At 39.6% G+C, this 144,179-nt stretch overlaps 1 protein-coding gene and 1 long non-coding RNA gene across 5 annotated transcripts; both read right to left on the minus strand.

The window, feature by feature from the left end:
• Positions 1 to 13,907: 13,907 nt before the first annotated feature.
• FAM83B (family with sequence similarity 83 member B) lies at positions 13,908 to 114,420 on the minus strand. Of its 4 annotated transcripts, XM_061146359.1 has the most exons (5): positions 114,311 to 114,420; positions 91,577 to 92,080; positions 22,338 to 22,502; positions 21,533 to 21,657; positions 13,908 to 17,365 (listed from the first exon to the last, which is right to left on the minus strand). In XM_061146359.1, exons 2-5 carry the CDS (start codon positions 92,018 to 92,020, stop codon positions 15,055 to 15,057), a joined length of 3,045 nt encoding a protein of 1,014 aa, XP_061002342.1. In that variant the 5' UTR covers positions 92,021 to 92,080; positions 114,311 to 114,420; the 3' UTR covers positions 13,908 to 15,054. The 4 variants fall into 4 exon arrangements, with proteins under 4 accessions (XP_061002342.1, XP_061002343.1, XP_061002347.1 ...); XM_061146360.1 differs by lacking the exons at positions 91,577 to 92,080; positions 114,311 to 114,420 and adding an exon at positions 73,575 to 73,720; XM_061146364.1 differs by lacking the exons at positions 91,577 to 92,080; positions 114,311 to 114,420 and adding an exon at positions 71,946 to 72,082.
• On the minus strand, positions 59,385 to 64,023 carry LOC133059362 (uncharacterized). Its single transcript, XR_009693536.1, has 3 exons — positions 63,422 to 64,023; positions 62,932 to 63,059; positions 59,385 to 61,270 (listed from the first exon to the last, which is right to left on the minus strand). It is a non-coding gene; the product is annotated as an uncharacterized LOC133059362 (long non-coding RNA).
• Positions 114,421 to 144,179: the final 29,759 nt, after the last annotated feature.

Below are 144,179 nucleotides of genomic sequence, written 5' to 3' on the forward strand. Positions count from 1 at the left end.
AAGTCAAATCCCTTGTACAGTGGAAATGACAAATAGATTCAAGGGATTAGATCTGATAGACAGAGGCCTGAAGAACTATGGACAGAGATGGTGATATACAGGAAGCAGTGATTAAGACCATCCCCAAGTAAAAGAAATGCAAAAAAACAAAATGGCTGTCTGAGGAGGCCTTACAAATAGCTGAGAAAAGAAGAGAGGCTAAAGGCAAAGGAAAAAAGGAAAGATATACCCATTTGAATGCAGAGTTCCAGAGAATATCAAGGAGAGACAAGAAAGCCTTCCTCAGTGATCAATGCAAAGAAATAGAGGAAATCAACAGAATGGGAAAGACTAGAGATCTCTTCAAGAAAATTAGAGATACCAAGGGAACATTTCATGCAAAGATGGGCACAATAAAGGACAGAAATGATATGGACCTAACAGAAGCAGAAGATATTAAAAACAGGTGGCAAGAATACACAAAAGAATTGTACAAAAAAGATCTCATGACCATTACGATGGTGTGATCACTCACCTAGAGCCAGACATCCTGGAATGCAAAGTCAAGTGGACCTTAAGAAGCATCACTATGAACAAAGCTAGTAGAGGCGAAGGAATTCCAGCTGGGCTATTTCAAATCCTGGAAGATGATACTGTGAAAGTGCTGTACTCAACATGCCAGCAAATGTGGAAAACACAGCAGTGGCCACAGGACTGGAAAAGGTCAGTTTTCATTTCAATCCCATAGAAAAGCAATGCCAAAGAATGCTCAAACTACCACACAATTGCTCTCATTTCACATGCTAGCAAAGTAGCACTCAAAATTCTCCAAGCCAGGCTTCAACAGTACGTGATCCGTGAACTTCCAGACGTTCGAACTGGTTTTTGAAAAGGCAGAGGAACCAGAGATCAAATTGCCAACATCCATTGGATCATCGAAAAAGCAAGAGAGTTCCAGAAAAACATCTACTTCTGCTTTATTGACTATGCCAAAAGCCTTTGATTGTGTGGATCACAACACACTGTGGAAAATTCTTCAAGAGATGGGAATACCAGACCACCTGACCTGCCTCCTGAGAAATCTGTATGCAGGTCAGGAAGCAGCAGTTAGAAATGGACATTTAAAAGAGACTGGTTCCAAATAGGGAAAAGAATACGTCGAGGCTGTATATTGTCACCCTGATTATTTAACTTATATGCAGAGTACATCAGGAGAAATGCTGAACTGGATGAAGCACAAACTGGAATCAAGATTGCTGGGAGAAATATCAATAATCTCAGATATGCAGATGATACCACCCTTATGGCAGAAATCAAAGCAGAACTAAAGAGACTCTTGATGAAATTCAAAGAGAGTGAAGAAGTTGGCTTAAAGCTCATCATTCAGATAACTAAGATCATGGCATCCAGTCCCATCACTTTATGACAAATAGATGGGGAAACAATGGAAACAGTGACAGACTTTTCTTCCTGCGTCATATCTTTTGGCATTTTCATACTGCCCATGGGGTTCTCTAGGCCAGAATACTGGAGTAGGTTGCACTTTCCTCCTTCAGCGGACCATGTTTTGTCAGAACTCTTCATTATGACCTATTCATCTTGAGGGGCCCTGCATAGCATGACTCATATCTTCATTGAATTACACAATCACCTTCACCACGACAAGGTTGTGATCCATGAAAGGTAGAATGATTAACACGTATAATTATTCTTCTGTCCAATCCTATAGAACATGCAACAACAGAAGTGACCTATCATGTGAACTGTGACCTTTTGGTGATTGTGATGTGTCAATACACATTCATCTTGGAAAGAAAAGTACCATTCTGAGGAGTGATGCTGATAATAGGGGAGGCTATGCACGTGTAGGGGCAGAGGATATGTGAGAAATCTCAGTAACTTTTCCTTTCATTATAAACCTAAGATTGCTTTAAAAATTAGTTTTCTTTTTTTTAAATAAGAAAAAATAAAAAATAAATATTCCTAAACTAGGTTTGCTTTTATTGTCTTTATATCAGTTTCTTGACAAAACTCGTTTCAAAATTAAGCCATTTTTATATAACAAGTAAAGCATGAGAATATTTGACTTGTTATACTTCCCTTCTCCTCTGAGTCCTCTTAAAACACTTTTCTGCATGCCTCATTGTGTTTTTGGGCTTTTATTATCACTTTTTATTTACTTGAGTCATTCTGCTTGCTCCATATATTGTAAACTCTTTGAAGTCAGGTACAGAATCTTAAAAAGGTATTTGCATTTCCTGCTATAGGGGATTAACAGAAAATCATTGACTTAAATGGAATAAAACATGTACTTGTGGAAATGTACATTGTAAGGAAAGATGAGTGCTTTTGCTTGACAGGCACAGAGAGACTTTTATGTGCTACACGGTTTTGTGCATTAAAACTAATAAAAACCCATCTACTTTCAATGTCTGATTTTCTTTCATCATTTGCAAAGATAAAGATTGGATACATATGAAATGTTCAGAAGAATTTATTTTTTTATGAGGGGACAGATAAAGATAAGGGCTACTTTAGAGGGAAGAAGATTAGACCTGAAAGAGACTTGCAATTCCCAAGGCAAGAAAGGTACAAAACACCATATTAGGAACATTGGAGAGAGTGCTTAATCTGAGCAGAATTCTTAGTGTTATCTCCTTTCCAGGTCCAGTCACAGCATCTGAGCCTGTTCATCTCTTTCTTCTCTGACTCCAGTAATTATTGAACACAGTACAGGCAGATTATTCTAGAAACCATAATATTTTTTAATTCTAAGTGTCTTTAATTGATTTTCCTGAAGCAGATAGGTAAATATGATTCTCTATTCTAATTTATGATACTAAATCTGGCTTGAACAGACTTTGTGGTTAAGACATTACTGGTCATACAATAAACTTTAAACTGTAATCAGTTCATCTAGTGACAGACGAGTCAGTTCTAAAACGCAATATTTTTCCCATTTTATAGGCTTTGAAAATTAATAGTTTCAAATTCTGATTCTAATATTTATTAGCTTCTTGGCCTTTAGATTATCAGGAAAGTCTTGTAAACTTCAGTTCCTACATTGGGTAAGGAGGGATGATGGTAGAAGAATCAGTTGAAATAATGCATTTAAAATTCCTGTCCATATAAGTACTTGGTAAATGCTAGCTATTAATACTATTATAATTAGTGTTGATCTACTGTGCAGCTGTCTCTGTCATGGATCTCTTGACCTCTGGGGCAGATATTTTTGAATGGATTATTAAGGTTGATAAGGTTTGAACCAACTGGACTTCCTATCTGTCCATTTGGGACACGTTATATAAAGAGAACTTCTGCCAGTCTCATCAGTCTCCAGTGTTGGCTTTCCATACTTAGTAAAGCAGAGGATCACCAATTCTGATGGCTTTTCCATTTTCATTTTAGTATTTTATCTAACTCTAAATAATAAGATGTATTCAGTCTTATACTTCATTAGTTACTTCAATTTAATTTGAATAGAATATATAAACTAATGGTACGCTTAAAAATGTAGTCCTAATGTGCTTTTGAACTGTGGTGTGGAGAAGACTCTTCAGAGTCCCTTGGACTGCAAGGAGATCCAACCAGTCCATCCTAAAGGAGATCAGTCCTGGGTGTTCATTGGTAGGACTGATGCTGAAGCTGAAACTCCAATACTTTGGCCACCTCATGCGAAAAGTTGACTCATTGGAAAAGACCCTGATGCTGGGAGGCATGGGGGGCAGGAGGAGAAGGGGACGACAGAGGATGAGATGGTTGGATGGCATCACCGACTCGATGGATATGGGTTTGGGTAAACTCCAGGAGTTGGTGATGGACAGGGAGGGCTGGCTTGCTGCAGTCCATGGGGTCGCAGAGTCAGACATGACTGAGTGACTGATCTGAATTGAATTTGTTGTCTTATAATGTTTTATAATGCAATATATATATATATATATATATACACACACATATATATAAATCACATAATATATAACTATATTGTACAATTATATATATATAAATTATATATAAAAACTGTACTGTACAATTATATGTGTGTGTATATATATATATCCAGGCTATTTAGCCTTTCTTTCTGTAAGGTAGCTGGATGAAAATGATCACAGTCATAGGACTCCAAAGCAACAGCGAATGATCTCTCTTATTACTGAACATAGTAAAATGGACAATGAAAATTTCCTTTCTCAAATGGCAAAAAAATTATATTTTGATGATCAATAAATGATATGGATTACATAATTCTAATGATCTTTTATTAAAAATAGTATACTTTACCACAAAGCTAAGTCACATTTGTCCCAATAAGGCAAAATGGTGGAGATGTGATCCTTCTCCTTTTCTGATATATACAGATATAAAATATCTCTTACAGCTAAGCAAGCAAGCCTACAAATTTGGCTTAGGTGGATATCAACTAACAATTTGAAGAGGGAACATTTTCATTGGAAAATTCTTTATGCTTAAAAATGGAGGAAGCATGATTTGTCTCTAACATAATGTCATTTATCAAACATGGATCCTAAGAAGTATGTGAATATGTGTGTGTGCATGTGTGTGACAGTTTTGCAGGAGATGACAATGAGGTGAAATAGACAAATTAGTCCTAAAGAAACAAGTTTTAATATTTTATTTGAGTAGAATATACTATAGCTAATTTTTGTGATTTCGACATTAAGTTCTGATAGTGTAAACATTTCTGACATTATTGAGGCTGAAGAATTTCCTAGAAGAACTAAGAGACTTAGCATTCAGTGGCTCTCATGTTGTGATCCCTGGGCTAACAACACAAGCATCATCCGTGGACCTAGAAATGCACATTTTAGGTCTCACTCCAGGCCAACTAATGCAGAAATTCTATGAGTTAGATCCAGACATCTATGTTTTCACGAGCTCTCCAAGACATTGAGATGCACATGCATGTTTGAGGTCCTCTGGTCTAAATCAATTCCTCATAAAAAGGAGAAATCTGATGTATGTGCCAAGAAGTCTGGAGCAAATGTAAATCACGAGTTTAAGTAGAATATTTGTCAACAATGCCTGTTTTAGATACCTGCAGGTCCAGTCTAGTTACGTTACTCCTTTGACTCAGGGCGGTTTATACACTGCCACACCTGCTCCACGTTGTCTCCTTAACAAGCTCAAGCTCAGCCACAGTTTGGTCTTTAAGATGGATCTTGATCCTAGTCAGAGATATTCAAGTAGCTCTAAAGCCTCCATTTGAGGATGAGTGTCATGATGCTCATGGCCAATCTGGCTCACCCTACTGGCTAGTTCTACTTTACGTAGTTATCAAATTACAACCTTATTTCTAAAAAACAATTTAGCATCTGTGCACCTCTTCTCATGTTTCTACTTCTTATCCCAGAAGGTAAAATGTCCACCTTAGTATACTCCTAACTTCCCTTCTCATTAGTTGCCCTACAAGGTTCCATTGATCAGTAAGAAGATTAGTCAGAGACAAAGCCAATTAACAGGCCATTGCTGTGTGCATGCATGGGATGAAACATGTGGGGCAAGAAAGGGGACAAAGAGAGGCAAGAGGACTATAAGAAGCATGAAACATAAGAAGCGTGGATGTAAGCATTAGCCCTGCTTCTCAGCCAGGCCGAGTGTGGGACAGAACAGACACTAGTGTGCCAGGTATTTCATTATCAAAGAACCCTAGAAGGCAGAAAACACAGAATTCAAACACTAAAATTCCACTCCCCTAAACCCTAATTTCTCAGACTGAGAAATTTTTTCTTAGTAAGAAAACACTGTTTTCTTACTTTGTTCTCTCAATCCAGAATTTTGCTTGGATACCCACCAAAGAGGGCTACCTGGTGGCTCAGCAGTAAAGAATCAGCCTGCAATGCAGAAGATGCAGGTTCGATTCCTGGGTCAGAAACATCCCCTGGAGGAAGTCATGGCAACCGCCATCAACATTCTTGCCTGGAGAATCCCATGGAACTTAGTGGGCTATGGTTCATGGGGTCACAAAGAGTCAGACATGACTGAAGCAATTGAGCATGCATGCACCCACCAAAGATCTCCAGTTTTAGAGACACTTAGTTGCTTAAATCAGTTCCAAAGTCAACACAAGACACTGTCAGGAGTAGCCCCTTTAGCCAGCCGTAACTCTCTATGCCAGCTACTTCCAGATAAATTAGTGATTTATGTGTTTCATATACCGACCTTTGGGGCCCTCATCATATTCTTTGTTAGTACCTTCAAACATTGAATTCTGTGTTGGACTACTGTGGTCCCTTGTTACACCTCCAATATTCAAAGTTATATTCAATACCTTCCTTTGGTTTTTCCAGTTGGAGTAGCTACACTGTCCCCATGCCTCATTAGAAGTGATTCTAGTTTCCAGTTCTAAGCAGGTCTGTTTTCTGTTGTAGTTACTCAGTCCATGTCTGATCATATTTTGAAATATAATAACTTTACTCGGCAAAAAAAAAATCAGGACAGAAGAGATCCTTTGTGAAAATACTTCACCATTCAGTTTGTGCTTCTATCATGAAAAATAATCTGCATAAGAGAAGTTCAAGAGATAACATAGTTAGGAAGCTATTTTCCTTGGTTGTTACATTTAGCCTAAGGCAGTTGAGGAAGTATTTAACATACAAGGTCAGGATCTTGGATTTAAATAAGAATTTCCCAGGAAAGTGTTCAGGAAAACTGTCATTAACTATTTAAAGCATACAATAAATTGCAAAATAAACATATTTTCAGCAGGGGAGATTCATTCACTTTGTGGACTGGTGAAAAGAAATAAGGCTAAAATCTCCGCTATTTGCTTTTCTTTCCTCTCTTCTCTTAATTTCTTTCCTCTTCTCTTTCTAGCTCTTTCTGGGCAGTCTTAGTGTAATTACCCACTTCAATTATCCACTTGAATGCAGATTATGTCCACATCCAACTCGGTCTTCTCCCCTGAACCTCAGATACACACCATTAACGGCTGCCTACAACCAAGTGTCTCACAGATATCTGAAACATAACAACTACAAATGACTCAGCATCCTTCCCCCCACTACACACACACACAGCACACCTACCCCTTCTACGTAACTTACATCAGGTGAGAAGACTATGCAGCCTTCCAAGCTAAGCAACTCAAATTATCAAAACTCATCCTTTCCCTTTAATGAAAATCATATATTTGATTATCAATTATTTTATCCTAATGCAAAAATACTAATCAATTTTTTTTCCTCTTCATCCCCCAGTGCCACTGCGTGTATTCATCATGAATTAAAAATTTCTTAGATTACTGCAATAGGTTTCTAGTTGGACTCTGGGTTTCCTTCCAACCCATTTTTAGGATCACTTTCTAAGATTAATTTTGCCAAAAAAAAAAAATTAAAGGTTATTACAAACTTAAGAGCCTTCAGAGATTTCTCACTGCTTTCAAGATACAGTCTAGACTTTAGCTTGGCACATAGGATGTCTTATAATTTGGCTCTAAAGCTTCTCTTCTGACAATTACTGCTCTTTATTTTCACACCCATAAACACCAAGACCAAACCACACAAACCTCTCCATTGTTTTAGGAAAAATGCCATGCCTTTTTACATTTCTTTCTCTGTATATTCTTTTCCTCTGCCTAGAGTAGATCCTCCACCTTATCTCCCTGGCACACAGAGTCCCCACTGTGTCTTTTCACATGGGATGTTGATTGTTTCCTTGTGACTCTTTGCTCACTAAATTGTGCTCGCAAAAAGAGGGGTTTATGTGTACACCATAGGTATCAAGCAAGTAATAGACATGTAATTTCAGTGAATGAATACATAAGTGAATCCAAGGCAGTGTCCCTAATAATTCCTATAAATGAGAATCTTAGTGATATTAGAATGAGGTAGACAAAATTGTTGAAGAGATAACACATTTTAGGGAGGATGAAAAATCTGGAAAGATAACATTATCTCTTCTCTTTTTATTTGCAGAATGAAGGAAAAGTTGGCTCCACATTTAAAGCACCCCAGAAAATTCTCCTTTGCCTCTCCATCAAAAACTAATTCAGAAATGATGTCACAAATTTCCCACTGTCTAATACTGAGACAAATCACCATTTGTAGTGTCAGGGGCACTACTTCTTCTAAGTGAAATGCAGATGGTGATCATGAATGACACATAGACACATGTTTCAGATCTTTGATGATATTAAGAAATAATTGATAAAGTTATTGCATTCACTGTTTAAAAAAATCTTTAAATTTTAGGGATACATAATGAAAACACAGCTGCGACATGTGACATGACTTCAAAATAATATTAAATGGTGAGATAGAGTCTGGAAGAGTGGTGAGATAGAGTCTGGAAGAGGCACATTTATCCGTGGGTTGATGAGTGTTCAGGACGGGTGATGAATGATGGTCATTCATTAAAAGACCTGTCCAGGTGTGCATGCTTGAGAGTCTCTCAGTAAGTTAAAAATACTTTTTCCATCATGACCAAAGCCTCCAAAGTTGTATTAAAGTGACATCAAATATTGTTCTTGTTGTTTGTAAGGCATTGATACTTTTTATTCTAGTGTGTCCTATTCTATTAATTTTTTAAAATGGAATTATGGGCCACTAAATTTATTTGGTTTGGTAGTAGTAATGGCAAACACTGTTTTACACAATGGAATAATTTTTCATATGTCTCACCCTGTTCAATATTCCCTCTAAGAGTTTTCTGTATTCCATACTAGGTACTAACCTCCCTGTAAGGCTCCCAGCCTGTTAAACATCTTAGCTTCTTGATATTGCTCTAAATTTGACACACGGTTTTTGTCACAAAGTCTGCCCTAGAAAACTTTTCTAGAATTGGTCTAAATAGATGAAGGTTAAGGTAGGCCATGGATAAAGCTAAGGCAACCTAGGAAGGACAATTCATGACATTATAAAATTGTTTCCCTGACTCAGAACAGGCAGACCTCATTTCTTCTTTGATTGCTCTTCTCAGACATGGATTTTTTTCTTTTGTTCTTTAAATTGAAGTCTTTGTGACATCGCTGTAGAAAGGAAGTCACTCAGAATTTTTCCAATACCATTTGCTCCCTTTGTATCTCCATATTTCTGTAATTATTATCGTTGATCAATATTTTCATTGTTAGTGTATTTGTTATGGTGGTCTGTGACCTTTGATGATGCTACTGTGACTGTGATGCTACTGGGAACCATGCCCATATAGGATGTTGAACTTAGCACAATAAACGTGTGTGTGCTGACTCTCCTCTGACCAGCTGCTCCCTGTCTCTCTCCCTCTCCTCAGACCTTCCCATTCCCTGAGGCACAACAGTATTATATTAGGCCAAATAATAACCCTACAATGGTCTTTAGGTGTTCATGTGAAGAGGCATTTGACGTGGCAAATATCACTGTTGTCTTATTTTAAGAAATTGTCACCCCAGTCTTCAGCAACCCTGATCAGTCTGTAGCCATTGAGGCAAGATCATCCACCAGCAAAAAGATTATGACTCACTGCAGGCTCAGATGATGTCTAGCATCTTTTAGCAGTAAAGAGTGTTTTAAATTAAGACACGTACATATACTACAGTATAATGTAAGCAAAGCTTTTATTATGCTGCTGCTACACTGTGCTCAGTCATGTTGGCTCTTTGCAATCCCATGGACTAGAGCCCACCAGGCTCTTCTGTCCATGGAATTTTCCAGGCAAAAATATTAGTACTGGAATGCATTGCCATTTCCTACTCCAGGGGATCTTCCCGACCCAGGGATCGAACCCACTCTCTTGGGTCTCCTGCACAGGCAAGTGGGTTCTTGACCACTGTGCAACCCAGGAAGCCATACATTTTATAAAACACTGGGCAATTTAAAAATTCTTGTGCCTCACTTTACTGCATTTTCCTTTTATTGTGGTGGTCTGGAACTGAACTCTCAGTATCTCTGAGGTGTGCTTGTGCATTTGAACAGAAACATCTCTTGTTCCAGGTGACTAGTACCCTTTATTCAAGCTTGCCCCTCGTATAAAAAGAGAATCCTCCTGCACATACATCCTTCCCTAGACGCCACTCCGTGTGGAAGCATCTGAACTCCCCTTGCTGTCCTGGTCTCTTTAGCATTACATTCTCATTTTCTTTAGGTTTGCAACCACAGTGAAATGCCCTGCTTTACAGAGGCTCCAGGCATCAAACTCACCAATTAAGTTATATTAGTAGAGCCACTTTTCTAATTTTTAAAAATGCAATGTCATTCTGTACTTTTAAATACTTTCTCACTCACCTAGGTTATTTTGAAACTTATTTTCTATGGTGCCAGACAGGCCTCCTGAGGCGGTGTCGTCTACAGAAAATAGATATTTTTTCTACTGTAGCATTCAGCTTAATGATAAAATTGAATACTATGGGTCACACCAAACTACCCTTTGTACTGTCATTTCCAATATAGTGACACTTTATTCCAACCCTCAAACCTATTTTAACTGATCAATAAGTGTATTCAATAAAGAACAACTTAGTCTCACTGTTAAGGGAAGAGTATCATCACTGGATGTCAAATGTGGATAAATTATTACATGAAATATAATAGTTAATCAAAAAATAATGTTTAAGAGATAATCCCAAAATTTATGGATAAATATTTTGAAATATGTAAAAATATAAATTCATGATGTAATAACTAAGTGAAAAACATCAGGGTCAATGGTGAAATACATGGTATGAAGATAAAAAGTAAACAACATACAATATATTGATTTTGTACAAAATTATTTAATATTCATTTATTAGATCTAACAACAAAATTTAGAAGAATATTTGCTAACATTGTAGGTATACAAAAATTGACTCTCTTAGGTTTATAATTTCACTTTTTTCTTTTTAAATATTCTGGAACCAAAATGAATTTTATGATAAACATTTTTTAAAAACAGCATCACACATAAGTCACACAGTATATGAAATAATGATTCTACTTTGTATCCCTTAGCTTTAAGGCACATTAAGAATCAACAGATATTCACAAAAGAAAAATATCTGTGGAATAGTATTTGAATAACTGGAAAATCTTGAGTAAAATTATAGTTAAGTACAGCCAGAGTTAAAACTTATTTGGAGCACATCTCAATTAAATAAGATATCTGCTTCCACAAATGTAGATGTTGAAATAAACCCAGACTTCAACAGACCATGTCAAAATTGTGGCCAGTCCCAATCCCTGAAACAGAGGAATACCAGAGTATTCAGGACAAAGGCACTTAAACTATTCTGAAACTATCTGCCAAGAATTACTTTGAAATCATACCTAATTTCTTGAGTTTCTGCTTACAAACCTATATATTATGTAGAGAGTAAAAATTGTCTCACCAAACTTTAATATGAAAATACATCCAAGCAACATTATCTTTCTACCAATAATAACATGGGGAGAAAAAGGAAACATTGCTTGAAATGACTACATCCATGAAGCCTGGGAGTGTCTGTTGAAAACTCAAGACCCTGAGTAAATTATGTGAAGCATTATGTGCTTGCTTAGTCTTAACCCTGGGAGTTCCTCAACTTCAGAAACTTTGGAAAGTTACCATGTATAGATGCTGACATACAGATATTTGTGGAGGAAAAAAAATAGAAGGAGAATAGCCAAAGAAAAAAGGCAGAGAGGGAAGTAAATCTGCTGTGAAAAAGCCCACGCTACCTCACAGGTAAATGGAATGAAGCCCTGGCCTTCCTACTCCATCAGTGAGAAGGGGACTCAGGAACTACTTAAAAGCTCTCTCTGTTTCCAGAAATGATGGCAACTGCTGTGGGAAAAAAAAAACAAAACAGGCTTTTGCATGCAATTAAACATGATTAAAACTCTCGTCTTTATGTAATTTCAGCTTTATACAATTTCAGTTGCATTGCTGTAAATTTCAGGACTTCCAATTTCAGAGCTGCCTAATGACAGCCCATTAGCCCTTAGCTCTGAAAGAAGCCCCATCTAACAATAAGAAAGAATGGGTAATATTAAAGCCAAATTAGCTTGGTTAACTCTGGGTTCTGCTTTTAATAAATCTGTAAATGACTATGGTCCAGAGTCACAAAAGCAGATTTTTCTAAGAACAAAATGAAAAATCTCACTCATTAAACATCAAATCTAATAGATCACACAATTGTCAGATGGTTCTAAAATTTAACACACAATTAAAAATTTTCTTATTGCAACTGAATTCCTTATTTGATTACAAGGAAATACACCTTCCAAAGGCTATTTAAAAATTCAACTTTTTCTGGTAAATATACTTGACTACTTTTCCTGTGAAAAATGACTGCTCATTCTTAATGTTTTATTTGCATATTGTTGAATTATTAGGAAGTGTGCAAATTTTCCAGTCTATTACACTCAGCTTTCCAAAACAAACAGGTAGATACTCATGTTATAGCAGTTGGAAATTCCCTATGTTACAAGGGAGTTTTAAAATCAACTTTTATGAATGATGTGAAATTGAGTACCATATTCTGAATTTGAGTGTATCAAATGCCCCTGCTGTAGTTACTTGTTTATTTTTCCAACCCTTAAAGAGATGGCTAAAGAGAAAGACAACTACTTTTAAAGAAGTTACCTCAAGCAGAGTGGAGTAGAAGCCAGCAAGTTATGATGTGGGTATAGTATTAAAAATACAAGCTTTTGTACTCAAACCCTAGTTCTATTGATAAGAGAGCTGTTTAGCTCTTGAAAGGTTACACAATTTCTCTGAGGCTTAGTTTTCTCATGTTGAAAAAGGAGGTATTAACTTCACAGGGTGACTGTGAATATGTGATGAGACAATATTTAACCTTGCATTCGATTCATTGCCTAGCTCCTAACCCAGTGGAGTTCCTTCCCTAGAGCAAAAGCATGTTAGGGGCAGGTTCACTTCCGGTTCCTTTTCTCCTCCTCTCCTTGTCAAAGGTCAACTGGAAGAAGGTCAAAACTGTTGCCTAGCAATTAAAAGTGGACTCCTAAGTTATGTTCAGAAGGCAGCCTCACCAACTAAGAGAGTTTTAAGCTGTGCATATGCTTGGTAGGCTGGCAGAATTCAACTAAACCTTTCCTAGTTGATTGCTGTTGAGTCAGGAAATGTAAACATTCTCTCATCTAATTCTCAACAGTCTGGGTGAAGCAGGTGTTGAACATATTTGGGAGGTAACATGTGACAGAATGTTATAGACACTTTAGTACCGTGACTTATTGGTGATGTGGTTTGGGGCATTAGCTCTCTGAGTCACAATAATGCAATTATCACCTATAGATAATGAGGAAAATGGTACCGATAAAATACTGCTCTGAGGACTTGAGATTCTAGCTGAGGACCTCATCTATGGATGCTGGGTTTTCTTCTCCCGCTGTTGTTTATTTTCTTGTCATGTTTCTTATCATGGTTTTAAAAACTGTGGAAAATTGTTAATGACATAATTTAATGTTATTTTACTTAATAACGATGCAGTTTTTAATATTTGGCTGAATTCTGAATTTTTAAAACATGTTGTCCCATATAGCAACTTAGAAGGTGTTAAATAATATATTTAACATGTCATGTGGGACTTCCCTGGTGGATCAGATGGTAAAGGATCTGCTGGCAATGCAAGAAACCCAGGTTCAACCTCTGGGTGGGGAAGACCCTCTAAAGAAGGGAATGGCTCCCCACTCCAATACTCCTGCCTGGAGAATTCCGTGACAGAGGAACCCGAGGACTACAGTCCATGGGGTCACAAAGAGCCAGACACGACTGAGTGACCAACACTTAACTTATGGGACTTCCCTGGTGGTCCAGTGGTTAAGATGCCACACTTCCATCTCAGGGGCTGTAGGCTCAATCCCTGTTCACGGAACTAAGATCCCACATGCCTTGCTGCACGGCCGCACCCGCACCCCCCCCCCCCCCCAAAATGTGACATAGAAATACTTTCCACTCTCAAATGATGCACTGTTTCTTGAATTCTGCTCTTTGTGAATGAAAAAAAAGCCAAGTTACAGTTTCTGTAATGAATGTGGAACTTTTATTTCATTACTCTAAGAAAGGCAAAACGGGATCTTATGAACTACATATCATCACCAAACTAAAACATAGAAAGATTTAAAAGTTTCAACCAGGCCCCAAGGTCATGGAAGAACCAAGCCAGGCCATGTAGCACTTCTCATCGTCATCAGGGTGCTCTCAAGGAAACTATGCAGTTGGAGTGTATTTGGCATAGTATAATAAAGAGCAAAGGGTTTTGTGAGCAAAGAGTTTTGCAAGCAAAACACCTAATCACTGTCATACTAATCCAAGATAAAAATTTATGTGGAAGTTTACAGTTTTAAAGTCTTCTTCAAATTGGAAAAAGGAGGGGAATAATTTAGGTTTTCCAAATTCCTTCTGGCTTGCTGTAAGTTTGAAGGAAAAGAATGACTATAAAGGTTCAGCAGCTGATGGGTGGGATGGCTACAGTTTCCCTTGGTCCAAAGTGGAAATAAGCACATTCTGAAAATAAATTTCTATGATTAATTTGAAATACCTGAGGCCAATACTTTGCAAATACCTCAGATAAAAAATGTGCTGAGACATGTGGTTTAAATTGTACTACTGTTGCCCTACCAGTTTCACAGAAAAATTAATAAAACATTAATAAAATACAAGTTATCCTGTAGAATTGAAAAGTAATTGAAAACCACAAATGCTTTGCCCTATTTTCACATAATCTGAAGATATGAAAACCCCACAAAGACATACTATAAAAGACTGCTGACAGTGTTATGATCATTTTTAATAAGGAAAGAGTTTGTAATGAATGGCTAAAATCCATACACCACTTCTCCACTAAAGCTTCCATTGAAGACAAGCAGATCTTCAGTCTGAAGAAAACAATTTCATTACATTTGTCTTACCATTTAAAAATCATGTATTTATAGACATTCCATCTATAGTGTAGTGAAGCACAATTAATTTTATCACACAGAGCAATACTGTACATATGTGAGTTGGTAAACACATACATCATACCTCAAATTCTGCCCCCATAGAAATTAGTATATTACAAAAACATGCTAATTTTTCCATGCTAACATTCCATAATGTTCTTTGGACAAATATTTATACCCACATTGATTTTATATTTTAAAGTCTATTTGTCATTACAGTAGCTCATTTATTTTTGTGTATGAAGTTTCCAAACTTCTGCATAAATCCTCGAAACTTGTTTTCATTTGGCTGAAATGAGTGGTAAACACCGGTGTTATAATTAAGCATTGGGCTGGACCTGCCATAACTATTTCCCATAGTTGAGGATTTCACTTCTGGGCGGTGTGTACTGCTATTTGGCATGTTGCTTGTTGGCTGAATAGAGCTTTCAATCCTACAAAATGGCTCAAAACGACTGTAAACACGCCGGTCAATTGAATGAGTTCTCAGAAGCTCATCTTTGGGCTTTGATCTTGGAGAAGAAGTCGGTTTTCTTTCAGGAACAACAACTGCTTTAATTTCTTTTGAATCTCGGTACTGGATCTGCTCGGTGTTGAATCTGGGGGCAGAGGCATCTCCTGCTCTTTCTGAGAACTTGCTTTCAGCTGGACCTGAAGAAGCTATGGTTTTGTTACTTTCGTCAGATGGAGAATGTATCCTCTGGGATGAATGTACTGCTACATCCTCCTTGCTCTTGTGGATGGTGCCTGGAGAGTTGGATGAAGAGGAATGCTTTCTCCTAGGTGATGAATCACTTTTGGGTTCTGATATTTTTTGTTTTTGATTCTCTTCAGCCTCAGAAGTTAAGGTGTCAGAACTACTACACATTCTGTAAAAGGCAGGTGCTTTGTTTTTGGATAGATTGTCTTTCTTTTCTGGGGCAAGGCTAAGTAATGACCTTAACTTCTGAGATCCCTTTTTCAAAAAACTTGGGGAACCCTTCACTTCTTTCTTGGGAGTGACTTCTTTGTTGGGCTCCTCTTTGTTCACATCAAGCAGTACGGCCATGGAAATGGACTTGGTAGTGGTGCCACTTGGAGGGTCTCCCTTGGAAACCTCCTCTTCCCCCACCTCTTCCTCTTCCACACCATGGGTCACATTGTGCATGCTTTTAGAGCTTTTTAACAACTCCTCTTTAGGTTTCCCTGCTGGTCTCACTGGATTCCTGGTAAGTGTGCTATACACATAATGCTTACTATTCCCATGATCTACATTGGCTTTTGAGTGGTCAAAGAATGGGAAACTGCGCCTTTTAAGCAGATTCTCATTTTTCTGATTCTTTAGGTTTTCCGTCTGCTTGTTTGCACACGGGGTTGTATATAAGTAGTTGTTTGACTCCGTAGGGCCATTTGTAGTTGGGTTTAAGGCTGGGGGGTGGCTTTCAGGAACCTGCAAGGTGTGCATTTTTGGTGCCTCTGGCTGCAATGAGAGCTTGGGTGTTGACTCCTCTGAGGGTTTGTCTGTCATAAGCTGTGCCCCTGTTGGGGTGTCTGGGAGCTTTTTAGGTGTATCACTTCCCTGGGAACCCACGACAGTTGAATTTGAGGAATCAGTTGTACAACTGTTGACTTCCTGCTGCTCAGGTAAAGTGGGTTTAAACACGAAAGAGGAACGAAGCCGAGAGTGAGTGTATAGGGCGCTGGCTTTCAAATTCTCAGGGCCCTCACAGCCCTCAAACCTGTCGGTGGGAGCAGGTCCGTTGGAATCAGGGGGGGCCTCTGAATGGTCATTTAAGTAGGACTCAATCCTCCAGTTACGCAAAAATGACTTTGTGGTATGTTCAAGGGTTGGCATGCGTTGTTGCAAGAAGCGAATATGATTATCTGTCCCGTTAAAAGACCTCCGCACGTTGGAATTCCTCTCTGGAAGATTGGTCGTCTTCCTCTGGGCAAGGCGGTCAGCAAAACTCTGCGCAGGTGTGTGCTGGCGGGCTCCGTAGCCGCCCCGGGATGAGGATGCCACGCTGAGGCTGTCTGAAGGCCTTTTCCAGGTCCCAGGAGCATTCATATTCCGATTCAGAGCCCTGTTGAGCAGCAAGTATGGCGTCGTTTCTGGCTGTTCCCCAGCATAACTGTGCCTCTTCCAATTTTCATTTAACTGACTGTGCTGATGCTGACGGATTGGACCATTAAAGTTGGGAATAAAGTGAGGTTTGTATGCATGGTTTCTTATGTTGTATTTGTCGTGTTCATTGCGAGTATACATCCCTCTGTTTTTGAAGTAGCTAGAATCTAGTTTATGAATGCTGTCTTGTCTGCCAAAAAGGTTTCTTTGGCTGGAAGCAGAAGCTAAGGAAGACATTGATCGCTGGTAAGTACCGTTCTCCCAGAGGGCTCTGCTGTGGTTCACCCTGACTGACTCTTCCGGAGCAAAAGAGCTGGGGACACAGGACTTGGCATAGAGAGTTCTAAACTCCTCGTCGAAGGACTCGACAAGTTGTCCTGTGATGATCTGAACCATGCTGAGGTGCGCTTTTTCAAATGACCACATGTAGCTGGAAGAAAAAAAAAAATGTCAAATGTTAACTGTGCTGATAACACTTAGCTCTACTAAGAAGTGTCATTTAATGTTGACAAAGAGTATTTTTGTTTTCTTTAATTACTGTAATTTAGAACTTCAGTCATTACATCTTTGCAATATGTCTCCTCACGCCTGTATTCATATTTTAAATAACAAAGCAACTCAAGTCCTGGCTTTGAATCTATCCATAACTTTGAGAAGTACCAGAAAAGCTGAGTGTGCATTTTGCATCTCTGCCTACTAAGATTTTATAGAGCAAAACATGGCATTCTACTTCATATGCCACATCCTGGTCAGGTGCAGGCAAGCTAGTATTAGAGGAAAAGTTGAGAGAACTGGCCTCTTCCAAGCCAACTATTCCACATGAACTTGGACCTTAGTTTCTTCTCAGCCAGAATGGGAAAAAGGACAGTATAATTGTTAAAATCCCTTATGGTCATAACATGTCATTATGCAAGACAGTCTGTGCTAATGCACATATTTCATCTCTGTGTCTTAAGTGTACATGCATTTTGGGTGCTAGAAGATGGAAACGGACATAGGATTTGTTGCAGCAGCCTCAGACACTGAAGGTATCCTTCAATTCACTCTGTCCACAGTAAATTCAGTCCTCACAAACCAAGCCAGTTAGAATGCCAATTTAGGTCTCTGCTTGTAGAATACAATTGCTTTTATATACAAAAATGCCTTTATTGTCTTTTGTGGAATTTCTAAGTCTCTTTCCCAGAGTTGAGATGTGACAGTTGTCTTGAAGTTTCATATATAATTTTAAACCTTATTTTAGAAAATCTTGGTAATGTAACAGAGTCACTGAGCTGAAAAAGCCATTGTAATATGCTATGGCTCAAAAAAATGGACATGATAGAACGGGGGGGTTGGTAATATTCAAGGAGCATACTGTTTATACAGGGAAGACAGTAACAAAGGCAGATGGAAATAGAAAAATAATGTACAGAACAATAAAATACATAAAATATCATAAGCAGCAGTGTGTGACTTAAAAATCTTATTCTGATATGTTCAATTTTTTCTAGTGTGCTTACTAAATGCATGGTATGAGCAGAGCACATCAAGGTACTTTTTATGTACAGATGTGTGGCAACCAGGATGACTTCCAAGAAATGGTACAAAAGTGAATTGTTACAGGAATTTTCAATCCAACTGTAGATATGAATATAAAATTTGCTAAAAACAGCAAGCAAAGGCATGAATGATCAGCTTTCAAATAGGAGACTATCCCCAGAGACAGTAAGAGTTTAGCAGTATGTTGACAGAAACTAGGAGCCAGGGAGTTCAGACTTGAAAAGTGGGAAAACCATTTTGGGGAAAGAAGAAACATGGAACAAGGAAGGAAACAAGAGTGGCCATGTTCTGGTTGAACACAGAAAGCGAATTATACTTAGTTGAAGAAAGAAGCTATAGGACATACTGATGGGGTCTTCCCTGACAGTCCAGTGGTTAAGAGTTCACTTTCCCAATGAAAGGGGTGAGGGTTTGATCCCTGGTCAGGGAAGTAAGATTCCACATGCCTCATGGCCAAAAAACTGAAACAAAATACAGAAGCAATACTGTAACGAACTCAAGAAAGACTAAAAATGGTCCACAGCAAAATAAAATCTTTAAACCAGTGGAGGAAATCTTGAAAACAAAGCAAAGAGATCACAAGATTAAAAAAAAAAAAAAAAACAAAAAACAAAAAAAACCCCACAAAATTCTCTCTCAGTCAAACCTGTGGGCAATAATAAGTATCTTCCAGGTTTTACTGTGACAATTTCAAATGAGGGTATCCAATTCAAGATCTGATTTACATACACTGACAGAGAAAAGTTTATGTGTTTTATGTCCTCGTTCTTGGTATCATGATGTAGCCAGACACCTCTTGTGTCTTCCTGATGACACTGTCCTCGTGCTGTGAGAGCTGTCCCACAGTGTGTGACATGGGGTGCAGACACCAGACCTCTCTAGAAATGCTGGGAGCCTAGCATATAAAGACACTGCCTGGCAAAGAAACATGCATAAAGCAGATAACTGTGAGAACCTCCTGCAGAGGACAGGGAACCCTGCTCACTGCTCTGCGGTGACCTGGAAGGGAAGGAAATCTGAGGAAGGGGGATACACGTCTGTGTATTGCTGATTCATTTTCTGTACAGTATACAGTAATGCAACACCGTAAAGCAACTATACTCCAATAAAAATAGCATTGTCAAGAAGGAGGCATTCTGAATTTGCGTACAAGGAAAACAATGGCAATGCTAGAACAAGAGAAGTGAAAGCTGTTTTTACCCAAAAGGGTGTACATTATTAACCAGTTTCCACAAAAACTGGTTCATAACTGTTCCACCAGATCCTGTCCTCATATTTGCTGATGATAAGAAAAATCCATAATGATTAGTCAGAAAAAAAAAAAAAAAAACCAAAATGGCAAGGGCTACAAGCATCATTTTTTTTTTTAAAGAAGTTTATTTGAAATTAACATGAAATAATAGAGAGTAGAGTTGTTAGATAATAGTTTTGATGAATTTTAATAATCTGTGGTCCGACAAGTCCATATGCACTTCCACAAATAGTAACTTAAGTTTTGCCTCTGTCTTATGATGTAGATGAGAAGATAAAGAGTTTCTGGGGCCATTTGTTTATTCTTCCCTACACCAGTTTTAAAGTAGCTCAGTTATAGTCATCTCAACAGATATCACCTATTAATAGTAAGATGAAGCTGACCTGAAGTTATTGCTGAAGATAACCTTCAAAGTCAAGTTAATAATAAAAACAGAAAGCACTCATTAGGATGAGATTTACTAGGTGACACCACTTTATAAGTCAAGTGAACTCTCATTTTAATTAAAATTTTCAATTAAAACCCCTCTAAAACCAAGTGGGTCTGAACAAATAGGTATACAAATAATGAGTCTTTGGAATAATTCATGAACTTCAAGCACTGCTCTTAACATGTTTTCCTTTAAAACCGCAAAGAAGATTTTCACTAGAGGATCCCTGAGCAAATATTAACAGTTAAAACATGCCTAGAATAATAGCTGATTCTGGGGGGCTTTGGATGCATTAACTCATTTAATTCTCATGACACGAGGTAGGTTCTATGATTATGCTCCTTTTACAGAGGAAGAAACTAACAGGCACCCAAAGTAAGTAACTTGCCCATGGCCATTCCCTTCAACGCACTGCCTCCTCCTTATGGACTTCTGAATTCTTAACACAAGAGGCAGACTTTTCCCTTTCCTCATCCTGTAGACGTGCACAGCTCTCCTGAGCTTTTCCCACAGGCTTTAGTCTGCTGCGCTTTGCTGACCCAGGAGTTCAGGTGTGTGTTGGCATTTTTATCTGCCTATTGCTATGGCCTTACTGTGTGACCCATTCAAGATCTATGTCTGAAATTTACATGGGAGTTTTAAGGCAGCACTTTACTCTAGAGCCAGCCGGACCTGGACGTGGTTGCCAGACCTGAACTGCCTTTAGGTCCTTAGTGGTGATGCTTTTAGACAAGCCACGGAACCTTCTAGAACTTCAGTTTCATCACATATAAAATGTAGATAAAAAAAGTGCCTTGCAGACACGTTGTAAGGACTGGGAATGAAACATAAGGGCCAAGTTAGAACAGAGGTGGATACATTCCTCCAGTGGTAGTATAGAAAGACGCCAAGGAGTAGATCTGGGGCTGGAAAACCCGCCCACCATAGCATTTAACAGTCAGACTCTTCAGTGACTTTTCAGGAATGCTCTGATTACAGCATAATAATCATCAGGGTCTCAATAATACTAAAATAAAAGCAATCCATTAAGCAGGTTCTTCAAGGTGATACAGTTTCTATGTATATGAACAATTATTATGCTTCACACTGTTTTCATAAGGAACAAGAACACCTTAAGCATTATAAAGCTTTAGGGAACCTGAGATATTAATTCCCTCATTTTGGGGAGGAAGAACTTGAAGCCCAAGTAAGTTATGTGACTTGCTGATGACTTAATATTGTTTCAGCCGGAACTGAGATGCAAGTCTCTCCAAGTTTTCCATGCAAGGGTTTTTCTTTTATTTTTAAGAAATAACTAAGCAGATTACATTAAAGCTTGAAACTCATAAATTCTATAAATGATTGATAATTCTGGAGTGTAAAAACAATTACCTTACCTGTAGGAACCATACATAACTTTCTGGCAGTCAACCAGCAAAAATTTCTGTTCCATTTTTCCATGAAATTTTGCTCCTGTTTTGGAAAGATAATCTTGACCTTTTACTGTCCGCACTCGAATATTCTAGAATTGAATGTAAATATAAAGTAAATATTATGGTTAGAGTGGGGACATTTTGAAAACTAAAATGTATTAACATAAAAAATTTTAATCAAAAAGTACACATGTAACAATTTCTTTGAACATATAACAACAACAATAAAGATAGGGAAAAGTACATTTTAAAACAAAACCTGAAAAGAAAGCACTCAAAGAAAATGGTCACTTACATAATGCATTTTAATATAACTTAAAGCATTTAAACATGACGGTTTTATAAATCTCTTAGGGTCCTACTGCAAGAGCTCCTTTCAGGGTATAGTAACATGACAACAAAACAAGATTAAAATTCACCCTCATCTTGATGACTCAGACATCACTGAAATGATCGTGACAAGAAAACATCTGCTGAATGAAAGAATCACTCAAGTCAGTTGTTTCAAGGTTGCCCATGCAAAACTGAAACATTAATTATGACTGACAGCAAAGTTAACTCAGGAGCTTAAGTGCCCCACCATCAAGAAAAGCATCCTGTAAAACCATCATGAGGATGATGAAGTCGTAATCTGAAAAGGACAAGGGGACCCTTCTGTGGTCACCACCTTAAATATATGCTGTACATTTCCGGTGATACAGTTTAATGTGCCTTTCATGTGACTGAGAGGGAGTACCTGCAAAAACAAAACAAAGCGCAGAATTCTTACTCTGAGACGTTGAACTTGACAGCCCTGTTTCTCGGTCATACTCAGGAAATGACTAAACTTGGACTCATCAAGCAGAATGTACACAGATATTCCTCGAGCTGATGCCTCCACGATTTCTTTGAAAATGTCCACGTCTGTAAATATATCCATCACTAAGGCAATGACCTGTTAAAGACACGAATAGGAAACTATGTTAGATACCCAATAGAGAAAGACCAAGAAAGTGCTTGCTTTCAGAAAAAAATGGATAAAATAGAAAATAGCTAAATGTATACTGTAAATAAACTACATGCAGATTTATCACCTTAAATAATTTCATACTAGCTTTAAGTCAAAGGGAATCTGCATTTCAGTAGATTGTTGAGTGAAGGGCAGATGTGAACCTTGGTGATTGAGGTTGTCTGCAGGGTGGATGGAGGGGGCAGTTAGGTGAAGGGTGGAAATCAGTGCTACTGCTTCTCATGGGAAATATTTCCAGGGGAAAGCAAGATTTCTGGAACTAGTTGTTAAGAATAAAAGTCTTGGTGAACTGGGACAGAAAAAAAAAATCTTCTAGAAATAGAAATATAGCTGAGAAAGGACCAAAGATAAGAAAGGTATAAGAATTGAAGACCAGAAAATTAAATACATATGCCTAAAATTAGCTGAGCAGACAGAACAAGTAAAAGAAAAAAAAAAAATGAACAAAAAGAGATGATTAAAAAGGTAAATGCAGGGAGAAATATCCTAAAGGAACAGGCTCCTGAAATGGAGAGAGTCCAAGTTAACTGCTGAAAACAACCATTACTGACTGAGCAGCGCGGGGAATGAAATGATGCTGACCACCCACTGCCTGCCAGATGCGAAGGACAGAGTTCCTGCCCTTTGCGAAGCTTACAAAGTGGGAAAGAGGCCATAAAGAATGCATAGAAGAGGGAAATTATGTGATTCGCTGTAAGATAATGTTTACTGGGGAAAAACGGGAACAGGGTGAGGAGGGTCACGAGTTCCTGGAAATGGAGAAGTGGGGGGTCTGTGGCATCTCTGAGAGAATGTCCTTTAAAAAAGCCCTTAAGCTGGATATCCTGACAGATTGTATCTCAGGCAGGGGGACCCAAAAGTGCAAAGGTCCTACCTCAGGTTTAAGAAACAGCAAGGGTGGGAAATAAAACAAGAAATGGAAAAACTTACCAGAAAGCCTTGAAGACATTACAAAGCTTTCAGTATTTTTTCCTAAATAAAATGTAAGCTGTTGAAACTTTTTATTGAGGCAATAATATGGTCTCATTTATGTTCAAAAAAGATTGTTCTGGCCTCTGAGTTAAGAACAGATGGTAAGGCGGGGAGGCAGGGTGGAAACAGGGAGGCCAGTTAGAACCACCGGAGCGATTCCAGTGGGAGGTTACGGTGGCCTGGACTAGAATGGTCCTGGGAGCAGCCACCTCCAGTGATGATGAGAAACAGTCAACATGGGGTGCTCTGAGCTGCAAGGACTTCTGTGTGGGCTGAAAGTGGGATGAGAGAGAAAGAGGGGGAAAGAGCACGACTCTAAGATTTTTGGGGCTCTTTAACCTCAAGGACCAACTTGTCATCAACTGACATAGGGGAGGGTACAGCTGGAGTAACTTTTAGGTAAAAGATTAAAAAGTCAAGGGACCTGGATTTTCAAGGGGAATGCTGCGTAGGGAGGTCTAGGTCAGAACTATCAACTGGATGTCATAGGGTAGAGATGAAGATTAAATCCAAGTCAACCGGGGACACTAGGTGAGTAAGTTAGGTGGTCTAGTACAGGGGGTAGAGCAGCAAAGGAAGGCTAAGAAAAGGGGGCATCCTGAGAGGTGCGTCAAGACGAGGTGTTAACAAGAAGGGTGTCCTCAAGGGTGTCCTATCATGCTGCAAGGCCAAGTAACATGGGGATTAAGCATTCATTGGATTTAGTAATAGACAGGTTTTTGATGACTTCACAGCGTAGTTTTAGTGGAATAGTGAGATCAAAAGCTTTCTGGAAGGGGTTTAAGAGAGCTTGAGTGGCCAGACACTGGAAATAGCAGGTACAGGTAACTCCTTTTGAGTAATCTGGCCACAAGAAGAAGCAGAAAACGGCGCAGTAGCAGTGGGTTAAGCTGGATCAGTGGAAGTTGTATATTTTATTTTAAGGTGAGAGAAGTAACAGCAGGTCTGTGTGCTAACAAAATGCTCCAGTGAAGACTGAAAATTCACGATGTAAGAGATAGTTGGAGGTGGTATGGGGAACTGGGGGTTTATGGAGGAAAGTTGGAGCAGGCAATAAAATATAGGCTATGGGGTTGAATAATCAGAGTCCAGGGAATAAAGCCAGTAAAAGACCACTGTAGTACCAAGGAGAAGCCAGGTGGAAGGTGCCCGTGGAAGGCAAGGGTGGCGCCTGTGGGGGCGGGTAGGCAGCTCTGAGTGCTGCCGTTTTCTTTGTGAGATGGGAAGACCTTGGGTGATGGAAGACAGGTAAGAGGTCTGAGGAAAGACGCATTAAGTAGTCACCTAGGCAATAGGTTATGAAGATAGTGTAACTGCAGGGTAGCATTAAGGACCCAGCCCGTCATGAATTTGAAATGGGACCAGTGTGGTTGCGAACAGGGGAGCAGTCATGCGGCACACAGCCAACTGAAATGCTCCTGTGAAAAGTGAAAATTAACGATGAAAGCGATAGAAGATGTGCAATGTAGGGGGCTTCCCTTGTAGCTCAGATGGTAAAGAATCTGCCTGCAGTGCAGGAGACCCGGGTTCAATCCCTGGGTTGGGAAGAGCCCCTGGAGAAGGAAATGGCAACCCACTCCAGCATCCTTGCCTGGAAAATCCCATGGACAGAAGAGCCTCGTGGCCTGCAGTCCACGGGGTCGCAAAGAGTCGGACACAACTGAGCGACTAACACTCACAAACCCAGTGTGCAGCAGCTAAGAGATTGACCCCGGGATTTAAACTCGATAAACAGAGGAGAGATGATGGTGTCACAGATGTGAGAGGCAGGGAAACAGGGGTAGGATCACTGAATGTGAGGTCTCGCTGGGGCTAAATGATAGTTAAATGTTAAGGAATTGTCATTAATTTTTTACAATGACAGTAATATAATCATAAAAGGTAATATATATGTCCTCTCTTTTAAATATGCACATTAATATAGCTACAGATAAAAATGTTGCCTTGTATTTAATTCACATTATAAAAGGTGAACCACGGCAATAGGCACAGGGCAGCAACCACTAAGATAATGTGTTGGACACACTGCAACTACATAGATGAAGAAGGTCATGGATAATATCTGGTTTAATACAATAAGATGCTAGAACAAAATACTGGACCATGTTCAAACAACACAAGATGACATTCTTTAAACTATCAATAAAACATACTTCAATCAGATTTTCTTTAGGAAGAATAATTTCAATCATTCTAATGGCCTCCCAAGTCCCTTTCCTTATTTATCATTGAGATGAGGTGCCAGAAGGGAGAAGCTAGTGAGAACAGCCTCATCTGTGTCTTCTACATACTCTTTAGAAAATCAAACATGTGAAAAAACTTCAGTCATATCCACAGTTATTAATGTGTTTATGATACAATAATGAGTGATGTTACGGTATATGAACATTGACATAAAGAAATGAAAGTGTCCATTTTACAAACTTATTTTACAAAATAACTTTAAAAACCATGTCTGGAGCAGTCTAGCACTAATTTTTTAACTAAAATGGGATTATTTTTTAATAGAAAAATAGTATCATACTATATAGCATTAAAAAAAATGACCAGCATATCTAAAGAATTTATTTATAATTTGCCAGAGAAATTATGCAACAAATTACTTCAGACTTTGGAAATGAATACAAATGTATGACAGATAAATAAAGGGTTTTGTTTGTTAAAAATAATTGAAGCCATTCAGCCAATGGATGATTCTAGCACATATAAGATATAACAAATGACAGTCTCTCTTGCATGACAGATAACACAATACATTAGGATCCGGGAAACCAGATTACACATTTCTGACAAGTTTATCTGATGGCAGCAGAGCCAGGCACCTTATCAGGATTGCTGGTTCCCAGTGCCCTCAATAGATACCTATAAAAATTATACAAAGTCTACAGAGAATTTCAGCTGTGCCAAGAAAGGAAAAATAAAATATAAAATGCAGCCACCTTTTTAAGTGGTGGGTTATATTCATGGAAAGGAATGATAATTAGAAATGAGCTATGCCAAATCTGATCTGAAGGTATTACATTCCCAGCTAGTTAGCTAAATCACATTGTACTGTAGAAATAACCAAAATGATTGTATCTAATGAAATAAAAATGATACACTTGATTAGTACAAGGTTTTTCAAAGGGAACATTAATTAATTTTTTAAGTCAACACAGAAGTTATTTACATTAGATGGGATTCATTAAACCACCATGTAACATATTTGTAAAGTTTTCTTGCCTCTTCATTAGTTACTTTTATTCTTCTTTGATAAATTGGAAATGTACACAAACAAATGCATTCCTCAGCAACATGAGACTTGGAAAACTTTTAGGAAGGTATTCTGTATCACTTTTAAGATTTGAGAGATATCTTGCATCTTTTAGTAGTTTCAGAGAACTCGATTCAAGGATGTGAGTTTTTGCTTATTTATCTCAGATTAGTAAATTTTCCTGAAGGGACATAGACACAATGAATTAAAATAATATAAATAGTGACAATACATTTATGGTAACTTCATACTCATGATACAACTTAAATTCATTTAGAGAAGGAAATAATGAGTTATTATGTATTATACTCTAAAAATAATTCAGAGAAAGGAAAAAAAGTGTTCCATTTCTACAAGAATGTTAGGGGTGAGTACATAGTAGAATGACATATGCTACCAGGGCTTCATGAATAAGCCTTAAATAAATCAATAAAGATTATTTTTAGCCATATAACTGGAAGACTAGCATTACAGGCATAGAGGCAAAGATTAGAATGATGCCCACTATTATTTTAATAAATGTTTATTGAATTAACCTAAATATAAGCACAAAGATTATCTGCTTTATGAATATGGAGCAAATTTACTTAGGATTTAACTGTATAGCTCCTATGAAGGATCTTGCAAATGTGAAATACGTTTAGATTTGATCTTGATAGGAATATAAATCCTGAAAAATAAAATATCCACACAAAATAGTATCCTGGGAAAAATGTATCTGATAGCAACATGCATATTGAAAATATCTAAATCCTATTGAATCATATTGACTAAAGTAGATTAAGAAGCCCCCCTTTTATTGTAATGTTACTAAGTGCAGTGAAATATATTTTATTTGTGAGGTAGAAATCAGTGAGAAGAAAAATGAAAAGTGTGATAGATTCGATAGAAAATGCTCATCACAATGTTGACGCTGAATTACTTGCATTTCCTTAGAAACATGCCTCATCACCTTCAGAATTTTAATTTTGAAACCTGTGTTGTTTTCTCCACTGTAATCCATTAAGATAGAACACTATTAGCAATATGCCTTTATATGACCCAGATACTTAATGAAATGTAAGTATACTTTGGGTTAATGTTCTGTAGTTACAGAACTGTCAGCATCACCTTCAAAAATTGAAAAAGTGAATATTACACCTTTTATGCTTCAAAATACTAAGCACAATTTTAAAGTATTCAGACTTTCTTGGTAATTTTCTACATATATACAGGAGGAGGATTTACTCTCTTTCAACAGGAGAAAAGCTAAAAAGAAGTTCAAATTAATAATAAATAAGAGCACTTTAATAATTACATTTATAATAAAAATCAACACAGCTGGAAAACCATAAAACTGAGTAATAGAAATTAAGATAAATGATCACTTAAGAAATATTTGTTTCTAAATCTGTAATGCCTGTTAAAAGCAAGGTCCTAAATGAATCTTATAAATAAGAGAGCCTAATACTAAGAATAAGTGATTTTGGTTCTTATCCTACTGCAGCCTAAGTGAAAGTATCCATTTTGTGTGAAATTTCATATATAATATAGTTTATGCACTAGAGTTAGTTTCAGCTTTACATTCATTGTTCAATAGTTCAGTCATGTCTGACTTTATGTGACCTCGTGGACTGTAGCCTGCCAGGCTTCCATGTCCTTCACTGTCTCCCAGAATTAGCTCAAACTCTTGTCCACTGGGACTTCCCTGGTGGCTCAGACGGTAAAGCGTCTGCCTACAATGCGGGAGACCTGGGTTCGATTCCTGGGTCGGGAAGATCCTCTGGAGAAGGAAATGGCAACCCACTCCAGTACTCTTGCCTGGAAAATCCCATGGATGGAAGAGCCTGGTAGGCTACAGTCTGTGGGGTTGCAAAAAGTCGGACATGACTGAGGGACTTCACCTTTCACCTTGTCCATTGAGTCAGTGATTCCATCCAAACATCTCGTCCTCTGTCGTCCCCTTCTCCTCCTGCCCTCAATCTTTCCCAGCATCAGGGTCGTTTCCAGTGAGTCTGCTCTTCCCATCAGGTGGCCAAATATTGGAGTTTCAGCTTTAGCATCAGTCCTTCCAATGAATGTTCAGGGTTTGATTGATTGGTTGGATCTCCTTGCAGTCCAAGGGACTCTCAGGAGTCTTCTCCAGCATGGCAATTCAAAAGCATCAGTTCTCTGGCATTCAGGCTTCTTCAGGGTTCACTCTCACATCATTCATGACTGATGGAAAAACCAGAGCTTTGACTATATATGGACCTTTGTTGGCAAAGTAATGCCTCTGATTTTTAATACTTTGTCTACGTTTGTCATAGATTTTTTTCCCAGTAGCAGTTCAGTTCAGTTCCTCAGTCCTGTCAACTCTTTGCAACCCCATGGACTGCAGCACACCAGGCCTCCCTGTCCATCACCAACTCCCGGAGTCCACCCAAACCCATGTCTGTTGAGTCGGTGATGCCATCCAACTCTCATCCTCTGTCTTCCATCTCATCCTCTGTCTTCCCCTTTTCCTCTGCTCTCAATCTTTCCCAGCATCAGGGTCTTTTCCATTGAGTCAACTCTTCATATGAGGTGGCCAAAGTGTTGGAGTTTCGGCTTCAACTTCAGTCCTTCCAGTGAACACCCAGGACTGATCTCCTTTAGGATGGACTGGTTGGAGCTCCTTGCAGTCCAAGGGACTCTCAAGAGTCTTCTCCAATACCACAGTTTAAAAGGATCAGTTCTTCAGTGCTCAGCTTTCTTTTCTTCCAAGTAGCAAGCAACTTAATTTCATGGCTACAGTCACCATCCACAGTGATTTTGGAGTCCATGAAAATAAAGTCTGTCACTGTTTCCATTGTTTTCCCATCTATTAGCCATGAAGTGATGGGACAGGATGCCATGATCTTAGTTTTTTGAATGTTGAGTTTAAGCCAGCTTTTTCACTCTCCTCTTTTCACCTTCATCAAGAGGCTCTTTAGTTCCTCTTCATCTTCCGCTGTTACAGTGATATCATCTGCATATCTGAGGTTGTTGATATTTCTACTGGCAATTTTGATTCCAGCTTGTGATTCATTCAGCCTGGCATTTCACATGATGTACTCTACATATAAGTTAAATAAGCAGGGTGACAATATGCAGCCTTAACGTACTCCTTTCCCAATTTTGAACCATGTTTCATGCCTGGTTCTAACTGTTGCTTCTTGACCTGCATACAGGTTTTGGAGGAGGCAGGTAACGTGATCTGGTATTCCCATCTCTAAGAATATTCCAATAAAGTCAAAGGCTTTAGCATAGTCAACGAAGCAGAAGTAGATGTTTTTCTAGAACTCTCTTGCTTTTTCCATAATTCAGTGCATGTTGGCAACTTGATCTCTGGTTCTTCTGCCTTTTCTAAATTCAGCTTGTATTTCTGAAATTTCTTGGTTCCCATACTGTTGAAGCCTTGCTTCAAGGATTTTGAGCATTACCTTGCTAGCATGTGAAATGAGTGCAATTGTTCAGTAGTTTGAATATTTGTTGGCCTTATCCTCCTTTGAGAGGAATAAAAACTGACCTTTTCCAGTCCTGTGGCCACTGCTGAGTTGTTCAAATTTGCTGGCATATTAAATGCAGCACTTTAACAGCATCATCTTTTAGGATTTGTAATAGTTCAGCTGGAATTCCATCACCTCCACTAGCTTTGTTCATAGTGATGCTTCCTAAGGGCCACTTGACTTCACATACATTATGAATACTATAATTTTGTACACATATAAGTATACTAGCAGCTAAATCATTATCAACTGATTTGGTCTGATATGAATTGTGTAGTCTTTGGAAAGTCACTGAAATGATTCTGAATCTCAATGACCTCTACTATATATTAAATTATCCACAGAAGATGGTGTGTGTATCAAGTTCTAAAATGCTATGTTTCAATAAATATTCACTTACTCCTAATTACTCAGCAATTGGATTAAAACATATATTGTGCTTAGCTTTTTAAAACCTTACCGACCATGACCTGGGATAGTAAAAACAAACAAAAAACAAAAAACACATGGGCACTGTACCAAAAGTCAACAGAAAATGTTAAATGTGAATATTTAGGCTCTGCTTTAGGTACAACATATATTTGTAGACCTAGTACATATATTTGACAACTCAGAAGCATTGCACAAATCATTTCCCTGTTTCTTCATTATGTTGTGTGATTGAAAGTACTTATACACCAGTGTTAGGGATTAAATGTTTGTATCTTTCAAAAATTCATATTCTGAAACCCTGAGCAGGCTTCAAAGAAATAGCAAGAAGAGTCATAGTCATTTTACTGATTTCACAATTCAGCCCTCTTACAAGTTCTTGTCTTTCTAGCATTTTCTGAAAAGTGCCTTCTCCTGAAAACTCACCTGACAAGGCTCCTGGGCATGGCCTGCCAAGCCAATGGGTCAGAATCTAGATCTTGGTATGCTGACAAAATTAACTTGTTTTCTTGAGGCTTTTAGGAGACCTCCTTTGGTTGTAACATAATTATCCATTGGCTTGGAATAGCTATTATCTTATTTAAAATTTTGCAATACAAAGGGGTGTCTGTCAAGATCCCCAGGAGAAATATCAATAACCTCAGATATGCAGATGACACCACCCTTACAGCCGAAAGTGAAGAGGAACTAAAGAAGTGATGAAAGTGAAAGATGGAAGTGAAAGAAGACAGTGAAAAAGTTGGCTTAAAATTCAACATTCGGAAAACAAAGATCATGGTATCTGGTCCCATCACTTCAAGGCAAATAGATGAGAAAACAATGGAAACAGTGACAGACTTTATTTTCTTGGGCTCCAAAATCACTGCAGATGGTGACTGCAGCCATAAAATTAAAAGAAGCTTGCTCTTTGGAAGAAAAGCTATGACCAACCTAGACAGCATGTTAAAAAGCAGAGACATTACTTTGCTGACAAAGGTCTGTCTAGTCAAAGCTCTGGTTTTATCAGTAGTCATGTATGGATGTGAGAGTTGGACCATAAAGAAAGCTGAGCATGGAAGAATTGATGCTTTTGAACTGTGGTGTTGGAGAAGACTCTTGAGAGTCCCTTGGACTGCAAGGAGATCCAACCGGTCCATCCTAAAAGAGATCAGTCCTGAATATTCATTGGAAGGACTGATGCTAAAGCTGAAACTTCAGTACTTTGGCTATCTGATGGGAAAAGCTGACTCACCAGAAAAGACCCTGATGCTGGGAAAGATTGAAGGCAGGAGGAGAAGGAGATGACAGAGGATGAGATGGTTGGATGGCATCACTGACTCAATGGACATGAGTTTGAGCAAGCTCTGGGAGTTGGTGGTGGACAGGGAGGCCTTGTCCTTCAGTCCGTGGAGTCGCAAAAAGTCGGACACGACTGAGCGACTGAACTGAACTGAACTGTCAGGAACAAAGGCGAGAAGGGCACTGTAGGCAGAAAGAAAAGAGGGGAGAAAGGAATAAGAAACTAGCTATACTTAAAAAACTGCAAAGTAGAGCTTGAAGGAAAAGAACCGTCTGGGTAATAGGAACTGAAACATTAGGGGGGATCAGCAGGAATAGCTAGTGGACCCATTGTGCTGGGGCATGGAATTATGCTGAGGAGAAGTTAGTCACAAAGATAGACGAATCAGAATGGTCAGTTTGGCCAAGATTGTAGAGGTCAGCCCTTGCATGCAGGTTTAACTACGAATTGCTTAAGGCATAATGGGGACACATTTAAAGCTTTATAGCAAAAGAATTATGTGATCAGAACAGTATGATTAATATGTTAGTATATATGGGATCAGTGAGAAATTGGGGCATCTACCAGCAGGTAAAGGCATTAGTTTCAGTCCTAATGGAGCATATATGTGTAAGATCCCAACGTGGACAGAGGCGGCAAGAATAAACTGAAGGGATGGAGGTAAAGCTGCAAAGGATGATTTGACAAGATTCCATGGTTGAGTGCTTGAGGAAAACAAAAGGGAGAAGCTGGTCAGGGCTCATTAGGTATAAGAGACCTGAATTACATGCAGAAGTATTGTACCAGTATAAGAACATTTGAAATTCCAAAGAAATATTTTGTATACAAAGCAAACTGAAATAATGTGATAAACACTGCTAGAAAGTACTTTTTGCTTTTTCTATCTACCTGTTTATCTATTCATCCATGCTTTTCTTTTTTTTTTTTTTTCCTAACCATTGAAACTTAAGTGTTTGTAGACATAAGGGAAAAATTAGGTGGATATCAAAGGAACAATGTAGGAAAGAGGTAATAAAATTGATGGCATATGATCTCAGTGATGCCAGAGTGGGATGGGATAAGCAGAGCAGGAGAAGTCGGCCTTAGAATTAGGTTCTACAAACGTGCAAAGGCTATAGGGAAGAAGAGAAACAAAGATAACTTCAAGAAATGTTTTGATGGTGTACAGCAACTCACCTACCTACGTATAAGTTCTGTTCCAAGAGCGTGTTCGTAAGTCCGATTTGTTTGTAAATCCAAAAAAGTTAGCCTGGGATTCCAACTAATACAATTAGCTATAAGGTACTGTTCTGTAGGGAGATCCAACCAGTCCATCCTAAAGGAGATCAGTCCTGGGTGTTCATTGGAAGGACTGATGTTGAAGCTGAAACTCCAATACTTTGGCCACCTGATGTGAAGAGCTGACTCACTGGGAAAGACCCTGATGCTGGGAAAGACTGAGGGCAGGAGGAGAAGGGGACCACAGAGGATGAGATGGCTGGATGGCATCACCGACTCAACGGACATGAGTTTGAGTAAACTCCGGGAGCTGGTGATGGACAGGGAGGCCTGGCGGGCTGCAGTTCATGGGGTCGCAAAGAGTCAGATACGACTGAGCAACTGAACTGAACTGTTCTGTAACAGGTTTATAATACTTTTCACACAAATAACACATAAGAAGCAAGCACACAAAAAAGAAAACGTTTTTAACCTTACAGTAGAGTATCCTGAAAAGTACAGAACAACAGCTGGCACACAGGGGCTGGCATCTAGCGCACGGGCAGGAGGAGTCATTAACTGGGAGAGGCGAAGGAGGTGGGAAAGAGTGGAGTGGAAGGATCATCAGCGATGGGAGACTGAGGGCGAGCTGCGAGCTCGCTCACGCCCAATGCTGATGGAATGCACATTCGCATCTTTGAAAACTTGTAGAGGACTTACTGTGGAGAGTGTTGTGAGGGAGGAAACGGGAACATCAGGTGACTGTCATGAGTGCCCTCAGCATATACTTTATGGCTGGAGGCAAAGCCCAAATCTGGGGCGATGGTCAGTGAGGGCTCAGACTGTGGGTGTGCAGGGGAATGAAAAAGATCCAGAACAGCTGCTCTGAGGAATAAGGCACGAAGTTAACAGGGAATTAAAAGGAGTTCTGCGGTGTAACTGTGACAGCCCAACTGAAAATCCGTTTGCATGTATACTTGAAATCAACACTTTTATAGAAAGTTTTGGAGAAATGTTCCAGCAATGTTCAACAACTGTCAAAAGACAATTAGGTAAAGGGGAAATTTCAAAACTGACTAGACATTTAATATTAATGAAATGTTTGAGTTTGATAATTTATGTGTTCTTAAATGCCCTTATTTTTAAGAGAATAATATTGAAGCAATGATAGGTGAAATGATCCATTATATGTGATTTTCTTCAACTTAATTCAGCAGTAATGAGAGGTATGGAGGAAATGAAATTGAATACAAGTTAATAATTAATGAAACAGGATAGTGGGTGCATGAGGAATCATTATGTTGTTCACTTTTCTGTTATACATGTTTGAAATGTTCCAGAGCAAGATGATATGGAATCAAGGACTTAACTTTTACTCCATCCAATTCCATCTTCTTCTCACTCTTTTCCATCTTTACCTTTTAAATTCAGATATTATCCTTGCTAAGTTTCCCCTTTATCTGTTTATTTATTTTATGCATTTGTCTATGTCTGGTCTTAGTTGTGGCACTCGGGACCTTTAGTGGCAGCATGTGGACACTTAGTTGTGGTATGTGCGATCTAATTCCCAGACCAGGGATCAAACCTCGGGCCCCATGCACTGGGAGCATGGAGTCTTAGCCACTGGACCACCAGCAAAGTCCCTCCCTTTTATTTTTGTACTCCTTCTTCCTAAGTCACTCTTCAGTATTTCCTTTTCTTGCACAACTATCTGTCCCATCTCTCTGAATCTGGCATCTGCCATTTTCTAATGAGGTGAATTAACTTCTCATCTATAAAATCCAGTCAATAATTCTTACCCTACAGGATTGCTTGGAAAATTAAGATGATGTATATCAAGTCCTTAGAAAGTGGCCTGCTGTAAAGGATCGTACACATTACAAGCACATGGTGAAGGATCATTAAATACTTGCTATTATTAATGCCAGCAGATCAAATCAGTCAAGGGTAAAGGAAATCAGTCCTGAATATTCATCGGAAGGACTGATGCCGAAGTTGAAGCTCTAATAATTTGACCACCTGATACGAAGAACTGACTCACTAGAAATGACCCTGATGCTGGGAAATATTGAAGGCAGGAGTAGAAGCAGGTGACAGAGGATGAGATGGTTGGATGGCATCACTGACTCGATGGACATGAGTTTGAGTAAGCTCTAGGAGTTGGTGATGGACAGGGAAGCCTGGCGGGCTGCGGTTCATGGGGTTGCAAAGAGTTGGACATGACTGAGCAACTGAACTGAACTGAATTATTAATGAAAATGTGGGTGATAATGTAAACTTGAAGGATAGACATTTTTGTTATATTTGAAGAAAATTTGAGCATTCCTAATTTAAATAAATGAGTAAAACATTTCACATGTTTCAAGCCATGTTTTCTTAATTCATAGATTGATTATAATCAAATATTCCCCAATAATTAAAACAACAACCACAATAACAAAACTTTCTGTTCCTGCCTTATATTACATTTTTTTAAATTTATTTTTTACTGAAGGATAATTGCTTTACAGAATTTTATTGTTGTCTGTCAAACCTCAACATGAATCAGCCATCAGTATACATACATCCCCTCCCTTTTGAAACTCCCTCCCATCTCCCTCCCCATCCCACCCCCTAGGTTGATACAGAGCCCCTGTTTGAGTTTCCCGAGCCATACAGCAAATTCCACTGGATATCTGTTTTACAAATGGTGATATAGGTTTCCATGTTACTCTTTCATACATCTCACCCTCTCCTCCCCTCTCCCCATGTCCATATGTCTGTTTTCTATGTCTGTTTCCCCATTGCTGCTCCATAAATAAGTTCTCCAGCACAGTTCTTATAGATTCCATATATATGTGTTAGAATATGATATTTATCTTCCTCTTTCTGACTCACTTCACTCTGTATAATAGGTTCTAGGTTCATCCACCTCATCAGAACTGACTCAAATGTATTCCTTTTTATGGCTGAGTAATATTCCATTGTGAATGGAAAGAGTAACGTGAAAACTTACATTACCGTATGTAAAATAGATAGCCAATTGGGATTTGCGGTTTGGCTCAGGAAACTCAAACAGGGGCTCTGTATCAACTCAGAAGGTTGGGATTTGGAGGGAAGATGGGAGGGAGGTTCAAAAGGAAGGGGATATATGAGAATACCAGGACTTCCGTGGTGGCTCGGATGGTAAAGCGTCTGCCTACAATGCAGGAGACCTGGGTTTGATCCCTGGGTCAGAAAGATCCCCTGGAGGAGGAAATGGCAACCCACTCCAGTATTCTTGCCTGGAAAATCCCATGGTCAGGAGAGGCTGGTAGGCTACAGTCCATGGGGTCACAAAGAGTCAGACATGACTGAGCAACTTCACTTTCACTTTCATCTGTATACCTATGGCTGATTCATGTTGAGGTTTGACAGAAAAAAAAAAACACAAAATTCTGTAAAGCAATTATCCTTCAATAAAAAAAAATAAATTAAAAAAAAAAAAAAAGAATCCACCTGCCAATGCGGGGGACACAGGTTCGATCCCTAGTCCAGGAAGATTCCACTTGCCTTGGGACAACTAAGGCCATGTGCCACAAGTACTGGAACCCATGCTTGGGTTAGGAGAAAAGATGCTCAGGGAGGGTCTGTAAGCATCTCTGTACCCTGTCCAAGTGGGCTGGGATCACTGACCCGCAACCGCAAGCTCCTTCCTAGATTGCATTCTTTACTTGAGCAATAATTATGTCTCCTGAATGTCAACAATTAAATAACTTGACATAAAAAAAATCAATCACATAGTGTTACAAAAATGCCACAGGTCCTATTTATCCAATAATAATCTCTATTTGAATAAGAAATTTGAATATCAAGGAGTTTTACATAAAAGTCATGAACTATTGCAGTAGCATTTTTGTATTCACTGTAAGGCTTCCTGTGTCTTTACCCTGTAGTAAAGTTATATGAACTTAATCCCCTGTTTATTTAACTCTACTGCTCTCTTTTCTCTCTTGGAGAATTTTTTTTTTTTTTTTTAACCACTAGCTTCTGAGAACTGTGTATTATTTTTTACTTTGATGCCTGAAAATTGAAAGACAGTATACCTTTGGTGGTAAGGAACAGTCATTCTAAAAGCTAAGAGACAGGGGAATAAGTAATTTTCAGGGTATCATCAACCTCAATTGAAAACAATTAGCCACATTATTTAGAATATTTCCTGAATAATTTTGTCTCCCACACATCCAAGCTTCTTAAGTATTCTGAACACCTAATGATACTCATTCTATATAGATAAACAATATTCAGATACAAAGCAGTGAATGTTTATCAGTTGGGCTACAAATACGAGACACAAGTTTCCTATTTTATTAGCATTTCCAAGTCTTCATTAATATGATTAAAATCTCATTGTGAAAATCTTCACTTTCTCTGCTAGGAAAATTCTAAAGTATAATTTATTTTCCTTCAGTAGGTTCATAGAAAGGGTCTTGTCATAATTCTAGGTTGAAAGTCTGTTTATTATATATACTATATCGGAACATTGAGGTTTTATTAAAATAAAACTGTCTTTATCAAAAGCTGAGATAGCCACATTTATTCCAGCCACTTTCATTAAGTTAAGCCAAAGTGTTTTATCCATAATATTAAGGAAGATCCATGTCTTTACTTATGACCTTTGATTAATATTCTACATGTTACTCAAAAAATAAAATATTTTATACAAATATATCCTTCAGCAGCTCTTAAAGCTGTAAATATTGGCAAAATGGGAGCTAATGATTAAAGAATAGAAATAGAATGAGATGAGGAAAAAACTATACAAAAATTCTCTTGAATACATTAAATTTGGTTACTATACCAAATTTGTCAAATGACATTTGAAAGCCATTTAAACTTCAAATATTTCCAAAGGTCAAATAATTTCATCTTTTAGGACACAAATAATATTTTAAAAGTACTTCCATTCTAAGAAAATTGAATGTGGAGTTTCAATCTGGGCCAGTGAAATATTTTTGAAAAAAATTAAATATGCCTGTGAATTTAGGTTTCTTGAGACTTCATTTCTGAAAACAGATCAAATGGCAAAAGAAAAGTACACTGGATAAGCATTAATAGGTTCAGATAATCAATCATAGGGGAAGAAAAAATTATCCAAATCATTAAAATGTAAAGCAGTTCAATAAGAAATCTGACCTTCAGCTTTTATTATTGAGCTGATCAAAGGCAACAGAAAGCCTCCTGACTGATAAGAGAACCAAAGGAATCTGTCCTCTGAGAGGAGGATAGAAAGGGGTGTGCAGTGAATTTAACTATCTGATAGGAAAGAACACTGTCAATGACATATTTGGTTTCAAATTAAAATTAAAGAAATGAAAGTTTCATGAGTATCAGAGAAGATCTCCAGCTCCACTTTCTCAGAGAGGCTAATTATTCAGGTAAAAGATAATCTCATGGGTTTTTAGACTTAATATTAAATCGCCTTTTTTTTCACATTGAACTCAAACTTCCTAAATAAAATTTAGGAGAATTTCTTTCAATTTTAGTGTCTGGATCAGAAAGTAAACAAACAAATAGACAGCAATATTCTTATGACATTAAAAATTTATAAAGTATGCTTCATAATTATACACACACACAGGGAGAGAGAAAGAGAACAAGAGAGACAGACATGGTCTGTCTCTTTCAACCACCTGGGGAGGAATGACTTTTTAAAAAAACAGACTAAAAAAGGAAAACTTGCAATAATTTCACAGTTATGCCAGGGACAGTGGCATTTTTTCTTTTATCCTGTTGTATGCATACTTTTAGAAACTGAGATGCTATTTACGTAATGTGTATGTTATATGCTTGTCATTAAGGAATGTTCTCTTACTATACAAACTGCCATAATAGCATGTTTTTAGAAAAGATCGTTTTCCAAAAAGCAGTGTGAAGAATGTAGTCTGAACGTAGAAGGACCAACTAGACATCTGCTGTAAAGGTTCAGAATCTGATTGGCAACAGGGATCATATCAATGTCTGTCAAGAAAACATTTCCCTAGGAGTTTTCAATGTTGAGAAATTAAAGAAAAGACTATTTACAGAAGTGTGGGCACAGTTAAGTAAACTGACTGTAGAGACCCAAGTCTGTCACTTAAGGGGGAGAGAGAAAAGGGGAAGAACAGAAAACAAACTTCTTAATCAAAAGGGTTGGTGCACTGTTGTTGATTTAAAAAATAAAATAAAATCCCCACTTTCTTTTTCTTTATCAAAATCCAACTCCCCTCTCAGAAAATGAACTTTTTTCCTTCCAGCACCTCCCGTCAACTGGATAGTTGGGTACACAAGGAGAAAATACTTCTGGACAACTTGCAGATTTCTGGATTGAATGACTGAGTGGCTGATGTTGTCAGTGACACATAGGCAGATGGGAGGCTGGAAAGGGAGAAGGTTGGCTCTGGGTCTGTGGATTGTCAACCATCTATGACACAGCTACGTGGAAACCCTTACAGCCTGCTGGTTGTCCGGGAAAGCTTCTGGCCTTCAAATTCTACAGATTTCCCCCCATAAGTCAGACTATTTAAGAATACATAATTTATAAAATCAAATGTAAACTCTTTACAGTGGCATGCGGAGTCTGTCTTCATTTCAGGCCTCACTGCATCTTCCATGCCCCCTGCGATTCCTTCTGTCTAAATTCCCACCTCCTCTTTATCAAAATCCAACTCCCCTCTCAAGGCCGAGTTTACCTGCAGGCCTCTTTCACAAAGCTGCTGCTGATTCCTTGAGCCTGCATCAATACCATCCTAATATATGCTCCATCTATGTTTTTTTTTAATACATTTAGCACAGAATTTATTTCATCAGCCTTGTTGCTCACTTACTACTTTCAAGGGAGTAATAAGCTAGGGGAGAGTGGGGGAAATATACCCCAGTGATTTTGTATCCCCATCAACTTAACAATACAACTCAATAAAATTTATTAAATTATTCAAGCTATTTCTCTGAAGCATCAAGTATGGTCATTTTCAAATAGTAAACAAGCCAATGTTTTTAACTGAATATTTACACTTCTTATCTTGAATTCCTAAAAATTTCCATGATTTTCTAAAGAAACTGTTGCTGTTGTTCAGTTGTTCAGTCATGTCCGACTCTTTGTGACCCCACAGACTGCAGCATGCCAGCTTCCCTGTCCTCACTGTTTCCCGGAGTTTGCTCAAACTCATGTCCATTGAGTCGGTGACGCCATCCAACCATCTCATCCTCTGCCATCCCTTTCTCCTTCCACCTTCAATCTTTCCCAGCATCAGGGTCTTTTCCAATGAGTTGGCTCTTTGCATCAGGTGGCCAAAGTATTGGAGTTTCAGCTTCAGCATCAGTCCTTCCAATGAATATTCAAAGTTGAATTCCTTTAGGATTGACTGGTTAGATCTCCTTGCCATCCAAAGGGCTCTCAAGAGTCTTCTCCAACACCACAGTTTGAAGGCATGAGTTCTTCAGCGCTCAGCCTTTTTTATTGTCCAGCTCTCACATCTGTACATGACTACTGGAGAAACCATAGCTTTGACTATATGGACCTTTGTATGCAAAATAATGTCTCTGCTTTTAAATACACTGTCTAGATTTGTCATAGCTTTTCTTCCAAGGAGCATGCCTCTTTTAATTTCATGGCTGCAGTCACCATCTGCAGTGATTTTGGAGCCCAAGAAAATAAAGTCAGTCACTGTTTCCATTGTTCCTAAAGAAACTTTCTCAGAAATCTCTCTTGACACTTTTCAATTATAATTTAGAGTCTGTGATGGAGGTAGGCTGGAGCACGTGAACTGATGGTACAACTGAGTTATTGGTCTTCTCTTTCTGGGAATTATTATGCATGTACACCTGCATGAAATAGCTAGAAGGTGCCTAAAGGTCATCTGCCTGTTGTTCAAATGAAGTATGTCCTACAACTTATCCTAAATGGCACAGGTAATAAAGATAGAAAAAGCAAAGAACTAAAAAGCCTCTTGATGAAAGTGAAAGAGGAGAGTGAAAAAGCTGGCTTAAAACTCAACATTCATAAAACTAAGATCACAGCATCTGGCCCCATCACTTCATGCAAATAGATGGAGAAACAGTGGAAACAGTGACAGACTTTGTTTGCGGGGGGTGGGGGGGCTCCAAAATCACTGCTTATGGTGACTGCAGCCATGAAATTAAAAGACGCTTACTCCTTGGAAGAAAAGTGATGACTAACCTAGACAGCATATTAAGAAGCAGAGACATTACTTTGCTGACAAAGGTCTGTCTAGTCAAAGCTATGGTTTTTCCAGTAGTCATGTATGGATGTAAGAGTTGGGAGTATAAAGAAAGCTGAGCACCAAAGAATTGATGATTTTAAACTGTGGTGTTGGAAAAGACTCTTGAGAGTTCCTTGGACTGCAAGGAGATCCAACCAGTCCATCCTAAAGGAAATCAGTCCTGAATATTCATTGGAAGGATTGATGCTGAAGCTGAAACTCCAGTACTTTGGCCACCTGATGCAAAAAACTGACTCATTGGAAAAGATCCTGGTGATGGAAAAGATTGAAGGCAGGAGGAGAAGGGGACAACAGAGGATGAGATGGTTGGATGACATCACTGACTCAATGAACATGAGTTTGAGTAAACTCCAGGAGTTGGTGATAGACAGGGAGGCCTAGTGACTGAGCAACTGAACTGAACAGAATATAACATTTGTAACATGGAGGGTATTAGTAAGAATCATCCTTCCCAAAAAGTTAGTTGGGCTGGATAAATAGTATTTTCACCTCAGTGGCACCAGCAACAAAAGCTGAAGATCATGGATATTAAGGTGTTTATTTAAGATCACACCATAAGTGATAAAGCTGCAGCTAGAACTGAGTTTTCTTCTAGTTCAGTAGTCTGCCATCAGGCCATATGACCTCAACCCACTGCCTGAGTCAGGGGGAAATGTGTATACCTGAGGAGGTTCCAGAACATGGTGACCATCCTTGGGTAGAGTTCAGTTTGGTCCCAAATGTGTGGTTAATGCCTCATCGATAGTGAAAGGCAAAGAACACTTTGATGCAGAGTCCCATTCTTGAAATACAATTGTACCCCACTTTTTGAATCTTGGCTAAAAGTTCTGACAATCCCCACAATATTATCATTGGATTAAGCTAGTATCAAATTCTACCTGGTCTCTACACTCTATCTATAGCTATGTCTGAGCCACTATGGGACAGAATCTTCATTGGAGAGATTCTATTCCAAACATGTATAAAACCCGGCTGACAGCTATCAGAATGGCTATCATCAAAAAGACAACAATTTAACAAGTGTTGGTGAGGATGCAGAGAAAAAGGAAATCCTGTGAAGAGCTGGTGGGAATATAAATTAATGAAACCTCTATGGAAAATAGTATGGTGGTTTCCCAGAAAATTAAAAACAGAGCTACCACGTGATCTACCAATTCATCCAAAGAATAAAAAAAAAAAAAGAATAACTCAAAAGGACATCCATATCCCTATGTTCCTCGCAGCATTATTTATAACAGCCAAGACACAGAAACAACCTACACATTCATCTGGAGATGAATGGGTAAAGAGGGCGTGGCATACAAATAACAGAGAAGCATTAACTCAGCCATAAAAAAGAATGCAATGATGCCACTTGTGATAACACAGAGGGATCATAAGGGTATTAGGCTAAGTGAAATAAATCAGACAGATAAAGACAAATACTCTATGCCATGACTTACATGTGGACTCCAAGAAAACAAATGAACATAACCAAATAGAAACAGAGTCATAGATACAGAGAACAAACAGATGGTTGCCAGAGAGGTGTGGGTTGAGGGCAAGAGAAACACAGATGAGGGAGACTGAGAAGTATAAACTTTAAATTACAAAATAAATGAGTCACAGATATGAGATGTACAGTATGGGGAAAATAACTGATAACTATAGAACATCTTTGAATGGTGACAGATGGTGACTAGATTTACCATGGTGATTATTTTGAACATATAGAAATATCAAATCATGGATTCCCTGATAAGCTCAGTTGGTAAAGAATCCACCTGCAATGCAGAAGACCCTGGTTCAATTCCTGGGTCAGGAAGATCCGCTGGAGAAGGGATAGGCTACCCATTCCAGTATTCTTGGGCTTCCCTTGTGTGACTCAGCTGGTGAAGAATCTGCCTGCAATGCGGGAGACCTGGATTCGATCAATGGGTTGGGAAGATCCCCTGGAGAAGGAAAAGGCTATCCAGTATTCTGGCCCGGAAAATTCCATGGACTGTATAGTCCATGGGCTCAAAAAGAGTTGGACACGACTGGGTGACTTTCACTTTCATGCTACGTACCAGCAACTACCATACTGGATTAGGCCAATTGCCTCAAAAACAAATTCATAGAAAAAGTAATCAGATTTGTGTTTACCAGAGGTGGGAAGTGGGCTGTGAAGAGGGAAGGAGAAACTAGATAAAGTTGTCAAAAGATACAAACTTTCAGTTATAAGATAAACAAATATAAGGGATATAAGGTACAACATGATAAATATAACTAAGACTGCAATATATTATATATGAAAGGTGTTGAGAGTAAATTCTAAGAGTTCTCATCTCAAGTGACACTTGTGTCTATATGAGATGATGGAAGCTTACTAAATTTACTGTGATCATCATTTCATGATGTAAGTACATTATGCTGTACACCTTAAACTTACATGATGCTGTACATCAATTCTATCTCAGTAAAACTGAAAATGTATATAAGCTCACTCTGGATGCTTTCCAATACATGAGATATGTCTCATAAATATGTATCATAAATTATATGAGATATGAAAACTATGGCTAGATTTTTGTCTTTATATAGCTGACAAGCGGTTATTTGAAAAATCCATCTCACTAATGAACTTAAAAATCAAGTAATCAGAATATATCATATGTTCATCCATGCTAAAAATATATAGAATATTTAATGAGATAGGTTTCAAAGTGTTTAAAGAAGTTCTACTTCATGGTGGCAGAACTGTGCTTTGAGGATGTTTCTGAAAACGGAAGAGTCTTGCTAGGTAAGGAACTGTACTGCAAAGGTGTAAGTAGAATAGCTCATGAAAAAAAAATTGCTTAGTTCCTAATAAAGAAATGGAGAAACAAAATAAAGTGGGATGAAGAAATAAGCAATTTGAAGCTGAATGAAATCAATAATTATAATTCCTCTTAATAGGATATCTTTTACCAGCATCCTTGCCAACATTTGCTAGCTTCTTTTCCCCCTCAAGAAATGCCAAGAAGGCAGAGAGCTCCATTTGGTCAATAAATGAGGTAGCAACAGTTGTATTTCACAAGTGTTAAGTCCATTTAATTTTTCTTCCTCCAAATTTTGGTAAAGGAGAGCCTTAAATAAATAATGGTATTTTTTTTTTTTAAATCCCTCGAGTGGATTTTATTTCATGACAGGTTCTATGTCACGTCAGCTCAATGTTATTCCTTGAATAAAAATCAAATGGCCACTCAAGCTAAATAAGTTATCATAACACTTAGGTCATTATGTCTCTCTTCTGTGTGTGTGCTTAGCCACTCAGTCATGTCTGACTCAGCAACGCCATGAACTGCAACCTGCCAGACTCCTCTGTCCATGGGATTCTTCAGGCAAGAATACTGGAGTGGGTTGTCATGCCCTCCTCCAGGGGATCTTCCCAACCCAGGATTGAACCCAGGTCTCCCACATTGCAGGCAGATTCTTTAACCATCTGAGCCTCAGGGAAGCATGTCTCTTCTGAGATTTCTTCAAAATTGAACACATTCTCAGAAGTTTGGTCCAGTATTTAACTGGAATCTTGCATAGAATTTTTAAAAAAAACATTTTTGAGCAAAAGCATGAATTAGGTCAACTCTGCCCTCTTGAAGTGTTTTCAAGCTCTGAGATTCTATGCTTATTAAAAAAGAAACTTCACATTTCACAAAAGATTCCCTATGAAAATATCACCAAGAATTCTCCCTTACTTCCTCCCTCTCATGCCATCGGCTCCTCATGAGACAGGCTAATGAGACATTAGGCACAGAAGTTGAAAGTCAAGATCAAATGGGAGTAAAGAGGGTAAGGAACCGAAGAGAATATCATGGGCTATGACGTCATCCAGAAATGTTAGCCACACTGGACATCTTCTGCTTATATATTTCAGCAACACTGAACAATGCTTTGGAGTTGTTTGGTTGTTTTCCATGGTAACAAGTCCAAAGGATTGAAATCAGCAAATAAAATTATATGTCTAAGAAAAATTATACATTCTTAAATAGCATTAGATTAAATAAAACAATGATGGGAATAATTGTTTAATCTAATTAAAATATAATAAGACTAATCTAGACAATGGCTTTATGTCACTGAAGAAACGACAAAAAAGGCTGAAAAGTACATCTAACACTTGTTTTTTGCTGTTAATCATCACTTAAGAAAAGGCACTGTCTGAAATGGAATGCATAGCTCATACTAAAAGTAGACTTTCTCCACATAACTGTAATGAGCTTTATAATTGATATATTCCTAAATATATTCCTATTTACCCTAAACACATTACAATAATAGAATAAAATGGAAATGGGCACTTCATAAAACAGGACGAATTTTAATATAACCAGAAAAGAATGTCTAATCAAAAAGGCTCTTACATACACATTGAATGAAAGAGACTTCATAATACATGCCATACCTGTAAATGGATATTTCAGTATGTTATTATTTAGTCATAATATTTTATGAAATCTTAAAGATAATTCTTAGCAACATCATATCAAATCATTATAGATGTAAAATCACCTATTAACTGTAGGAATAACCAATAATTGTTTTGCTTCTGACTCTAAATTCTACTAGATTGAGTTCTAAGTTTAGAAAGGTTTTTTCTTTTTTTTTTTTCCATTTATTTTTATTAAGTAAGCCAGAAAGGTTTTTTTCTTAATTAAAATTTAGATGATAAAATAGATAAAGCAGAGTAAGCAGCTTCTAGCAGGAAAGAGCTCTTTGCCAAGAGTTCTCTGCATGCACCCGCTTTGGTCTTGTCACTAACCTCACACCAGGAACCTCAGTCCTCTGCTTATCTCAGTTTTAAGCACCTTTTTCAAATATTAATCACACGAACCTTGCTCAATCTGTTCCATAGACGAAAGAAGTAGAAATGAAGAATAAGTAATTAACAGATGACCAGATCACTTCTCCAGCTTCCCCTTCAGTAATCTCGAGAAATAAACTATGTAAACAGACAGCAACTAAAGAAAGATCCCAAGCAGGTGACAAGCCTGCCCACGGGGAGGGATGGCAAGGACTCTCACTTCTTATCCCAAGGACTCACCGAGATCATCCCCCGATTTTCCCTTTAAGAACTTTCATGGTCAAGCAGAATCTTTACAGTTGGTTTTTGGGGGACATGAGTCTGCCTTCTCCCCAGCATTCTGATTAAAGGCAACTTCTTTCTACCAATCTCTCTCTTTGTCTCTCTCATTGACTTTCCAGGGGCAAGCAACAAGCCTGAGTCCGTAACAGTCACCAGCTTCATTCAGCCCATGTGTGTTACCAATACAGGCTCATCGTCACAGGTTCTGCTCCTTTTATCTGCTCTTAATCGAATAAATGACCTAGCTTATTTCTAAATACATTCAGACATTTTGTACTTTGTGGGCTTTTGAAAATCCCATTTAAATGGAATTTCGGTTCTCTGTAGAGATAAAACAGGAAGGTCAGATCAAACAAGAGCCTGGAATTTTTAATCTAGTTCTTTCAGCACAAAGACACACACACAGAGCTTCATCTTGGGACAAGGGAGGAAGCTCTTTTCTGCAGAGACGACCCCAGGCACCTGGTCTTTGTGGAGGCAGCTGTGAGAGGCACTGCCGGAGCCCACAGGCATTTCCATTTGTCCCCCAGGCTTCTACATTTGCTGTCCTTTTCTCCACCTCTCCCTTCGGGAGGAAGCACAGAACTCTACGCGCAGGAGGAAGAGAGACCAGGGCGGGCAGCGGCAGCCACTCCCCAGCTCTACCCCCCTGCCTCCCACGCAGCTGTGGCCTCTGGGGGGTCTTTTCCAGGCCTTTCCAGAATGTCCTTCCTTTTCCTTACAGGTTACAAACCTCCCTTCCCCCACCCACCCACTTTTCTCTCTCTTTTTAAATGGAAGGACAGCTGATTTACAGTGTTTCATTTGTTTCAGGAGTTCAGCAACATGATTCAGATGTATTATCTTTTTCAGATTCTTTTCCATTATAGATTACTATAAGATGTTGAATATAGTTCCCTGTGGTATACAGTAGATTCCTGTTTATCTGTTTAATAACAGTTGTGTGTATATGTTAATCCTAAACTCCTAATTTATCCCTCCCCTTGGTAACCATAAATTTGTATTCCATGTCTGTGGGTCTATTTCTGATCTGCATATAAGTTCATTTGTATCCTGCAATCTGACTCTTAGGCTTATATACAGAGAAAACTATAATTCAAAAAGCTACACATACCCCAACATTAACTGCAGCACTATTTACAATGGCCAAGACATGGAAGCAACCTAAATGTCCAGGGACAGATGAATGGATAAAGAAGATGTGGTACAAAAATATAGAACTGGAATACTACTCAGGCATAAAAAGGATGAAATAATGCCATCTGCAGCAACATGGATAGACTGAGAGATTGTCACACTAGGTAAATAAAGTCAGAGAAAGATAAATCTCATATATGGGGGACCTCTCATTTTCTCGGTGTCTCTGTTTTCCTCTTTCTTTGTTCAATTGAATATATACTTTCCTTGCTCCTTTTTACTGCTTGTCTTCTCTAAAAGTTAGTCGTTGGCTCCCACAACCTCCCTGCCAACGCTGGCGGGCATGAGGCTCCTAGGCCAGAGCCCCACTCTGGCTCCCACTCTGCTGGCCCCACAGCGTTAGCACTAAAGGAATCTACAGACTCAGCCTTCTGAACTTAGGTCAATGTTTTAACAGCCAGAATCTATTTGGCCCATCCATGGAACAAACTAGAATGGGCAGAGTCATTCATTATCCATCGGTTTAGTTTTTAACTAAGGTGCACTGAGCTCTCATGTTTGGCCAGACCCTGCGAGGTGTTAAATAGAGGCTGGAGGAGGGGGGCAGGGTACAGTGGAAGAGTGTTTATCTTAGAAAGGATTGGGGAGGCAATCACCTAGGTTAGAACAATAAATAATCTTTGGACAATAGTACTTCTAGGTAGAACTGGTAGCTTCTGTAAATCCATTCAACAAAATACCTTAGGACTTTTAGACAATGATGCTACTCACTGCTTTGGGACAAGTTTTGTTTGCTCAGGTGGACTTGCTGATAACTGTCTGCATGTCAGCACATGTAGGGACCATCGCTCCTTAATACTGTCAAATATCTGAGAAGACCAGCTAATCTGTAGACATTTTAAAGAGAGGGAAATAGTCTTTCATTTATGATTTTTTAAGACTATTGACCTGTTAAAGTTGGACATTAAACAATATGCAAACAAAGACTTTATTTGTGATTAGTCATAGGAGACTTCCTTTTGGGGCTTCCCTTGTGGCTCAGCTGGTAAAGAATCTGCCTGCAATGTGGGAGACCTGGGTTTGATCCCTGGGTTGGGAAGATCCCCTAGAGAAGAGAAAGGCTACCCACTCCAGTATTCCGGCCTAGAGAATTCCATGGACTATACAGTCGCAAAGAGTTGGACATGACTGAGCAACTTTCACTCACTTCACATAGGAGACTTAAAATAGAAAGCAAATATCTTGCAACTTGGTGGCATCATAGTTCACTGGGGATTTTGTAAGGATTTCTGAGGTTAGAGGTCATGTAAAAATGCACCTCATTTTACTGCATTTTCCTTTATTGTACTTCACAGATATTGTGGTTTTTATAAATGGAAGCTTTCTGGCAACTCTGCATTGAGCAAGTCTATTTGTTGCTATTGTTGTTCAGTTGCTAAGTCATGTTTGATATTTTTCCTGGTGGCTCAGTTGCTAAAGAATCTGCCTGCAATGCAGGAGACCCAGGTTCAATCCCTGGGTCAGGAAGATCCCCTGGAGAAGGAAATGGCCCACCCACTCCAGTATTCTTGCCTGGAGCATCCCTTGGACTGGAACCTGGTGGGCTATAATCCAGGGGTCGCAAGGAGTTGGACATGACTGAGAGACTAACACACACATGAACTATAGCATGCCAGGAGCCTCTGCCCACTATCTTCCAGAGTTTGCTCAAATTCATGTTCATTGAGTTGGTCATGCTATTTAACAAAGTCTACTAGCATCATATTTCTAGCAGCATTTCTCACTTTCTGGCTCTGTGTCACATTTTGGCAATTTTCACAGTGTTTCAAATATTTTCATCATTATTATATTTGTCATTCTGATCTGTGATTGGTGATCCTTGATGTTACTGTTTCAAAAAGATGACAACTTGCTAATGGCTCTGGTTGATGATGGCTAGCATTTTTTAGCAATAAAGTATTTTTAATTAACATTAAAAAAGCAAATATCTTGGCCAAATAGAGTAAGACAATAACCATCTAGGGTGCCTGGGACAGTTTCAGCCTAACAGAGAACTCCTATCCTGTCACACCAGTTAAGGGTTGACACTAATTCCTTAGTGAGGAGGAGCTAGGAAGTGACATTAGAACTTACTCTATATACACATGATCTGTAAGCATATAGAGCAATGATTCTAATATTCACCTAGAACTGAAATGTGACTACAGAGAGATATTCAAAGGAAAGAATAACTGAAAGTGTAATATTATGATAAATAGTATGCTATGGCATATTAAAAATAGATCAATAGAAAGGAACAGAAAAAGTAAAGAAGAATGAGTTTTAAAATATAGTCAAGAATCTATTAAAGGTGTTTTTCAGACAGTTAAGAAAGAACTACGTTATTACATTAGCAGAGTTAGGAAATTAAAAAAAAAATAAAGACTAATACTCCAAAAGAAAAATGATGAAAGCAAATACACATGGTCAATACAGCATAAGAGATGCAGTAAAAAAACTCAATAACAGACAGTAATGCAAATCAAGCTATCATGTTTCACCTATCAGAAGTGACTGGCAGCATTCCCTGTTGGCAGGTGGTGAGGAAAAAATCTCAATGGTCATATAAATTGAGACAATTTTCCGAAGTGACAATCTGGTAATGTTCTTTACAGTGAACAGGTTTGAGTACCAAACCACATCCACCAGACCAATTCCCTGGAGTCATCCTGATGGAGATGGTACTCAAATGTAGAGAAGTACATGCACATATTTGACCCTTCACTCCCTGTGACAACACCCATCAGTAAGCAGTCTATGTGCCCAATAAATAACACGGCATTACAGTTACGGTACAGTTATATCACGGAAAACAGGGGAAAAAATAAGCCAAGCTCCAAGCATTATGTAGGCTATAAACCCACTGATTGAAATATACAGAAATATATACATAGGAAAAAAAAAACTACAATTATAATCACCAAATTTGTTTCAGGTTATTTTTATTGTCTTCTATCTTCCTCTTATTCTTCTGTGGTATTATTGTAAGTGATACCAGTTTGTCAGGAAGCATTTAACAAGAGGCTTCCTGTGTGCTGTTTTGGATCTGTCAGGAACCCTCCGGCCCTTATTGATTCCTGAATATTCAGGAATTAAGAGGAGAGGCTTGCCTTTCTCAGGGCTAAGGAATCCAGGCATTTCTCATTACAGTGATAAGTACCCTCTTCCTTTTTATGAGCCATATGGTAAAAGGTGATTGTTTGCAACTCTCTTTTTAATAGGGATCGTCTTATGTTTTGTAAGTCTGGAATTTTAATCTTTATCTTTGCTGAGAAAAACTACAGTATGTATGCCCAAGCCATGTTGATTAAAACACCTTTGCTCCATCAGAGCTTTGGTCCCCGTGTCTTTCTTTTCTCTCTCTCTCTCTCTCTCTTTCTGGCTAATTCCTTGGAGCGCGGAGGCCCACTGAGCTCACTTTCTTGCCCGGGGTTCTAAGACCCTCTGGAGAAGGCGCACTGTGCCTTCACCCACTCGAGAGGGCGCCTGGTGCCTACGTGCAGCAGCAAGAGCCGTGAGAACAGGGCTCTATTGGCTTTCCGCGTAAACCAGGGGATATCAGCCTCTTTCTCTCTCTTACTCTCCGGGCCACCAGGTTCCGGTCCATTAAAGGACCAACAAGCGCTATCAGCCTCTTTCTCTCTCTTACTTTCTTATCGTCGACTCCAGACCACCAGGTTCCGGTCCATTAAAGGACCAACACTAGTTCTATTTTTTTTTTTTTTGATTATCAAATGTATTTGTTTTAAATGTTTATGAAATCAAATAATATAATATTCACCTTTAATCATCTTGTTCTATCCTAGTGGCTGAAGTTGAAGAGTCCCTCAAGATTCCTGAGCATAGAGAAAACAAATACAGTATGTAGCACTCCTTGAAAAATTCTGTCTTAATGAGACATTTCTGCCTGAGTAAGTGAGCTACAGGTTACATATATGTAAAATTTTGGACCTCACTAGTAGTGCTGATTTAGTCGCCAAGTCGTTTCTGACTCTTGCAACCCCATGGACTGTAGCCTGTCAGGCACCTCTGTCCAGGAGATTCTCCAAGCAAGAATACTGGAGAGGGTTGCCATTTCCTTCTCTAGAAAACTCTTCCTGCCCCAAGGATCAAACCTGGGTCTCCTGCACTGCAGGCAGATTCTTTACCAACTGAGCTATTAGGGAAGCCCATCACTAGTAGAGAACTAGGAATAAAATGAAAGGACAGTCTGACTCACTCAAAAATAAAGGAGGTCTGCCTGAAATTCAATAGTTCTTTTAGAACCTACACAAAAGTTTTGAAAATTGTTGAAAACAAGATAACTATAATTATTAAGAAGGGCATGTAGCCTCTCCTATAATCATGGCAAATTGACAGAATTCTCAGACTATGATCACAATAGAGCTGAAGACAGAGATCATGGGAGACTTAGACATTCCTTCTAATGAATTTCCAGATAAGAAAAAATTCCATATAATAGATATTGGATTCATTAAATGTCTACTTCTGGAAGTTGCTAGAGTCAAAACAATGGAAATACGATTCAAGATTAATAGAAGTGAATTCATGATTTACAGATTCACAGCTCTGAAATAGAAGGTTGGGGTGCTTGGGGACACGGTCTTGTTTTTGGAGTCAACACTGGGGAGTAGCATTATTCTATCTCTCACGCCATGCAGTTGAATGTCAATGTCAGAGACAAGACGCAGACACTCAGGACACAATGTCTGACTGAATGAGGACTTCCCAGGTGGCACTAGTGGTATAGAACCCTTCCGCCAAGGCCAGAGACGGGAGACACGCGGATTCGATCCCGGGGTCAGGAAGATCCTCTGGAGGATGGCATGACAACCCACTCCAGTATTCTCACCTGGAAAACCCCATGGACAGAGGAGCTGGTGAGCTACAGTCCATGGGATCGCAGAGAGTCAGACACAGCTTAGTGACTAAACAGAAATAAGGTAACTGCTTAGCTGGCAGGTGGATGAAATAAAAAACATGAAAATAAATGTATGGTTACCATTGGGGAAGTATGGTGGGTGGGATAAATTAGGAGTCTGAGACTAACAGATAAACACTACTATATGTAACATAGAAATCAACAAGGACCTACTGTATATTACAGGGAACTCTAGTCAATACTCTATAACACTCTGTATGGGAAGACAACCTGAAAAAGAATGGATACATGTGTATGTATAACTGAATTACTTTACTGCATGCCTGAAGTTAACAGAGCATCGTAAACCAACTCTACTCCAATATAAAACAAAAGACATAAGGAAGAATAATGGTAATAAACTATTTGAAATTTTTGTGCCTAAAAAGAAAAGAAAGAAAAAATTGTGTTGAAAGTGATTCAAGCAAATGATGGCAAATTCACAAATCATGAGTGAAAATGAAGTCGGTCTTAACCTCCCTAAATAAGAAAGATCCAGGGATGGGAAGACAGCTGACCTCCTTCAACTTGAAATGGAGACAGAGGAGGGATGACTCCTGGATGGAAAAATAGTCTGTCAACTTAGCTACTTGATGTGAAAATGACATACCTGTCACCGAACAACGTCAACCTGTCAGAGTGCTTAATTACCTTAAATTATTTTATAAATCTGATTAATAAAAATGTTCTGAATGTAAAATATTGACTTCTCTTCAAAGTCACTGCAAGGAAGAACTCAGTGCCTCAACAACCTAGCTTCAGTCAGCAGCTGCTCTTTCTTCCTTTTATGTTCAATATTAAAGGGCTGAATAAAGAAAGCAACACTATTTTCATAAGAACCTACAGAAGTTATTTTATAAACTTTCCATAGCAAGGCAATGCTGTATTATTACATTTAAAAAACAAAAAACAAAAAAACTTCTCCCCTGAGGATATAATGTGTTATATATTTTTTCCTTTGACAGGGAATTATTTTTAATGTTTATTCATTTATTTGGCTGGGTAGGGTCTCAGTTGTAGCATGTGGGGCCTAGACCCCTGACCAGGGATCAAACCTGAGCCCCCTTCCCTGGGAGCACCAAGTCCTAGCAGCTGGGCCACCAGCTAAGTCCCCACAGGGAGCTCTTTCACAGAATGGCTTCAGGGGATATGAGGATCAATCATCTACATGCTTTATTGTAACAGGCTTTCACCGTATTTGCTTCAAGAGGATAATAATACACTTTTTTTTTTTTTTAATGTTGAGCAACTTTGTAAACCTGGTAGTCTTACCGACTGAGAGTCTATACTGAAGTACATGTTTACTCAATTCCCCAGTCCCCATGGTGTTTCCAGTCTAGGAAAACATAAATGCATTAAAAGGAGAGCCAAAGAACTCAAGAATAGCCTAAAAAGCAGGATCAATATTAACTGAGTTCTGAGACATGTGTCATCTTTAACCTTTAGACTTCTTCTTTGTAGCTTATTCAAGAATACTGATTTGGTGAGACACATAGGCAGATTCTCACCTCTTTCCACATATGTGTCAACAAAAGCTTTTGTTGCCAGGAACTCAGTAAATCAGTAAAGTTGACAAGTGTCAAAGAAGAGTCATGATCTATTGAAAAAATTTAAATTTTTGACCTATGGTCGCCCTTTAATCTCCTAATACACAATTACAGTTGCTTTGAATGTTGAATACTCCAGGGCGGTTACACGTGGGGTCCCTGCACCCCACATTTCCCAGCCATTCTTACCAAGTCAATGGGATGGCCCAACATAAGCATCAATTTTTGCATCTCTCAGTTCTTGCTAAAATAACTTACTTGATTCATGCTGCCATTTAAGCTGAAAGCACAGTCTATTCAGCCTCCATAATCAAGCATTTTATTTGCTCTGTACATTTGTTATACATATACATATGTGTGCGTGTGTCTTTTTCTCCCCTCAGTCATCAGCATTTACTTGATTAACAGCAAAGACAGAATCTGTGGCACCAAAACTATTATTTTTATGAATGCTTCATCTGAGTATGTAAAAATAGAAAAAGTGTTTTATTTTTGGTGTTTCTGGAAATATGAGAAGGAAATCCTGCCAACTGCTGACTTCACTCTTCAGTAGCGCTCTCATTTTCTTTCTGCCTCAATCTTCTTCAAGAATACCATGCTCCCATCAAGCGAACACTTTCTTTACACACTAAGATTGTGCACCACCACCCCTGCCAGGCTGTGAATGAGTAGCTTGAAAAGGGCCCCCAGAATTCTGCTCTGGGGCCACAGGGTGGGATAAGGCTGGGGACATCTCACTCTCTTCCCATCACTCCATCCACTGAAAGGCCATGATCTAAAGAGAGACAAGCTGTTCATTCCTGCTTTCAAGTTGTGCCTTAACCTGAAGTAGGCTGTAATGTTAATTGCATGAATAACTTTGTGTACATACTTGCACTGAACACATCGAAGGTGCATTTTCATAAAATTTTAGTTGATTTTAAATGTGATGCTGCATGTTGTAACCATCTGTAAACTATATATCATGGGATAAACTCTTTTAACCCGTTTCATACATCAGGCTTGACTTTTGTGTGTTTTGAACTGAATCATTTCATTCCATTGTGATTAAAAAGTGTGCTGCCAATCATTTGGCCCTTGGAGCTCAATTTATTTTGAGTTATGAAAGTCTGAGAATGAACATTTGAAAGCATTCGGTTTGGCAATTTTCACGAGCTTTTGAACAGAACACTGATAGACCTAGGTAAAGAAGGCACTGGATTATAGGGTATGACAAAGAACAAAACACACTGTATTACCTGGTATGACTAAAGATAAAATAAGCATTTTGAATCAGGCTTCAAGTTGCTGCATTTACTATTACATCCAAAAACCTCAGTGCAGGTTATAATTGCATGTGATTTCTAAGATGTCTAAGAGAGAAATGTTTGGAAAAACCTTGAACCAATTCTCCCATTTGCATAAATGTTGTACGTAAAGTTCATGTAAAATATAATAAGGCTTTTCTAATTTCTACTTTATCAGTTTATACCACTGATTTTGGGTTTCATGACAAATCAGAACCCATCTATTTCTCATTTTTATTTAAGAAATATGCTGTGTACTCACTGTGGATCAGGAATTTTAAAGTGTGCAAGATAAAGTTCCTTTCTCAAGGACTTTAGAGTCTAGTTGGAGAGACAGAGGCATAAACGAAGATTTGAATCACAGAGAGAGTAAGGGCTACACAGATGCCCACAGGAGCCTGGAAGGTAACACTGAACAAACCTGGGAAGTTCAAGAAATGCTCAGCAGAGATGTGTTAACTAAAATGTAAAGGCTAAGGGGAAATCAACAGGAAAGATGACTATAGAAGAACAGAGGAGAGGTTCCCAAATCAGACCCAACTAGAGACTATGAAAGTCTGAAGTTGAGCAGAGGCACTAGAGGCAGTGTGCTGGTGGAAAAACCAAGTATTGATAGAAATGTGTGTGGGGGCAGGGAAGTGTGGGGGAGAGGAAGGAGTTAAATCTTTCATTTCAAGGCTATTATTTTGGGGGGTTTTTTTGTTTTAATTTTTATTTTGTATTGGAGTATAGTTGAGTTACTATTTTGAATGCATGTGAGAAATGGAATATTTCCTGCCATATCAGTAATCAAGGATTTCACAGTCATCAGCAATTGTGCCTCTCCACTGTGAAGAGGTAAGCCCTGAGGAAACTCAGGATGTGAAAATACAGGATACTGGCCCCAGATACCTCCCCAGGATCAAAGGAATGACTTTAGGGAGCCCAGACTCTTGCATCTTCCCATACAGAGAAAAGCACTGAACTCCTTAACTTGACATATCTGGTTTTCATTAATTAACAATAAATCTTTTGATGCTGAACCTGAAGCTCCAATATTTTGCTCACCTGATGCAAAGAGCTGACTCATTGGAAAAAACTCTGATGCTGGGAAAGATTGAGGGGAGGAGGAGAAGGGGGCAACAGAGGATAAGATGGTTGGATGGCATCACCGACACAATGGACATGAGTCTGAGCAAACTTTGGGAGACAGTGAAGGACAAGGAAGCCTGGTGTGCTGCAGCCCATGGGGTCACAGAGAGTCAGACATGACGTAGTGACTGAACAACAACAATCTTCTGATGTTCCCAACTACTTGCCCTTTGTTGCAAAATTCTATATATCCTAGTTCCCCCCTCGCCTCCTCAGAGCAGTTTCTCAGCACCACCTGAAATGATGTTTCCCAGGCTACAGTCCTCATTTTGCCCCCAATAAACTTAACTAACAACTTTCACATTGTATGTTTTTTCAACACATGATAAGATGGTGATAGAGTCAGAGAGGTAGATGCTCATCTGGGGAAGTGCTAAACCTGGAATGCTTGGGACACTCAGAGGGCGATGTCCTGAGATCTCCACTAGTCACATCACTTCATTCTTTCTGACCTTTGTCCCAAATCTTCACAAATGACCTGCAAAGACCAGCCATCTCCGTATCTGAGTCTCTGCTAACTGTGAGCCTCTCTGAGCCCGCTTCACACCTAACAGAGCCAGTGATGAGCCCCCCACAGGCTCCTGCACTGATGTGGGGTTGGCAGAAAACTCTCCTCTGAGCTGCAGACAGCTTGGCAGGAAAGAGCATCGGACAGGAGCAACAGGCGGGTTCAGCTATGCCAGAAGCTTCTGGTTCGTTTCAGATTTAATTCCCAGGGAATATACAGGAAAACCATATAGGATCCTTAGAAACCCTATGTAAGACACAAAGTTTAGCTAAATACCCAAAGGAGGAGGAAGAAAATAACATTAGCCACTCTAAGAAAGGTCACCCTGAGTAGAGGGTAGAAGGATATTTCCCTTATTCTGGTCTTCTCTTTGCCCCCAATACTTGATTGTTTTCCTTCAGTATGCTGCAATTATCACATCAAAATTGCATAACTTTCAAGGTTGCTAATTAGGAAAACAGTACAGGTACTATTTTTATTTCATATGTGTCTAATCACTATCTGCTTGCCAAAATCTTGCTGGCTGTGAACTGGCTGGCATGTGCCCTGCTTAATTCTTCTGGCAGATAGACGCCTTTTAATACTTCTTCTGGCAGACGCGTTGGTGTTACTGACATGTCTTTTTTTTACCGTCACGTTACCCTACTGGTCTCGACAAAAAGAAAATGACTGGAAGTTCCAGGATATTCACCAAATGAAAGCTTAAACACTTTGACCTGAATTTGACAGCTAACTTAACAGCTAGGTTTTCGTGTTCTTTTGTCTTTTTCCAGACATCCACAGAATTTTTCACACAAAAATTGTTACCAGAGTTTCTGTCAAAGGCTGTAAGAAAAATGTGTGAGTCCTCTGTCCCTATATTCTATGTGTAGAGAACACAATAATGTATAAGCACATGTCAGAAACTTTAATCATATCTAAGAGCTCTCCAACTTAAAACATTTAAACTACTCAGGATATACAGCTATGCAATCAAGGATTTTATTCTCAAGAAGATTGCAAGTATCATTTTAGATTAATTGTGGTACCCAGAACTGTTGTCCATCTCTGGTCTCCCAACTTTCCAGATGCTGTTGTCGATGTTTTCTATTATCGGGTCACATGGTGGGTTACCCCGTCCCAGTGCAGCAGCAGGCCTGCCGGGTAAAGCTGTCCTAGGTCTGCTGATGGGACTAAGTAACCTACCGGGTCTCAGAGAGAAGACCTGGGAAGGAACAGAGCAGTAACGAGTAGGAAAGCAAGAGCAATAGAAATAAGAACCACAAAGATGAGAGGGAAGGAAACAGACAACATCTCACTAAATACTAACAGGATGGTGTCAAAAGTAACCTTACACTATTCTGGGCTGTGCTGTTTCCACGTGATTTCTTAGACTCTAGACTTGACTATAATATTAAATTACATTGAATTTTTAACAAATACAACTTATTTTTATTAAGGAAGATCTTTCCAAGGATTTGGGGTAACATATATAAATTCATACCAGGTAAATTTTCCTAATAATTACTGAAATGTGACTAAACACCCAAATATGTTTGTTGTTTTTATTCTATCAATTTTAGATTGATAACATTCTTAAATACAGAATAATTTTCCCTTGATATATACACAAACATATATAAAACAGATGAAACAACAAAGACCTACTGTGTAGCACAGGGAACTATATACAATATCTTGTAATAATCTGTAATGGAAAACAATATATATATCTATATATGTGTGTGTGTGTGTATACACAAGATATATATATAATATCTTGTAATAATCTATAATGGAAAACAATATATATATATATATGTGTGTGTGTGTGTGTGTGTGTGTGTATACACACACAAAATTGAGTCACTTTGCTGTACTCCTGAAACTAACATAACATTGTAAATGAACTATACTTCAATTTTTTTTGATCGACATTCTTTTTTTTAATGTATTTATTTTTAATTGAAGGATAATTGCTTTACAGTGTGTTGATTTCTGTCAAACATCCACATGAATCAGACATAGACATACCTATGTCCCCTCCCTCCTCTTTTTTTTTTCATTTATTTTTATTAGTTGGAGGCTAATTACTTTACAATATTGTAGTGGTTTTTGCCATACATCGACATGAATCAGCCATGGATTTACATGTGTTCCCCATCCTGATCCCCCCTCCCACCTCCCTCCCCATCCCATCCCTCTGGGTCATCCCAGTGCACCAGCCCTGAGCACTTGTCTCATGCATCCAACCTGGACTGGTGATCTGTTTCACACTTGATAATATACATGTTTCAATGCTGTTCTCTCAGATCATCCCACCCTCACCTTCTCCCATAGAGTCCAAAAGTCTGTTCTATACATCTGTGTCTCTTTTTCTGTCTTGCATATAGGGTTATCATTACCATCTTTCTAAATTCCATATATATGCATTAGTATACTGCATTGGTGTTTATCTTTCTGGCTTACTTCACTCTGTATAATGGGCTCCAGTTTCATCCATCTCATTAGAACTGATTCAAATGAATTCATTTTAATGGCTGAGTAATATTCCATGGTGTATATGTACCACAGCTTTCTTATCCATTCATCTGCTGATGGGCATCTAGGTTGCTTCCACAGACTTCAATTTTTAAAAATGGTTAATAAAAAAAAGAAAAAAACCTTCCCTGACTTCTGAAGCATAGTAGTAGACTGAATATGACTCAAATTTGATAGTATTTAAAGCACTGTAAGAGAGTGACAGGATTAAAGGTTGATTGCAGAGGCAGTTGATGTATCCTAGGGCCTTATCAGCCTTTGCTTATGCTCCTCTTTTGTATGGTTCTCTTGTGTTTCTCTTGCTATCAGGATGTCAAGCTAACTCTCTCTCTCTTGACAGCATGGCTGCTTATGTCCTAATTTAATATTTGTAATCTGATCTGGGTTTGTAAAGATTTAAGAGCTAATTTGAATTTTGTATAATATAAGGGACTCCCTGGGTCAGGAAGATTCTACTGGATTAGGAAATGGCAACCCACTCTAGTATTCTTGCCAGGAAAATTCCATGGCTGGAGGAGCCTGGCAGGCTGTAGTCCATGGGGTGGCAAAGAGCTGTATCTGACTGAGCAACTGAGCACGCGCACACACAAGGGACTAAGAGGCCTGTTCCACCAAAAAGCTGTTTATTTGTCACGTCTACTTTGGCTGTTCTAGGCTTGATTTCTTTTTTTCTTGATTCTCTGCATCATTCTAGATGGGTGCTATAAATAGGCAGCCAGATCTGAAAAGGTAGCATGTTGGTACGTACTTTAGTTTTAAGCAATCAATAAAGTATTTTAACCAATGATTTTTTTTTTAGGCTTTGCCATGCTTATCTCTGGAAGGACTGATGCTGAAGCTGAAGCTCCAATACTTTGTCCACCTGATGTGAAGAGTTGATTCACTGAAAAAGATCCTGATACTGGGTAAGATTGAGGGCAAGAGGAGAAGGAGATGACAGAGGATGAGATGGCTGGATGGCATCACCGACTCAATGGACGTGAGTTTGAGTAAGCTCTGGGAGACAGTAGAGAACAGGGAAGCCTGGCGTGCTGCAGTCCATGGGGTCACAGAGAATCAGACATGACTTAAAGACTAAACAATAACAAATGTTTTCAGGTTTTGGTTTAAGAGCCCATTTTTCCCTAATTTAGATGCAACCTCTCTCAACAGAGACAACCATTACACATAACATTTACAACACACACAACCAAAAACTATGAACATGAACTTGGCATGTTTATTTTCAGAATATATGATGCCTTGATATTTGAGTGCGTGTCAAAATTCTCTGGCACAACAATCTTTAAACACAAACTGCCCTGAGACAATAAAAGCCAGAACCAATAGCTGGCACATCTACTTGAGAACAGAAAAAACAGACATATATGATAAAAAGATAAGTACAAGTCTCAAGGAAGGACAACACAGTATAGACTGGACAGTGTGCTCAGCGTGTTCGACTCTTTGTGACCCCATGGACTGTAGCCCGCCAGGCTCCTCTGTCCATGGCATTCTCCAGGCAAGAACACTGGCGTGGGTAGCTGTTCATTTCTCCAGGGGATCTTCCTGGCCCAGGGATTGAACCCATGTCTCTAGTGTCTTCTGCATTGGCAGGTGGATTCTTCACCACTGGTGCCATCTGGGAAGCCCACAATAAGGTATAATAGCAGTTTTTGCAAGACTAAAATGAAAAAAAAAAACAGAAGGGATCTTGACGGGGTATCAAATCTGTCCCTTTACCTTCCCAAGAATACATCTGCCCCAGGCAAACCAAAACTTCTCCTATTCAGGCTCAGCAGTGATCATCTCTTCAAATCCTCACTCATCCACACTTTGGATGTTACCGTGGCTGTTTTCCCACACCCCTTCTGAGTTACAGAGTCCAAGGCAATAAAGTATCTATGAATGCCCTGGCAATAATTTGGTTCCAGACTTGGAACTATCATGCTAGCCTGGGTCAAATTACTTAACTTTTTGAAATGTCAGTTTCTTTATTTGAAAAATGGGAAAATAAAGCATACCCCAGAGTCTTTTCAAGGATGAAATAACAGTCTTTCAGGCATGTAGCATCAGACCTAACACATAGCAAAGGCTAGGTGATAGCTGAGTTTGAATGCCAGGCAGTTGGGACCCAGGGCTCATGCCCCATGTTCATGATCCCTGCCCTAAGCTGCCAAATACATTTGCATATTCTGAAGTTTCTTTCTGAAAGGTATCATACCAGATTTTACCCTGCTTATTCCCAATAGTTTTCTGGCCAAAGCCATTTTTCACTAGCAGCCCAATTCCAAGGGTCTACTAATCTTTCTAATATGTCATCTATTGAAAACTGGAGATACAGGTTTTGTATTCTATTCTAGTAAAGAACAAAAATGTTAATTCAAACACCAGATGTGCTTTTCTAAGGCACACCTCTGTAGAGTTCTGTTTCTTACGTTCCCTAAGATGACACATATTTCTAAATAAAATCTCCTCAAATATGTTCTCTCAAATATAAGACACCTGCATAAACTATATCGTATTTATACCATTTTGGGCATATGTGCATTTTTTTATTGGCAGACATCACAAATATGATATGTTACAGAAGGTAGATTATATTTCCCCAATTTATCTAATGATTATTGTCCTAAACAAAATCAAGAAACTCATTGGTATCCATGTAGACTACATATACCATCTATGGGGTGGGGGGGGGGGGCAGGAAAATTGCTTCTAGGACCTGGAGTTTGTAAATTCTGGGCAGATCTGTTGCTTCATGAATTTAGATATGGGACACTGGGAAAGTCATTTAAATCAATGGACTGGAGGTCACTGGCTGCATCCACCACAGCACTTACAGGATTCAAGTGCAGAAGACACACTATTAAATATGAGCCAGGAAGAAACTCTGCTCTCTCACCCTTAAATTAACCCCCAAACTAACAGACAAATGTAAGCATCCAAATGGAAAAACACATTCTCCTTCATGGAATAATTAAGCAGTACAGTTTTCCAACCACTGTAAAACATATTGATTAAGGTTCAAATAAGGTGACACGAAACCAATTATTTTTTAGCACTTGCATCACTTAAAGTAATTTGAATGGCAAACCACTTCCAGAATGGAGAGGAGCAGGATGATCACAGGAATAAATACTGAGGCCTCACATATATTCACATGTGCACGAGAAAGGACTCTGAAGGTTCCTTGTATTTCTCTTCACATAAATATTATCAAAGGAGAATCCTACATGCTAAACTTTAGAAGGATTTTTTTAATAAAAAGTCACTTTCCATCTGCATCATTTTGTTCAGATATTTGACCTTCAATTTAATTTAGAAATTGACTCTGTATATAACCTGATTTAGTAGAAGCGTAACATTTTAATTGGTCCATAGATGTCGGGCATACATCATTGCTGGAAATGTGAAATGTGATGCTGAGAATGTCTTTTAACAACCAGCAGCTGATTTGGCAAAGATCATCTCTAGAACCAAGATATAAAGTGTTAAGTTACTGAACTGACTGATATCAGAAATTTGGTTCATGTTATAAGTGCTGACACATTTGGCATAGTTATTAAACATAATATGCATTCTGCATATTATTAAACAGTTTAGACTTGTAAAAATGTGTCCTAATACATCAACTATAAAATGGATTAACAAATAACTATAATAGGAATAGTCTGTGTCAAGGAACACGTCATTGGTATAAATCAAAAGAATTCTCAGACGTAATCTCATCTCCCTAGTTGATATCAGGCTTCTTACAATAGTTATCTAATGCTGAATAGAGAATTATCTCTAAAAGGCAGTGGCTTCACACAACAAACATCAATTATCTCACAGTTAGTGTGGGTGAAGAATGTGACAGCATTAAGTTAGCTGGGTGGTTCTGACTCCGAGCCAAGGTCGCAGTCATCGGAGGCTGGCTGAGGAGTATCTGCTCCCACGGGGGTTCATTCACACATCAGTTGTAGGAGGTCTTGGTTCCTGGCCCCACGGGCCTCTGTATAAACTGCTGAGGGGCCTCACGACACAGTACATGACTTCTCTCAGAGCAAAAATCATCCAGAGAGAGGGGTAAGCAAGATATCCTACTTGTCACTTGGTCTCACTTCTACCATGTTCTATTCATTAGAGGGGAGTCACTCAGTCTAGAACACACTCAAGGAGAAGGCAATTCAGCTCTACTTTTGGAAGGAGGGCTGTTAAGAGTTGTGGACATGTTAGCACCGGCAACAGTAAGATGGTGTGCCCAAAGTATATACAGAACTAGTAGGCAGAGATGAAGAAGAGCATTTCTGGAAGAGGGAAGGGCAGAAGCGAATATTTAAAGGTAGAAAATGGCAGATGTCAAAGCTCGGGATGGGGAACACATGTAAATCCATGGCTGATTCATGTCAATGTATGACAAAACCCACTACAATATTGTAAAGTGATTAGCCTCCAACTAATAAAAATTAAAAAAAAAAAAAGCTACCGGGGCAGATGCTGGATGTATTGGTACTTCTGTGGCACTTGCGCAATGCAAAGGTACAGGGGTTTGTCATCAGAGAAGGATGACGTGGATCCTTCTGGCAAGTGACTGCAGGGATACTGGAGAAAGCATAATTGTTAGGTAGCAAGATGAGTTAGAGGGACTATTGTGATTAACCATGGAAAGTTGAGAGCAGAACCTGGGCGGTAACAACGGAGAGAATTAGAAGAAGGGAGACGTGGCAGAGGTCCACACCTCAGGGCCTGATGGCAAAACTGGAGGTGTGCGGTGAGAGAGGATGAATCACATGCGATTCCAAGGAGGGCTCGGCATCAGAGAAAGTGAGGATGCCTCTCACAGAGAGAGAAGACAGGAGAAAACGTTTAGTGAACTTCATAGACCCTTTTGGACACAACTGCATCTAAAAGCCCAGTGAGCCCTGTAGGTAAAGATGTGGGACAGTCAGGAAAAATGAAAGGGCAACATTCAGAAGACAGTCCACACCAGAGCTGTAAAGAGGAGGAGGTGTGGATGTGGGAAGGTGCACCACGGGATAACGTGCAGAGAGAACAGACCCAGGGATTAAAACCTTTTAAACATTCACTTGCAGGAGACGGAAAGAGCTACAAAAGGACAGGAGGAAGCAGAACAAAGACAGAGGAATGTCAGAGTGAACAACGGTGAGAGAGGAAAGGTGACCAGTGTTCACAGAGCAGTTGGTGAGGCTGAGGTTTGTTAAAAAGCGGCTGGTGTGTCTTAACCACGTGAAAACCAGTGGCCTCTGAGGCACCAGGTTAGAAAGGAATGGAACAGAGACCCAGACTGCAGAGATGAGAGGAGAGAGAAATAAAGATGCAGAGATACTTGATGATCTACTCCCTAAGGAAGTGTAATGATTTAAAAAATGAGAGAAAGAATGATATCAGGATGGAGGCAAGCAACTCACTCAGTCTGTCATACTGGAAAGCAGAGAGAAATAACCATAAATACGAAATAAAGGTATAGAAATCAAAGTAATAGCACTGCAGGGGGCAGTTAAGATCATAGATTCTTTTTTTTTTTTCTCTCTCTCTCTGAAGAAAACAGATTAGAAGAGATAACAGTCTACATTAGACTTCTGCCAGGGAAAAGCTAGCAGTTGAAAGGGATTCACTTGGAAAGTCCTCATATCCAAGATTTATCCAGGGAAGCAGTTCTTAGAGATTAAGGAGTAAAGATGTTCAATACAGTTTCAAACACTAAGCCCCATTCAAGAAATTCTGGAGTAAGTGTGGAGAAAAGGGAACCCTCAGGCACTGTTGGTGGGAGTGTAAACAGCCGCCATGGAGAGGAGTATGGAGGTTCCTTAAAAAACTAAACACATAGCTACTATATTACCTAGTAATTCCACTCTGGGGCATATATCCAGAAAATGCCATAATTCAAAATGATACATGCACCATAGTGTTCACTGCAGCACTAAATTTACAACAGCCAGGACAAGGAAGCAACTTAAGCATCCATCAACAGAGGAAGGGATAAAGATGTAGTACATCTATCCCATGGATGCCACTCAGTCCATAAACAAAGAGAGATACTGGGTCATTTGCAGAGACATGGATGGACTGAGAGGGTACCATACAGAGTGAAGTAAGTCATAAAGAGAAAACCAAATATTGTATATTAACGGGTATATGTGTAATCTAGAAAGATGGTACAGATGACCTTATTTGCAAAGCAGAAATAGAGATACCGATGCAGAGAAGAAATATATGGATGCTCAAGGGGGAGGGGAAGTGGGAGGAGTGGGAGATTGGGATTGACACATACACATTACTGATTCCATACACAGAAGAGGTAATGAACGAGAACCTACTGTCCAGGACAGGGAATGCAGTGCTCTGTGCTGGTCTGAACAAGAAGGAAATTCAGCAAGGAGGGAGTATGTGTATGTGTGTGGCTGGTTCACTTTGCTGTACAATAGAGACTAACGCAATTTTGTAAAGCAACTAAACTCCAATAAAATAATTTAAAAAATTATCCTGTCACCCCTTCTTTATTATGGTGATTGCATGAGTTGAATATATGGTGACATAGGTCACAGCAATCTGTAAGCAGTTTCTTTGGCAGTAACTAGGAAATCAAAAACAGAGACTTTTTCTACTTCTGGGGTTGAGGGGAGAATTTCACATGTGTAATCAGTGAGTGCATTCCTTGGGTCACACTTCCTGAAGTGTTATTTTAAAATGATTATTTGGGCTCTCAATTTATTTGGTCTTACCATTAAAAATAAAACAGTGTGGACACACACGTTAATGTGAAACTAAGCTCTGGGAAACCTGTGACTGAGCTCCAGGGATTCCGCTACTGTGAAACTATGGAAATAAATCATGAAAGCTCTGATGACTGAATCAAAACGGGTCTACTTTTACAAGCACATTAAAAGGCAGCTGACGTGACAACCTTTTATTATAGAAGCAAGTTGCATGGTTTTCCAAATTGGATTGTTAACAGAAATAAACTCTTTGAAATTTAACATAGAAAGAGAAAAAGGCCTGCGTGCTTTGCTCAATGAGTACATTTATTGTTTGAACATGGCAGACATTTTCTGAAAAAAGATGAAATGAACATACATCTGAAAAAATTTTCCCAAACCTTATGCTTTCTATACTATAACTTTTGATGAATATAATGCTATAAAATCATTGTATTTGTTTTCACTTGGGGCAGTTCTTTCCTCTTGATACTTTGAATAGATTCTGGCATTATATATTTTTGTTTAAAAATGTTTAGGTAGTTCCCTGGTAGATCAGTAGTTAGGACTCTGCGCTTTCACTGTTGTGGCCCCAACTTCAATCCCTGGTCAGGGAACTAAGATCCCACAAGTTGTGCAGCACAGACAAAATCAAAAACAGAATATTTTAAAAAATTAAGTTTAACAGAAATGGTTAAAATATAAAAGTTTCATGTATAAAATGTGTATGTAAACATCACTATTAAATAATATATTATTATACACGATATTTATAAAGTTTATAAAGCCATTTTAAAAAGATACACACAGAGGTTTCTTTTAAGGCTTTAAACCTAAGAGCACTTAAATTCTATTAAATTTCCCATAGAGTTAAGCAGCTTAAGCAATATGCGTTAAGATTTTAAACATGAAGAAATGAAAAGTATGCACATATAAAACATATGTAAACATGAACATCTATCCTTGCACAGATAGAACAACTATACATAAACTTATTTGCACTTGTATACTATTTTAAGTAGTATTTTAAACATAAGACTGCATCATTTGTAGCTTAAATAGATGAAACTATGAAGATGATGGTTGAAATAATGATCTTGATGACGTGTACTGTGTGGAAAAATGTTGGAAAGTAAGGCATGCAGAGGAAAAATAAGATACAGGATGGTTTCTGTCCATAAACATGTTGGAAATTCTTAAAATAAGAGTAAAATAAAAAGTCTTTAACTGATTCACTGAATGAGTAATAACTATATTTAAGTAGTAGACAAATTTTAAACAACTTCTCGAAACTTTAAAATAGTGATAACTTTACCCTTTAGTTTCATTTTTAACTCTATAAATACATATCTAAGATATGCATAAATGTTTTTCTTCAATTCGCATGCAGATAGACTCTGTGATATTTAATGATACCAATTCATTTTAAATTAAGTGAAAGGCAGTCCTCTGATACAAGACTTTGATAGCTTGTGCTAGACCAAATTTCTTACTGGAGACAATAAGGGCTGAAAAACAAAAATAAAGGTAGACAGGATTTGTGGAGCCAAAATCAGAGATAAAGGAGAAACAAGAGGAAATGGAGTGTTTCCTGCCACTTTTCACAGAGAAGGGCAGTAACGGCAGTGAGCTGTGGTGAAGTGCTTGCAGCAATTTCAGAACTATGGAGAAAGCAACACTGGGCTCTCACACCACCAACGCAGAAAGGACTTTAGGACACCGGATAGCAGAGAACAGAGAATCACAGCAAAGTGAACCCAGGATTCCACGCAGTTATTGCCCTAAAGACACTCCCGCAATCTTAGATTGCTCACAGGGAGGGAAGAAAGCTGATAAGCGGGTAGAGTTTAAGAGAGCTTTTGACAATCACATTATGAAGACAAAAATTGGAGTTGAGATTCTTCCAAGAAAAAGAGGCTCCTGTAAATACCTCCAGCGAAATCCCAGAAGAGTTACTCTAGAAGTAAATGAAAACTGAACAGCCCACTGTGTGTCAGAGTAAATGTCATCCTCATACTTCCGTCGCTATGGAATAGGTTGATTTACTCTTACTTCAACTGTCAGTTTAAAGAAAACTAAGTCCTCTTTAATGGAGATTGCTTCTGCATCTTTTCGTACTAAATAGACAGCATTCAATCAAAACAATTTCCAAGGAGGTGAAAGGATGCAAACAAAGGACCAAAAACACCAAGAGGAAAAACAGACAGATAACAGAGAAAGATGTACAGTGATCCAGATCACTGGCGTTACAGAGACAGACTCTGAAATAACTCACTGAGGCATTCAAGGGTTATACGGGAGATGTGGGTTCAATCCCTGCATCAGGAAGATCCCCTGGAGAAGCAAATGGCAACCCACTCCAGTATTCTCGCCTGAGAAATCCCATGGACAGAGGAGCCTGGTTGGCTACAGTCATAGGGTCACACAGAGTCAGACAAGACTGAGCGACTAAGCAACAATAACAACAATTATATGGGTGAAAAATACCAATACCAAAATTAAGAATTCAACAGTTGAGTTTAACAATAAATAATCCTCAAAGAAAGGATTATTGACTTAAAGATACCTACATAGAAAACATTTATCTCTCTGTATAAAATGATGAAATGATGGAAGAGATAAAATGATGGAAAACACAAAAATGAATATAAAATATATACAGGTTATACTTAAATAAACAAAAATTTAAAAACATACAAATTAATACCAGCAATTAGAATTCCTGGGATAGGAATAGAAATAGGATAGAGATCAACATTTGAGCAGATGCTAGCTGAGATACTTCCTAAAGAGCAGACAGACACAACACAGATTAGAGAAGCTTTACTAAGAAAAAAATTTAAAAATAAGTACTCACTCAGTTACATAATATTAAAGTTACAGAAATGAAAATAAATTCTTAAAAGCAGATATGGAAAAAAGATATATTATCTCTAAATAAGCAACAATAAAAGTCAGCTGACTTTACAAATATAGTGATATTTTATTTTAAAAAATTTCACAGAAAGTGCTGTTTATATTTCATGTCATATTCAACATTGTAAAAGAAGCCCTAGCAATGTAATGAGGTACTCAAAAAATATAAAAGTTAAATGGATTGTAAAAGGGAAAATAAAACTAGCATTAGTTACAGACATGATGATATACCTAGAAAGTCCAAATAGTCTATATATAAACTATTGGAATTAATAAATGAATTTATCAAGTCATTGAATCCAAGGTTAAAGTACAAAAAATACATGTATTTCTATACACAAGCAAAGGAAAAATTAGAATAAAATATCATTTTGAATATGATCAAAAAGCAACAACAGCTAATAAATCAAATGATATGTAATACCTATATATAGAAAACTACAAAATCCCACTGAAAGAATGTATTTATAACTAAATAAATGGAGGAATAGACCTCACTCATGAATTGGAAGATTCAGTATTGTGAAGTTTAATTCTGTTCAAACAGTATGTAGATGCAATATAATCCCAATCAAAAGCTCAGATTTTTTTTTTTTAATTGATAAAAGGATTCTAAAATTCCTACAGAGAAGCCAAGGATTTAGAATAACTGAGGCAATATTGGGTGGCTTCCCTGGTGGCTCAGACGGTAAAGCGTCTGCCTGCAATGTGGGAGACCCGGGTTCAATCCCTGGGTTGGGAAGATCCCCTGGAGAAGGAAATGGCAACCCATTCCAGTACTCTTGCCTGGAAAATTCCATGGACAGAGGAGCCTGGTAGGCTACAGTCCATGGGGTCACAAAGAGTCGGAAACGATTGAGTGACTTCACTTTCAAGGCAATATTGAAGGAAAATAAAACTAGAGGATGTAATGCTACCACATAGAGACATTTAATATAAAGGTATAAAAACTAAAACACTGTCGTCTTGGAACAAAGTTAGGGATAGATCCATGGAATAGAATACAGCAAAAGTATACTAATGTCTGAATGGCAATAGTGGTACTGCAGTTACACATGGAAGGGATGATAAATGCTGCTAGGTCAACTTGATACTATTTCTACAAAACCCAAAATGGACCCTGACTTCATGATACATATAAATCAATACCAGAAGGATTTGCAGACCCAAAGGTGTGTGTGTGTGCATGGTCAGTCGTGTCCTTTGCGAACCCATGGACTATGAGCCGCAATGACTGCAAGCTGCAGACATGTATCTGACAAAAAATTCACCCGTGCATGAGCGCTCAGTCACTCAGCCGTGTCCAACTCTGTGTAGCCTGTCATGCTCTTCTGTCCATGGGATTCTCCAGGCAAGGAAACGGAGTGGGTTTCCATTTCTACTCCAGGGATCTTCCCAACCCAAGGATCAAACCTGCATCTCCTGCATGGGGAGGCGGGTTCTTTACCACCGAGCTACCTGGGGAGCCCCAAAGAATTCACAGATGGTGAAAAAGATTCGTAGAAATCAATTTTAAACAAAGAAATACCACGCTTAAAAAAAAAAAAAGAAGAAGAAGAAAACAATGGGTGAAGAACCCTGAGCACTATGACAAGAGTGGAGAACACAGCTCATCTAAAATCCAAAGGACAAGCATCAAAGTGACAATATCATAGGGCAACTGACCAATCCAAGTCTGCTGAGGGAACTGATCAGAGCTCAACTTAGCAAGTAAAACTGAACAAGGATTTTAAAAGATGAATGGGAGGCAAAGAATAAGCCCAGGGAGGCTCCACAGAGGAGAATAATCATGTAGAAAATCAGGACACAATCAGCTGCCTTGGAAAGCCTGCAGAAAGTCAGAGCTGTAACCCTGCAGAGTCAGGTGAGGGGAGGGAAGAGGAAGGAGATAAAGGGCAAAGGTGAGCAGGAGCCGCCTTCCACAGGAGGAGCCTCGTATATGCCATGTTTGTCCACCTGGACTCTATCAGGTAGATCATCAAGACCCAACCGTAATAAGACCTGCACAAAAGTGTCCTGAGAATTCAGTGGTTTGCCCCGTACCAATAGGCAAGGACTATTAGGTGCTCTGTCTGGGTTCAAGTTCCAGCATCGCCTTTCCTACTTCAAATCCTAGTAAAAAGTTATTAATCTCTTTGTTCTTCACCCATGAAAGGAGGCAACAGAGGTACCTATCTGAGAGAGCTCCTGTGAATATAAATGTCAATCCATATAAAGAGCTTACCATACTGCCGGGCACGTACCAGTCAATAAATGCTAGAGAGTATTAAAGTCAGGAACAAATTTAGTGCTCCTTCCCAGTAGAGAAGCAATCCAGGATGTAAGCGTTTGGGAATGGAATCAAGACACCTGAAGACAATTTGTCCTGAGGGTTACTAATCAGTTAGGTGACTTTGACCTTTGAGGCTTCTTCAAATTTCCAACTGCTCATAGTAAAAAGGCTACCTGGTCACCGGGTTCATATTCTTTTCTTTTTTTTTTTTTAAGTAACCATTCTTGAATTTCAGGCGGCTTGATTATGACTGCTACTGTGACAAAGACACTGATTGTTTTCCACGATTATGGATTTTCCAGGAGCACATATCGGATTGATATTTAGCCAAATGGCAATGTTTCTGCATGCTCACATTTATTTACTTGCTTAAAACAGTCATTTGACTTACTGGGGGAAATTGATAGGTGATGATTAACAAGACACTAATACAGCCTGAAACAAAGTTTAGAAAGAAAATGTACACTTACTGATTTCTCTGCTTTTAAAGCTTCGAGAGTGCTTATTGAGTAGCCAATAATTACACAAAGACGGTGATGAGGCTTTCTTCATTTCTAAAGGAATGTTCCTGGGATTCTCATCATATCAGCACGGATGTACAGAGTGGGAGGAGGGTGGGGACAGATCTAGACAGAAGGACCCACCCCGCCTACAGCAGCGGCTGCCCCGGTGAGAAACGGGACATTATCACTGATATTATTTACAACTGCCAGAGCACTGTGTCATAAAAGGCAGACTGCCTCTTAGTCAGTCTTATTACTGTTTTCAAATTCCCAAGAGGCAGTGAACTTCCTTATTACCTGCACCCAGGCACCCTTCACTGCCCTCATTCTATGCCACTGCTTATCGGCACAGGAAAGCAAGTATTTTATTATGGAAAAGTCCTAAGTGGAAAAGTCAGGAGGCAAATTGTTACACTTAATTTCAAGTATGATCTCAAGTATATCACATATGAACATTCTATGTCAAAGATGTAATATTGGGTGTTAAGAGATTTACACACACATATAAAATACACACTTGGGTGCACGTGTACTTTCCTGTCCATCTACTTATATCTTAGAGGGAAGAAAATACCTAATTTTTATTTTCTTAACTCTTTCTTGTATTTTCCCCATATTTTCTATAAGGAATATGTATACTCTGATAATAAGAAAAAATAAACCTTTATTCTATATATTCGTTGAACTAGTAATCCCTGTCTGCCAATAAATATTTTGGCAAAATATTTTTCTACTTTGAAACTTTAAGAAGTATCTCTATAATACTCTGATACATAGAGTAAAAAAGGTGGAAAAAAATCCAGACCCTTTGTAACACATAGGTCACTCACATAATGGCCAATACCCTCAAGTTCTTATCTGTAAATCTCCCATAAATCTTTTAGCACATCCCCCAAATACTAAACTCTAAACCACTAAACCACTTGAAGCATTTCTTTTTCCATTTCTATGACCTAGTAGAGTGTCCTGAACTTAACAAGGATTTAATAGATACATATAAACTATATATAGTGTAGTATATAGTTGTAACTTTTTATTTAGAAATAAATTTTATTGACTTAAAATCAAATAGTTAGGACATTTAAAAATAACTCTCCCAAATCACCTTCCTTAAGATACTGAATTAAGTAGTTATAGTATTCTACCTCTACAAGAAATTGAAGGTATAATATATTCTCATTTCAAGAAGACATCTTCAGCTCTGGGCCATTATCAGCCTCTTGGTGAGCTTTTACCAACATCTGTTATAACCTACTTATATTTCCCTCTACATTTTAACTAACCAACAAAATGTTAATATGTGCAAGAACAGATGTGATGGTATCACTCAGAAACATTTCATGACCTCCCACTATCCATACTCACAAAGCCGGACTGAAGGACCTTTACAGTTTGATCTCAACACTCTCTGCCTTCCTTTTTCCAGCCCCACTCTGCTCCCTCCACATTCCCTGTTGTTGAAAATGCCGTACATCTCCTACTCCTCCACACATATGATCCACAGTGATCTCTCAAGAAAGTGAGGTCCCAACAAATGCCTTCCCAGTTGTTGTCTTTCCTTCACCAGATCAGCATATAGGACTGCTTAACACTTGCCTTTGGGAGGTTCTGCTTCTCCGCAGGTTTTGTGTCCTCCTGCTTTATCAGGCCTTGGGTCATCATCCAGCCAGGTTCTTATCTCACACGCTATTTACCTACTTATTTGTATCTCAGGCTTATCCAGCTATGTCCCAGTCCATTCCTCACCAACGACCTCAGGATCAGGACTGTCTCAAAGTCCAGTCACTCTGGGTATAGATTATAATCTGAACCCTAGTCACTATTTAGACAGTGGTGGCTGTAGTCACCAGTCAGCTATGTCAGGGCTGTGGTGAAAATGATAACTTAAAGGCCTCTGTGACTTGGTCTCTGCCTGCATCTTGATTCAAACACGCTGATGACTCTGAAGCCAACTTCAGGGACAATGTCATCATGCCAAATGCTCAGATCAAAAATGTTGGAGTAATCTTATATTTTCAATTTATTTCATACCTTGTATCTTACTGCCTTTAAAATATATCCAGAATCTGATCATCACTGCTACCATCATGGCAATCTAAGACAAGAAAATCTCACACTTGAATTACTGTAATAGCCTCTGCTAAGTTCATTCTTGGGTTCCTTCCCAGATGGCGCCAGTGGTAAAGAACCCGTCTGCCAATGCAGGAGACATAAGAGACGTGGGTTCAATCTGTGGTCGGAAAGATCCCCTGGAGGACAAAATGGCAATCCACACCAGTATTCTTGCCTGGAGAATCCCATGGACAGAGGAATCTGGAGGGCTACACTCCAGGGGGTCTCAAAGAGTCAGACAGTTCAGTTCAGTTCAGTCGCTCAGTCATGTCCGACTCTTTGTGACCTCATGGACTGCAGCACGCCAGGCCTCCCTGTCCATCACCAACTCCTGGAGATTACTCAAACTCATGTCCATTGAGTAGGTAATGCCATACAACCATCTCATCCTCTGTCATCCCCTTCTCCTCCTGCCCTCAATCTTTCCCAGCATCAGGGTCTTTTCAAATGAGTCAGCTCTTTGCATCAGGTGGCCAATGTACTGGAGCTTCAGCTTCAATATCAGTCCTTCCAATGAATATTCAGGACTGATTTCCTTTAGGATGGACTGGTTGGATCTCCTTGCAGTTCAAGGGACTCAAGAGTCTTCTCCAACACCACAGTTCAAAAGCATCAATTCTTTGGCCCTCAGCTTTCTTTGTAGTTCAACTCTCACATCCATACATGACTACTGGAAAAGCCATAACTGACTAGATGGACCTTTGTTGGCAATATCTCTGCTTTCCAATATGCTGTCTAGATTGGTCATAACTTCCCTTCCAAGGAGAAAGTGTCTTTTAATTTCAAGACTGCAGTCACCATCTGCAGTGATTTGGGAGCACAAAAAAATAGTCAGCCACTGTTTCCATTGTTTTCCCATCTATTTGCCATGAAGTAATGGGGCTGGATGCCACGATCTTGGTTTTCTGAATGTTGAGTTTTAAACCAACTTTTTCACCCTCACCTTTCATTTTCATCAAGAGGCTCTTTAGTTTTGCTTCACTTTCTGATATAAGGGTGGTGTCATCTGCATATCTGAGGTTATTGATATTTCTCCTGTCAATCTTGATTCCAGCTTGTGCTTCATCCAGCCCAGTGTTTCTCATGATGTACTCTGCATATAAGTTAAATAAGCAGGGTGACAATATACAGCCTTGACATACTCCTTTCCTGATTTGGAATCAGTCTGTTGTTCCATGTCCAGTTCTAACTGTTCTTTCCTTATCTGCATACAGATTTCTCAGGAGGCAGGTCAGGTGGTCTGGTATTCCCATCTCTTTCAGAATTTTCCAGTTTGTTGTGATTGACACAGTCAAAGACTTTGGCATAGTCAATAACGCAGAAGTAGTTGTTTTTTTTCTGGAACTCTCTTGCTTTTTCAATGATCCAACAGATGTTGGCAAGTTGATCTCTGGTTTTTCTGCCTTTTCTAAATCCAGCTTGAACATCTGTTTGGAAGTTCATGATTCACAAACTGTTGAAGCCTGGCTTGGAGACTTTTGAGCACTATTTTGCTAGTGTGTGAGATGAGTTAGACACGACTGGAGCAAATTAGCAAGCTTATTATTGAGCCCTTATAGTTAATTTTCAATACTGCAGCCAGATGTATACTTTTAAAATACAGCATATTTCAAATTGATCATGTCTCTCTTTTGCCCAAAATTCTCCAGTGGCTCCCCATTTTACATGGAGCATAAACCAAGGTCCTTGTAATGGTCCATGAGGACCTCATGGTACCTCACTGAACTCACCTGCTCATCTCCCTTTGGCTTCTTGGGTCCAGGAACTGGCATCCACACTACTCCTCTGATACACAAGAAGGCATGTCCTTGCCCTAAAGCTTACCCCATGTCCAGTCTGCTCTGCCCACAAGTAGATGCAGGGCCCATTCCTTTTTTCCTGAAATCTTGACTTCATCATCACCTTGCTGATGAAGCCTCTTCTGAGAACCCAATTTAAAATCTTAAACTGCCCCTTGCCACCACTCAATACTCCTTACCCTCCATATTTGTGTTCTGTTTTTCTCCATAGAAAAATATTTCATTTATTGTGCTTATTACCTAAATATCCCTATTTGTCCATAAGCTCCATTAAAGGCAGTGTTTCTTTGGGGTTTTATTCCTTTATGTTTCTCAGAATTTAGAACTGTACTTGACATGCAGTTTACATTAAATAAATATGTGCTGAATGAGTGAGCTGCCTGCTATACTGATCACCTGTTAAAGCTAGTCGAAGCCTGGCTGATCCAGTCATAGCTGAACGCAACAGACGCCAAATAACAATCTCATTGATTACTTCTTCTAAGGTCTCATTTATGTGAAACCCAGAGAATTTGTTTCTTTCCCGTGTGTCCTAATACAGTCTGCATCCTAGGTGCTACACCCCACCCACGTATCACAGTCCTCTGTCGGCTCCAGTCGGTCAGTCCTGACTTCTAGCGGCAAATCCCACAGTGGCCTTGTGTCTGGCCCATTTAGAACCAGCACACCCACATGGACACCAACTGCTGTCCCTGCCAGACCCTCTCACCAGGTCTTCTACAGCCCCCATTTGGGAGTATGCCACCATTCATACTTTCTGATTATGATCCTTTTGGATCATTACCACTGACTTCTTCATGCCTATTACCAGAAAGCAGATTATTCCTCATTAAAATACAGATGATAAAAGTACCTATTTCACGAGGCGGGGGGTGAAGGTCAATTTAAAGTAGTGCATGTAAACTGCTGAACAGTACATGACACATAAGTGTTCAACAAATATTACTTGTTACTGTTACTGGATTACACAACACAAATCCTTTCCTCAAAATCAGTTGCTAGTTCCAGTCCTGCTAATAAAAGCTAAGCCATGTTTTTCAAGAAATTTGAAGAGTGACTAGTTAAACGACATGTAAAATGGATATAAAGTATATGTTTCATGATGAATCTGTGGCAACTCCAGGAGAATGGGCAAAAATCCTTGAGCTACAAAACGTCAATCTGATGCGAGAACCTCCCTCACCTCAAAAAGACATCCTAAAGCAACCCCCTGCCATTACATTTCATGTCTTATTAAGAGAACAGATAAGGAAAGGAAAGTTACATCCCTTTATTCTCATGGAAGTTAACATTTGATAAGATACTTCAGTCTGACCTGAGGTCCTAAGTTTATCACCCCAAACAGCTGCAAACCTCAATTTGTTTATATCATTTTTAAAATAATTTTGCTTATTTATTTCTTTTTGGCTGTGCTGGGTCTTCGTTGCTCCATGGGCTTTTTTCTAAGTTGCAGCCACAGGGGCTGTTGTCTAGTTTCAGAGCACAAGCTTCTCACTGCAGCGGCCTCTCTTCGTGTGGAGCGGGCTTCAGGAGTTGCGGCTCCTGGGTTCTAGAACACAGCCCCAAGAGCTGTGGTGCACAGCTTAGTCAGTCCATGCACGTGGGGTCTGCTCAGACCACCAGAGACTGAACTGGATCTTCTGCACTGGCAGGCGGATTCTTCACCACTGAACCACCAGGGAAGCCTCCATTTACATCGCGTTAAACAGGGATGCCCACAGAGCTGAGGTTAAGTTCTCTTCATCCATGCTCTTTTGACTTCCCATTGGAATATCACGTGCCCCTTTCTCCTGTGCAGAATGATTTTTCTGGCTCTGCCCTAGAAAAGCATCTGAGTTTGCAAAACTGCTAAATTCTATCCCTATGAACTTTCGGTATCACATAGACATTAGGAAAACCGAATGTTTTATGATCATAATGTTTTATGATGACAATTAGACCTGCCATTCCAAAAACTACTAAAGGTGGGGTATCAGAAAAATATTACACATTTCAATAAGTACCTGTTTATTTTTTATTTTAATCCTATGACAGGAAGGAAAATGAGTAAACAGAAATTATCACTAAAAAATAAGCTGTCTGACTGAAGGGGCTGCTTAAAAAAAATAAATAAATAATAAGCTGTCTACTTCAGAGATCCCAGAATACATTGAACTAAGTTCTGTGCCATGGTCAATAACAATCCCCCTCACAGTTTAGTAGAAAGAATATACACACCACATGCAATCCTAGGGGAATTGCTTCTCACAGCTCAAATTGTAAAAAAAAAAAAAAAAAAAAAGAATTAAAGGATACCAAAAGATAATAACTGAGGGCAGAAAATGGTCTTAGAAACATTTCCCTTAATCAAATAAATAATGTGTACTCTTAATAATTCAAATTTTAAAACCTTTTTTTCCCCCAACTAGTAATAGAGATATAGGTTAACATCACCAAGGCAGAGTTTCTGATGTTTACTGTCTCCTATAAATGATTTTAAGTATTCTTTTAAAAGTTAAACTCTTGCCCAAATTGCCACTGTCAAATAAAAATAGGTTAAAAATGAAAATCAAAGGTGATTTTTAGATTTTACCTGATAAGACATAGCCTGGTAAAACACCTGAAACTCATAAATCACACATGACTTTAGTATAAAAAACAAGCTGGAGATCTTATATAACAGTTTTATTTGTATTTTTTTCATACATTTCAGATTAATTGCTTCCATTAAGCAAAAAAAGAAGTAGCCCCTCTGTCTGGAAAGTAAGAGTTTTAAGCTGAGATGACTAATTAGGGTAAGTCTTAAATAATATGTCCTATATTACATTTTTAATTATATCAGAAATATTTAGTAAGTAATAATAGTTCAAAAACTCAGGGTTATTTGAACTTTGGACACTAAATGTCAGGTCTAAAATAAAACTTACAAAAAATTGCTCTTCTTTTTTTATAAATATAAAATCTTTGTATAAAAATCCAAAAAATTTTCACTTTTCAAATTAGAGATGAAATGGAATGACTCTTTTTTTTTCTCTTGGTCTACAACAATGTTCACCATCCTCCCCCTTAGCTTTTCACCAAAATTCTGTATCTTTTCAGATCTTAGCATGGTTTAGAATTTCTTCTTCAATTTTGAAAAACTGTCCATTAAAGAGGATGCCTTTCTGCACATCGTGAGTATAAAATCTGTAACATGTAAGCTGTCTTCACAGTAGGTAGTATTTTCAAGTATACATACTTATGTTGAATCAATATTTTCCCATTTTGAACCTTCTAAGCAATAACCCTTGGAAAATGCTATGCACTTCGCTAATGCACTGTTACATAATCACCACAATACTTCAGAAATGGATTTGAGTCATTTCACCAATAGCTAATAACCTCGGCTGCCATTCCTGGTAAGATGCCGTCTCCTTAGATGCTGGACTTGGTCATTAATTTGCTCTCACTTTTAAAAAAGAAAGGCCAAATCACAATGATGCAAAAATAAAGGCTTATGAAATTTTGACAACATAAAGGTCTGGAAAAATATAGTAAGAGGAAGAAAAGTAGAAGGAGGAGGAAGAGGAATAGAGGTTGTCATCATCTCAACACCACACGCACCAAACATATGGGGGTAACAGGGTACACATGTCAGCCCATCCATTCCACTCTCACCAGGACCCACTGGAGTATTAGCAGACCCATTTCACAGATGGGAAAACTAAAGCTCAGAGAGGTTGTAGTACAATGTCTAATGCAAACAGCTGTTTGAATTGGGATTCAACCTGGCCCTAACTGACTCTGCAATTCAGAGCCTTCATGAGATTCCATGAAGTCTCTTTGAAAAAAAATCATCATTTGAAATTGGTCAGTTAAAGGAGGATACAATATTTTGCCCATAAAAGTTATCAAGTGAATCAAGAAACCTCAACTACTTCTTTGCAGCCAAAGATGGAGAAGCTCTTTACACTCAGCAAAAGCAAGACCAGGAGCTGACTGTGGCTCAGATCATGAACTCCTTATTGCCAAATTCAGACTGAAATTGAAGAAAGTAGGGAAAACCACTAGACCATTCAGGTATGACCTAAATCAAATTCCTTATGATTATACAGTGGAAGTGAGAAATAGATTTAAAGGACTAGATCTGATAGACAGAATGCCTGATGAACTATGGACAGAGGTTCGTGACATTGCATAAGAGACAGTGATCAAGACAATCCCCAAGAAAAAGAAATGCAAAAAAGCAAAATGGCTGTCTGAGGAGGCCTTACAAATGGCTGTGAAAAGAAGAGAAGCAAAAAGCAAAGGAGAAAAGGAAAGATATACCTATCTGAATGCAGAGTTCCAAAGAATAGCAAGGAGAGATAAGAAAGCCTTCCTCAGTGATCAGTGCAAAGAAATGGAGGAAAGCAATAGAATGGGAAAAACTAGAGAACTCTTCAAGAAAATCAGAAATACCAAGGGAATATTTCATCCAAAGATGGGCTCAATAAAGGACAGAAATGGTATGGACCTAACAGAAGCAGAAGATATTAAGAAGAGGTGGCAAGAATACAAAGGACTACACAAAAAAGAGCTTCACAACCCAGATAATCATGATGGTGTGATCACTCGCCTAGAGCCAGACATCTTGGAATGTGAAGTCAGTGGGCCTTAGGAAGCATCACTACAAATAAAGCTAGTGGAGGTGATAGAATTCCAGTTGAGCTATTTCAAATCCTAAAAGATGATGCTGTGAAAGTGCTGCAATCAATAAGCCAGCAAATTTGGAAAACTCAGCAGTGGTCACAGGACTGGAAAAGGTCAGTTTTCATTCCAATCCCAAAGAAAGGCAATGCCAGAGAATGCTCAAACTAATGCACAATTGCACTCATCTCACACACTAGCATAGTAATGCTCAAAATTCTCCAAGCCAGGCTTCAATGATATGTGAACCATGAATTTCCAGATGTTCAAGCAGAATTTCGAAAAGGCAGAGGAACCAGAGATCAAATTGCCAACATCCACTGGATCATCGTAAAAGCAAGAGAGTTCTATTTCTGCTTTATTGACTAAGCCAAAGCCTTTGACTGTGTGGATCATAATCAACTGTGGAAAATTCTGAAGGAGATAGGAATACCAGACCACCTGACCTGCCTTCTGAGAAATCTGTACACAGGTCAGGAAGCAACAGTTAGAACTGGACGTGAAACAACAGACTGGTTCCAAATAGGAAAAGGAGTATGTCAAGGCTGTATACTGTCACCCTGCTTATTTAACTTATATGCAGAGTACATCATGAGAAACGCTGGGCTGGAAGAAGCACAAGCAGGAATAAAGATTGCCAGGAGAAATATCAGTAACCTCAGATATGCAGATGACACCCCTCTTATGGCGTCTCTTGATGAAAATGAAAGAGGAGAGTGAAAAAGTTGGCTTAAAGCTCAACATTCAGAAAACCAAGATCATGGCATCCGGTCCCATTACTTCATGGCAAATAGATGGGGAAACAGTGACAGACTTTATTTTGGGGGGCTCCAAAATCACTGCAGATGGTGACTGCAGCCATGAAACTAAAAGACGCTTGCTCCTTGGAAGGAAAGATATGACCAACCTAGACAGCTTATTAAAAAGCAGAGACATTACTTTGCCAACAAAGGTCGCGTCTAGTCAAGGCTATGGTTTTCCCAGTGGTCATGTATGGATGTGAGAGTTGGAGTATAAAGAAAGCTGAGCACTGAAGAATTGATGCTTTTGAACTGTGGTGTTGGAGAAGACCCTTGAGAGTCCCTTGGACTGCAAGGAGATCCAACCAGTCCATCCTAAAGGAAATCAGTCCTGAATATTCATTGGAAGGACTGATGCTGAAGCTGAAACTCCAATACATTGGCCACCTGATTCAAATAGCTGAGTCATTTGAAAAGACCCTGATGCTGGGAAAGATTGAAGGCAGGAGGAAAAGGGGATGACAGAGGATGAGATGGCTGGATGTCATCACCTACTCAATGGACATGAGTTTGAGTAATCTCCAGGAGTTGGTGATGGACAGGGAGGCCTGGCGTCCTGCAGTCTATGGGGTCACAAGGAGTCGGACACGACTGAGTGACTGAACTGAACTGAACTGAAAGAGCATTTTTTTTCCCCTTTCCTCTCCCTTATGTAACTGTGTTAAAAATTATATACTTAATATCAGGGTTACTGGTCGTAGTGGAAGATAGGAGAACAGCACCAGGGTTGGCATAGAAAGAGTATTCCCATGCAATTACAATGACAGTTGACATGGTAATGTCAGAGTAATTTAAAAAAGACTTTTTCACAAAATCTACAAACAAGAAATGCTGGAGAGGGTATGGAGAAAGGAGAACCCATTTGTATTGTTGTTGGGAATATAACTTGAGATAGCCACTATGGAGAATAAGACAGAGGTTCTTTAAAAAACTAAAAATAGATCTATCACATGACCCAGCAATCCCACCACTGGGCATATACCCAGAGAAAATCATAAGTCAAAAAGACACATGTGCCCCAGTGAGTGTTCATTGCAGCACTGTTTACAATAGCCAGGACATCAAAACAACCTAGATGCCCAGTGACAGGTGAAAGAATAAGGAAGACGCAGTGTATATATACAGTGGAGTATTACTCATTCATAAAAAGGGACAAAACTGAGTCATCTTTAGAGACATGGATGACCCAGAGACTGTCATACACAGTGAACCAAGTCAGAAAGACAAAAACGAATATTAATGTATATATGTGGGATCTGAGCAAAGAACTGGATAGATGATCTTATTTATGAAACAAAAATAGAGACACAGATATAGAGAACACACAGATACCAAAGGGGAAGGGGGGGATGGGATGAGTTGGGAGATTGGGATCTATATCTATCTATCTATCTATCTATCTATCTATATATATATATATATATATATACTGTTGATACTGTGTATAAAATAGGTAACTAATGAGAACCTACTGTATAGCACAGGGAACTCTACTGAATGCTCTGTGATGACCTAAAACGGGAAGGAAATTCAAAGAAGAGATCTATGGACACATATAGGTGATTCACTTTGCTGTACTGTAGGAATCAATACAACATTGTAAAGCAACTATAACTACTCTGATAAAAAATTTTGTAAAAAAGATTCTTAACAAGATTTCTCTCTCTTTCTCAATACACACACACAGAGAGACACACACACACATTTACACACACATATAATGCATTTACTCAAAGAAAAGCTGTTAAATTAACATCACAGGATACTACTGTCATTAAATCTGACTAAGCAAAAGCTATTTCCTGGAAGAAACTAATTTTGAGTCAAATTTAAAGAATGAAATATTCATGGTGAGTGCTGAAATAGGAAGGGTGCAGAGAGGAAATTTTTAATAAACATTGGAAACATCAGGAGAGAGATAATAAAGGCAGTGATAAACACGTAAATATCACTTAGCTGGGCAGGATGTGACTGCAAAGAAATGGCAATGAAAGTGACACAGTGTGACACAGTAAATACTACCCATGTAATGAAGGAATATAACATACTGAAATAATCAGCACTCGGTAACAGCTATCAGAGGTTTGGACAGGAACATTCAATTTAAAAATTCCTAAAAGGCTTTGCTTTGTGTCTGTCTTTAAATAAGTGAAGATACCACAGTGACTTGTTCAATCCATAACTAGTTAGCTACCAAGCCGCCAGTACTTTTATTGCACCCACCAAGTCCCAGGAAAAGTCCCCATTGTCAGCCCCCTTTCACTTTGTGGCCATGCGGCCACCTGGTACTTAAGTTTCTGTTATTATTAAGGATCCTGAGGCCATAACAGACACACCCAGGAACGGTGACTCAGGCAGCACCCAAGACTTAACTCAGGAGATGCAGGTCTGAGCACCTTGGGAACCACGCTGCCCTAATTCTCACTAGATTTTTGCTTATGTGACTTCTCCATATTTCACAAGAGTGAGAGTCACATCCCACAGAAGACGCTAGGCTAGAATTAGGAAACAGAAAAACCAGCAGTATCTGCCTAAACATTTACATATTCAAGACGATCAGAAATGATGACTTTATGGATATCTACCATGGAGTGACTAGAAGAAAAGTGACTTTAATGAAAGATGACTTTTCAAAGTAATTAGAGGAGACATTTTCATAAGAGGTATTCGTGGCAATTAGGAATAAATGCATATATCATCTTGGGAACACCTCTTGAGAGACAAATAATTACCTGGGAAAAGTCTTGCTAGACGCTATCAGACTTTATAAAGTTGAACCAAATATAATTATGTCAACCATACAGTGACATAAATAGAAGGAGATTAACAAAGAGCCAGTAAATAAAAATAAGATCCTCTTAGGGCACAAGGTGCTAACTGCAATTGGATTTTCTCATAGGAAAATTCTCAAATATGCCAAAGAAAAGAAAGGAAAACATCTCTGAACAACTTGTAAGTGCAAACTGGCAAAAATAAAATGAATAAATACAAACTTGTGAATCCTTGAAATGCTATAAAGATTATATTCTGCTTATAAAAGCAGAATGATTCAGAGATAAAGCAAATGCAATAAATTAGCAAAATTCAAAAACAATATATTCCCAGTCAAGAGAGATGAGATAGATCATCATTTTTATTTTCTTTCTCAAGGGACTGGAAGGTTAGTTTGGTGGTTATGATCGGACTTCAAATATTTGGACCTGTAAGAAAACGGCTTTTGAATTCTTTTTATTATTTTGATTTTTTTCTATTAAATGACATTTATTTCATAAGCAGTTTATCTCATTTGCAAACAGAACAGTGAAAACAAATTTAAATTCTTTTCTGAGATCGTTACTGGGTTCAGCTATGCTGGTTCCTTGCACTACTTATTATGACCTCATAGCTTCATAGTCTCATAATGATTAAGAAAAGAATTTCCATAGACTTCCCTGGTGGTAAAGAAGTGGTCAACAATTCACTTGCCAATCCAGGGGACATGGGTTTGATCTTTGGTTCGGGAAGCTTCCACACCCCATGGGGCAATTAAGTCTGCGCCCCACAACTACTGAGCCCCATGCACCCCAGAGCCTGCGCTCTGAAGCAAGAGAAGCTACTGCAATGAGGAGGCCACGCAGGGCAACTAGAGAGTAGCCCCTGCTCACCACAGCTAAAGAAAGCCGGCAAGCAGCAATAAGATGCAGCACAGCCAAAAAGAAAATTAAAAAAACAAAAGAATTTCCCTAAGAAATGTGGGAGCAAGAAACTTTACTTTGTCCTCTAAAATAAACATTATTCAAGTACTTCATGGGAAAAAAAAAAAGATAATCCTCTTTGTACATTTCATCCTCTCATGACAATTCACTGACAGTTACCAATAAAGAGAATTTGTCCTCTGAAAATAGTTCAGAAACAAGAAGTTTATTGTGATAACTAATAGGCTAGACTCTGAAGGTTTACAAGAGCCTAACTCAGCTGCTGAGTCATGAAAAGCAGGCAGAATCTTTCAAAGGCAATGTGTTCTGACAAGCTATGATTTCATAATAATATTTCACAGCAATATTTTCTTTTCTTATTTTAACATTTTTCACAGGACCTTGTTCAGTTATAGGCAAGCAGTGCAAAATTGCTTAAAAATGTGGTCAATAACTCTGTCTTCTCTGGAGTATTGGATCCTTCAAAAATCTTTAAATTAATGTTGTGACATAGCAAGAAACGTCCAAAATACTCACACAACATACATCCCATATACTTACAGCCCATTGGGCCAAAATATGTATTAAATCTGGCAAGAAACAAACACATTCTCCAATGCTTTTGGGAAAATAACAGAAAACCACTAAGTTATCTACTGTGATTTACAGCCAACTTCACTTTACTCAACTTATAAAGTCCAGGTAATTCTCTTTCTTTGAACTCAGAATGGATACATGCAGGCAAGGTAATAGACATACCTTGGATAAGTGTAAAGGTAAAATTCTTCCTTATTTTATGCCACTTGGAATTGGTGAAAGAGAAGCAAAGCATCATATTATTGTTTTACAGTTTGGACTTTGAGTTCCTTGTTTGCTAATTCAAGTGGGAATTCCCAGAAGACAGTGACCTGGCAGAGGATATTACTTTTAAAGGTTTACTAAATAAACAGCTGTCACATTAGAAACAAAAATACATCAGAAGGTCATGACTAATGTTCAGTGTCCAGTCAGTGCTCGCCTAAGAGCTCAAGCTAGCTTCTGAATTTCAGTTTGCATCACAGATGTGCAATGCCCCAAAGGAGACTGCCTGGGGTTCAGGCTGACGGACTAATAACTGCAAAGACTAACATAATAAAAATATGAAGCTTCACTTATACGTTTTTCAATTTTCAGTTAACACTGTAGTTCAAAAACATACTGTCTCCCCAAACAGAAATTCACAAATATTACTACTTGGTATTTGTTATATTACCTATGAAGTGAAAGTTGCTCAGTTGTGTCCAACTCTTTGTGACCCATGGACTATACAGTCCATGGAATTCTCCAGGTCAGAATACTGGAGTGGGTAGCCTTTCCCTTCCCTGGGGGATCTTCCCAACCCAGGGATCAAACCCAGGTCTCCTGCCTTTCAGGCGGATTCCTCAACAGCTGGGAAGGGAAGGGAAGCTCTATATTATCTATACAAGGACTCATATATATTGAACTAATATACTGAATTTATATATAAATTGAACTATGAGAATTTTAAAAACTGGACCATTCTATGCTCTGTAAACAAATTCTACAGTTGTATTTTGTATTCTCAAGTTGTGCTACTTTACAAAATACAACTGCAGAATTTGTTTACAGAGCATTTGTTTACAGAGTTTTAAAAATTCTCATAGCTCAACTTATTCAGTGAACGTTTGGATACCTACTATGTGCCTGATTCTACAGCTAATTTTTAACAATTGGAATAGATGAGTGCCTTCTTAATGTAATCCTGCTAAAGGGGTTAATATGAGTACAAAGTCAGCTTTTTTGAGCTTTGAAGATCTAAGGGGAAAAAAATCACCTTACTTTGCAAAGGCTGCATGTGATATTGGTCTTAGAACATTGTGTCTCCTTAATGAGAACTAGAGATTCTTAGTTGCCTGTCTTGCAAACCATCATGTCCCTGTGGGTTTCAAGGAATCTAATACATCTGTACTTCATAAAAGCATGCTTTCCCAAGCATCTCTGTGTCTTGTAGACATGAAAGAAAGCAATGCCAGGTACGTCTGCATCCCAAACCGCTTTTAGGTCTAAATTTTTATACTGCATAGTATACATAGATAGGTATCCATAGATATACATAGTATGTATAGATCCACTATGTGGATCACAATAAACTGTAGAAAATACTTAAAGATAGGAGCACCAGACCACCTTACCTGTCTCCTGTGAAACCTGTATGCACATCAAGAAGCAACAGTTAGAACCAGACATAGAACAAAGAACTTCAAAACTTGGAAAGGAATATGTCAAGTCTGTATATTGTCACCTTGCTTATTTAACATACATGCAGAGTACATAATATGAAATGCTGGGCTGGATGAATCTCAAGCTGGAATCAAGAAGGCCGGGAGAAATATCAACAACCTTAGATATGCAGATAATACCACTCTAATGGCAGTCAGTGAAGAGAAACTAAAGAGCTTCTTGATGAAGGTGAAAGAGGAGAGTGAAAAAGCTGGCTTGAAACTCAACATGCAAAACACTAAGGTCATGGCATCCAGTCTCAACACTTCATGGCAAACAGATGGGGAAACAATGAAAGACTTCATTTTCTTGGGCTCCAAAATCACTGCAGACAGTGACTGCAGCCACGAAATAAAGACATTTGCTCATTGGAAGGAAAGCTATGACCAACCTAGATAGCATATTAAAAAGCAGAGACATCACTTTGCCAACAAAACTCTGAATAGTCAAAGCTATGTTTTTTCCAGTAGTTATGTAAGAATGTAAGAATTTGACCATAAAGAAGACTGAACGCTGAATAATTGATGTTTTTGAACTGTGGTGCTTGGAGAAGTCTCTTGAGAGTCCCCTGGACAGTAAGGAGATCAAACCAGTCCATCCTAAAGGAAATCAACCCTGAACATTCATTGGAAGGACTGGTGCTGAAGTTGAAGCACCTGATTCAAAGAGCTGACTCATTAGAAAAGAACCTGATGCTGGAAAGATTGAAGGCAGAAAGAGAAGTGGGGTGGCAGAGGATGAGATGTTTAAATAGCATCACTGGCTCAATGGACACGAATTTGAACAAACTCCAGGAGACAGTAGAGGACAGAGGAGCCTGCTGTGCCGCAGTCCATGGGGTCGCAAAGAGTCAGACACGACTTAGCAACGGAACAACAACAACACAGTATCCATAACCGAGAAATAGACACGTCATAGTTCAATCATAATCTTTTGTTTATATATTTTAAAACTCAATAAACAACTTGGGAAATCTAGTTGTAATTTCCAAAGCATCTATCATGGTGCTGAGTACATAGAAAGCTCTCAATAAGCTTTATTATGTTAATTAAAAAATATTTCTACAGTTTTGTCTGAGCTCTATGATAGAATTTCTGAGATTTATAAGCCAATATAAGTATTTCATAAAGAAAACAGACACCCTAACATGCTAAGCACCTCAGAAACTTACTTGAGAATTGTACATTATCAAGCCTGATTAAATACTGTTTCCACACAACTCAGGAAATAAATAAGAGAATCTATGCTTTATTCAAGGGATACATAGATTCAAGTGATTAGATCTGATAGAGTGCCTGAAGAACTATGGACAAAGGTTTATAACATTGTACAGGAGGCAGTGATCAAAACCATCCCCGCCCCCCCCCCCAAAAAAAAGGCAAAATGGTTGTCTAAGGAGGCCTTACAAATAGCTGTGAAAAGAAGAGAAGAAAAAGGCAAAAGAGAAAAAGGAAGATAATACCCATCTGAATGCAGAGTTCCAAAGAATAGCAAGAAGAGATAAGAAAGCCTTCTTTAGTGAACAATGCAAAGAAATAGAGGAAAACAATAGAATGGGAAGGACTAGTGATCTCATCAAGAAAATGAGAGATACCAAGAGAATATTTCATGCAAAGATGAGCACAATAAAGGACAGAAATGGTATGAACCTAACAGAATCAGAAGAGATTAAGAAGAGGTGGCAAGAATATAAGAAGAACTATACAAAAAGGTCCTAATGACCCAGACAACCATAATGGTGTGGTCACTGATCTAGAGCCAGACATCCTGGAGTGTGAAGTCAAGTGGGCCTCAGGAAGCATTACTACGAACAAAGCTAGTGGAGGTGATGGAATTCTAATTGAGTTATTTCAAATCCTAAAAAGATGATGCTGTGAAAGTGCTGCACTCAATATGCCAGCAAATTTGGAAAACTTGGCAGTGGCCACAGGACTGGAAAAGGTCAGTTTTCATTCCAATCCCAAAGAAAGGAAATGCCAAAGAATGTTCAAATTACCACACAAGTGCACTCATTCCACATGTTAGCAAAGTAATGCTCAAAATTCTCCAAGCTAGGCTTCAACAGTACGTGAACTGAGAATTTCCAGATGTTCAAGCTGGATTTAGAAAAGGCAGAGGATCTCCAGATCAAATTGCCAACATCCGTTGGAACAGAGAAAAAGCAAGAGAATTCCAGAAAAACATCTACTTCTGCTTCATTGACTACACAAAAGCTTTTGACTGTGTGGATCACAACAAACTGTGGAAAATTCTTAGAGAAGGAAAAACAAGACTACCTTCTGAGAAGGGAATACTTTCTCACCTGTCTCCTGAGAAACCTGTATGCAGGTCAAGAAGCAACAGTTAGAACCAGACATGGAACAATGAGCTGGTTCAAAATCAGGAAAGGAATATGTCAAGGTGGTATATTGTCACCCTGCTTATTTAACTTATATGCAGACTACATCATGTGAAATGCTGGGCTGGATGAATAACAAGCGGGAATCAAGATTGCCAGGAGAAATATCAACAACCTCAAACATGCAGATCATACCACTCTAATGGCAGAAAGTGAAAAGAAAAGAGCCTCTTGATGAGGGTGAAAAGAAGAAACTGAAAAGCTGGCTTGAAACTCAACATTCAAAAAACTAAGATCATGGCATCTGGTCCCAGCACTTCATGACAAACAGATGGGGAAATAATGGAAGCAGTAAGACTTTATTTTCTTGGGCTTCAAAATCACTGTGGACAGTGACTGCAGCCATGACATTAAGTCACTTGTTCCTCAGAAGAAAAGCTATGACAAACCTAGACAGCATGTTAAAAAGCAGAGACGTCACTTTGTCAATAAAGGTCCATACAGTCAAAGCTATGCTTTTTCCAGTAATCATGAATGATGTGAGAGATGGACCATGAAGAAGCCTGAGCACCAAAGAAAGATGCTTTCGAATTGTGGTGCTGGAGAAGACTCTTGAGAGTCCTTTGGACAGCAAGAAGATCAAACCAGTCAATCCTAAAGGAAATGAACCCTGAATATTCACTAGAAAGACGGCAGCTGAAGCTCCAATACTTTTGCCACCTAATGCAAAGAGAAAACTCATTGGAAAAGACCCTGATGCTGGGAAAGACTGAGGGCAAGAGAAGTGGGCAACAGAGGATGAGACGGTCGACGGTATCATTGACTCAATCAATGGACACGAGTTTGAGCAAGCTCCACGAGATAGTGAAGGACAGGGAAGCCTAGTGTGCTGCAGTTCATGGAGTTGCAAAGAGTCAGACAACATCAAATGACTGAACAACAACAAAATGCTTTATTTGCCAAAATAAACTATATCCAGAGCAAGAATTAGGGCTCTGTGTGCTTAAGAACAAAGAAAATTTTACCAGATTTACTAACCACATATTTCCTTTCAGAGATTAAGGAAAAGTTAAATGATTTAGATTATGAATGCATCAAATCATCCCATTTCCAGTCCATACACCTTAGACTTCATGGATGAAGGTCTCTCAGATGTATGAACATGATGAAGAGAAGGAAATCGCCAGCTGCAGCAGGGACCCAACACCTGATCTCAGATACTTGCAACATATGAGAAACACAGCCTGCCTATATATCCGTATGTATAGTTCCCGAAAGTAACAAGCATGGTCTATGCATGTAGAGATTCTTACTAACATATGTATCTATGATACCATGTGTCCCCAACCCCCGGGTCACGGGCTGCTACCAGTCTGAGGTCTGTTAGGACCTGGGCTGCATGGCAGGAGGTGAGTGGAGGGTGAACACGCGAGGCTTCGTCCGTATCTCCAGCCGCCCCGCATCACTCACTGTACAGTCTGAGTTCTGCCTTCTCTCAGATCAGGGGTGGCATCAGTTCTCAGACAATCATGAACCCTGCGGTGAATTACTGGGATCTACATTGCTCGTTCCTTATGAGAATCTAATGCCTGGTGATCTGAGGCAGTGATGCTAGCATCAGAGAGCAGCTGCTACTGTCTCCCGTCAGCCCCCAGATGGGACCGTCCACTTGCATGAAGACAAGCTCAGGGGTCCCCTTGATTCTGCATTATGATGAGTTGTACGATTATTTCATTATATATGACAACATAAGAATAACAGAAAAAAATTGCACAATAAATGTAATGCACTCAAATCATCCCCAAACCACCCCTCCACCCTGGTCTGTGGAAAAACTGGCTTCCACGAAACTGGTTCCTGACGCCAAAATGGTTGGAGACTGCGGTATTGATACCACTCTGGTGATTTCCCACATTTCAAATCTCTCATCTAGAGATAGAAATATTACCTTTCTTGCTTCTTTGATCATCTTCCGAATGGTCTCCTTAATCGTAAGTAGCTGTGCTCTTGGTGGATGAAAGAGGAGTTCAATGTGCGTCCCCCCTAAGAGTCCGGGCATTACATACGGCCAGCCTAAGTCAAGATTTGGTGCTTCCACGTCGGACTCCATAGGCCAGTAAGTCCCTGAAGATGAGGCATCATCGCAGGAATTATCAGTACCATGTGCCGCGCTTTGTGCAACTTTTTGAACATTGTTCAAAATGTAATTAATTTCTTCCTCAGCTAGAAAGTCTGCCACTCGTTCCTTGGCAAGAAATTCTTTGTATGCATCTAACCCATGTTCAATCAGCGTGTCCACGGCCACTCGGTACCATTCCTTGTAGTGAGGTTCAATGTAATTGTCTGATTTACACTCGTCGTTCAAGGAGGAAAGCATTGATGTGCACTCCATGCTTGCAAATCTTTGACAAGGGCACTTTCAAATGTCCATTCGTGCAGGAATGAGATGTATCTGGATGTTTAAAAAGAAGAAAATCAAAATCAGAATTTGGAAATCAAATGTCTTAAAATCCTTGTCAACTGTTATTTCTACCTTTATTCATTTTTACTACCAGCTCAATATGACATGCATTTTATATTCAAAGTGGAATTAATAATACCACAATCCACATAATCCCAATAATTATTATGGTATTATTCACATGATATTCAATAATAATGGTATTATTCACATAATACCATAATCCAAATAAGTTAAACTGATTTCCTTTCACAGATTTTTAGTTGATAAATCCCTTCCCAAGATACCTCTAACTTTAGTTTCTCATCTAAGAAAATATAGCTTCCTCCTCTGACATTCTGAAAGCCCATCCTTCTTAAATTTAATCTGGGATTATACATGGTGTGGTTAGAATCAGAATAAAACCAATGCCTGGTCAGCCATTTATATAAATCTTTACCAAGTACCTGTTAAGCATATATCCTGATGAAACATAAAAAGCTCAAAACACTTGCCTTCCAGGAATGTATTAATAAGATGAAGAGGTGAATGAACTATACACGCAAAGCTGTTAGTTACCACTGTGAACAAAGACATATACTGCTAAGGGCCAAAATGAGTACTGTCTGTAGTCAAGGCTTTTGGAATCAAAGCAAGTCGAGATCAACACAGAATAGAAGAGATACATTATGGATAGCCTAGAGAAGGAGGTGGGCTTCAGCTGAACCTGGGATGATGAGTAAGAATATGATCAGATGTCAAAAAGGAATATTTTCATCCCACACAAGAATGTAAAACATAAGCAAAAGCACAGAACAGGTATGAGCTTGGTACCTTCAGAGTTCATTTAAAAAAAAAAAAAAAAAGACAACTTGATCTGCTGGAAATCAGGATCCTTGTGTGAGTGGCAGGAGATAAAGGGGAATAGACAAAATGGAGCTAGGTGTGGAGGCCCATGGGAGGTTGCTGTGATTCAGCAAAACTTGTGCTCAAAACAATTAGTCTGGCAGTATCAGGGGAGTAGAGGAGGGATACGGAGCTCAGAGAACCTTTCTCTTTTCAAACTCCCAGTGAGGACGTGACAAGAATATTCAAGCAATGGTTCAAAGCACAAACTTGAAATCTGATGGCTTGACGGCATATAGGTGATAAAGACATTCAGGGCATCAACAACAATTCAGATTTCTCTTAGGAAGGAAAATCTGCCTACCCAAGCCCACGCCCCATCCCTCACAATGCCCCCAAAGTGCTATTCGTTCCCTCATTCGCTGTGTCAGATACTGGACTGGACCTTGTGTCAGTCAACTGGGGGACTTTCCAGGCTTTTGAAGCCACAGTTGCCCTTGTGTGGATGCAGACAAAGTACAACTCTATGATGTGCGACCGGCACTCCCCGGCTCTTTTGACTAAAAATGTCTTTGTCAGTGGCCCTGCTGTAGTTTCCAATTTTCTACTTCACTCAGCCTTACCGAAAAGCAAATCTGGAAGCCATTACCATTTATTAACTCCTCACCTGAAAATACAGGAGTCACTAACCACAGACAGAAGTCATGAAGGAATGGACAGTAAACAGGGCCATAGTTTTGCTGGGGGAGAAAAGGTCAGAAAAGATATCAGTGTACAGAAAGCCAGAGTGGAGAAATGAGCGGGGCTCAGGGTGACTTACTTTGCTATTTTATGTAACTAGACAGAGACAAGCCTGCCTCCATCCCTAGGCTTGGAGGTTTTACAGAGAAAATCTAGCAGTAATGAAACCTAAAGATTAAATCTGACATAAGAAAAAAAGAGAACATGTTGCATTCAGTCTCCTGGAGGATCCTCAGCCTGAGCCATAACTTGACCAAAGCCAAGGCAACTGGAACTGTCCCTGGGTTCTGGGACCATCATCCTCTGTGCAACATAGCATCTGAGTTCTTGGCAACACAGTCTTCCTGCCTCCTGTGGAATTAGGACACAGCTTTGGGGTAACATGCTCAAACTCCTCCATGGGCTTGAGGAATAAATACTAAGCTGTCTGCTAGTGTGAGAGATACGGTATAAAGAAGTAAAATTTGATTATTTTATTACCTCATTACATCCAACCTAATCTATTGACATGTACCAGGATGTTAAGGAGGGACCTTTCATAAATGTCTCAATCTTATATAGGTGCCCAGGGATTCTCAACAGGAGAGATTTGACACCACCCCCAGTCTAAGCAAGAGCAATGTCTGGAGATGTTCTCAGTGATAAGGACGTCTGGGGAGGTGTGTTACTGACATGCCATGTGTAGGGACCAGGGATGCTGCGAAGTCCACATCAATGTACAGGACAGCCCTCCACAGTAAGGAATCATCTGGTCCAAAATGCAAATGGTGCCAAGGTTGAGAAATCCTCATCAAGTTGCTCACATCCTGTGCATAATATTAAACTACTAAATAATGACCTTTGCAGTGTTCATTAAAGTTCTCTTTCGCACATTAACACTCATTTATTAACAAAGAAATAAGGTTTTTATTTGTTTGACAGAACAAATTAATCTGATAAAAGTTTAGTTCCCTAAGGTTTAGTGAAGTGTAGTTTTCATCTGTTAATTCCAGTCCATGAAGGGACAAACATCCAGTGATCACAGGAAATCACACAGATCATCTGTAATTGTTAAAAACAGTAGGCAACTGCTGACTGTTTGTAACAGTCCCAGGCCTCCTAAGCACTCATTTTTTAAATTTTAAAATTTAACTTTTGTGTTCCTAAAACATGTGACGCTACATGTCTAGTCCATCTGGAAATCAAAATGCCTAAGGTGCTTTAAAAAAAACTCAATTCACTTCTGAGCTTTACCTATGCAAATATATACACTGCAAATATTTTTTAAAAACTCATTCTTGAACTATGTGTAAGCCAAGAAATCACAGAGATAAGAGAGATTATGAAAGTAAAATAAAACGAGGACACATATGAAAAATTAATTATGAAGAAAAAAGCAATTGGAAGTGAGAATAAAAGTGAAACCCTATACGACTAATGAAGAGCAAAACCAGATACGATGCAGATAAAACACACCACAGGAAAAACACAACAGCCATAAGCAGTTAAGTTGAGATATGATGTATAAGAGTTAGGATAAGAAATAAATACCCTTGATTTGTCCTGCTGGAGAGAAGCTATCCTTCAACCATTATCTACAGATCTACTCATTTATTGCCAGGACTGTTTACATGGGGGGACTTATAAAAGAGCCATCTACAGAAATGTTAATGGGGGAGAGCAGAGCATAAAGAGCTACTTCAACAAAACAGCACCTATAGTTAGTTATAGACTCGAGATAGCAGTTTAACAGTTCAACTGTTAAACAGTCGAAGGGTTATATTCGAGGACAAAATGAATTGGGTATGCCTTTAAACATAGAAAAAATTTCACATCCTTTAATTAATAACCATTAAAAACTCTTAGAAAGTATATTCTCTTCACATACTATTTCACCTATATTCTTTTCACAGGATGGAGTTAACGAGGAGAGAAAAATAAAATCTCTCCATGATATGAAAGCTGAGGAGACGGCTTGGCTCATCTATTGTTTAAGTGACTGACTCCAGAAAAAGAGGCTTGCAAAACACATGATTCAAATCCAGACCCCCAAACCACCACATACTGCATTTGCTATCAAACCTCAGGGTCATTGTGGGGAGCATAAATTCCAAAAATGAAATCTGTAAATACAAAAGACATAAGCAAAGTATAAAAGAATAGATTTCAATGTGTGGGCCACTCTGAATAACAGTTTGGACATTTCAATTATAAAACTAAATATACAACTAACACAAGGCAACAGCCGCCCTCCTAGGGTTGATCCTAAAACGTGGAAACTTACCTTCACACAGAGATTTGGACATGAATGTTTATAGCAGTTTTATTTATAACAGCCCCAAGCTGGAAACAACTCAAACGTCTTTTGCAGTTGGGTATTATACAAACTGTGGTACCCTATATCATGTTCATCAGCTATACAGTGAACTAACTTCTGATGCCTGAACAACCTCAATGAACCTCAAGAGAAGTATGCTGGGTGAAAAAGGCCAAATCCCAAAGATAATGATACAGAGTTACAGTTCTGCAAGATATAACGGCTGCCTACAAGGAGGGAAAGTGCATCAAAGATAACAACGAATTTCTCTGTATTATTTCTCTCAACTTCATGTGAATCTACAATTATCTTAAAACAAATTGTACTCACTAGCAATTTCACCTACCTTGAATAGAAAACAAAATAAAAATATATCACCAAGAGGGTGAAAGCCTGTGCTCAGGGTCACACCACTAGGTTCAAAGCCTGCTTCGCAAATCACAGTCAGTTCCCTACATACGAACTTTTAAGTTGTGAGCTTTCAAAGATGCAAACCAGTGTTCCAGCAGCATCAGGGTGAGTGAAACTGCAGCGTGCCCTCTGATTGTGTTAGCTGGGTATCTAGGTTAACACTGTTTGACTTATGAACAAATTAGACTTGCAAATGGCACTCGGAATGGAACTCACTCTTACGTAGGGGACTTACTGTGTTGTGAAGTTTGTGGACAAGTGATCTATGTACGCAAGCCTCAGTCTGTGCCTGTTACCGAATGCAAGTTTGTGTTCCTGACCCACAGTGAGGTCAAACAAACTGAAACATCGGAGTTTGGAGAAAGGCGTATTGCAGGGCCCTGAATGGACAATGTGTGGCTCCCGCTCAAAAACCCTGAACTCCCTGAAATGCTTCAGCAGAGCATTTTTAAAGGCAGGTGAGGGAGAAACATCCCAAGAGATGTATCACCTGATGCACAATTCTCTGGTTAATGGTGAGGTACCAGCGTGGTGTCACAGGGGTTACATTATCAGTCCTCAGGCTCCAATAGATCTGGGGCTATATACTCCAGGTCATCAACTTATTTCACTTGGTGATGGCTTTTAGCATCTGAAAAACTTTGGAAAATATGAGATGCTGTTATGGTAGGAGTGCTTCAGAGAGGTACTAAAGCAGAAGATATGGGGAGGGGTCTGTCCCAGGAAGTCCCTATAGGTCCTGTTCAGTTACATGTTCATGACATTAGGTCATTCTAAGAAATAAATGAGGCAAATGCCTGTAAAGTATTTAGCTTTTACCATAATTATTATTATACTACTATTCCTATTTTACATTTTAACAATATGTTACAGTGTAATTATTCTAAAGATATAAAACATTTGGTCACAGAAGTCTTTCAGGAGTCAAAGAAAGGCAGAGTCTCTGTCATCCCATCAGCAATGTTAACACTGTTTTGTCAACTGTAGCATTAAGCCAACAGCTAAACCTAGTCTCCATTGTTTACAGTTTCTGATCACAGAAGGATCACTGGAAAGACTTCTGAAATAAGAGGTTGGTGGGAAAATGCTCCAAGGAGAAATTATAAGCTTCATAAATAAGAGATAGTCTGAGGTTATGATTAGCTCATGGGCAAGCAGCTGGCCCCAAATCAGGGCTTTGGCTGAAAGAAATCCCAGAGAGATAAGCATTGCCAATGTCCCTGATGTCCTGTTACCAACTTCAGTCTTAGGCTGTTGCTATTCAACCAATGCAGATGACACCACCCTTATGGCAGAAAGCAAAAAGGAACTAAAGAGCCTCTTGATGAAGGTGAAAGAGGAGAATGAAAAAGCTGGCCAAAAACTCAACATTCAAAAAACTAAGATCATGGCATCTGGTCCCATCACTTCATGGCAAAGAGATGGGGAAACAGTGGAAACAGTGACAGACTTTATTTTCTTGGGTTCCAAAATCACTGCAGATGGTGATTGCAGCCATGAAATTAAAAGATGCTTGCTCCTTGGAAAAAAAACCATGACAAACCTAGACAGTGTATTTTTCTTTTTTGTCATTTTTTTTCCATTTATTTTTATTAGTTGGAGGCTAATTACTTTACAATATTGTAGTGCTTTTTGCCATACACTGACATGAATCAGCCATGGATTTACATGTATTCCCCATCCCGATCCTCCCCTCCCACCTCCCTCTCCACCCGATCCCTCTGGGTCTTCCCAGGCACCAGCCCCTAGCATTTGTCTTATGCATCCAACCTGGGCTGGTGATCTGTTTCACCCTTGATAAGATACATCTACAAGCAATAAATGCTGGAGAAGGTGTGGAGAAAAGGGAACCCACTTACACTGTTGGTGGGAATGCAAACTAGTACAGCCGCTATGGAAAACAGTGTGGAGATTTCTTAAAAACCTGGAAATAGAACTGCCATATGACCCAGCAATACCACTTCTGGGCATACACACCGAGGAAACCAGATCTGAAACAGACACATGCACCCCAATGTTCATCGCAGCATTGTTTATAATAGCCAGGACATGGAAGCAACCTAGATGCCCATCAGCAGATGAATGGATAAGGAAGCTGTGGTACATATACATAATGGAATATTACTCAGCCATTAAAAAGAATTCATTTGAATCAGTTCTAATGAGATGGATGAAACTGGAGCCCATTATACAGAGTGAAGTAAGCCAGAAAGATAAAGACCACTACAGTATACTAACACATATATATGGAATTTAGAAAGATGGTAACGATAACCTTATATGCAAAACAGAAAAAGAGACACAGATGTACAGAATAGACAGTGTATTAAAAAGCAGAGACATCACTTTGCTGACAGAGGTCCACATAGTCAAGCCTATGGTTTTTCCAGTAGTCATGTATGGATGTGAGAGTTGGACCATAAAGAAAGCTGAGCACCGAAGAATTGATGCTTTTGAGCTGTGGTGTTGGAGAAGACTCTTGAGAGTCCCTTAGACTGCAACGATATCAAACCAGTCGATCCTAAAGTAAATCAATCCTGAATATTCATTGGAAGGACTGATACTGAAGCTGAAACTCCAATACTTTGGCCATCTGATGCGAAGAGCTGACTCACTGGAAAAGACCCTGATGCTGGGCAAGACTGAAGGCGGGAGAAGGGGACGAGAGAGGACGAGACGGTTGGGTGGCATCACTGACTCAATGGACATGAGTCTGAGCAAGCTCCGGGAGATGGTGAAGGACAGGAAGCCTGATGTGCTGCAGTCCATGGGGTTGTAGAGACTCAGACACGACTGCACAACTGAACAACAATGGTGCTGTCATGGATTCAACTGAGTCCTCCAAGAAAATATGCTCAAGACCTAACCCTCAGTACCAGTAAATGTGATCTCATTTGGAGACAGGGTATTCTCTGCAAGACACAAGACATAGACAAAAACACAGAATAACTCCAAGAGACTGAAGAGGCAGAGGTTGGAATCCTAGAGACTACTGCCAACACCAGACCTAAGAGAAAGTCATGAACAGATCTTATCCCCTAGAGCTTCCAAGAAAACGGGGTCCCAAGGACACTGTGACATAAGATTGTTAGCCTCTAGAACTGTGAGAGAATGAACTCTATTGTTACAGGCCAAAATGTGTGGCATTTTGTTACAGCAGCCCTAGGAAGCTAACATAAACACACATAAAGGATAGTTTTTATTTGTAAATCTTAAAAATGTCAAATAAAGGAACTTAAAAAAATTAACTTACCCTTCACAAATGATTTCAATTGTTTTTCTAGTGTATGTGTTATTATAAAACAAGTTTTCTGACATAACTTCAATGTTAGGCAAATTTCTTTAAGGGACATTTTGTAGTCTTTCAAATATTGAAGGAAAAGATACCTCAAATCACTCGTTTTGGATGGGGGATTGACTCTATGATGAGCATCAAAATATGTGTTTACAGAAGATGAGAAAATGTTTTACAAAGGCTTGTTTCAGAACATCCCTGTATGATAAAATCATAATCTACAGTGGACAAGAGTTGAAAATAACTTATCTCTTTTTTCTTCAAATTTTTCAGTTCAGTTCAGTTGCTCAGTCATGTCCGACTGTTGCGATTCCAGGGACTGCAACACGCCAGGCTTTCCTGTCCATCACCAATGCTGCCGATATTGTTTGACTTTGATTTTAAGAAACTTAAGATGACCATTAAAACATTAAAGAAGCCACTACTAAATTTAAACTTCACTGTGATAATCTGCCAAGGGCAATCAGATACCTAATTGTGGCATCCAAACATACTAAGAGTCTAAGCTGACTTCATAATAACACTTCTGAGAAAATGGCCAATAGTGCAGGTCACAGGCTTCCCCCGAGCAGCCAAGGAATTCAAGCTCCTGTGGCACTTGCAATGTGGGTGCAGGCGTGTCCACAAGCAGATATGCCCATGTGGCACACGCAGTTAGTGTGGGTGCAAATGCCTCCATCCGTGGTCACCAAGAGAAGCATCCTCTTATCAGACGCGTGAAAGGGACAAAGCTAAGCAGCTGCATCTCGCTCTGTAAATCCCGATGAAAGTATCATTGCTCACTACCTAATCATTTCTCAGTTTCCTTAATCTCTTTTAACTGGGGAAGAGCATGGCGATCACTTTCACACCAAAATAATCCCAGGGTTTGTTTGCTATTGGCTGCTCTTCAACATACTGGCATCCCCAGTCTAAACTATAGTTCAAAGGTAAGAACATAAAGACCGTGAATTTATGCTCATGACAATAAAACACAGTCCTTTATTATATTTGGAAGGATTTATTGAGTAATTCCTGTAGAGAAACGCATAGGAGAAAGAATAAACACTTTACTGAGAGAACATGTACTTAAGTCAAACCTCAGAGAATTACTCTATGCATGGCTTAAAATGAAAGAGAAATTAAAGCAAATTACTCTTGGACCAATATCTGACCTATTCCTAAATTATGTTTTATTCTGATATTAGTACACCAAAAGATCCAAGGAATGGAACAAGGTAACCTCAACCGGTTGCATCTTGTGTCAAAAACACTCCATCTCAGCCTGGTCCTGATCAATATGTGTGACAATTATTTGCACCAATAAATAGAAAAATGTTGATACAGTTTACAGAATTGAACAACAACATACATGCTAGATGACAGAATCAGTGTTCAAAATGATCTTACATAGTAAGAAAATAAATCAGCTGGATAGGATGAAATCCAACACAATAAATTTTAAAGTTCAAGTTTACATTAAAAACTAGTTCTATAAGTACAGGATGGAGGAGGGTAGGAGGAAGATTATGTCATAAAGAATATTTGAAAAATGGAAGTAGTTCATCCAAAGAGAACACAAAGAGAGGCATATTAGGGTAATCTTTAATTACATGAAATAGGAAAGGAGAATGATTTCAAAGGCAAACGACAAATCAGAGGTTGGCTCAGTGACCCAGAGTGGGAACAGTAGCCTAGGATTTGACTTCTCCTCTGCCACATACTTGTAAGACCTTGGTCATTTCATGACTTCAAACTTCATGTTCCTATACTGATGGCAAAGGGTGTCTATAAAAGCCTTTCTATATATCAGCCATAAAAATTGCTACAAATGGTGAGGCAGTCATATAGGATGGATTTCATTTAGTAATATCTCCATTTTTTCTTATTTTCTAACTGTGTACTCTCTTTCTATATGTATTCAGGCAAAGGACATATTTTTGGGCAGAGTCCTATAACGAGTCACAAGTTGGGTTCTGGGGGGACACCATTTGCATTAAAATTCTAAGATGATATTTATATTGCCTGCTGAAAAGATCTGGAATAGATACCCACAAACTTGCGAAATTTACTTGGAAGCAGGGAGGTGGTTAAGCAAGCATGTCTCACTCAGGTGTGACAAAGACCTGCCTACTAAGTCCTGTCCTGGATTCTCCTGGGTCAGCCTCCACCATCCAGCTTCATTTTATTGAAGTTGAATAAACAACATGAAACGCACCCATTTTCAAATGTAAAACAAAAGAACAAAAAAGCCAAGACAGTCAGGCGTCTCTCGTTTCTGCTGGGATGCCATACGGACAACAAGCAGGCTACCGAACTACTCAAGAGCAAAATTATAACTTAAGAAAATTCATCCAAAACCAAAAGGAAACACAAACATAAAGATGAGAGTGCTTGTCTTTGAGTGGTGGTGCTATGGGTGATTTTTTTTTAAAGCTCTTTACACCTTTCTGTATTTGCCAAATGTTTAGTAATGAATTGGGCTTCCCTTGTGGCTCAGTTGGTAAAGAAACCGCCTGCAATGCTGGAGACCTGGGTTTGATCCCTGGGTTGGGAAGATCCCCCGGAGAAGGGAAAGGCTACCCACTCCAGTATTCTGGCCTGGAGAATTCCATAGACTGTAGAGTCCATGGGGTCACAGAATCGGACACGACTGAGCAACTTTCACTTTTTTAGCAATGAATATATGGGATTCCCTGGTGGCCCAGATCGTAAAGAGTCTGCCTGCAATGCAAGAGACCAGGTTCAATCTCTGGGTCAGGAAGATCTCTTGGAGAAGAACATGGCTATCCACTCCAGTATTCTTGTTGGAGAATCCCATGGACAAAGGAGCCTGGTGGGCTACAGTCCATGGGGTCGCAAAAAGTTGGACATAACTGAGCAACTAACACACACTTTTACCAATGAATATATACTGTTCATACTGGGGAAGAGGATATTCACACTGTGGGAAAAGAAAGCTGATAAGACAATTATTCCAACAGTTATTTTAAACTTTAGAAAATCCTCTTCTTTCTTCATTCATGTGGTAAGTTGACTGTAATAGATAATTCAAAACACTACATATAAAACAGTCTAATAACTATTACAAAGCAACACATGAACAGGTACAAAAGGTACAGAAAGTAAAGCTACATTGTTACGGGGGCCATAAAGAAAAGACAATGAAAATAACTATATGTGGTTAATGAGATAAGTTGCTCAGGGAGACAGATGTAGTGTCATCCCGGACTCTCAGGGAGTCATGACCACAGCCAGGTAAGGGGCAACCATAGATAGCACTTCTGGCACCGAGCATCTTGTGTGATGCCTCAATTAAAAGCCTTGTTCTCTGCCTCTTTCCTAAGGCTAGGAGCCTATGATCGAGGAGACTGTATCTATTTAGCATGCTCATCAGTGCTCAGGATGGACATACCTGTTAAATAGCCAGCTAATCACATATTGCCTTAAAAACTCAAAGTAACAGAATTAGAGTTGATTCAAGCGGTGCTAGTGCCAACGCAGGAGATGTAAAGAGACGTGGGTTCGATCCCTGGGTCAGGAAGATCCCCTGGAGAAGAAAATTGTAACCCACTCCAGTATTCTTGCCTGGAGAATCCCATGGACAGAGGAGCCTGGCAGGCTACAGTCCATGGGGTCACAAAGAGTCAGACAGGACTGAAGTGACTTAGCATACATGCGAAGCACAATAGGCCCAAAAATACTGAAGCATAACTTTTTAAAAAATTATAAAATCTCTGCAGAACATTTGGGCTTCCCAGGTGTGTGCATGAAGTGTGAAAGTTGCTCAGTTGTGTCCAACTCTTTGAGACCCCATGGCCTATACAGCCCATGGAATTCTACAGGGCAGAATACTGGAGTGGGTAGCCTTTCCCTTCGCCAGGGGATCTTCCCGACCCAGGGATCAAACCCAGGTCTCCAGCATTGCAGAAGAATTCTTTACCAGCTGAACCACAAGGGAAGCCCAAGAATACTGGAGAGGGGCTTCCCAAGTGCCTAGTGGTAAAGAATCTGCCTATGATGCAGGAGAGGCAAGTTCGATCCCTGGGTCAGGAAGATCCTCCATAGGAGGGCACGGAAACAATTCCGGTATTCTTGCTGGGATAATCCCATCGATAGAGGAGCCTGGCTAGCTCCAGTCCATGGGGTTGCAAAGAGTCAGACATGACTGAAGTGACTAAGCCCTCACGCATGCATGTGCAGAACTTGAAAGGTGTAAGCACCTATTTGTTTCTGCTAAGTGGAGCTTAGTTTTTTGGTAATACAAATTATTACCCTTTTGTAAAGCACATTTAAGAGAATAATCAGAACTCCAATGAGTACTGTAAAAGTCCTTAGATAAAGTCCACATTCTCTAACAAAAAAAATTTAATGTCAAATGAGCACTTTATCAGAAGTATGGAGATGTTATTGTGTCACTTGGAGATTCTCCCTAAAATTTTTATTTTAAAATGTTTAATTATGTTAAAGTCATTCTGAAAAAGTGACTTCTCTGCACTTCATCTTAGCGAAATAAAGTTCTAAGTCTTGCATTTTTCAACAGAAATAGTGATGCAAATTAGCTGTAAGGCATGACTCATGTCCCTGTGTCATTAATGTCAGTTCTATTATTAAACAGATTTATTTCAGCAGGAAGAAAGGATTCATTGGGTGCTTAAATGAATTATGATGATAGACATTTGGTATATTGTTAACACGAAGCTGGAGTAACTATGTATTCCTGAGCAGCCCTGAGAAGCTTAAAGTCTATATTTCTTTTTACAACTTGATAAAACACCGCACAGTGAAGCTGCAGTTTATCCCATAAGTCACCCTGATACAAACCCAGATTATGGTTTCAAGAAGTATGTAAATCTCTCTGTTCTAAAGGCAGGCGAAACTTGCAATAGGACCAGGATCTCCTTGTACCTTGAGAACTGCTAGACTGTTAGGGGAAGTGATTTTTATAGTGACAGTTGTTAGAGCCAACGATATTGAAAAACCACAGCTGAGATATCCTCCATGCTGGGTTCCAGGACAGCAGCTGAGAATTACCTTCAAATGTCATCAAGGCCCATTTCCCTGTTTCTAGGCTTGAACTTGGGATCTACACTCATCTCCGTCCTCAACCGTCTCTGTCAACACTCTCCCCAGAAACCTCACAGGTGGATGCACCCTGTGTCCACAGACAACAGGCGAACCCCCAGACCTGACTGCTCCCTTAGGCTCCAGATCCACACAGTCAATTGGTTCCGATATCTTCCCTGGGTACCTTTCTTTCTTTACCGTTAACATTATGAGTTCATGCCCATCTTAGGATCTTGACACTAGCTGTTCATCTACCTGGAACATCCCTCCTTTTCACTCCTTTCTTATATGTCACCATCTTACAGAAGTCTTCCAGACTGCTGATTAAAAACAAAACAAAACAAAACACCCTGTCTGCCATGCTTAATTCTCTTACCTGGCTTTATTTAACCTATATCACTTATCATGCTATAAAATAGCAAAGGTATTTACTTACTTGTCACAGCCTGTATCCCCCTCACTAGAATGGAAACCCCTCAAAGGCCACCAAACAGTATCCTAATTTACCAGCGCCCTTACATACCAGTTAGTACATATCCCCACTGTCTTGGATAGGCCTCATGTCTCATGTTCTCCTCTTGTGTTTTATTCTCTCTATGTAATCACAAAGGAGAAATATCTAAGGATCCATATCTATGCCTCCATCCATCCATCCATCCATCCATCCATCCATCCGCTCACCTCTTTGCCTTGCCTTTCCTCTCACTTCCCAACACCCATCTACAGTTCCCTGATCCCACAGAAAGTGGGGTTCAGGATCTTTCAACCTCAGTTTCTGAACTTTAGCAGAATTTATAACAAAGACTTGATATATTTAGCCCAGGGCACTGCAGGCAACAAGGGCCACCTGGAGAGGAAGGTTGAACATGTGTTAAATGCATTCCTGGCCCACCTTTTGAGTCTATTTAAGGTAGTAAAAGGTCAACCATGGTTCACGTTGACATTTACAGAAGAACAGGTGCTGTAGGAAAACATAATAATTCTGTGCTCCAATGTGAACTATAAGAGTGGCTTTCCAAATACATTAGTAAAAACAATGTACTTTAGGAAAAAAACGGAAGCTTCTAAATACAATGCCTTGAGAAAATGTATTTTGTGAAGGTATGTTGGGAACAGCCATTGAAATTCAAGGTGTTATAAATACTTAGCAGCGAAAAAATAATCTTGGACTCTTAGAAAGTAACCATTTAAAACCATGCAAAGATGCTGCGGATACTGTACAAACTGACACACATTTATTTCATTAAAATGCTAAAAAATGGTAATGATATATCTAGCTCAGAAAAATATTAGTTTTAATTCGTGTAAAGAGCCATAAAAAAAAAAAATCAGAACATCTAAAACAATACCAACATCTAGCAGTCTTTTATTTGTCTTTTCCATCGGGAGTCACTTTTAATCAAGCCTTCCTAGATATCACAGTTGAAATACAGTATTCCTCTTTTACTTCCTCCCAGAAATTCCTCCCCCCTCAAAAAAAATGTGACTGGAAAGGGTCCATGCTAAGTCAGCCCTTTTATTATTTTCTCAATAAGTTTCTTCACTGCTCCTTTAGCTTGTTTATAAAACACATGCACATGAAGAAATCAGTCAATGAGGTCTAAATAAACACATTCCTTAAATGTGTTAAATGCAGCTGGAACGTATAATGGACCCTAGGTCTTAAGGATTTCATAGGAACAGTAGCCTCGGTTCCCTGTGACCTCTCTGCATAACTGTAGGAGGGTATAACAAAAGGCAATACCGACAACAATGCACATTTCTAAGTGGAAAGAGCTTAGCACTGCTCTGAAGGTGTGTTATCATCGGTTACATTATCAAAAGCTACCTTCTGTTTGTTTCAGGGGTGTGTGTGTGTGCGCGTGTGTGTATTAGCTGCTCAGTCGTGTCTGACCCTTTGGAGCCCTATGGACTGTAGCCCGCCAGGCTCCTCCGCCCATGGATTCTCCAGGCAAGAATACTGGAGGGGGAAGCCATTCTCTTCTCCAGGGGATCTTCCTGACCCAGGGATTGAACCCAGGTCTCCTGCAGTGCAGGCAGATTCTTTACTATCTGAGCCACCAGGCAAGCCCTCAGTTGTAACCATCCTTTATACAAATGAAGAAAGTCATTCATGTCTCTGCAAAGGGCATGATTTTGTTCCTTTTTTGGCTGAGTAATATTCCATTGTATATATGTACCACACCTTCTTTATCCATTCCTCTGTCTATGGACATCTATGCTGCTTCCACATCCTGGCTATTGTAAATAGTGCTGCAAGGAACACTGAGGTGTATGCCTCTTTTGGAATTATGGTTTTATCCAGGTATAGGATGGACACAAAGGGGTGGGGGGGAAGGAGGGGTGGGATAAATTGGGAGACTGGAAATTGACATAAACACACTACTATGAATAAAATAGATAACCAATGAGTACCGTGTATAGCACAGGGGTGGGGAAAAAAGAAGGTACAATATGTTTGCAGGACATTTGTTAAGTTAACCTGAAAAATGCATTTCAATATACATTAGATGCTGACAAATACTGTTTGATTCCAGTTATATACCAGATAACTAGAACAGTCAAATTTACAGAGTCAGAAAGTACACCAGTAGATGTCAGGGGATGAGGAATGAGGGGAGGAAGGGGGATGGGGAATGGGCAGTTAGTGTTTAATGGGGACAGAGTCTCAGTTTAAAAGGTGAAAAACTCATGACATGGATGATGGTGAGAGCTGCAGCCAACAATATGAGTACCCTGAGGGCCACTGAACTCTACAGCTAAAGATGGCTAAAACAGCATGCTTTACATTATGTGACTTTTACCATAATAAAAAACATTAAACATAAAAGTCATTCATATGAAATGTAAACAAAATAAACTGTTTGGGTCTCCCTCAAACAATGCTATTATTATGCAATGCTATTAAAATCAAAGACAAGAATTTGTTTCTTTAACTCGAATAATTAATGATTTTATCAAGTCACTTATTCCGCATGTGATATCTTACTCAGGATGGTCAAGGGTTCTTGTGCCAAATTTCTGAGGAATAGTATTCAGGATCCAATGGCTTTTGAAGAGAGTTTATGCTCTTTTCCATTTAGGTTTCTTGTCCTAACTCTACTATGTACAAGATGTAAACTGCTAGACGGGAGCAAATCTACTCTATAAACACAACACAGAATGTAAAATAGTGTGAATACATTGTCTTAATAATAGGGCTCTGAATGAGGCCTTTGAAGATATACCAGCTGCGACTGATTTTTCAGGATGAAAATCAGGACTTTAGATATGAATGTATAAGAAGTGGCCAACTGCACAAACAAACGCTTTTGTAACAAAGCAATGTTCGTGTCACTTTCAATGTCTAGAGGCTGATGCTTTTTGCCTGGCATTAACAGACATGGAAATTGTAGACATAGGGTATACTTTTAATTTTCTTTTGTATCATTTTCCTGCTGAGATTCTTTTAAAATAAAGATTCAATTATATGTATAAGTGGTTCCCTCCTTAGTTCTTTTGCCCTGTGAACTTTTCTGCATTAGACACTAACAATCAAAGTAACTCTTCTGTGACAAATCCAGTCTTTAATCCATCCATTAACAAATATTTCAATTTCCTGCCCAGTAAGGCTGTCAGCATGCCAATATGCAATTTCAATAACATTGTTACCCTCTTTTTACTGTCTTATTTGCACTCTATTTGAATATTTTATTCCAAGTTGAACTCATTTTATAAGTTTATGAAAAACAGAAAAATGAGTCTCCATGGTAGTGACAAAATGCTTATCTAATAAGTGGAATACAATCAAGGCAAAGATGGAATTATTAGATATGCCAAATGAGGTAAATCTTTAGTTTTAACCAGATGATCATTGTACATCCGTTCCACTGGGAAGAAAAAGAACAAAAATTTTAAATGCATAAAAATGCTATAAATGTATTACTAAACATTGTATTTGATATTAAAGTGTAACTAGAAATTTTTTATAACATTGTTTGGCTGTTAGAGAATAAAACATCCCTTGTAATTTATATTTTTAATATAATTTTATTTTACAGAGTCTTAGAAACATATAATACGCCAAAGTAGAAACTTGAAATGATGGAGAAAGATGACAGATGGAAATGAAGAAAGATTTTTTAAAAAACAGATGAACAAAAAACATTATTTTATTGAACCCTCAAATAAAAGTGATCACACAGAATTTCAGAATATAATGACACACACCAGTGATCAAGTATTCAAGCCCTCATGGCATCACTGAAAAACTTGAGAGGCTGAGAGAATTTAAATACTCTGTTCAAAATCACCACTAACTCAGGTCTGATAATGTCCAAGTTCACAAGTTATTAGTGAGCACATACAGTATCTGCTGGGGTCTTCAGAGAGCATGAAGAGAATACTAACAAACAGAAGCAGGGATTGGGCGTGCAGAGCAGAGCAAAGATGAAAGGTGAGGTGACAAAAGAAGAGGAGAGGAAGGAAAGAGAGGAGCAAAAAAAGAAAGAGAAGACCGAGGCAAAGAAAGAAGGGGGCAAGAAGGAACAGTAAGGGGCAAAGAGAGGTCAGAAGGGCTAAGACAGGACCAAAACATTAAAGGGCAGTAAGAAAAAGCAAAGGAACGGCTGAGACTGAAAGAAAAAATAAAAAATTAAAAAGGAAATCATTGGGGAACACTGTCAACAGTAACTTACTTTAAAAACACCTTAACTTTATTTTGCTTTTCTCAAACAATTCAGGAGTTACATTTATTTGAGAAAGATGTAGATTAAAAAAAAAAAAAAATCAATCAGGAAACAGCTGTTGAATGAGTCAGATGAGACTAAGCATTTAGAGGAACTGGCTGTTTACAGTGAAGCCATCATCGTTGTGCATGTATATAGATGACAGGCAGACACCCCACAGTGAGCAATTCTATCATGGCCATTGAGGTGGAAGATGCCACATCTTAGTGCTCTGGAAACTGCCTTTTCTTCCCCAAGTGAGTAATGCTTATACAATCTGAGAAGCAATGTAATGATAAATAGAGATCTAAAACTCTCTGAAATGAAAGCTGGATAACAGAAGTAGAAATAACGAGTTTCCAGTGACACTCTGGGGAGACCTTAGCTAACGCTATTTTATTGAACCCTCAAATAAAAGTGATCATACAGAATTTCAGAGTATAATGACACACACCAGTGATCAAGTATTCAAGCCCTTCATGGCATCACTGAAAAACTTGAGAGGCCGAGAGAATTTAAATCCTCTGGCCAAAATCACCACTAACTCAGGTCTGATAGTGTCCAAGTTCACAAATTATTAGTGAATATATACAGTATCTGCTGGGGTCTTCAGAGAGCATGAAGGGAATTCTAAGTAAAGGAACCTTATCCATTAATATCTGTTTGTACTTATTATTAGGTTCTTAACAATGAACTTCCTGAGAGCCAAGAACAATGCTAACCCCATATTCCCAGAGTAGAACACATTGGTGAGGGCATCATAGCCAGTATGTGTATGTTTAATGAATGGATAGTACACAGCATGAAGAGGAACTAAAGAGCCTTCTGATGAGGGTGAAAGAGGAGAGTGAAAAGTTGGCTTGAAACTCAACATTAAAAGAAACTAAGATCATGGCATCCAGTCCCATCACTTTATGGCAAAGAGAAGGGGAAATACTGGAAACAGTGGCAGATTTTCTTTTCTTGGGCTCCAAAATCACTGCAGATGGTGACTACAGCCATGAAATTAAAAGACGCTTGCTCCCTGGAAGAAAAGCTATGACCAACCTAGACAGCATATGAAAAAACAGAGACATCACTTTGCCTTCAAAGGTCTGTATAGTCAAAGCTGTGGTTTTTCCAGTTGTCATGTATGGTTGTGAGAGTTGGACCATAAAGAAGGCTGAGCACCAAAGAACTGATACTTTTGAACTGTGGTGTTGAAGAAGACTCTTGAGAGTCCCTTGAACTGCAAAGGGATCAAAGCAGTCAATTCTAAAGGAACTCAACCCTGAATATCTATTGGCAGGACAGATGTTGAAGCTGAAGCTCCAATACTTTGGCCACTTTATGCAAAGAGCTGACTCACTGGAAAAGACCCTGATGCTGGGAAAGTTTGAAGGCAAAAGGAGAAGTGGGGGGCAAAGGATGAGCTGGTTGGATGGGATCACTGGACGTGAATTTGAGCTAACTCAAGAGAGAGAGGAGGTCAGGTGTGCTATGGTCTATGGTCATAAAGAGCCGAAAAGAACTTAGAAACTGAACATCAGGGGCACGGAAGCACAAAGTGATAACCTTACACATCATGACTGCGTAACTTTCGTATTAAATTCTTTACAACAGGCTGCTCAGACTTCCCTGGTGGCCCCGTGGTTAAGAATCCACTTTGTTGTTCAGGGACACGAGTCTGATGCCCGGTCAGAGGACTAAGATCGCACATGCCACAGAGCAACCAAGCCCTCGCATGGAAATTAGTGAGCTGGTGCCCCACAACCAGAGAGTCTGTACACATCAGCGAAGGATCTCACAGGATGCAACAAGGATCCTGCATGCTACAACTGAGTCCCACAGCAGCCAAAGAAAGGACGCTATTGAAAAAAATGTAAATATAGGCTGCTGCCAGTAACATGGAGGTTACACCAGACCCTACACCAGTCCTCGAGAGACTGCCCACTACCACCGTACCTTCCCCAAGGATGGGCTCAGCCTACAAATTATTTGACACATAGCTCAGAAGATAAATGGCCTGTGCCTCTAGGGGACATCTGGCCTCACTCTTAAGGACAGTGTGAAAAATAAAACACAAATTGGGTAGTAATTAGATGTCCCCTGAGGAAAAGCTTCCTTGTATTAGCCATGATCATGTGACTCAAGCAAGTCCCAAAGCAGACGTGTCCAGCGGGTGAATATCCCTTATTTTTGGATCATCTCTCCAGCCCAGGCTCACCTTCCTCACAGCATCACAGCGGCTCAAAACATCGTTTGCCTCCCTCAACCCCTGTCCCTAACCTGTTACATACGCTAGCCTCTCAACTCCTCAAAAACCCTCCTTTCCTAATGGAAGTTAACTGGCTCCCATTCAAATTCAGCTCCACGCATCCCCTTTCCACTAGAGCCCCCCATTCCCTACCTCCAGGATCAGCCACCCAGAGTACACATCTCCCAACAGGCAGATGCCAATCCCCTTTGGAGCCCGGCTCCACTTTTCAGGCTGGTAGGAAGCAAGAGGCACCTGTAGGCCCCAGCATGTTTGCTCAGAGAAGTGTTGGTGGATTTAATTCTTGATGGAGCGTAGGTGATATCTGTATAAATTTTAACCCATGGTATCCTTAAAGTCCATCATTTAGAATTGTGTTCCCATGGTGGTGGCAGTTGAGGGGGGGGGGCATTCTGATCGATTTTCAATAAATTCACCAACAAAGTCCAAAAATACCTCTCACTTCCAAATCAGAAATAATTAAACGATCAAAAGTATATTTAAAACACTGTGTTTCACAGACTCTGTGAAACTGTGAAACATCCCTGGAACACTTAGATTTGGCAAGTTACAGAGGGAGAGACATGAACTTACCTAACTAGCTACACAAGCACAACTTGTAACTTCACAATAATTAGTTAAATTAAGCTAAGTGTGGGGCCTTTTCTAAAGGTCTCCTCCCACCAGATTTATATTATAGAAGAGGCCTGATTTACTGGAATCACATTTTCACCACAAGGTTCTCCAAACTTGAAGGATCCTTCCTTTCCCAGCTTGGAAACCCAGCCGTGTGACGCAACTGGACGGGAAGCAGGAGGCGAGCTGTTGCAGGGTGACTAAGTCACGATCAAGAAAAGCTCTACCACAAACTGTAAGGAGTATGGGAGCAGGAGGGGATATAATAGAAAGAATAATAAATTAACTAACCCATCCCAAAGAGTTTAGTCAGTTATGGTTAAAGCAACCTCCAAAGAGTGATCACAAAAAACATCACTGAGTCAGCAGCTAGAGGTGTGGTTTGTCTTCCTGTGTGCAATCCCTTTCAGCAGTTGTTCAATGGGTGATGCTTCCCACAATACATTCTGAGCATCTGGGGTCTAGAATGTGCCAACTTGAAGGGCAGGATCCACCCAGCCCCTCAGGCAGGCTCTGCTGGGTGCAGCCAGCATCCTTCACAGGTGTGCACACCACGTGCGCTGTAAACTCAAAAGCAAGGGACGCAATTTTGACTGGAGGGTGTGGGGGGGCCTATATCACTCCGGAAACAGTAGGAAGACAGGGAGAAATCAAACAAAACCAAGGACTCAGCCCACCCCTACCCGATCTGGTTTCACACCACTCCCCCTTCTTTGGTTATTCTGGAAGACCAAAAAGACCAGCTTTCTCTTTCCTCACTGTTTCCTATCCTATTTCTTGTCAAGTCTGATTCAGCGCCAATCATGGATTTCCCCCGGGGCTCTGCCTGTGTTGGGGATGAGACAGGAGAGAGGGGAGGTGCCTGGTCCTAACCTGACAGAAAAATCCCCAGGGGACTCTGGAAAGGAGCAGTGGGACATGCAGCCTTGTCTTGACTCCTGGCCACCAGCGTGATCTTTTCTACTGCTCTGGCCTCCTTGGCTCTTGAAGTGAAGTGAAGTGAAAGTCGCTCAGTCGTGTCCGACTCTTTGCGACCCTGTGGACTATACAGTCCATGGAATTCTCCAGGCCAGAATACTGGAGTGGGTAGCCTTTCCCTTCTCCAAGGGATCTTCCCCACCCAGGGATCGAACCCAGGGTCTCCCACATTGCCGGCAGATTCTTAACCAGCTGAGCAACCAGGGAAGCCCTAAACCCTTAGCTCTTAACTCCACCACATAACCGCATCCCTCTGGGCACAGTCCCCAGGCAGGCCTGTGCTCCCGGACCGCCAGCCTCTTCCCTATAAAGCACTGTTGTCTCTTCACTCACCGTAATTCCGACGACTGACACACACACGTTACCTGCCTCCTCACCACCCCCACCCCCCATGGAGGTGATCATTCTCCCAACAGGAGACAAAGAACAGGCCTAACGTCTCCATGCGACTCGCCAGCAGTAATCGCCTCTCCTCTGGAGTCCACCAGCACCCGCAGCAGCGGTTCTCAGGCTCTGATAGGAAGCAGAACGACCCGGAGAGCTTGTCAAGGTCACAGACCCAGGGGCCGGGAAACGAAAAGTTTCTAAAGTCTGGACCCCTCTGAGAGCAGAAGCGGGAACCACACAAATGGGAGAGGGTGTCCGGGCAAACTTGGATTTTCCTTTTTGAGCTCGGTTCCCCACGCGGGATCTGAAGTACACCCACCGGCGGTGCGGCCGCGCCTCCCGCTCACGCGCCCCTCCGGGACCCCCCGCGACCCCCGGCGCCGCGGACCCCGACGCCGCGAGGAAACGGGATCCAAACCCCATCGCAGGCGGCGCGGGTCCCTGGGGAGGCCGAACGCGGCCGGCCGGAGACGGAACTTTGCAAACTTCCTAACCCGCGCGCCCAGAAAAGCAGAGAAAGCCGAGGACCCAACTCTGCACGCCCGCGACCGTCCGGTCCGGCGCGCGCGCCCTCCCCTCCCGGCCTCCTGCGGTGCCGGCGGTCCCCGCCCCCGTCGTCGCCCCGCACCCTCCAGGGAGGCTCGGGAGCAGGGACCCCACTCACCGCCGGGAGCGCCCCGCGCTGTGCACCGCCGCGCCCGCGCCGAAGGTTCGCGTCCCAGGAGGCCGAGGGCGCTGGAGGCGGGGAGTCACCTGCGCGTCGGGCGGCGGAGGGCAGCGCGGGCCCGCCCGGGCCGCGCCTCCCGGGCCCAGGGGCCGCGCCGGCGAGGGCGGGGTGGGGACGGGTTGCAACAGGTCCCGCGCCGGGTCGCACCGCAGCGCGCGCAGCTGGCCAGCCTCCCGGAACCTGTCCGAACTCAGATATCCAGCCCTCGGCCGGCAAAGTAGAAAACCCTCTTTTTCTGTCCGCCCTCGGGGCTACCCAGCCTCAACAGGTCCCGGCATCCGGGCCAGGGTGAGCAGACTCCCCCCCGCCCCCCTCCCCGGAGGCCGGCGGCGCTCACCTGGCCGGGGGTGCGCGCGTGGGGCGGCGGCCGGCCTCCCTCCCCCGTGCGCTCCAGGATCAGGAATGTGGGGGGCGGCGCGGTGGGAGCCGGGCTGGGACCACCCCCGGGGACCCGGCGGACTAGGCTCCCGGGAGGGAATGCTTATCAGGAGCCGGCCTTGCAGACCCTACCCCGCCGCCCGCCGGAGTATGTCCGGGCTTGGAGAAGAGCAGGCAGCAGAAAGGTGTCAGACAAAGTGCTTGCGAAGTCACCTTTTTGGAAGAGAGAAGAATGTTAAATATTTCAGAGATGTGGGACTGTCTTTGGATTGTCCTGGCTACTGACTTGGAATGAAAGGAAGACCTGAGCGAAAAGCAGGTCACTCGGTGGGGCGCCGTGGAGCAATGCTGTGGACCCAGAGACACTCTCCTGAATATAATTGCAGCAGTTAATAAAACGAATTTTATATTTTCTCGTCTACATCTCAGTAAATCTGTTTCGAGTGTTTCTAATAAGTGTATCATCGCGTTGTCTTCAAGCTCTAGCCATTTGCCATAAGTGTTAAGAATCCAGGCAAGAAGACTGGAGTGGGTTGCTGTTTCCTTCTCAAATATAAGCACCTGAAACTATGTTAATAAATATATGCTTATCTTATTTTAAAAACAGCAAGAGTATTTAGACTAAGCAAATTAAAACGGCCCATGGGAAGTTGAATTTTATTGATATGCATTCATACATAAAGCAAGTGAAATCGCAAAGAAGGATATCTACTAAGATGTTAATTATTCAAAACAATAAAAGAGAGGAAACTATAAGTAGAGAGGAAGAATCTCTTAAAGGCCTTTTACTGAAGGCTTTCCGTCTTTAATGGGTTGAGAGACTGTATCAAGTTGACATGACACCTTTAGGAGCCTGCAAGCTAGATGAGATGGGAGACATGTACAGCAAACAGAACTAGCTTGAGCCAGTGAGAGGAACTTTCAGTGGAAAGCTCCCGGTGCTTTCCAGGCAAGAGGAACAAATGATTAACTGCTTAGATCATTGGGGAATGCAAGCAGAATTTCACAGAAATGTTGGAATTTGAATTGAGTCCTGACTGATAAGCAAACTCCACAGAAGATGGAAGTTGACATCCAACTAGATGCTGAGATCACAGAGGAAAGGTTAGAGGCGAGAAAGCAAAAGTGAGTTCTGGGGCCCTGCGCAGAAGTGGTGCACACGGCCATGGTTGCTGCAGGCCTGCGCTGGGAGGTAAGTTTAGGAATAAAGTTACAGATATTTCCTCACCTGCAGAATGAGATCATGGTTATTTACTGCCTAGGATTGCTGTAAGAATTATGAATTAGGAATAGTACTTGTAAAGCCCTTATCTGGGCACTGATGTGTGGTAAGAAGTGGCCACTATTGTTATACTGGGGCTTCCCTGGAGGCTCAGAGGTTAAAGGATCTGACTGCAATGTGCGAGACCTGGGTTCGATCCCTGGGTTGGGAAGATGCCCTAGAGAAAGAAATGGCAACCCACTCCAGTATTCTTGCCTGGAAAATCCCATGGATGGAGGATCCTGGTGGGCTACAGTCCACGGGGTCCCAAAGAGTTGGCCACGACTGAGCGACTTCACTTTCACTTTCATTGTTACACTTGGGCTCAGATTGTGAAGATTCCTGATTGTAAAGCTGCAAAGCAGAGACCTGGTATCTACTGATGGTGAAATAACGACTAATCTCATAGTTGTTTCCCATCTAGATGAATTCTAGAGTGTAAGAAAGAGCAGTTGGGCCAGCTGTGGTCTAAAAAGGGTGGCAGGGTGGCAGCAGTGACAACAAAAAGGAGACCAATCCGACAACCATTGAGGCTGAAAAGCAGTGTCATGTGGGGTCAGAGTGGATGTGGAAGTTCAAAGGGATGAAATAAGAAATAACCGGAGTAGCTAAAAGTTATCAGTAGGGAAAAGGAAAGAAATAAACTAGCTATGTATGGGGAAAGTAGGTCTTCCTACTTTTGAGAAACAGGGTCACGTGAAATATATTTCTGAGATGATGGGGACCTCTCTAAATCTATAAACACTGTGAAAAGGAAACAGCAGAGGATAGAAAGAACAGTGGTAAGGAACAAGATCCAGGTAGTGCGGGAAAGAACACATAAACCTCAGTCTTTCCCTGGAAAACTGTGCTTAGCATGTTCTAACCTTTAGTTTTTTAACAGTAGCATAGATTGAAACCAGGAACTAAAAGTAGAATTTTACAAATAATTTTATACTTAAGAAATAACAAACAAGATGAATGAGAAGATGGTATTTATGACTAAGAGGCTCCGAAGACAATATTTATTGATCAAACAGCGAGTCCATCTTTACCCCGTTCCACAAAATTTAGGCTGAGGTCCAAGAACAAAATAGTGGCAATGTCAAATTTCATTCAACAGAGCTTGATCTATCTCCCATATTGAGTTCACATACACAAGGCATTTCAAAACAGTATGAAGTATTTTTTCTGACCCTCAAAGTACTTATAATTTCATTGAGAACACAAACTATAATAAAATAGAATAACAGAGTAACATATAGATGCACAAAAGTATACATAAAAATAAGAGAGAGAAATCATAGAAGAGAAAAAAACAACTAAAGTTTATTGGAAAATCAGAAAATTTATATTCTCAGTGACTATTTTTTTTCTGTTTATTTTGCTTTTAACAAAACTGTGTTCCTTCGAAATGTCTTAGAAAAATGATACGAAGCAATTTCAATGAATTACTATATTTCAGCCATTATTTATAGATCAAAGGAGCACTAAGCTTCTGGTCCTTTCAAGAGCTTTATTTTTTTTTTTCTTTCTTTCTTTCAAGAGCTTTAAAATAAACATTTTAGTGCACTTCAAGGCAATGCCTTCCAGGCAGATAAAGCCATTGATACAGAAAGAATGTCACATCTAACAATAAAAAACTAGTTGTGCTTATCAATAACATTTTCCCCCAGTACTTTGGGGAAAATTAAGAAGGAAAATTCCTATCAGTGTTGGGCAAAAAGTACTGTTGGGTGAATAATCACATGAGTTTAATTGTCCTATGACATTTCATGTATGACTAGTGTGGAAATCATTGAAATGAACATTTTATCTATGTTCCACATTTAATTTGTTTCATCAGGTAAGTGTCATTAACTCAACACATATTTATTGAGAACTTTCTGTAGGAAAGGCATCATACCAGACACTAGTTAGGGCAGAGGGTGGAAAGTTAATTAGGCATAGTAGGTATGCCTAGAAATCAGCTGTTTATCTAAATCTTTGATGTATATGTGTCTGTGTCTGTGTATGTTCATGTGTGCGTAAAGATGGAAAAATTTTAAATACAATTTAAAGTCCAAAAAGATGCTGTGATTCTTTGTGAAAAGAGGTATGGAAAAATGCAGTTATATATAAGTAGGTGCATATGTAGATTAATCATAGTTTTTCTGTTTTGTTTCCACCACTAAATTCTTTTAGAAGGATGGGAAATGTCAAGTATTTTTGTACTTTGTACTTCCTCCATTCCTTGAAATTGTGGTGTATTACTGTGTAATTATTTTTTTCATCTAGAAGTAAGTATAAAAGGTTAGATAATTGTAATAAATTATTTTAGGAAGTGAGGTAAAGAGAAACAAAATGGTAATTAAAATGCAGAAAAGCATCCTCTTATATTTTTAAATAGCCCATGAGGTCCTACCTTCTCACAAATGCATTTTCTCTTCAATTTGGGCAGAACAAATAGCCTGCTTACATTTTTTATGACCTCCACACATAACTTTAAAAATCTTACCAGTATTTACTAGTAAAATACATAATCATGCAATGAAATAGAGGGACAGAACATGTAGTGATGCTAACAGAAGATATTTAATGAAATGTACTGATTATTGTGCTTACTTTTTTTTTTTCAATTTTCATTAGTGGAAAACACTATTTGCAAAGATGTATGAAAATTGTCCAGTTTAAATATCTTTTAAAAGGCTTCACTTGTGAAATGTCATTAGCTATTTTATCATTCTTATGGATGAATATGAGTCTCCTAAGGCAGTTTAGAGTGGCAATATGCAGCAGCCACGATCACCAGTGTTATTAACATAATCACTAACATTCATCACTCTCCTATGTTGTATGAATTATTTAGGGACACATCAGTAGTGATCGTTCTAGGTGTTCTCAAGGTCATTAATACCTGGAGTGGATTTCACAGAGGGCAGTTGAGGTCTGAGGTGTAACTTGTACTTTTGCAGTTAAAGCAATGAGGGGGTGGGGAGTGTGAAAACAGTAGCAAACTGCCAATCCTACTGCCTTTTCTGGAAGGTCTAATTTGGGACTGTCTGCAATCCTATACCCCTGTCTCCCAGACATACCACTTTATTTGCCCTTCATCCCTTCGCCCACATCTGCCCTGTGGATCTCTATCCTGTGATGCCCGCCCCCTCTCCTGCGTTCCCTTCTGCCTCTCTGCAGGCTTGCTATTGCTCACCAACCATCCCTATTCTTACAGTGTCTAATTCTAGCTTTGACTAGTGTGGGCTTCTTAAAATTCAAAAGCCTTCATCTCTTTACTACTTCTCTGCCAAAAGTGTGCGACCTTATACAGTAAGTCTCCTACATATGAAGCTTAAAGCTGCGAATTTTCACAGATGCTGTAAGATAGAGTGGAAGGCAGCATGCCCTCTGCCTCCAATTGCCGACAGTCCTTCAGCTCCAAGATCTCCCACCTCCACTCCCTCCTCCAGTAACTCTTCCTGCCTGTTCATTCAACGCCAGCCCTTGTATGCCAGCTGTTGGGCTACTGTGCTATGTACTATAAGATTAAAAATGTTTTCTTCACTTTTGTGTTAGTTTTTATGTATTACTTATGTGAAAAGTATTATAAACCTATTACAGTGCAGTACTATGTAGCCAACTGTACTCACTGGGTACCTGGCTAACTTTGTTGGACTTAATGAACAAATTGGACTTACAAACTCAGTCTCACGATGGAACTGGTTTTTATGTAGAGGACTTGCTGTAACATTCTTTTATTTTTCTACTATCCACAATGTTGCAATAAACGTCTTTGTACATTTAAGGAAGGTCTGCTATGAGCATCTCCTTTGAGTTAAATGTTACCCTTTCTTCCACTGGGAAGATTTCCTGGCTTTTTAGACTGGGTCAGTTCTACGTTTGTATATTTCCATGTGGTTTTTCTTCCTGAAAACTATGGTAATTATATTTTCTAAATAATTTATTTAATTATTTTATTTCTGGCTGTGTCAGGTCTTAATTGTGGAACCTGGGTTCACTGATTGAGGAGGACAGGCTTAGCTCCCTATCAGCTTATGGGCTGTTAGTTCCCTTACTAGGGATTGAATCCATGTTGCCTGCATTGGAAGGTAGATTCTTAACTCCTGGATCACCAAGGAAGTCCCAGTAGTAATTATAATTTTAAGTTTATTTATGCAATTGTTTCACTCCTTTAGTTTCCAGGGAATAAGCTTCTATCTGTTCCTGTCCACTACAGGACCCATGGTGCATAATAAGGGGTTCAAAAATATATGACTAATGGAGAGATGAAGAGATGGTGGAGGAGTAGGCGGATGTGGAATACTTAACTCTATAGCCTCTCTTTTTCCCCACCTGCAGGGCCAGCAGCTGCTCAGTGGAGGAAGATCTTGGGGAGGGTGGCCTTTGAGAGCCTGGTAAGCTGACCAACAGGTAAGGACATCAGCCAGGGGCTCCCTTTGAGCACTTGCTGTGCCAAGCAACAAAGAAGGACCAGCCAGACAAGCCCTTGAATGCCAGCTGCCAGCAATTGGAAAAGGACTCTACAGGCACCTCATCTGTTGCGCCTGCGGACGCCGCCTTCCCTGCACATCTGGTGCTGCCGGGTTCCCCACGAGCCAAGCAGCCACACCCCCCCCCCCCCCATGCCTGGTCCTCGCTGGGGCAGAGTGGCCAGAGGCTGGGAAAGAGCCCCACAGTGCCTCTCACCTGCACCCATGACCGCCAGACCCTTGCACACCTGGTGCTTCCAGCGTCCATGTCCAAGCAGCTGCGCCACCTCCTTGCCTGGTCCTCACTGGGCAGACCCACGTCCTTCAGGGCAGCCTCAGGGCAGACTGCTGTGGGTGACCCACATGCAGAGGTGGGGGTAAAACCACAATTGAGTCCCAGAGGCAGAGTGGCTAAAAAGAGGATTGAAAACCTTTCCACCAGCCACCATCACCCTGATACCAAAACCAGATAGAATACTACAAAAAAGAAAACTACAGGCCTCTATCATTGATGAACATAGATGCAAAAATCCTCACCCAAATTTTAGCAAACAGAATAAAAAAATACATTAAAAGGATCACACATTGTGATCAAGTTGACCCTTATCACAGGGATGCAAGAATTCTTCAGTATACACAAATCAATCAATGTGATACACCATATTAACAAATTGAAAGACAAAAATCATATAATCATCTCAATAGATGCAAAAAAAAGCTTTTCACAGAATTTAGCATACATTTATGATAAAAAAAAAAAAACTCTCCAGAAAATATGCATAGAAAGAACATACATTAACATAATAAAGGCCATATATTACAAACCCACTGCAAACATTATTCTCAACAGTGAAAAACTGAAAGGATTTCCTCTAAGATCAGGAACAAGACAAGGGTGCCCACTCTTGCCATGATTATTCAAAATAGATTTGAAAGTCCTGGCTAGAGCAATCAGAAAAGAAAAAGAAATAAAAGGAATCCAGATTGGAAAAGAAGTAAAACTCTCACTGTTTGCAGGTAACATGATACTATACATAGAAAACCCTAAAGATGCCACCAGAAAATTACTAGAGCTAATCAGTGAATATAGCAATGTTGTAGAATATAAAGTTAATACAAAAAAATTCCTTGCATTCTTATACACTAACAACTAAAAATCAGAAAGAGAAATTAAGGAAACAATCCCATTCACCATTGCAACAAAAATAATAAAATACCAAGGAATAAACCTACCTAAAGAGATAAAAGACCTGTATGCAGAAAACTATAAGACACTGATAAAAGAAATCAAAGATGATGCAAACAGATGGAGAGATATACCATGTTCCTGGGCTGGAAGAATCAGTATTGTGAAAATGAATATACTATCCAAAGCACTCAACAGATTCAATGCAATCCCTGTCAAACCACCAATGGCAATTTTCAAAGAACCGGAACAAAAAATTTCACAATTTGTATGGAAACATAAAAGACACCAAATAGAAAAAGCAATCTTGAGAAAGAAGAATGGAGCTGGAGGAATCAACCTTGCTTGACTTCAGACTATACTACAAACCTACAGTCACCAAGAAAGCATGGTTTAAGCACAGAAATAATAAGCCAATGGGACAAGATAGAAAGTGCAGAGAGACCCATGTACCTATGGGCACCTTATCTTTGAGAAAAGATGCAAGGATATACAATGGAGAAGAGATAGTCTCTTCAGTAAGTGGTGCTGGGAAAACTGGACCACTGTGTGTAAAAGAATGAAATTAGAACATTCCCTACCACCATACACAAAAATAAGCTCAAAATGGACTAAAGACCTAAATATAAGATTAGAAATTATAAAACTGTTAGAGGAAAACATAGGCAGAACACTCTTTGATATAAATCACAGCAAGATCCTCTATGACCTGCCTCCTAGAGTAAAGGAAATAAAAACAAAAATGAACAAATGGGGCCTAGTTAAACTTAAAAGCTTTTTCACAGTGAAGGAAACTATAAACAAGGTGAAACCTTCAGAATGGGAGAAAATAATAGCAAGCAAAACAACTGACAAAGGATTAGTCTCTAGAACATGCAAACAGCTCATTCACCCTCATATCAGAAAAACAAGCAACCCGATCAAAAAGTGGGCAGACGCAAACAGACATTTCTCCGAGGAGACATACGGATGTCCAATAAGCACATGAAAAAATGCTCAACATTGCTCATTACTAGAGAAATGCAAATCAAAACTACAATGAGGTATCACTCACACTGGTCAGAATGGTCATCATCAAAAAATCTACAAATAATAAATGCTGAAGAAGGTGTGGAGAAAAGGGAACCCTCTTGCACTGTTGGTAGGAACGCAAATTGATACAGCCACTATGGAAGATGGTATGGAGGTTCCTTAATAAACTAGAACTATAACTACTTCATGACCCAACAGTTCCACTACTGGGCATACACCCTGAGGAAGCCATAATTGAAGAGGACATATGCACCCCGTTGTTCATCGCAGCACTATTTACAGTAGTGATGACACGGAATCGACCTAGATATATATGCAATGGCAGACGGAGGGATAAAGAAGTCATGGTGTGTATACACAACAGAATATTACTCAGCCTCAAAAGGAACACACTCGACTCAGTTCTAATAAGGTGGAGGAACCTAGAACTTATTTTACAGAGTGAAGTGTGTCAGAAAGAGAAAGACGGGTGTATTTTAACACATATATATGAAATCTAAAAAGATGGTACTGAGCTACCCATCTGCAGGGCCGCAGTAGAGATGCAGACACAGAGAACAGACTTGTAGACAAATGGGGAAATGGGACGAATTGAGAGAGTAGCATTGAAACATACATCACCATAGGTGAAATTAGATAGCCTGTGGACATTTACTGTATGAGGCAGGGAGTTAAAATCTGGTGCTCTGTCATAACTCAGAGGGGTCTGATGGGGTGGGAGGTGAGAGAGGGTAGATATTGTACACCTATGCCTGATTCATGTTGATATACGGCAGAAACCAACACAGTATTATAAAGCAATTATCTTCAATTAAAAATAAATAAACATTTTAAAAAGAAAATACGACAGTTAAAATGTTTCACAGTAACTCCTTAAGATCAAATAGTCATGATCACGTCACCTATAGTGTCATAACCTTGATTGGCTCCTGATTAAAAAATAAACCCATAAAAAAATCCTAGTTAAAGTATGCACAAATAATGAATAAGGAGGTGAATGACATGTTGAATCCAAGAGCACTTTCTCTTTAACCCTTCCAAGTGGTGCCTGCATACTCACGTTTTGTCTCTTAGTATTTCCCATAGCTGTTGTTGTGCAGTTGCTCAGTCAGGTCTGGCTCTTTGTGACCCCATGAACTGCAGCATGTCAGGCTTCCCTGTCCTTCACTGTCTCTGAGTTGCTTCCAGCTTCCCTGTTGGCTCAGCTGGTAAAGAATCTGCCTGCAATGCAGGAGACCTGGGTTCAGTCCCTGGGTTGGGAAGATCCCCTGGAGAAGGAAAAGGCTACCCATTCCAGTATTCTGGCTTGGAGAATTCCACAGACTGTAGAATTCATGGGGTCTAAAAGAGTCGGACACAACTGAGGGACCTTCACTTTCACTTTCATGCCCATTGAGTCAGTGATGCCATCCAACCATCTCATCCTCTGTTGCCCCCTTCTTCTCTTGCCCTTAATCTTTCCCAGCATCAGGGTTTTTTCCAATGAGTCAGCTCTTCCTATCAGGTGGCCAAAGTATTGGAGCTTCCATTTCTTCTTTCCCTACTGAAAACTGAGTTGATGTGATGTTAGACGGGACTGTGAATTTCAAAAATCACACTTCTATATTGCTCAAAGTTCAAATATCAGAATGTATCTTTTAATCGCTCTCTAATCATGAGAATGAAGTCACTCATATTTAAACACAAACAGACCCACTTGTGAACAGCGCCATGTTCTGCCTTCACCACCAACCCTATTGCAACCAAAAGTTTATTTCCCCAGAGGGAATTATTTTAAATACACTAGAGTTCATTTAAGCAGATGTTCCTTAAGGCTCCAATTCTGCTTACAAGGAAAATAAAGCTCACCATCATCATGATTATTAGTTGGAGAAAAGAAGTTAAGGAAGAATGTTTAACAAAGAAAAAATAACAAAGAACAAAGAAAAAAAGAATCTAAGAGATACTTTTGCTATAGAGAGTCAAATTATATTGCTATTTATTATTACATAAAGAACTTTATATAAAGTTATTATGTAAAGAAATTATATTTGTTATTATATTTTTAATTAAAAACCTATTATAAAGTTCAGCTGGGACATTAGAACACCTGGAGTGAGAAATGGTGAGAAGAAAATAGAAATCCAGATGGAAAAAAAAAGATTTAAATCCAATAGTATGACCAAAGTTTATGAGCCCAAGTTTTACAGCCAAATGACTTCCCTTCAAATCCTGGATTTATCATGACCCTTAGCATGGCATCTTAAATACCTGTGTCTACAAATCCATACCCCTAAATCTGGTATAATTATAATAATACTGACCAAACTCAAAGAGATGTTACGGAGCTTAGAAAACCTGCAATTACATACAAAAGTCCAACATGACTATGGTTATCATTACTGCAGTTATGACACACCTATTTCAAACATCAAAGCGGAGACAAGCTCTGAGATGAATTAGGCAGAAGCAGCCTCATTCTCTACATTACAAAACTCTATTCTGATGGCTCACCTTGTATGATCATGTCCTAAAAAGAGGAGATGATGTTTCAAAATAACTGCTCCACCTCATTAGGTCTTCAGCTCGCACAACCTGTGGACTAGGGGAAGCCAATCAGAGATTTTCTTGGAATCTAGAGACAACCTCAGCATCTATCTAGAGCTATTAATATAAAATCAGCCTGCAAGAAGCCATACTTAGTCATGTACGGTAAGTCCCCTATATTCAAATGAGTTCCTTTTCAAGAATGTTTTTAAGTCCAATTTATTTGGAAGTCCAACCATAAGCCTACGTACCAATCAACTTTATACCGCTGCTTTTACGCTTGGTTCCAGACGTCCTGGGCTTGAGATAAAGATACTGTACTACTGTACTCTACACAGTACTCTATGGAAAAATACACAAAGTACAACCACTTATAGAGGACACAAACAGGTGACAGAGTACACCAGACACGTGAACTAACTCACGTGATTGTACACGCGAATGCATGTTCACATCCTGGGAAGTTTGCATCTGGAAAGTTCATGTGTAGGGGACTTACATTAGATGGAAAGCAAGGGTAACTTATCTGCAAAGAGGATAAATTCACAAAAGCCCAGAGCAGAGTAGAGACAAAACCTAACACTGAGCATTAGTTGCTTTCCACTTTCCAGATCCAGATTCTGTTGTGCACTTCAGTGCAATCCCATCCTTAGGCTTGGAGAGATACATTCATTCTTCTAAAGCATCTCTCACTCCTACATTTGCAAATACAATCTGGCTTCTGTTACTCGATATCTAAAAATTCTAACTAATGACCTATTTGGTATCAGATAAAGAGCTGAGAAAGGATAACAGACCCACAGAGAACGTAGAACTGGATGTCAAGAGAGTCAGATCCAGGGTGGATTTCCCCATCCCAGAAGGAGAAACTGATAGTCTGAACCGTGCCACAGTGTGAAGTATTTGATTAAACTATCATCCCTTGGCTCTTGACACTTAGGCTCTGTGTTTACCAAAAAAGAAACATTGGTGGAGACAGTAACAAATAACGATATGTATGGAAGTGTGCTGTGTGCACCCTGAGAAGTTTTGTTTTAACCCAGGATATGTTCCAGTCCTGCATTTGTCTGTAAGCAGATAAAGAAAATCTGGGTCAATGACTAAAAATTGTTGCTATTGTTCAGTCGCTAAGTTGTGTCTGACTCTTGGTGCCCCCATGGACTACAGCACGCCAGGCTCCTTGGTCCTCCACTATCTCCTGGAGTTTACTCAAATTCGTGTCTTTTGAGTCAGTGATGTTATCTAACCATCTCATCCTCTGCCACCCATTTTCCCTTTTGCTTTCAATCTTGCCCAACACCAGAGACTTTTCCAATGAATTGACTCTGCATCAGGTGGCCAAAGTCTTGGAACTTTAGTTTCAGCAACAGTCCTTCTAAAGAATATTCTGGTTTTATTTTCTTTAGGATTGACTGGTTTGTCCTCCTTGCAGTCCAAGTGACTCTCAAGAGTCCTCTCCAGCACCACGATTCAAAAGCATCAATTCTATGACACTTAGTGTTCATTATGGTCCAACTCTCATGTCCATACTTGACTACTGGAAAAATTATTGACTATACAGACCTTTGTTGGCAGTGATGTTTCTGCATTTTAATATGCTATCTAGGTTCGTCATAGCTTTCCTTCCAAGGAGTAAGTGCCTTTTAGTTTCATGGCTGCAATCACCATCTGCAGTGATTTTGGAGCCCAAGAAAATAAAATCCGTCACTACTTCCAATTTTTCCCCTTCTATTTGCCATGAAGTGATGGGACCAGATGCCATGGTCTTAGTTTTTGAATGTTGAGTTTCAAGCCAGCTTTTTCACTCTCTTGTTTCACACTCATCAAGAGGTTCTTTTTTCCTCTTCACTTTCTGCCATATTTGATATCCGAACAAAAAAATTAATCATAAATCACATGCAGTAGATGGATACACCAGGTACTATGGATAAGAGTGATGCAATGATCTTAAAAGTACAAAATCAAAATACTGGGTGTATATGTATTAAACCTTACCACCCACTTCCCTCCCCATGTCTTTAAAGCTGTCTTCTAGCATTTTTGTCCCCAGAAGTAGTCATCTTTGTGTTCCATCGTAAGGCTCATTCCATTATCAGGAAGAAGGAGCAAGACAGGGTCATGGTTAAGAAAGGCTTCTTCTTCATCCCATTGTTACCCGTCTATGGTCTGTGGCTGAGGTCAATCAGCAGAGGATGATAAGCATTGGTCATAACTCATTATCACAGGCAGAGAGCTCTCATGGCAAAAGTGTTTGAAGTGCTTCCTAATAAGCAGTGTCTTGTGAAAAAAAAAAAAAAATGTTTTTAAGCAATTTAAGTCCCCTCAAATGAATTTAAAAGACAACTCAGGAAGTTTCAGGGCAGAAACAGTGTGAAATTCTGAGGAACAGTGACCCATAATAACAAACAGTGGAGGAAGTATTATCCCCTTGGCTTCCCCTCAGATCTATGCTTAAACATCACTAGGAAGCAGGTGATGACCGCATACCTGTGTGTATATGCAGACACACACCCACACAGATTCCTCATGCTCCTCCCAGGGGAGACTGTGAAGGGCACCATACAAGGAAACGATCAAGATTTATTTCATTAAAGATTCATTCTGTTTTCCTCCCACCATTGTTTCTCAAGGGTGTTGGCCATGGTTAAGGCTCTAATTTCTGGTAGCAGTATGTAGAACAGATTGAAAATGAACTGAAGAAAAAGTGAGTTTAACTTAGAGAAAATTAACTAATTGTAATGCCCCTTAGATGTTTTTGCCCAACCAACATCCTCATTTTGGGAAAACTGTATTTTCCCTGTTTCTTTTGGATCTAATGGGGCTGAAAACCCCAGTACCTCCTCACTCTCTTCACAGCCACAGTGGTGAGTGAACAATCTGGCCTTCCATGTTTACCTGGAAAAAAAAAAGACTAGACCGCTCAAATCATCTATGTAGGGCCATCTAGCAGTTGGCTCTAGAATCAAAATTTTAACATTAATAGCATTTAAAATTTTAATCAAAAAATATCTTAACCAGACTAAAATATATAAGGAACCATATGACGATCCATGTAGCCAATACAGCCCCTACGAACCGCACCACAGGTCATTCTGTGATTTTGGAAAGGTAATCACTCTTCCCAATTTTCATTCTCATGTCTGTTCTGATACTTGGTTCTTCACTTATGAATGCATCACTAGATGAAATATAGGATTATTTTCTAAAGCTTAAGATGACATCCATATCTCATGATACAGTTAGAGAAGTTAGAAGCTGTCTTTCTGCTGAAGTGGGGAACTATAGCCTTTTCCTTTCCTAACTTTATGGAGGAATGATAAAGAGAAAGGTGATAAAGCCAACTTACAGAGAAAAATAAACTCTAAGTAATTGGGAGGTAGAGGGACATGACACTTAATAAGATGATTGTGTCCTGGAAATAGCTAAGTATAAAATCATTGTTCATGTTTCAAATATAATTTGAGTTGGGTTTTGTCCTTTGCAACCCGAAGAGTCCTCATACATAAATTGATATCTTAAAAAGAAATTCTGCAGGCAAAAATAACACAATACAAACAGATTGAACTACACTTTTCTTAAATAGACCAATTGGTCCATGTATGACCAAGACAGATCAATCATGAGACTTCCACTGGATTACACAATTGGATAGTGGAGAAAAACCTGGGATATCACACCAAGACTCTAACAGTGACGTATCTTCCCTACATGCATGGAGAACATCCCTCTGTAGTTGGGAATATTGAGGTTACATACAGAGGGAAGCAGGGGAGGCAGAGATGTACATATTGGCAAATTGTTTGAACTCTGAAATCTATTTTAGCCTGAATCTAGAATCTAGAAATTCCAAATTAAGTGATCTAATAAATCTATCTTTTAGTTATGTTAGTTTGAGTTGCTTCTGTCTTAAAAAGTCCTGATCTATCCCCTATGCTACGCCTCTGGGCAAGGTAATGATTATTAATTCAGGATTTCTCCAGTCATGAAATAGTTAAGCATTTGTTGTTATGCATTGATTAGCTGAGTCATGAGTAGGATATCTTTGGATACATGGAAAGAAAGACATGGATGAGCTGAGAAGTCAAGGCTAGGACGTGTCTCTCTTGCACGGCTGACAGTAATCATCCTTCGCCTGGAAATTTCTCAAGCATCAGGAGGGTGAGAGGGTAGCCGCCGTTAAACTGCATCAGGTTCTGGATCCTAACAAGAAATCAGGAAGAGCTTACTGAGCCAAGCTGGACCGATCACACTTTCTCCATATTAAATACAGTCTTGAGAATGAGCTAGTGAGTCGTGGTGTGTGACTGGAACCACAACATGCAAACTCGGAGGCTGTGGCAACGCCATTTCATCTTAAAGAGGAGAAGCAGAGAAAGCCAGTAAGCAGAAATGGAAAAGACAATCCAGATACGCATAGATAAACAAGAGAGATGGAAAGAGACTTTTGATGACTCTCCTGGGCCTAACCCCATTGTCCTCTGAGGCTTAACGCCAGTCCAGACCTCAAGTCATTTCTCTGTCTCTGTAAATTCAATTAAGCTTCATTGAGTGCATGCCCAAACACTAGTTGGGTTCCATTCACTTCCACCTATGTACTCTCCAGGCCAGAATACTGGAGTGGGTATCCTTTCCCTTCTCCAGGGGGTCTCCCCAACCCAGGAATCAAACCAGGGTGTCCTGCATTGCAGGTGGATTCTTTACCAACAGAGCTATCAGGGAAGCCCAAGTTATTACAAATGATCATAAATAAGTTATTATAAATGTTAGGCAAATTATTATAAATTAAAGGCTTAATAAATAATGAGTTTACTTAAATGAACTGTGATATGTTAAACTTCCAACAGAAACGGTTGGAATAATTCCAAGAAGAGAGGTTAATTTTTTTTTTCTTTTAGTTCTGTTTTTGATATTGGTTATTCACTAGCATGGTATGATTGTTATTGAGAAGTAAATACCAACCATCAGGTGGCATTATGAGTCATTTTGACAGATATGATTATTTGATCCAAATATTCCCTACAAACAAAAATAATAATACCCCACAGAGACTGACCCTATTTTAAGTTCTCATAGAAAATCTTGTGATTATGTTCAGAGAGATAGCACTTAGTATACTGTATCTTCAGGATCTGGTTTTGCTTTCCTCTGCTATTTTTCTTAGCTGATACTCTGGTTTTAAATTTTAAACAAATGCTTCCATGACACAGACAATTTGATGTAACATGAAAGAACATCTTTGCCCCTAGCTACATAGAACCTCCATTGCTACCTAAATAAAACGGTCTGAAAAAGAAAATGAATCATGGGAAATCTTACCTATAGCATGACCTACTGTAATATAGTTCAATATAAAGAGGGAGTTTCAGTCTAATATATCTTTGTATCTTCTACCATACTGTGTACACTTTTATGTTGTACTCACTAGGTATTTTTGAGAAAATCAATGGGAAGGTGGATCCAGTTTTGAACTGCAACCAGGGTTGACTTGTGTGTGATTCAGAATGATTTCATTTAAAAAACTTACCACTATCATAATTTCCTGTTGTTGATACTCCATACATTGCTGGAATGCATTTTTACTGCATTACCATTTGTTTTCCTGCCCAGCATCCCTGTTATATGGATTTTCTTAACACCAGAGACTGTGCCATCCTTATTCTCCTTCCTTCTTCAGTGCCTATTATGTTGTCAGCACGTAATAAAAATGGATAAAACATGTCAATGTTATTAAACATATCCACCAGAGGATTATCCCAAGGTTCCAGGCACGCAGGCAGCTAAGACAGCCCAGTTGAAGGAGGACAGGAGTTGTCTGGCCCCCTGGTATCTCTCCTTGTTGATGCCATCTACAGACTTCTCAGACACCCTCTCTGATTGCTTGACGACTCTAGCATCGGGTTGTTTCTCTGATTCCCAGTGAGTACAGTGTCCACACAGGTTATTTCTCCTACCTGCCCTGGTCACCACTTTTGTTGCTGTTGTTAGTTTTTCCTCCAATCTTGTTAACCCACAATCTACTGCAGGAGCTATGCCCATGGGCATGTTACCTATAAGGCACTTGGTACTGCCATGAAAACTAGCCAGGAGAATTCAGGAATGGTCAAAAGGAGAGAGGAGATGTCAGCCCATAGCACATCCTGCCAACTACCCAGAATCCTTCACTCTGGAATCCATTTTGGCTGAGAGATGCTCTTGCTTGCAGAGAGGACCATGAGTCGGAAACTCCACAGTATTAAGAGCAGGACAATTGCGAGAGGAGGCTGGGCCCTGCCCAGATAGGAGATAAAAGGCCATATATTTCTTATTCTCCTTGAAGTCAAGGAGACCTTCCTGACTAGAAAGCTCCTTGGAGGTCAAACAGGGAGTGATGCCAAGTCTACCCATAGTCTTCTTTGCTAGAATCCATCTTGACTAGGAGCTGCATGCACACACATGGGAGGATCCTGAAATATATCAAATAAAGACTCCAAATCAGCAAATCAAAATGATTGGCCAAAGGAAACCCAAAAGAAATGCCCCATAAAAGTGATTTACACTACCGCAAGGGCACTACCCTCTCTGAGGATGCCTGTGGGTCTGTCCACATGTACTGTACTCTTTTTCCCCTGATAAACACTACTGGTTTCAGTCCTCTCTCGTGGGAATTCTTTTCTGCAAAGCTGAAGAGCCAGGGCTTCGTCACTGACCCCTGGTATAGTGGCTAGGAGTCAGCTCTCACTGCAACAACCCTACCTCAATTGCTGACCAGGGATGGAAACCCTGCTTCAAATGCTGCAGGCTGAGGGCACCCCAGAGCAGTCCTCTTGGGCTCCCTTATCCTGCTGCTATCCACCCGGTGTTCCTTCCCAATAAATCTCTTGCTCTGACGGTACATGTATCTCCTCAGACAATTCACTCCCGAGAGTTAGATGAGAGCCCACCCTCACACCCTGGGAGGGGTACTCCTTCCCGCAACACTTACTCTATTACATCTTTGTTTGTTTTTACCTTTTTTGTGGTCTCTTCCTCTTACCATGGAGTCTTTCCAAGTGCGGGGATTTCATCACATGTGTTTACGATTCTACCTAAAACCATCAAGAGTAGCATTTGGCACACAGGGAAGGCATTTAATATCTAATAGGGAGTATCAGTCGCTCAGTCATGTCCGACTCTTTGTGACTCCATGGACTGCAGCTTGCCAGGTTTCTCTGTCCATGTGATTCTCCAGGCAAGAATACTGCAGAGGATTGTCATTCTCTTCTCCAGGGAATCTTCCCAACCCAGGAATTGAACCTGGGTCTCCTACATCACAGGCAGATTCTTTACCATCTGAGCCACCAAGGAAGCCAATTACATTTATTAAAGTGAGTTGGAGAAAAAGCTCACATCTAGAGTAGAAAAGAACTTTTTGAGTTCATTAACTTTAGCTTTCCCTTTATATGAATATTAATTACACATTTAATAGTGGTTTTCTGAGGGGGGAAAGTTTGTCACCCCAAAATGTGTCTCTTTGGCATGAGGATTAGAGTAGACTGTTTTTAAGAACACGACTCAGTGAGTTTTTCTCATCACTGCCCCCTTCACTGCCTAGCAGGATTTAGATAAAGGGCCTGTTTTTACTCCAGGAAAGAGCAGATTCTGACTTCTTGTTGGATCTGTTTCTTTTACTTTAACCTTTGCTCTTTGTTGCTGTTGTACTTCCGTGGTGGCTCAGACGGTAAAGTGTCTGCCTGCAACGCGGGAGACCTGGGTTCAATCCCTGGGTCGGGAAGATCTCCTGGAGAAGGAAATGGCAACCCACTCCAGTATTCTTGCCTGGAAAATCCCATGGACAGAGGAACCTGGTAGGCTATAATCCATGGGGTCGAAAAGAGTCAGACATGACTGAGCGACTTCACTTTATTATAATCACTACAAGGATGCTGTCTATAGACAAAAGCATATATAGTGGATTGCCTTGTGGAAACCTCAGGTTCCCCTTGGCAAACCTTGCCCCCTCTGCCTGAATGTTAAACCGAAGTGCCTACGTCCAGCTCAGAGGGAGACATTCTGACCCAGCCCACCTGTAAGTGGCTGCAGGAAAGGAGAAATTAACACATCCCCTCCCTGATGCTGGCCAAGCCAGGAGATATTTTGCAAGAGTGATGTCTTTTTAACTTACTGTCTCACTTCCCCCTCTTCTGTTCTATAAAAGAAACTTGCATCCAGACCCCGATAAGATGGTATTCTGGGACTCTAGTCCACCATCTTCTCTGTCTGCCAGCTTTCCAAATAAAGTCACTATTCCTTACCTTGAATTTCCCAGGTGGTGCTAGTGGTAAGCAACCCGTCTGCCAATGCAGGATACGTGAGACATGGGTTTGATCCCTGGGTTGGGAAGATCCCCTGGAGGAGGGCATGGCAACCCACTCCAGTATCCTTGCCTGGAGAATCTCATGGACGGAAGAGCCTCACAGGCTACAGTCCATGGGGTCCCGCAGAGTCAGACACCACTGAAGTGACTTAGAACACAGCACATTCCTTACCTCAACACCTTGTCTCTGATTATTGGTCTATCACACAATGAGAAGACAGAGCTTGGATTTGGTAACATTCCCAGAACAGAGTTATTACCAGAGATATCTGGAAAGATATGGGCTGGGCGTGGTGGGGAGAACTTGGCAGAATCTAGAGGTCTGAGTCCACTTTGCATCCAGGCACCTCTTGCCTAACCCAGCAAACAGTAGCTTTTCTATCTCTATATGAATTGCCTTCCTCCTCTTTGAAATCCCAACCATTACCTGCAACATCTTCTTTTCATCTTTATGTGAAAATGGTATTTTGAGGTGAAAGTTTGGTTCATTTTGGAGAGTAACTCAGTTTTCCTGAGCCTCTCCTATGTATATTTGTTATTAAACTTTTATTTGATTTTCTGCTGCTAACCTGCCTCATGTCAATTTAATTCTTTTACCAGCCAAAAGATCTTAGAAGAGGAGAGGAAAACTTTCTCCCTGACAGCTTCATGGGGGAAATGAGAAGGGCTCTTACATAAATGCTCTTGATCTTTCTGATCCCTTGATGTGAAACATGACAATTAAATACCTCCCATATAAAATGTTCATGAAATTTAAATATATTTTTCTTACCAAGGAATTTTTCTCAAGGAAGAATCATTCTCAGAGTTAATGTGGCATCTTAGAATTACACTTAAATAGTTACAGGACTCACTGAAACCACATTTTTCATAGTGAGTGAAGACTTTCAGAGATTTTTATGTGTATGAATAATGTGATTAGCTATTTCAAACTCTGATGATGAGGGTGTTGGAAGTTCCAAAAAGTTCCAACGTTTCTCCTCAGAAATATATGTTTGGTTTAAAGTTTTCCCTATATCCTTTCTGGAGTAACCATTCTATACGTTGGTCTTCTCTGGTAGCTCAGTCGGTAAAGAATCTGCCTGCTAATGCCGGAGACACAAGAGACACGGATTCAATCCCTGGGTTTCAAAGATGCCCTGGAGAAGGAAAACGGCAAACCGCTCCAGCATCCTTGTGGAAAATCCCAGGGACAGAGGAGTCTGGTGGGCTTCAGTTCTTGGGGCGGCAGAGTCGGGCAGGATCGAGCGACCAACACTTTCACTTTCTTTCACGTCTCTGTAAGTTACTGCCCTACTGAACTACCTAAACAATGCAGTTCAATAGCTTGGCTTATACCATAATGTCTTGACCTGATTTGTCCTGAAGAAATTAATTATGTTATCTGAATTCAAAATAAGAACGGTTTTTCCTTTTGTCTGAGTTATATGTGGATTGTGCTCTACTTCCCAGAGATTTTGGATTGTTAATGAAAATATATGAAATGTATTCATTGAGTACTTACTTCTGAATCTTTATTTTGGCCTAATGCAGTAGATACCATTTTGGAGATGGATGACCTAAGACTCATCTTTTCATATACTCATGATCTATTTATGTTTTCTTATTCTGATAACTTTTAATTATATCTTTTGCCCATTTCTCATTAGTTTATGATTATTTTATTAGTTTATGATTATTAGTTTATGATTATTTAAGTATTTGAAGGAGCTTTTTTCTAAGCTAAGGAAATTAACTCTGTCTGAAAGTTACAATTATTTTCTAGGTTGTCTTTATACTGATTTTTCTTAAGGTGACTTCAGCCTTGCAGAAACCTTAAAAATTTTTGCTTTTGAGTAATCAAATTCATCAACATGATATTTCATGGCTTCTCTCTCTGTTTTGGTTTTATATCATATTTGGAAAAGTCTTCCTTTAGTTGTTTAGACACTTTTGCCACCCATGGACTGTAACCTGCCTGGCTCCTCTGTCTATTGAATTCTCCAGGCAAAAATACTGGAGCAGTTTGCCATTTTCTTCTGCAAGATATCTTCCTGACCCAGGGATCAAACCCTCGTCTCTTATTTCTCTTGCATTGGCAGGCAGGTTCTTTACCATTGAGGCACCTGAGAAGCCCAAAGTCTTCCTTATTCTGAGATTAAAAAAGAATTATCTCCACATCAAATAAGAGGATTATTTTTTAAAAAGTAGAAAACAGCAAATGTTAGGATGTGAAGAAGCATCAATTACAGTGCATAGCTGATGGGAATATAGGATGATGCATCTGCTGTAGAAAGCAGTATGGTAGTTCCTCAAAAAATTAAATGGAGAATTATGGTAAGACCTAGCAGTCCCACTAGTAGGTGTGCACACAAAGAGACTGAAAGCAGTCTTACTCACAACAGTCAAAAAGTGGACAAAGCGCAAATGTTTTTCAACAGATGAATGGATAAAATAAATGTAGTATACACACACAATGGAATATTATTCAGCATAAAACCTGAATGAAACTCTGATACATGTCACAGCAAGGATGAAACTTGAAAACACTATGTAAAGTTAAATAAAACAAGCACAAAAAGGACAAATATATGATTCTGTTTGTTTGCGGTACCTAGAATAGCCAAATTCATAGATATAGGAAGTAGAAGAGTGGTTACCAGGGGCTGGGGAGAGAGAAATGGGAGTTACTGTTTAGTGGACACAGAGTTTCGGCTTGCCATGACAAAAATATATTACAGAAATGGATAGTGGCATTGGCTTCATGTCACACGATGTGAAAACAATTCCACTAAACTGTACACTTAAAAGTGGCTATAATGGTAAAATTTTGTTGCGTATGTTGTACCATAATTTAAAAAATAATAATTATCTCATTATGTTATTTAACACTTTTGTAGTTTCATTTTCTATTGAGTCCTGGTTGCAAGAACCAGGTCAGCCTTAAATAAGAAAGGTTTATCAGAAGGCATTTATTTATTCAGTTTTATACAAGTTTGTTTATCATTAAAATGGAGTTTATTGTTTAAATATTCACAAAAACCACATAATGGAGACTTTTCTGAAATATATACTTAGATAGAACATAAAGAAAAATCTTCTTTTCTTAGTTGTAGGAGTGATTTTACTTCAAAAAAGGAAAAGGAGGATCTACTTTGCAGGTTCATTTTTTGCTAGGTATTACGAAAAATTAAAATTGGATAATCAAACTAAAAGATAAGCCAGGGTCAGATTTTTGTCTTCAAAGATTCTCTTTATAAAGTGTCAATTTAGTAACAACTCCGGTGTCATTGTTTTATTAATGGTACATTATATCTACTTACAGTGAATTTTTTTTAAGCTGTAAGAGAACTTAATGATGACCTTTAGTTATTAATTTTTCCAAATAAAGATGTGCATAAAAAAAGCTGCATTTCTTCAAAGACTGCAACTTCAACTAGAATGATGATTGTTTCCCCCAGGAATTTCAATCAATATTTTTATATAAAATCCAAGGGTTCCATCTTATTTTATCTTAATGTTCCAGGGAGTGATACTAAAATTTTTGAAATTACTCTATAGGCACATCTACTAAAAATAGTATGTCCCAAGTGGCTGGTACAAATTGATCACGTGTACTAGTGGAAAGCAATTAAGTCAGAGATTTCTGGGGCCCAATTATGTTACGCTCTGCACATCTGGTAAAGCCTCCTGGTTTTATCCAGTGTGCTATAGGCGGATACTAGGGGATTTTAGCAGAGGAGTAATGTCTATGGAAGGTTAGGACTGCAGTGTCTGGAGGATTCTGTAGGAAGCTAGGAGTGAAAGCAGCAGGACCAGTTAGGCAGCTGCGTCAATGGTCCGAACAAGGCAGGAGGGTTATGCGGTCTAGGGTGGTGGCTGGAAGGTGTTGAGAAATTCTTGGATTTGGAGTATGTTTTGAAGCTGAAGTCAGGGGGATTGGCTATAACTTGTTTGAGAAAAAGAGGAGTAAAGGATGAGTAGGAGATTGTGGAACTGGGAAATCTACATTTGGAAGAAGTAGAAGATTAGACAGACGCGATGAAGCAGATCTCCTGAGCCAGACAGAGCCGTTGGGGCTTGCTCCTATAAGTGTTACAAAGGTGCATTAGGATCGTGGGAAGATGGGCGTGATGTGAGCGCTGTTGTTAGGGCACCAGCAGCATTGTGAAGCTAGGAGGAGGGAGGCTGACCAGGCACGACGAGGGAAACAGGACTCTGCTCGTTTCTGTCTGGGGCTGTAAGACTTGTTCCTTCTCTTTCCCCTTTGGGAATGAGGCCTCACACCCAGCGCTTCCTTGTCTATCAAATGTGCCCTCCCGTTCCCAGTGGAATCGGTCAGAGTGATAGCGTTAGGTACAGTGGGTCACACAGCCCCCCAGGCACAAAGGGAACTCATGTGCTTCCCATAAAACGCTCCAGGCAGAGTGCTGGGCAGGTGGGTGGAAACCCAGCCTGGACTATCTGATTTTGAAATGTGGCTTTACTCCTCCCAGCTACCCAACTTTGAGCAAATTATTTAATTTCCCCACATCCCAGTTTTCTCACTTGGGAAATGAGATTAAAATAGTACTCAGCTCACAGGAGTAAGGTGGGAGCTAAATAAGCCTTACATTTTGAAGCTTTTGTAAAGTAAATGTGAGCTGAATTTTTTTCCCTTAATTCTCAAAAAAAAAAAAAAAAATAGTGTGGACAAATTCTTAAGATGGGTTTCCCAGGTGGCTCAGTGGTAAAGAATCCACCTGGCAATGCAGGAGATGCAGCTTTTCTCTGGGTTGGGAAGAACCCCTGGAGAAGGAAATGGCAACTCACTCCAGTATCCTTGCCTGGGAAATCCCAAGGACAGAAGAACCTAGTGGGGTCGCAAACAGTCAGAGAAGACTTACTGACTACAAACGACAAACAACAATCCTTAAGATACCTTCTTATACTAATGTTTGTACTGACTGATTAGGACTGCAAGTAGGCAACAGTGAAAATATCGCTTCAAAAGAATAGCAGAATTTAATATCTTGATAGGAAATTTAAGTGCAAATGATGCTGCTGAGTGAGTGGGGAAGAGTAGTGTCCTCAACAAATAATGAGGAAAGAATTCATATTTCAAAAAGAGAAGTTGGCAAACTCCTTTGGAAATGTATTTATTTAAATCAACATATTTTGGATAACCACATAACACAGATTACATTTAAAATTAAAAATGATTCTGTAATTGCCTGTTACTAAGTTTTCTCTCCAGTTTTAATGCAAAGATGTATTGATTAAGGAAAAAAAAAAGCAAAATTCTCAAGGAGCATAAAATATGTGTGATCACTTTCCAATATAAATTATGAGAAAGGAACTATTCACCGTCATTATAAACCTGTGTTTTCTATTTTAAAATGCCAGTGCATTTCTCCTTGTTTGTCTACTCATATTACCATGCAGATTTATAAATTCTGTGTGCATATGTTGACTGGCTAGTGGTGTTACTGGTCATATATGATTCAATTTATTGTATGTTTTCAAATTATTATCAGCCAGGAGTATTTTCAACTTCATTAATGATCAGGAAAAATATAAATACAAAAGTTTGAGTTTAAAAATGTTGTCTAAGTAATGAGGATGACATTTAGTTCAGTTCAGTTCAGTCGCCCAGTCGTGTCCGACTCTTTGCAACCCCATGAACCGCAGCACACCAGGCCTCCCTGTCCATCACCAACTCCCAGAGCCCACCCAAACCCATGTCCATTGAGGCAGTGATGCCATCCAACCATCTCATCCTCTGTCTTCCCCTTCTCCTCCTGCTCTCAGTCTTTCCCAGCATCAGGGTCTTTTGCAATGAGTCAGCTCTTCACATCAGGTGGCCAAAGTATTGGAGTTTCAGCTTCAGCATCAATCCTTCCAATGAACACCCAGGACTGATCTCCTTTAGGATGGACTGGTTGGATCTCCTTGCAGTCCAAGGGACTCTCAAGAGTCTTCTCCAACACCGCAGTTCAAAAGCATCAATTCTTTGGCACTCAGCTTTCTTTATAGTCCAACTCTCACATCCATATATGACCACTGGAAAACTGTAGCCTTGACATTTAAGCATGATGGAAAGAAGGCTGAACTTTTGAAATCAATATGGTTATTTATGGCAACTATTCCTATACCTACTACTCATTTGAGGATCTTTAATTTTTAACATCTGTGGTAGGCAGATTAATGACCTTCCAAAGATGTCCTTACTCAAATCTCTAAAACCTGGAAGTATGTTACCTTACATGACAGAGAAGTATTGAGGTAGAAGATGGGATCAAGGTTGAAAATCTCATCCTGTGTTATTTTGTGTGTGTGGGGGGGGGGGGGGGTTGTAATCAGTAGGGTTGTGATTGATATAAGGAGGAGGCAAAAGAGGGAGAAGCAGAGAGACCACAACAGTATGAAGAGGAAGCTTCTAGAAGCTGGAAAAGGCCAGAAAACAAGATTATGCCCCTAGAATCTCCAGAGTAAACACAGTCCTGCAGATACCTTGATATTTGGCCAATGAGACCCATTTTGGATTCCTGAGCTCTGGAAATGTAAATGGTTAAGTTGTGTTCTTTTAAACCACTGAGCTTGTGGTAATTTGTTATGAAAGCAATAGAAAACCACTGTAACACCTGAAAGAAATGTTGCAAAATGTGTGCAGAATAAAGTTTGATAAAAATTGTTGGACTTTGAGAAACTTCAGCAGATGACAATAGTGGAGAGAAATGTTTAATTCAGGATTTGTACGACTCATAATATCTTTCACCAAAGGAAATAAAGTTAGATGTTATATTCACATCTCAAATTACCACCTATAGCATTTCCATTGTAACATTATTCTCCAATTATTGTCTCATTCTATCCATAGAATTTTCACAGATTTTGGCAAACCTATGTTAGTGTATATCAAATGCAAGAACTTTAGAGTAAAAAATGTTTTATAACACTCCTGCTTAGTACGTGAGTGGCTTTCTTTTGAAAATTTACCAAACGTCATTAAACTCTACATAAAACAAATAGTTAGGAATTTCTTGATTTGAATTTGATTCTATTCATATTTATACTAGTTAGTTTTATAATCATTAGTCTATATTTCTAGCACTATCCCTAACTTACAAAACTATTTTCAGCACATCACTTACCCTCATCAATCTCAGGTTCCACATTCACAAAGAAATAGAAACAGAAGCAGAAGATATTAAGAAGAGGTGGCAAGAATACACAGAAGAACTGTACAGAAAAGATCTTCATGACCCAGATAACCACAATGGTGTGGTCACTTACCTAGGGCCACACATCCTGGAGTGAGAAGTCAGAAGGCCTTAGGAAGGTCTTAGGAAGCATCACTACAAACAAAGCTACTAGATTTGATGGATTACAGTTGAGCTATTTCAAATTCTAAAAGATTATGCTGTGAAAGTGCTGCACTCAATATGCCAACAAATTTGGAAAACTCAGCAGTGGCCACAGGACTGGAAAAGTCAGTTTTCATTCCAATCCCAAAGAAATGTAATGCCAAAGAATGTTCAAACTATGACACAATTGCACTCATCTCACATGCTAGTAAAGTAATGCTCAAAATTCTCCAAGTGAGGCTTCAACAGTACATGAACTGAGAACTTCAGATGTTCAAGCTGAATTTAGAAAAGGCAGAGGAACCAGAGATCAAATTGCCAATATCTTTTGGATTACAGAAAAAGCAAGAGAGCTCCATAATAACATCTCCTTCTGCTTTATTGACTATGCCAAAGCCTTTGACTGTGTGGATTGCAGCAAACTGTGGAAAATTCTTTAAGAGATGGGAATACCAGACCACCTGACCTGCCTCCTGAGAAATCTGTATGCAGGTCAAGAAACAAGAGTTAGAAATGGACATGAGACAATAGACTGGTTCCAAAACAGGAAAGCAGTACATCAAGGCTGCATATTATCACCCTGCTTATCTGACTTATATGCAGAGTATATAAATTAGATGCAAAATGCCAGGCTGGATGAAGCACAAGCTGGAATCAAGATTGCAGGGAGAAATATCAATAACTTCAGATATGCAGATGACACCACTTTTATGGCAGAAAGTGAAGAACTAACGAGCCTCTTGATGAAAGTGAAAGAGGCTTAAAACTCAACATTCAAAAGATGAACACCAGTCCATCACTTCATGGCAAATAGATGGAGAAACAATGGAAACAGTGACAGACTTTTATTTTCTTGGGCTCCAAAGTCACTGCAGATGGTGATTGCAGCCATGAAATTAAAAGACACTCTCTCCTTTGAAGGAAAGCTATGACCAACCTAGACGGCATATTAAAAGCAGAGAGATTACTTTGCCAACTAAGGTCCATCTAGTCAAAGCTGTGATTTTTCCAGTAGTCATGTATGGATGTGGGTGTTGGACCATAAAGAAAGCTGAGTGCTGAAGAACTGATGCTTTTGAACTGTGGTGTTGGAGGAGACTCTTCAGAGTCCCTAAGACAGCAAAGAGTCAATCCTAAAGGAAATCAACTCTGAATACTCATTGGAAGGACTGATGCTGAAGCTGAAACTCCAATACTTTGGCCACCTTTGCAAAGAACTGACTCATTGGAAAAGACCCTGATATGGGAAAAAATGAAGACAGAAGGAGAAGGGGATGATAGAGAATGAGATGGTTGGATGGCATCACTGACTCAGTGGAGATGAGCTTGAGCAAGCTCGGGGTGTTGGCCATGGACAGGGAAGCCTGGTCTGCTGCAATCCATGGGGTTCCAAAGAGTCGGACATGACTGAGTGACTGAACCCAAGAAGTGAAGTGGTTGTTAATTAAATTACATGTAATATATGTATCTAATAACATCATTCATCTGAGTATCCCAAGTGAGTTAAAGTCATTCAGTCATATCAGATTCTTTGTGACCCCACGGACTATAGTCTGCTAGGCTCCTCTGTCCATGGAATTCTTTAGGCCAGAATACTGGAGTGGGTAGCTGTTCCCTTCTCCCAAAGCATGGTATCCTGAAGCCTAGTTTATAAACATTAACAAGTAGTATTATCTCAACTTTACAAGGGAGAAACAAGGCAGAAAGAATTAACTGGATTAGAGAAAGCCATAAATTACCTGCTGGTGGGACACTCTGAGATACTTGCTGTCTTTCTATCTGCTTACCATGTTTTAATCTCTATTTGATACCACTAGGCAACAGATACATAATCAATAGATTAAAATATTCTATATGAGTGTAATATACTATATGTTACTAATAGAATCAATACTATCCGAGGTCCTAAACCATATAGAAAATGCTCAAGAAAGCCTAGCCTGTGTTTAACATTCTGCATACAGGCTACTCATCTGTCTAACAGTTCGAGGGTTATTGCTGTCAGACCTAAGTGTATTATAAAGAGAAAGGAGCTTTTCATGTCTATGTCATCAGTCATATTAGCTTTGCTAAAATTGGGGAGGGCTCTCAAAATAGACGATGCGTGGATTATATACTGCCATTGAAGATCCTTCTAAATACTGTACTTAAAGAGACTTTTGGCTATTGCATAAACACTGATCTTGTTATCTTTGGCTTTATTGTCTACAGTTATTAATACTATTGGACCCAAAAATTTAAGAAGGCATATCTCAAGTTAAGTGCTCTTAATAATGATGACAATGAAAGTGGATTGGATTACTGAATCAAGTTTAATATAGCTACAGCTACTACCTCTATCAACCTTTTTTTCAGGAGCTGCTTTTCTATCCCTAAGTGTATATAAACATTCAGACTCATGTGCTTATTTGGTTTAGAAGAAAAAATTTCCACACTTTCTATAGCAACCTCACTTCCGAATGGGAGCAGAATATCTTGGTGACCACTGATGCTGAAGTGTCACCGACGAGGGGGTCATCCTCAGCTTCCCGCCCAAACCAGTGGAACCCTCCAGCTGGCCCGCTCCATGGGTCACTCTCTCCTTGAGTCCGGGTTCTATCCTGGGGGCCCCTCGCTTGGGCTTCCAGGCTGTGCTGCCTACTCAGTGACCCCGTTCCCTGCTCCTCACCACATACCTGGTACTCACAGCTACCCAGGAAGATGTGCTTGTTTTTGAGCACTGGTTGCTTAAGAAAGAAACTTCAAATAAGCTTTCTCAGGCCCCTGTATTGCTCCCAAAATTTCAGTTTTGAAATTTCTCTGTTGCTGGTTGGGTATCTACTGTTTTATCTCCTTCCCCACATATACACCTCAACCCTAAATGCAAAGCTGACACAGCTTTCTCTTCCTGGGATGCCTTCTTGCTCCAAAAGTCATAAAGAGTTGCCACCAGGGTTCCCATCTCCATTTGAAATTTCTTCATAAAACACAAAAGCATTTTTAAAAGTTTTTTTGCCTGACATCTTCTTGTGAAGAAGGAGTATCTACACTACAAAGAAGAACAGCTTGCCCTCTTGAGAAGGTAGAGAATACCTATGATTTCTTCCTGCAGGGCTCAGAGCAGTGAAAAGTAATGCCAAGCTCATTTTTCAATGCTTCTTCACATGAGCTTGCTATGTTAAATATTTAATAAATCACCACGTGCTAATAGTCTTGTACATCAGTGGTCCCCAGGCTTTTTGACACCAGGGACCAGTTCCATGGAAGATAACTTCCCCACTGACAGGGTGGAAGGGGTTGGTTCAGGTGGTAATTTGAGCAATGGTGGGGGATTGGGGAGCA

The sequence above is a fragment of the Dama dama genome, chromosome 7 (assembly GCF_033118175.1).
Source record: "Dama dama isolate Ldn47 chromosome 7, ASM3311817v1, whole genome shotgun sequence".
NCBI classification, from domain to species: Eukaryota; Metazoa; Chordata; class Mammalia; order Artiodactyla; family Cervidae; genus Dama; species Dama dama.

Excerpts from the sequence above, each read along its gene's own strand:
- FAM83B (XM_061146359.1), bottom strand. The coding sequence starts at position 92,020 with ATGGAGTGCACATCAATGCTTTCCTCCTTGAACGACGAGTGTAAATCA. Across the intron at positions 22,503-91,576 it reads TGATCAAAGAAGCAAGAAAG|GTCATTGCCTTAGTGATGGA; the intron begins GTAATATTTCTA and ends TGTCTTTAACAG. Across the intron at positions 21,658-22,337 it reads GTCAAGTTCAACGTCTCAGA|AATATTCGAGTGCGGACAGT; the intron begins GTAAGAATTCTG and ends ATTCAATTCTAG.